Below are 121,300 nucleotides of genomic sequence, written 5' to 3' on the forward strand. Positions count from 1 at the left end.
ATATTAAATTGTTTGAAAGTTTCCTCTGTTACAAAAATGAATTTCTTAATTATTTCCTAGTGTTATGCCTGTCATGGGCACACTGTCTAAAATATTTTCAGTCGTATAAAAATTCTCAAACCCACAGTGAATAAATAGAGCTAATTATTACATCTAAGTATTACTAAATATGTACCCTCATCAGCTGCAAAAGCAAATGTCACAATGTTTAAGACTTTTTTCACACAATTTTTCTTTTTAATTTCCTAACCATATTTCTAGTACATTGAGCAACAGTGTTTCTGATTACATTTATATTCTCACGTACTTATATCTTTTCAGGACCCATGATTTCCATCACATTCAGTAGACACTCTTTTACAACTTGCTATCTGTGAAGAATGTCATGTCCTGGGCAGATTTTTCACTTAAATATATAAATACTTGTTTTATTAATAACCAAAACAAATCTTGTTAACTCTTCTGTTCTCTTTGCAGCTCACTGGATTTGATCACATCTTTTCCACATCCCTGGTCTTTGTACTTATGGTGGTTTGCTTCCTAATGGCATCATAATGGCTGTTCTCATACATTTCATCCTTTGCCAAATAAGCACATAGGAATGGTCTTTAGGTTACAAAGTGGAAACCTATGACTCTCTACATCTATGTCCTTCTTCCTCCTTTTCATAGAGATATGAGAAATATTTGCTTTTCTAACACTATACAGTAGAAGTGACTTTCACAAGGCAAAAACTGTTTTGCAAAATATTCTAAGTGTTCTCTGTAATTCAACCTCTGGATTTGATCTCCCTCTACCTGATGGAAGGACATGTCCTCAGTCTTGTCTAGGAAGTCATGCAGTCACTTCCACAGCCATGTTGAGTGGCAGGGTTCCTGTTGTCCCAGAATTGGCCTTAGAGCCCACACCATAAACCATGCAGGTAAGTACCCCTCGCCCACAGTGGTTCTCAACCCTCCCCTGCTCCCACTGCCATTGCAATGGGGAGCTTTGGAGATGCCAATGCTTAGCTTTTCTCCAGAACAATTACTTGGAATCTTTGAGGATGGGACATGGGTATGGATGTTTTTTAAAGCCCCGCAGTGAGGGGCGCCTAGGTGGCTCAGATGGTTAAGCATCTGCCTTCGGCTCAGGTCATGATCCCAGGGTCCTGGGATCGAGCCCCACATCAGGCTCCTGGCTCAGCAGGGAGCCTGCTTCTCCTCCTCCCTCTGCCTCTCTCCCTGCTCATGCTCTCTCTCTCCCTCTCTGTATCTCTGTGTCTCAAGTGAATAAATAAAATCTTTAAAAAAAAAAAAACTATAAAAAAAAAAATAAATAAAGCCCCGCAGTGTTAATTCAGGCAATTCTGGTATATACACGAGGTTGAGAAGGACAGATCTAAAGCAGGCAGCCAAGAACGGGGCTAGATACTGACCTGCAAAGCTTAGCAAGAGGTGGCAATACCAGCCCTACTGTAACCAGTGGCAGCCTGCCATCTACGCCTAGACTTACCAAACTAGGAGGGAGGAGTGACTGGTGCTGCCACAGAGCCCTCTAGAACTCCCACATGCTCCTCACGCGACAGCCAATACATGATGCCTGGCCCCCCAGAGGCACACATGGCCAGATGGTGTCAGGACAGCAGTAACAACCACAAGAGGATGCATTTACCTCAGCAGCCAGTAAATTAAAGAGATAAAATAAACCTGCCCCCTCTCCCACAGCAGCATCCTGGAAGAAGAAGAGAAAGAGACAGGTGTCCCAGACCCATCCGGTCCCCCTCCAATCAAATTGTGCTTGGGTAAAAGGGAGATGGTAAAGGTTTAACCCACACATGAAGTCAAACTGGATCGAATATTAATAACCAAAAAAGACTAGAAAAGATGAAACATGCCCAAGATGTCACTGTGGGATGGGAAAGGGAGAGTCAGCAGCACAGAGCTGGACACTATGATTGAAGGAAAAATCTTGGCCATGTTTATCCTGCTCCATGAGTTCACACGGCTTTATAAACCAATTTATACTTTAGTGAATTTCTCATTCATACCAGGTTTAAACACTATGAGTACAAGATTTTCTCAGGATTTCTCCTTCCTGTCCTCCAGGGGTGACATCCATGTTCAGTGGACATCAAACAGACATGGAGGGAGGTGCGGGGTGGGGAGCCCCTGTCCTTGCATTGGTTTCATCTGAACCCAAGCTTGCAAAGCCTCCTGGCTAAGACCACACCTCTTTGGAATCCACTAACTCCCTCAGCAAATCTCCAAACCCTTTGTGTGAACACAAGGAAGATGTAGCGGCTGTCTCAAGTGTGCCTGGGGAGACTCGGGAGCAATCCTGCAGCCCCCCTCTGCCTTTGCCACCCCATGCAGCCCCGTGGTGTGCCCCATACGAGGCAGGATGTGAGGTCCCTTTCATGGAGATATTCACATACTCCAGCTCGTCCCTGCGCTTCTCATCCCTCCCCAACTGGGAAAGCATCCTAGTCTGCATGGCAGTGCTTGAGAGAGAAGTGAGAGGAAAGGCTTCCCCTAATCACATATTCTTCCAAATCTGATCTATCCTACACCTGCACCAAAGTTTTAGAACCCAATAGCCAAGAATGTGAAAACTTTGGTCTTTGGTTCCCCCATGAGAGTTTCCCTAGAATAAAGGAGACTCCATTCTAGCACCCCGAATGAATGATCACGGATTAAAAAATGAATTGGCCCCACATCCCCATTAATATGGCACCTGCTCACCAGCCCACCACTGCTCTTGCCTATTAAGATCAGAGAAAAACGTGAAAGAACACCAACAGAAGATGATACCAGAACAGCGGAAATCAATTATGTGCAAGAATTTCAGGAAGATATTATTTACCACAAACTTATATAAGTTGAAACAAAATACACAAAAAGATGAGTTTGGTGCATGGGAATTTGTGAAAGCTGCTGATAAATACTACTCTCTATTATTTTTTTAAAGATTTATTTGTTTTAGGGGCGCCTGGGTGGCTCAGTCATTAAGCATCTGCCTTTGGCTCAGGTCATGATCCCAGGGTCCTGGGATTGAGTCCCACATCAGGCTCCCTGCTCGGCAGGAAGCCTGCTTCTCCCTCTCCCACTCCCCCTGTGTTCCCTCTCTCACTGTGTCTCTCTGTGTCAACTAACTAACTAACTAACTAACTAACTAACTAACTAACTAACTAAATAAATGTCTCTAAAGATTTATTTAGTTTAGAGAATGAGAGAGAGAGAGAGAGTGAGAGAGCATGAGTGGGGGAGGGGCAGAGGGAGAGGGAGAGAATCTCAAGCAGCCCCGATGAGCATGGAGGCCAACACAGGGCTCGATCTACAACCCTGAGATCATGACCTGAGCAGAAATCAAGAGTCCAACACTTAACCAACTGAGCCACCCAGGCACCCCAATACTACTCTCTATTAGTAGAAGTAACAGAAGTTGGTTCTTACTGGATATGTAGAACTTGTCAAGGAGTCTTGTTTCCTGTTCCTGGCTATTGTGAGTAAAGCTGCTACAAACATTCTTATACAAGTCTTTGTGTTGACATGAGCTTTAATTTCTCTAAACAATGCATTCATAATTTTGCAATATATTGCTTTTTCTGGTGCTATTTTTACACAAATATAATTTAATAATAAAAAGCAATTTTATAATAAAAATAAATCCCTGCCTTTAATTTGAAATAAAATTAATTTGGGGGTGGAGAAACGTATTTTCATCATCTCTGTACTTTTATTATATAAGTTATAACAGGGCAGGGGTGTCAGGGTGGCTCAGTCAGTTAAGTGTCTACTCTTGACTTCTGCTCAGGTCCTGATCCTCAGGGTTCTGGGATCGAGCCCTGTGTTGGGCTCTGCACTCAGTAGGGAATCTGCTTGTGATTCTCTGTCTCCCTCTCCCTCTGCCCCCCTCCAGCCCCCGCTCATGTTCTCTCTCTCTCTCCCTCTCTCTAAAAGAAATTTTTTTTTTTTTTTAAGTTATAACAGGGCCATCACACTGGCAGGAAGCCTCATGGTCAAGAAGGCACTAGGAGTTAGTGGATACTGTGACAAACTGAAAAGTGCACACATACCTTGTTTTAAATGTGCAGCCACTATTTCCACTTCAACCAATTCACCATGGAGCCCCAAAATTGCCCAATCTTCTAATTTTTCAAGGGCAGATTTTTTTTGTGCATACACACAATCTCCTAAATTTAAATGTTGACCAATAAGAAGTATTAAGCACTGGTGGGCTAATGTTATCCAGGATTAGGCTGTACAAGATAAAACACAACACAAGCCAGATTTGGCCCAAGACTCATTAGTCTCTAGCTAAGATTTTGGTTCTCAATCTGGCTATGAGCAATGAACTTTTAGCTTTTTAAAAATACAATTTGCCTGGGCCCTATCTCAGATTCTGCCTTACTAGATCTGGAATGAGTCCCGGGCATCTGCATATTGTTTGAAATGCTAGAGTTCATCGTGTTTCACAGTCAGTGTGAAGAAGTAGGGAATTAAATTTCAAGTTAACAGTGTTTGGTCACATGTCCAACTTCAGCACTGTGTTTAGAACACCCTGTGGCTTTCCCAGGCTAATTCTACCTGTTTCAGAGTTCAAACACTGATGTGCATATCAGTAAATTATAATCATGAAACTGTCACAAGGCAGTTTTTCTCATCTCTAATTAACCCAAATGGCATCAAGTTTTGGCTCTACTGTGTTTGGGAACAGTATAATAGCTGACCTTTGTGGAGGAAACTTGATTCTAAGTAAAAATGTTCATATACGAGTTGATAGGAATTTCTTATTCATAAACATGCTAACCATAGGATAAAAACATCTCCACAAATAAGGGAGAAAAGAAAAGAAGGAGAAGGCAGATCAAAGGAGCTGTTGCATTTTTACAGACAATTTAGCAGGTAACAGGTCTTGTGAGATGAGTACAAAGTCATGGGGACAGTTAAGATTCCTAACCTGGGACTCTTGCGTGTCAGGTGAATTTGGGCTTAAAGTAAATAAGGTAGAAAGATGCTGTGATAGGAACCGCTCTCAATTTTTTTCCAATGAGCTCCTGCAAGCCTGAGGCAAATGGGTCTTTATGAAAAATGGAGACAGCCAATAATAAGATCCTTTCATCATTTGCATTTCAAGCCTCTGACTTTAGTCATGTGGCAAGCAAATGAAGAAAAATTGGAAATAACCATTAACTGAGGGAAAAATTACAGTAACATGAGTGAGGGTCAGAAGGTTGCAGGGCAGGTACCAGTTCTTGGCGTGGAAACCTGAAAGTCAGGGCCAAAGAGAATGGCCACGGTGAGCACAGATGCCACGGACAGAGACACATGCAGGTTTAAAATCGTCCTCACCTTGGTGGCCTCTGGAATAGAGTGCATCACTGGCATCGTTGGGAATGGCTTCATCACGGCCATCCATGGGGCCGAGCGGGCCAGAGGCAAAAGACTCCCTGTCAGTGACTGCATTCTGCTGATGCTCAGCCTTTCCAGGCTCTTGCTGCAGATCTGGATGATGCTGGAGAATACTTACAGTCTACTGTTCTGGGTCACTTATAACCAAAACACAGTGTTTATACTCTTCAAAGTCGTCATCATGTTTCTGAACTATTTCAACCTCTGGCTTGAGCTGCCTGGCTCAACATCTTCTATTGTCTTAGAATTGCAAACTGCTCACCCTTTGTTCTTCTTGATGAAGAGGAAAATCACAGCGCTGATGCCTTGGCTTCTGGGACTGTCACTGTTCATCTCCTTATGCTTCAGCTTTCCCTTCTCTACAGATATCTTCAATGTGTATGTAAATAGTTCCATTCCCATCCCCTGCTCCAACACCCGGGAGAAGTACTTCTCTGAGACCAATGTGGTCAACCTGGTTCTTCTCTATAACCTGGGGATCTTCATTCCTCTGCTCATGTTCATCCTTTCAGCCACCCTGCTGATCATCTCTCTCAAGAGACAAACCCTCCACATGGAGAGCAATGCCACTGGTTCCAGGGACCCCAGCATGGAGGCTCACATGGGGGCCATCAAAGCTACCAGCTGCTTTCTCATTCTCTACATTTTCAATGCAGTTGCTCTATTTATTTCCATGTCCAACATCTTCGATATCAACAGTTCCTGGAATATTGTGTGCAAAATCGTCATGGCCACTTACCCAGCTGGCCACTCAGCGCTACTGATCTTGGGGAACCCTGGGCTGAGAAGAGCATGGAAGAGGTTTCAGCACCATGTTCATCTTCACCTGTAAGAGCAGACTCCATGACTAGAACTCAGAGAACCACCGGACCTGGTTCAACCAGTTCTACCTTTCCCCATCTAGACCTTTCTCCTCACCCATCTTTTCTGCCCTAATCTTGCTCTGATACTTCTCCTCAGGTAACTGGGCCCTTTCATGAATGGGATGTTGAATTTTTAACGTGAGATTCTAAGCAAAAGTAGCTAAGCAACTCTAAGATGGATCTGTGAAAGTTTCTCGATCTATGCTCATTCATCTACTGCCCTGAGCCCTCCCTACGTCCTCCTCCCCTGAGCCTGAAGGAGAGGATGGCCAGACATCTCTGTTTGCCTGGGATGGTCTCAGTTTGTGCCTGTTGTCACTGAGCACCCTTTAATTCTCAAGGATATCTTCGTCTGGATGAAAAATTACATGGTCACCCTACTTAAGACACCCTCCTACCCACAGGAGGGCTAGTGATGAGCATAGAGGGCAGTCCAAGAGGTAGAAGGGAAACTGGAATACCCACAGGGAAAAAGGGATTCTGGAAAGAAAGGCTGGCCAGAAGTACCAAGTGCCACAGAGGTTTCAAGGAGAATGGAGGCCGCACATACTCTTAGTGGCATGACAGGTGGCATTCAGAATGCAGAAGTTTCCAGAGAAGGTGAGGAAAACAGGAGTTCGTAAAGACCAATAATTTCAGGATGTTGTCTGAAAAGAAACATGAAATACAGGGTGGCAGGTGGGATGAGTGGATGGTCAACTGAATGCTTCATTTTTCCAAATGGTGGGGGGATGAAGGGAAAAGAGAAGGGCACTGAGGGCAAGAGTGGTGTGTGCAGCCACAGAGAGAAAACAGGAGGAGTCCAGAGTAGAGGGACGTCTATTTTGCTGTGCTCCTGGGTCTGTGGCAATGCACGTGTGTCTGCCTCTGGTGTTGTGATTTCTAGGTCTCCTTGAAGCGATGGGAGCTGCATGGGCAGGTGACCGGGGAGGGGCTGTTTGAGAAGAAGGAAAACGTCACACTCTACTGTCACTCTTCAGAATGACAGCATCCGCGCTGCCTCAAAGGGCTGTGCACAAAATAAGACACCCCACTCCTAGATATCTTGGAACCAGAAAGTTAGGAATTTGGGATCTTCTTGTATTTGGTGTTTTTAAAATCAGAATTACTGAGGAAAATATGAAAAGAAGGCTCCTGATCATACCAAGGCTCCCAAATGAAAATGTAAGATCAGTAGCAAAGACTAAATGCTGAGCGTCTGGGCTCTCAAGCACATTTTTCCGAGAAAGTCCCTTATTTCTGTGAACAATAAAAAATCACACACACACGCGCGCACACACTCACGTACATCTCTTTAAAATTCCAACAGCATGGGATTTATTCAACTAGAAGGGAAAAGATTCATGAAAATACACATTTTTCATATTTTCCTGACATTTATTTCTATAACTATTTAAGGCTGGTTTGGTTGTTATGGTAAGACAAATCAGATTCTGAAGTGCCATTCCAGCTCCTAAAGAATAGAGAAATACACTTCTTTCTCAATAATACATGCATACCTATCCCTGAAAAACAGAGAAAAACAGAAAATTGATTTAGAGCCACCAGGTGATTAATATGAACAATGCCAAGATAACAAACTATATAATCCCTCCCCATGCTTATTAAGAAGAAATATCGTGTCATTGGTTGCAAAAGCCAAAAGCAGCAGAGAGCTAACGAGAGCTGCAAGGATGGTGACGTCAGTACTGTAGTTGCTCTACCTTCAACCAGATAAGGCTCCCTCCAGTTCTCCCTCCCTCCCTCCCTCCCTTCCTGCTTGCTTGCTTGCTTCCTTCCTTCCTTCTTTTCTCTTTCTTTCTTTCTGTACAACCCACTAAATTTCCATAATGAGCCAAAACACCCTATCTTCAAATTGGTTGGTTTTATTTTATTTTATTTTTTTTAAGATTTTATTTATTTATTTGAGAGTGAGAATGAGATAGAGAGCATGAGAGGGGGGAGGGTCAGAGGGAGAAGCAGACTCCCTGCTGAGCAGGGAGTCCGATGCGGGACTCGATCCCGGGACTCCAGGATCATGACCTGAGCCGAAGGCAGTCGCTTAACCAACTGAGCCACCCAGGCGCCCCAAATTGGTTGGTTTTAGACAGAAATCAGAAGTCCTGGGAAGCCTGGCTCAGGCGGTTGAGCATCTGCCTTCAGCTCAGGTCATGATCCCAGGGTGCTGGCACTGAGCCCCACATGGGGCTCCCTGCTCAGCGGGGAGTCTGCTTCTCCCTCTCCCTCTGACCCTCCTCCCCCAGCTCCTGCTCTCTGTCTCTCTCAGAGGGAGAGGCAGACTCCCCGCTGAGCAGGGAGCCCCATGCGGGACTCGATCCTGGGATTTCAGGATCCTGACCTGAGCCAAAAGCAGTCGCTTAACCAACTGAGCCACCCAGGCACCCCAATAAAATCTTTAAAAAGAAAAAGAAAAGAAATCAGAAGTCCTAAAGGATCTGCTTTGCAAGCTCTACATGACAGCCCTGTGCCCTGAGAGAGGTTTGAAAGCTACGGCGTAAAGAGTTCCTTTACCCACAAAATCACTTTGGATATTCATCCGCCAAGTGGAGCAGCAGGGGGACTTTGGTTGTCACAGGACTCCCGTGTGGAAGGCCGGTACCGGGTGGGGTGTCCCAAACCTGGCAGAGTCCAGGAGAAGGAAGACTAGAGTAGCAGCCAAGGCCAATCTAAGAGCTGAGATTTGAGCGGCACGGAATTGTCCCCCAATCCCTCGCGACCTTTGCCTTCTAATGCCTCAGTGTCTAATTCCACTGGGGTTCCTGCTTTTCTGGGAGTGGACTCCACAGGAATTCTCTTGTATTTTTCGCTCATACATTCTTTACTTTGGGCTGCTAGGGCAGAAACTTCTACTGAACGAGGGAAAAGGAACTACACATTCAATCGAGCAATGTCTTGAGTGGGGGGACGACAGCAGAAACCAAGAGGAGACATCTGGTGCAATCAGGGCAGAACGGGCAGGGAGGGATGATGCTGAAAGTCCCACTCGACTCCTGTTTCCCTCTCCCTCTGGACAGAGGTGGACGCCTTAGAAGAGAGGTGGGAGGAGTGGAAATTCCCCACACGCTCAGGAAGGTTGGTTTGCGGGAGGAGGAGGAGGGATAAACAAACTGGGGCGCCAGGCCTTAGTACTGGAAGGCTGAGGGAGCTCTCTGGACCCCGTCGTTAGACCCGGGACAGGTTGCCTCAGAGAGCAGACTGCTGTTGTAGCACATGTAAACGATCGAGTGTGCCGCGCTCGAATAAAACTTTATTTACAGACACTGAAATGTCGATTTCGTATTTTTCACACATCAGGAACTATCTTTTGACTTTTTTTCAACCATGTGAACATGCAAAAAGCCTTCTTAGCATGTGGGCTCTACAAAACCAGGCGGTGAGTGTGATTTGACCCCCAAGCCACAGTCCGCCATCCCTGTGCTTGGTACTTTCTCCAACACAAGGAGGCACCAAAACCCACCACCGAACCCCAGCTCCCTTCACTGTAAACCAGACATTCATCCCGGCAATTTTGCCATGTTTTGAACGCGGCAACTTTCCGAATATTTCTGCCACTTTCAAGTCCTCCAGCTTTGGTCCACCCTTGGTGATCCCTAAACCACAATCTTTTAGTTCTTTGTGAGAAACAATGAGCGCCCTAGTCCCTCTCTCTTACCACTGCCATGCTGTTAAGGACAGACACAGGGCCTCAAAGGAGTTTCTATCTAAAGCTTTAAAAGATATCACCCTGAAGCTGTTCAGTTGGTAACAAGGAGTAAAAATCATTAAAGAGGTTCCTGTAGGGTCCTCGGGAACGCTTCGAAGGCTATGTCTCTAGCTCTGAAATGATCACACTCCTCCAGACCCCGGTGTGAGACTGGACACCAGGCTGTGGGGCCCTGTGTGGTTCTGACCCAGCAGGGCGATGCTGACATCTTTGTGTCCTTTTTGGCTGGTTTATTAGACGATGATGAGAAATATATATATATATATATAAAATAAATTTTAAAATAAAATAAAACTGTTGGGGCCCCTGGGTGATGCAGTCAGTTAAGCCTCCGACTCTTGGTTTTGGCTCAGGTCATGATCTCAGGGTCTTAAGATTGAGCCCTGTATCAGGCTCCATGCTTAGCTCAGAGTCTACTGGTGTTTCTCTCTCCCTCTCCTTCTGCCCCTCCCTGCTCTCTCTCTCTCTTTCTCTCTCAAATAGATAAATAAATCTTAAAAAAATTAAATCCTGATCTTCCTGCTTTATTTCCTTTTGGGATAGAAAAAGGGGAACTCAGGACAGAATTCTTCTCTCAGTCTCACTGGACCAGTTAGGAAAGATCACGGCCAAGAGAAGAACGTTTCACTGAGCACCGTTAGAAATCCTTACCATGGCCAGAGGATGCAAAAGAGAAAAGGGTCCCAATACATCCAGTCCTCCCTAATGAAAGCTGCTGTTTGCATCTCCTGCCTAGAGCCCTCACAGACCGCAGATAAATCTGTGGTTTATTCAAACCAGATGCTGGATAATAAATTATGGCTAGTGGCCCTGAATGCAGCTGGGACCAAGAGTGACAGAAATGCTTAGCAGGGAGGGGGTGGCAATTTGATTCTCCGAAGACTGGAGACCTCATAGGATCCTAGTCGGGTTTCTTGTTCATCTTACTTCTCAGTGGAATAAGACCTGACATTCACATTCTATTCATGAACACACAGAGAGAGCAAAATTTGCCTGCCCTTGGATTCAAAGGCCCAGAAAAATGCCTCGAAAACCTCAGTCTAGCCACTTGGAGATTGTGTTTGTGTCTATACCAGCCCCCGCAGCCACCCTCCACTTCCTCCTAGCCTAGGAACAGTAGCAAATCTGCCTGGAGGACTCTACAGGGACAGGGAAGAGGAACTGGATTTGGTGTCCTTTGCTGAGGTTGGAAATAGGAGGAAACACGACTTCACTCCTCTCTCCACCCCTTCACTCCCCACCGGCTACCCCCCAACTGCCTGCCCTCACAGTGCATGGATCCCAGATTCCCTACCCACCCTGAGCAGGTCGTGACAGGCGGTGGCATCCAGAAGTAGAAATGGGGGAAGCATATGTTTTCTCTGCACTCATGGAGTGTTGGAGATAGCAACAGGAGTAGATTATGTCAAAGGTAAGCTCTGGCCATAAAGTGATTGAGGTACAAGAAAGGAAAGGCCATATGACTTTTCGGGTCTCTCTGGCTGACATGTGTCTGAGCAGACAGGGCAATGCTCCAGTGAATCAGTGCCTACCCAACTTTGGTGAATAAACCCCAAAGTCCCAACTGCAAACCCAAGAGACTATAGAGCCTGGGATCTCTCCACTCAGCCAGATGCAGCCTCCTGGCAAAAAAAAAAAAAAAAAAAAGACATCCACAATCATATTGGATCTTTCTATTCCCCAAAACCCTTAGCCAAAGACTTCATTCACAGTGCAGCATAGCCAATGCCAAATGGACTCATTTGCAAGTAGGGTTAAGATTACTTGCTCTGGGGCGCCTGGGTGGCTCAGTTGGTTAAGCGACTGCCTTCGGCTCAGGTCATGATCCTGGAGTCCCTGGATTGAGTCCCTCATCGGGCTCCCTGCTCGGCAGGGAGTCTGCTTCTCCCTCTAACCCTCCCCCCTCTCATGTGCTCTCTCTCATTCTCTCTCAAATAAATAAATAAAATCTTTAAAAAAAAAAGATTACTTGCTCTGGAGTATATAAGTGTGCTATATGATTATGTTTTATATTTATATTTTTGACTAATATTTGTTCAGCTTTATGTGAAATTTATTTTAATATAAGAAAATACATAATATTACAAAAATTAAATACTGCAAGGGATTGCTTTAGAACTAATCAAATTATTAAATGATAAAATGCCTTTGCCTTTGCAGTTTACCTTTTCATGAATTACTTAACTAATTAATTTCTGAATCTGTATTCTAACACCTAAAAGTACTAATGCAATTACATTGTTGGCACTGATTAATTGTACGTGATGTAGTTTTGGCTTTGGTTTTGTTTGGTTTGCAAAGGCTGGGTAACTGAAGAATATGTCTGGCAAGTCCTGATCTGAAGAGGTCATCCTAAAACATCCGACTCTGGCCTGAGTCCCCATCCTCTCGGGGCCTCCCTGGCCTGGGCAACAGCTGACTACCACCTGTTTAAAAACTCTCCACCCCTGGCTTCCGTATCTATTCAGTTGCCTGGTCTTTATCTTGCTTCCTTATCTATGGGGTACCCTTTAAACAAAGAACTCACAGTTTGTACACTCCATCTGTTGCCACTGCTAAGGTGACAAACCACTGAAGTTTTTTTTTTTTTTAAAGATTTTATTTATTTATTTGACAGAGAGAGACACAGCAAGAGAGGGAACACAAGCAGGGGAAGTGGGAGAGGGAGAAGCAGGCTTCCTGCTGAGCCAAGCAGGGAGCCCGATGTGGGACTCGATCCCAGGACCCTGGGATCATGACCTGAGCTGAAGGCAGACGTTTAACGACTGAGCCACCCAGGGGCCCCACCACTGAAGTTTTAAAACCCCAAATCCCACATCTCATAAAACCCACAGTCTTGGGCAAACCAGAGCAGTTCGTCACCTGAGCACCACCCAAAAGACTGAAGCTATATTCAGATTTCAAGTATTACCTTTCAAAGACAGCTATGATACGCGTTCCAGTCTCATTCCTTTAGAAGCAGACATACACAGACTTGAACTTCACACACAAACATACACATGCATACGCACATACTACCTGCTTAAAATCCTTCAATGGCTTCCATTACCTCTAGACCTTCAGATGGGCATGCAAAGCCCTCCGTACTGCATCTCAGACCTACCTTTCCTAACAGATTTTGATGCTCTATTATATTCACTGTACTGGATATAATCATTTAAAAAGTCCGATGGTTTGGATTTGGTTTTCTTTTTCTTAATTATGAAAAATTTCAAACATACAGAAAAGTAGAGAAATAGAACAGTGATCCCTTATGTATCTTAGCCTCAACAACTATCAGCTTTCTGCCAGTATTGTCTATGGAAGGCTTTTGAGTAGGGTTATTATATGATTCAAATATTTCTAGGAGCTTTAGCCTAGATTTTTTGAGTTTTAAATTGGGAAGTTACGGCAACTTTGTGTCATTTCCCCTAAATTCCATGGCTATTCTGTGGTTTGATTCCCTTCAAATTGGCATACATGTATTTGTTCTCTGAACTTTCTTTAAAAAAAAAAATTATTTATTTATTTATTTGTCAGAGAGAGAGCACAAGCAGGGGGGAACAGCAGGCAGAGGGAGAAGCAGGCTTCTCGCCGAGCAGGGAGCCCGATGTGGGGCTCGATCACAGGACCCCAGGATCATGACCTGAGCCAAAGGCAGACACTTAACTGACTGAGCCACCCAGGTGTCCCGTTCTCTGAACTTCCTAATTCTACTTTGCCCTTTCCACAATGCTTAAGTAGGTCCCACTGTATTTAGCTTAAGTTCCTCTAGAAATGGTTCTGGTCACTTTTCCTGACTCATCTGTCTCTTTGGCCATTTTTTAAAGTACCCTCTATGCCCAATGTGGGGCTCAAACTCAGGACCCGGAGATGAAGAGTCACATGCTCTACCCAACTAAGCCAGGTGCCCTTCTTTGGCCATGTTTAATATGTAATTTGCAACACAGACCATACAACTGTTTTGCCTTCTTTCCTGATAAAGCGGTTGAGCAACCCTACATTACTCTTCAATAAGTCTTCATTTTAAGGAGTTCTACATTAATCATAAACTACCTGTTTCTGTTTTAATACCAAGAAAATCAAAAAGAAAAGTCCTCAGATCTCTTTATCCATTTTTCCCCCCAAAGCCAGGTTTTAATTACTTTCCAAATCTCTTGCCCAACTTCCCTAAAGAAAGCCTAGGGCTGTCTCTGAATTCTCAGTCCTCCTCACCCAGGGTATGTTGGCAAACCAGTTCTCTGGGAAAGAGTGTGGGGGAAGGAGAAAGAGAGAGAGAAAGATGAGAGAGAGAGAGAAAGAAAGAAAGAAAGAGGGCCTGATGTGTGGAGTATTCTGATTTTCTTTTTTTTTTAACTTTTTTTTAAAGATTTTATTTATTTATTTATTTGACAGAGAGAGAGAGAGAGACAGGGAGAGAGAGAACACAAGCAGGGGGAGTGGGAGAGGGAGAAGCAGGCTTCCCGCCGAGCAGGGAGCCCCATGCAGGGCTCGATCCCAGGACCCTGGGACCACGACCTGAGCCGAAGGCAGACGCTTAACGACTGAGCCACCCAGGCGCCCCTGATTTTAATTGTATAAATACTCCCACCCTGATGGAATTTGAACTACCACCATGACGTCACTGAATGGGAGGCTGGGAAGAGATGCCCACCGTCCATGCTCTCTATCTGGTAGGAGCCGACTCTGGCACACCACTCCCTCTCCTCTCAGGCGAAATAACAAAAAGACTGAACACATACCAATGCTATAGCCGCGCGGTCTAGATTTCAGCACGGTACTAGCTCTGTGACCTTGGGCAAGTTGCTTGATTCCTCTGAGGCTCAATTTCCTCACTTTTACAATAGGGGTAGTAAATACCCCTGTCTCGTGGGTTTTGCTGTGACGTGCACAACTCTTACAATGGTTCCTGACGTCCCATAGGCACTCTAGCATTTCCTGTTATTACCCGGGACTGAAGATCAAATGGTGCCGTGTGGAGTTACGGCCACGAGATGGCGCCCCCTCATTGCCGCGGCGCAATCCCTGTTTAGAGAAGTATTTGCAGCTCAACATTCAACGAGTCACTGACAGCATCAGATGAATCAGCTAACAAGACTTTTCCCCTCTCTTATCTCCTGGCTTAAGCTTCATATTTTCCTTTGAAAAATCCATTAGGAACCCAGCTATTGACTCTTGTGTGTAGCCACCTCTAAAGCTCGATGCAGAAGCAAGTTTCAGTCAAGAGTGTCTAATCTTATTTAGTAATTACAGGAATCAAAACAAAAGCCACAGCCGTTCTTGTTATGGAAGGGGTCAGCTCCCTAAGCTTCGCTCTCCTCACCTCTCTCCTCTCACTCAAAGGAAGACAACATGGCTTCAGGTGTGACGTCCACTGTCACAACATTGTTTCCTGCCCAGTCACTTTGAAAGGGGACATAAATCAGTCTAACAATAGTTCAGTTCTATAAATACTTACTGAGCTACTGGATATGTGAGACACTGTGCCAGGGAATAAGGATATAAAGGTAAAAAGAATCATAGAAGGAAAGAATTTGCCTATCGACAAATCTAAATCTTTCCAAAAATAAAATATTAATTTTCATGAACTCAACAACTTAGTTTAAAACTTATATAGAAGAATAAACGTCCTTGAATAACTAATCTCTATCAGATATTAAGGCATACTGCTAAGTTATTGTTAAACTAATATAACAGGAAAATGAGCATAAAATATACTCATTTATACATGGGAACTTAAGATATGATAAAAAGTGAGCCATATATAAGTGGGATTATTTATTAAAAAGTACCGGTGGGGGCGCCTGGCTGGCTCATGTCAGTGGAGCGTGCATTCTTGATCTCAGGGTTGTGGGTTTGAGCCCTATGCTGGGTGTAGAGATCACCTAAAAAAATAAAATCTTTAAAAAATAAAAATAAATATAATAAAAAGTACTGGGAATGAGGCTCACTGGAGAAAAATAAAGTTGGATCCCTTCCTCTTACTTTATACAAAGGAAAATACAAATGGATAAAAGATCCAAATGTGAAAGGTAAGATTATAAAGTTAATAGAAGAAAATATGGGGCGCCTGGGTGGCTCAGTTGGTTAAGCGACTGCCTTTGGCTCAGGTCATGATCCTGGAGTCCCGGGATCGAGTCCCTCATCGGGCTCCCTGCTCGGCAGGGAGTCTGCTTCTCCCTCTCCCACTCCCCGTTTGTGTTCCCTCTCTCGCTGTGTCTTTCTCTGTCAAATAAATAAATAAAATCTTAAAAAAAAAAAATAGAAGAAAATATGGAATAATTTTGTCACTACAGGATAGAGAATGGCTTATTAAACAAGATCCCAGAAGCTCAAAAATTGATTGGATTTCCCTTCAGCAAAAGGTAGGGATGACAGTCAGGCAGAAGGCATTTACAACATCCAAAAGCCACAGGCGATCGCTAACGAGAGTGTACAAGGAAAACTGGCGTACATACCCGCACATACATAAATACAAACAGGCAGAGAAAACTCAAATGGCCAACAGATAGAAGAGGTGTTCATTCCCACTTGTAACCACAAATTGTAAATTAAAACAACAATAAGAGGAGCACCTGGGTGGCTCAGTCCATTAAGTGTTCAACTCTTAATTTCGGCTGATCTCAGGGTCGTGAGATTGAGCCCCACATCAGGCTCCACGCTGCGCATGGAGTCTGCTTAAAGATTCTCTCTCTCCCTCTCCCTCTAGTCCTACCTTCCCCCATCCCTGCAAACACGTGCTCCCCCCCCAAAAAAACCCATAAGATACTATTTCACATTCATCAGAATAGCCAAAAATTGCCAAGTGTTGGCAAGGATGTGAAGAAAGGAAACCCTGGTGTTGCTGGCAGGGGTGGGAAATTGTACTGCCATTCTGGAGACCAATCTGTCAGTATTGGTGAAATAAAATATTCATATACGCTTTGATGTAGAGATCCACTTGCTCCTGGGGACATCCCCAAGAGAAACTCTAGCACGGGTTCTTGAGGAGACACAGATAAGGTGTCCCTTGCAGCTCTGTTTGTAGAGGTAGCGAGTTGAAGGCACCCCAAACAAGGAGAATGGGTCAGTAAGGCATGGCGGATGCCCAAGGCTGAACAGCACGCAGCAGTCAGATGCGCTGCACTAGAAGTACAAACAACACTGCGGGTATTTCCAAGAGAAAATAGAAGAAGCAGAACAACAACAACAACAACAAAAGAAGCAAAACAAGATCCGTAGCCTATATCTGGGAGGGCGCAGGACACAGTAGTTAAGAGCAACTTGGGTTCAAAGCCTGGCCGTGCTGCTTAGTGGCTCTGTCGCCTCGGGCAAGTCCCTTAACCTCTCTGTTTAATCAGTGTCTTCACTTGAAAAAGGGGAGATCATAATAGCAAGTACTCTATGTGCTTGTGAGGATTAGCTGAGTTACTACAAGCACTTAAACAATGCCTGTCAGTTCATGCTCCCTCAGTGTTATTGTTGCTATTATTATCCATAATAATACGAGAGAGGGATCAAGAGTGGAAAAGAAAAATAAAATTTAAAAAACTACAGCGAGGGGCTCCTCGTGGTTCAGTCAGTTAAGTGGCGGCCTCGGTTTTGGCTCAGGTCATGATCTCACAGTCGTGGGATTGAGCCCCGCACTGGGCCCTGCACTCAGTGTGGAGTCTGCTTCAGATTCTCTCTCCCTCTTTCTCCCTCCAGTTCGTACTCTCACTCTCTCTCAAATAAATAAATAAAATCTTAAAAAAAAAAAAAACTAGGGTGGAAACTTGTGTGTATGATAATAGTGAGCTATGTATTGAAGGGAATGTTTAATTCAACTCTCTCTGTACCTGAGGTTAAAACACACACACACACCCCTCCCTCCCTGCACCGGCTTACAATACAGTGGAAGACACTGAAAATGTCAATCAACTGTGATAAGAGCCACGGTAAGAGAATGTATGGGGCAGCAGAGGAACCCAGAAGAGAGACAGGTTAGTTAGCCTGCAGCTTCACAAAGGGATTCTGCAGGATAGGAGTGTTGGGAGGCAGGATGATTTAGAGTTTAAGATTTGGGACTTGAAGGGACCCCTGGGTGGCTCAGTCGGTTAAGCATCTGCCTTCAGCTCAGGTCATGATCCCAGGGTCCTGAGATCCAACACTGCACCAGGCTCTCTGCTCAGCAAGGAGCCAGCTTCTCCCTCTGCCTGCTCCTCCCCCTGCTTGTGCATGCTCTCTCTGACAAATAAATAAATAAAATCATAAAATTAAACTTAAAAAAAAAAGATTTGGGACCTGAGGAGTGCCTGGGTGGCTCAGTCAATTAAGTGTCCAACTCTTGATTTCAGCTCAGGTCATGATCTCAAGGTCATGATCTCGGGATCATAATCTCGGGGTTGTGAGATTGAGCCCCTCATTGGGCTTCGTGCTCAGTGGGGAGTCTGCTCAAGATTCTCTCTCTCCCCCTGTGCCCCCAGCAACCCCCCACGCTCTCTCTCTCAAAATAAATAAATAAATATTTTTTAAAAAATAAAAAAGATTTGGGACCTGAGTTAGGATCACAGTTGTGCCTTTTACTATTCTGTGTGATTTTTGGCAAGTTACATTCCCAGAGTAATTATACCTAGAAAACACCCAAGCCCTAAGAATATATTACTAGAACTCAAAGACCCCAGCAAAACCTCTCCATAATCTCAGCTATGACTAAACCTCTCAAGTAGTTCATATCTCTTTAAGAACAATTTCCAATCATGTCCATGCCAGTCATGTACAAGTTAATCTAAAGGCCTGAAAATGCATCTGCTCACTGATTTGTTTAGAGTACGTTGTAGAGCAAGCTGTCGCCTTTTTTGTAATTCTCAGCAAAGGAAGGGTACTAAGGAGTGGGGGGGATCACCTCAGATCTTGGAAGCAGAAGGGGGTGATGATGAGGCTAGACTTTAAAATCAGGAGGAGGTAGGGATGCCTGGGGGTGGCTCAGTTGGTTAAGCTGTTAAGCTTCAGACTGGGTTTTGGCTCAGGTCATTATCTCAGGGTCTGTGTTCAGCCGGAAGCCTACTTCTCTCACTCTCCCCCCTCACCCTCTTCCCCTCCCCCTGCTCTCTCTCTCTCTCCCTCTCTCTCTCAAATAAATAAATAAATAAATCTTAAAAAGAAATTGGGAGTTGGTAATTACCAGTCAGAGCCAGAGGGTCTTTTGAGCGACTGGCCTATGAGGCGGCCATCAGCCCACAAGCTATTATTGGCAAGTGCAGTGGCGGCATTAAAAGAAAATCTAGCAGGCATACACTGAATCAGTAGCTACAATGTCATTTTGCCCTAAGAAGGTGGTTCTTCGTCCAAGAAAGGGGACTTGGTCACTGGAGAGTTTACAAATCCCAATTGCAAAACACTTGCTAGGTTTGTTCATTTTTCTCACAGAAGAAACACAAAAATAAAAATACTTGAGTGGCCTGAAATTTGCTTGGGGAATGACCTTGGAAGTAAAGAAGGAAAAGGACATCACAGCCATTCCTTTAGGCACAATTCCCATGGACAGAGCTGAACAACATGTTCTCCAGCAGCTTGAAACCAAAATCAAGTAAGGGAGAACAGACACACCTCATTCTTTGAAACTGCGAACAATCTCCAACCCAGGAAGTGGCCACCAAAGTCTAGCGTCAAGGTCACAGAGGCGACTCCAGACCACACAAGTTCAGTTACCACCTCCACCACTTACAGGCTTTATGATCTTGTGCAAATTTCTGAATCGCTCCATGCCCCCAGTTTCCCCATCAATAGAACGGGAACCAACGTGATAATAGTATGTACCTGAACAGACACTAGGGAGTGCAGGTTCCATTTCTTTTTATTTTTAAGATTTTATTTATTTATTTGAGAGACAGAGATTGAGAGAGAGCACAGAGGGAGAGTCAGAGGAAGAAGCAGACTCCCCGCTGAGCAGAGAGCCCGACGTGGGGCTCAGTCCCAGGACCCAGGGATCATGACCTGAGCAGAAGGCAGACGCTAACCCACTGAGCCACCCAGCCGCCCCAACAGGTTCAGTTTCTTAAAAAGTTAAACTTACCATTAGGCCCAGAAATTGCACCCCAGCTATTTACTCAAGAGAAATGAAAACACATGCCTATACCAAGACTTGTCGGCAAATATTCATAGCAGTATTGGTCATAAGGGCCAACAATCGGCAATACCCCAAATGCCCATCAACTGGTGAATGGATAAAGAAAATGTGGTACTACATCCATACATGAAATACATGAATACTATCCAGCAATAAAAAGTAGAACAATACACGCTACAACATGGATGACCTCAGAAACATACCAAGTAAAAGCCAGATGCAAAAAAAAACTATACATTATATGATTCCATTTACATGACATTTTCAGAAAAGGCAAATCTATGTGGAGACAGAAAGATCAGTGGTTTCCTGGGACTAGGGGTGGGAGTGGCATTAACTGCAAACTGGTCGAAGGGAACTGTTTGAGATGATGGAAATATTCCAAGACAGTATCACCAAGATCGTATCATCATGGTGATGGTTGCACAACTCTACATATTTAATAAAAATCATTGAATGGTACACTTATAATGGGTGAATTTTATATACATAAATTATAGCTCAACAAAGCTGCTAAAAAATAGCACCTACCTTGTAGGGTTGTTACAATGATAAAATGAGTTAATTTTTAAACAAGATTTATTTATTTATTTTAGAAAGAGAGAGAGAGAGCATGAGCAAGAGGGGCAAAGGGAAAGGGAGAGAGAATCTCAAGCGGACTCTGGGCTGAGGGCAGAGTCTGAAGCAGGGCTTGATCTCATGACCCTGAGAACACAACCCTGAGATCATGATCCTGAGACCATGACCTGAGCCAAAACCAAGAATCAAACACTTAACCAACTGTGCCATCCAGGTGCCCTTAGATGAGTTAATTTTTACAAAGCACAGTATCTGACATCTAGTAAGCAATGTGTGCTCTACATGTTTTAGCTAAATAATAAAAATCATTATTTGTGGCTATGTGATTCATCACGAGTCAATTACTGACAGTTCTTACATGATTTCCTACAGCACAGGAGGCACAACATCTGAGTACGTAAGCAATGGAATTACTGCTCTTCTATAAAATATGTTTTAAAAATCAGGGGGCGCCTGCGTGGCTCAGTTGGTTAAGCATCTGCCTTCAGTTCAGGTCATGATCCCAGTATCCTGGGATTGAGCCCCGAGGGATGCTCCCTGCTCAGAGGAATCTGCTTCTCCCTCATCCTCTGCCCCTCCCCCCACTCGTGCTCACTCACTCTCTCCCTCAAATAAATAAATAAATAATCTTTAAAAAAATTAAAACCATACTAAGCTTAAGGTCACTCAAGTAGAGACTTTGAAACTTGTCACATGACCTGGCCTCTACCTGCCACCTCCCCAGGCCACTGCCTTCTTTGCCCAAAAGAACTTCTCTCAGTTCCTTGAGACTCTGGACCACAGTGCTGTCTTTCATACCTGCTGCTGGCTCTGGGGACGAATCTACCTACACTCCCTCTCCATGGTCTAACTCCTGCCTAACCCCTACCTACCTTTCAAGTCTTCATTTAGGGTCACTTTTTCTAGGAAGCTTGTTTGATTCTTTCTTGTTGCCCCAATGCCCCCTACCCCAACACACACACACGCACACACACACACACACTTTATACTGAACCAACTTTATGCCTTTTGATTCCCACATCAAAAGATAAATGGTGCTTGTAACCGTCCCCAGGCACTCAGAACAGTACGTGGGACATATGGGGCCTTCAAGAAACACTAGTGCAATGATTCTTAGCCAGGGCTGATTTTGATCCTGCAGACAATCACCTCAAAAAGTCCTCTCATGCCAATTTTCAGTCACTCCCCACTCCCACTCCCAGCCTCTGGAGAAATCACTGATCCGCTTTCTGTTTTCTCTGAATATGTCATACAAATGGAATTGTATAATAAGGAGTTCTTTGCATTTGTTTTCTTTCACTTAGCATATTTTATTGTCACAACTAGGGATGGGGTTACTCCTGGCAGCTAGTGGGTAGAGATCAGGGAGCTGCTAAACATCCTATAAGGTACAGGACGACCCCCACAAGAATGATCCACCCCAATATGTCAACAGTGCTGAGGCTGACAACTCCTACACCTGTGGAATGAAAAGTGTAAGGTAATGAACAAACAGATCATGTGTTCAGGCCTGAAATTAAGGATTGCTCCCACTGCCCTTTCAGATTCTCAAAAAAGTCACGAAAAATGCAATATCCCTTTCTCTCCATAATGTGAAGTTTGTTTCTCCAATATTATTTTCAAAGAACTCCTCGGGATGAAGAACTATCAGAATCATTATTATCCAGAGCACTGTGGTACTCTACACAGAGCCCCCTTCAGACATGACCCCCAGCTCCTGGAGTGTACCAAGCAGACAGCCCTCAGCCGAGCTCAGCCCACCTTCCCAGGACAGCCCACATCCTGCAACTGACTCGTGAGGGGCTGTAGAGGCCGGGCCAGCTCACCCAGCTTTGGCCTCTCTGTGAAGCCATCCCAGCTTCCCAATTCCTCGTGGGGTTGGCTGAGAATCAAGCATGAAGCCCAATGCCTCCCTCCACCATGAGCGGTGTCCTTCCTTCCCTCCCCTTCTCACCCCTCCCTTTCCACAGTGGCAGCCAGAACATCAATCCCCAATAAATAAATAAATAAATCCTCCTCTCTGATCTCCCGGAGATTGCGTCCCAACTGTGACACCAAGAAAAATGGCTCTGGCTTCTAAAATGGATTTTGAAACATGGAGGTTTTTAACGTATAAAAAAAAATGCCAACTAATATACAGTGACAGCAAGATTAGTGCAGGCTCATTTCTAGTGACAGAAAGCCCCTCAGTGGTGGTTTGGGAACGGAGGGTAGGGATTGCCAAGGGTCTCAAGGTGATTTGCAGCTCTGTTTGCTACTTGATCATGGTGATGGTTATACAAGTGCATATGCATATGTCAAAACTTACTAAAGGGACACTTCAAATATGTGCAGTTCATTGTATGTCAGTTGTAATTCAACAAAGCTCTCCCATAAAAAAGAGAAGAAAAAGACATTCTCAAGGCCGTAAAGAAAGCCTAAGAAATTAGAAAAAATGTGTATAATCCCTAACAGAATTATTTTCATTTCCTTTAGTTTTCACCCATATGCATACGTGTTTTATAAGGGTCCACTGACAGCACATATTAGCTGTTCTCAGCTGTGACGTTGTTACACTGCTATGAACTGATGAACTGTGAACTGTGAGATGTTCCAACTAAATTTGTTATCAGTTATATGTCAAGATTAGAACCATAATAATGTCAACCTCACTCTCTTGCATTTTGGCATGATTTATTCAGGGAGAAAGCTAGCACACAGAATTTCACACACCCCTTGGTAAATCCTTAGGAAAATGTCAGACCTTGGGAACCGAGATGTAAATACTCCGTTGCCTCTTGGCAAATATTGTGCCTTAAAACTGTGTCACACATGCTGCTACGTGGCCTTCATAACTGACATTTTCCTTAAAGCAAAGTAAAATATACAAATGGCAGTAAATCAGATACATAAGTCTCCTTGTAATCCCCTCCCTGTCCTGCCAATACAAGTTCCCAAAGGCATCTTCCCTCCTTCCTTCCTTTTTCTTCCCTCCTGCCTGCCTTTATCCTTTCTTCCTGCCTGTCTTTCTGGGTAGATAAGACACTCACATGGGTCGCAAATCAAAGGGTTAAATGTTACATCTAACAAAAACTTTGTCTTGCCCTGCCCCAGTCCCCCAACTTCCCTCCTCAAAAGTAACCAGTTTCACAAGTATTTTTGTCTCTCCATCCAGAGATATCAACATGTACATATATGTATATGTACACCACACACTTAGAAAGCATTCCAACCCTTAAAAAAAAGACAGCGAATGATATACACTGTTTGGCATCTTGCTTTTCACTTATTAATACATAGGATATCATGCAATATTAATATTTAAAGAGCCTCCAAATTCTTTTTAAAGTTGAAAAATATTATAAATCGTGGTGTATTGATATAGTTCCACATTGATGAACATTTAGGTAGTTTCCAATCTTTTGCTATTATAAACAATGTTGTAATAAATAACCCTATAGGACATCATATTGCATGGAGGCAAACATGTTTATAATATAAATTCTTAAAAATGGAATTGCTAGCTCAAAGGGTGTGTGTATTTGCAAACAGAAAGATATTGCTAAACTGCCCTCCTTAGAGGTTGTACCGACAATTTACACTCCCACCAGTTGCATAAGACAATGATTTTCCACAAATCCCTGCCAACACCCTGAGTCATCAAACTTTTTGATCTCTGCCAACTTGATAAATAAAAACATATCATAGTGTAATCCTGACTCACAATTTTTATAAGTATATACATATGTCCCATATGTCCATTTCTGTGTATGTTCTGTTCATATCATTAGCCCATTTCTCCCCGGGGCTTCTGTTCTTTTACTTTATTTTGTAGCTCTTTCTACACTAGGATAATTAGCATTTTGACTGTGAAATGAACCCAAATATTTTTCCCAGTTATTTTTTGACCTACTGGAGTTTACCAAACAAATTTTTTAAATTTTATGTGATTGAATGTATAAATCTTTTAAAGTTTCTGCATTTAGTATCACAGCTAACAAAGAGGTCTCTACTCCCCGATTTTTTTTTAAAGATTTTATTTTTTTAAGAGAGGGACAGAGAGAGCACAAGTGGCAGAGGGAGAGGGACAAGCAGACTCCCTGCTGAGCAGGGTGCCTGATGCTGGGCTCCATCCCAAGACCCAGAGATCATGACCTGCATTGAAATCAGATACTTAACCGACTGAGCCACCAAGGTGCCCCATCTACTCCCAGATTTTTTTTTAAAGGTTTTTCCATAAGTTCCTCAGGTACTTTAGTGGTTTCTTTCTTTAACATAAAATATTCGATCAGGCTAGACATGTTCCTTGGGTAAGGTGTGGTGTATGGGTCCAGCTACATTTTGTTTAAACCTCCCAGTTGTCCCACAGCCATTTATTGGACAATCCATCTTTTACTTATTTGGAAAGGCAGTTTATTTAAAGCATTTGTGGTTTCAGATACTTAACTCCAAATTATATGATCAAAGCTCCAGTGATGTTTCAAATGTAGACAATACCACTGACCATGAAAGATAAGGATTTGGTTTACATATCCCACCCCTTCTCCACCCCCGCCTAAATTTGATAATCACATCATATTTAGTTCCTTTATTAGTTACTTTTGCTACTGTAAATAACTGGCTTACAGCACTGTTTCTTGTTCCAACAACTCCAGTCAGTACCTAGACTCCTCTCAGTATGTGTAAAGAAGTATAAACATCTCCCTGCTCGGCAGGGAGTCTGCTTCTCCCTCTGACCCTCCTTCCTCTCATGCTCTCTGTCTCTCATTCTCTCTCTCTCAAATAAATAAATAAAATCTTAAAAAAAAAAAAGAAGTATAAATATTTTTTGTTGTTCCCACTCAGTATTATCCACAGAGCCCAATATAAAAGTAATAATAATAATAATAGTATATGGAGGTAGGATGTAGAGACTCAGATCAATGTTTTACCATTCTATGATTCTTAAAATAAATATCCATCAGTCCATATGTATAAATGAATGACTGAATGAATAGATACATACATAAATACATAAATGGAACAATTCTTTCAGAATTTCAATTAATAAATGTAGAAGAAACAAGGGAAATAGAAAGTCACCATTAGAACAACACAATAATAATTGCTGCAGGCAAAATCTACCGATGAATTATAAAATTGGCAGGTGAAAGTTTAAGGAGGAACAGAACATTTCATAGCTTCAAAGTAGCTCCCCCAAAATATGGGTGGTTTTAACATACAGCCACAAATTCTTTGATGTCCTTCCCTCTAAGAGATGGGTTTAATCTACTCAACCAGTACCCCCACCTCCAAACTAGGCTGTACTTAATGACTCCCTTCCAAAGAATAGAGTATGGAAAGGGGGAAACAGTGATTCTTACAGTAGGGAAAGCTGACAGTTTTCTCCACCTTACCCAAGTGGTCAAGGTTAACATCATGGGTAATTAGTCATGTTGGTATCAGGAACCCCCTGACACAATTCAAGGAGAAGGGCACTTCACCTCTGTGGTATACTTCCATAAAATCCGAATCCCAGCCTAGACATGAAAAAACATCAAACCCAAACTGAGGGGTATTCTACAAAATACATGACCAATACTTTTCAAAAGTGTCAAGGTCAAGAAACACAAGAAAAAGTCAAGAAACTTTCATAGATAGGAGGAGACGAAAGAGGACAACTAAATGCTAGGTGGTAGCCTGGAATGAATCCTGGAACAGAAAAAGGACAATCGCGGAAAAAGTGGTGAAATCTGAATGAAGCCCATCTTCTAGTTAATAGTAATGTACCAATGTTAATTTCTTAGTTTTGATCATTATACCATGGTTATAGAAGGTGTCCACATTAAGGAAAGCTGGATGAGGGGTATGTAGAAACTCTCTACTATCTTTACAACTCTCTGTAAATCTAAAATCATTCCTAAACATTAAAGTTTTTAAAAATAAGTGATGATTTACTTTTAAAATAGAATATTATTATGGGGCTAAATTTGCTCTTGGATAATTTTAAATTAACATCACTGGAGAAACGTGTAATTTTTCAGTTTCAGTTATTCCAAAGCAATTAGTTCTATTCGCAAGTGGGTTAAAATAGCATCCTTGTTTCATTTTATATGTTCTACTCTATGTAAATGTTTATAGTCTTTGCGTTCTGATGGCTTAAGGTTGTTTTTCTAATGAATACAAATGAGAAGTGGAATCTTTATTGTTATGTTTTCCAATTCACAAAATTAGTAACATTAAGAATAATTTTAATAAAATTAAATAGAACTTTAAAAAATTATTTCCTTGCAGTAAATGTAATCCCAATGTAAGACAGTATGACATATTCACAAATAGAAACAGGACACACCATTCCCCATTATCCCTCCGATTATCGTGGCAAGGAGGCCTCCTTCCCTCCTGCGCTCACTCTCAGAATATGTGCTGATTGTCAAATACGTTCCAGCTAAGCTCTGAGAAGTACAAAAAATGTATAACTTGGGCACTTCTAACTCTGCCCCCATCTCAGAAAGTTCTAACATGTTTCAGTTACACATTCTCACATTCCATTCTCACAAGGCTGTCCGAGGTAGGGGTTATCATCACGTATGTCCATTTTTAAGAGGGAGGACGAAGAAACTGAGGTTCGGAGAGGGCGGTGGCCCGCCAAAGGGGCACAGCTGAGAGAGACGCACAGCAAGCACCTCAAACCCCCGCGCAGGGCAGGGCGGAGACCGGGGGACGCGCGGGCGGCGGGAGCTGTGGGGAGGAGCGGGGAGGGCAGCCACGCCCTCCCCAGGGGGCCCCGCCCCAACCGCCCTGTGGCCAGACTTGGCCCCGGGCGGTTTTCCTCGCGCGGCTGCGCGGCGGAGGCGGGGGGCGGCCCTCCGGGGCAGGCCGGGAATCGGGGCGGGATCGCCGAGTCCCGGGGCGGGGCAACGCGCGCTGCTGCAGCATGGGACCCCTGCCGCGCACCCTGGAGCTCTTCTACGATGTGCTGTCGCCCTACTCCTGGTTGGGCTTCGAGGTGACTCCGGGAGCTCCCTTGGCCGGGGCTTGGAGGGCAAGGGCAGAGGGAAGGGGGGGGCGGGACGCGGGGACCGTGGTCTCGTGAAATTCCTGGCGCCGCCCGATGGGGTTTAGGAAGCCAGGGGTGAAAGTCACTTTGTGTCTCTAAACGGGATACGGTCGCTGGCCAGGTCGAGCCTTTATATCCTAAGGCAGTGCTTTCCCACAACGGTTTGGAATAAGAGGGGTAACTCCTAAGGATCAAGGAGAAATCCACGGCACAGCCACCTCTTAGCCCTCCGATGTTAGTTTTTGGGGGGTGGAGTGCAGAACAGGATGGAGGTTGTCCACTGAGCAAAGATCCTGGGATCGATTTCTTGGGATGGAGCGAGGTTCATGGGATCGATTTCTGGGAGTGGAGAGTTTTGCCATTTAAAACCAAAGTTTAGGGTGTCCGCATAACCCCTACTCTTCTGCACTTAGAGCCTCTGGCTAGTCAGTTGCCAAAGAACACCCCTCCCTCTCCCTCAGCCATTTTCACTCTGTCCATCTTACACTCAGGCTCCCCATCTCCGCCTCTGCTCCTGCAGGTCCTGTGCCGGTATAAGAACATCTGGAACATCAACCTGCAGTTGCGCCCCAGCCTCATTGCGGGGATCATGAAAGACAGTGGTGGGAACGCAGCAGCGTTTGGGACAGGGATTTGAGGGAGGGTGGCTTTCAAAGGTCCACGGGGGGCTGCCCTCAAATGGGTCTTTACTTTGGCACCAGCAGCTAGTGATTGGACTCTGCTGAAAACCCGGATGGGGTTCCCCCCGCAAGCCTCAGACCCTTAGGCAGTCTCTCACCAGTGTGCCCAAATTTCCACTTGCAGGAAACCAGCCACCAGCTCTGCTTCCCCGCAAAGCCCAATATCTGAGAAATGATGTTAGGCTCCTGGGACAGCATGTCCAGATTCCTGTGCAGTTCCCCAAGGATTTCTTCTCTGTGATCCTTGAAAAAGGTAAAGAGTGAGATACAGATGGTGTATCCAGTGGAAGGCAGCAGAGTTGCAAATTGTAGTGCCAGGAAGTAGGGGCTGGCAACTACATGAAATGAAACAAAGCTTGGGGAAACACAGGTGAGCGTTAAGTGAGCAGAAGCTTGCGGGGACCTAAGGGGAAGAAGAGCAGTACAAACAGGCTATGAGAAATCTGGGTGGAAGGCTAAGGGCAGTCAAGCTCTGTGGATGTCAGAAGCAGGAAAGAGCCAGTCCTCCGTGGGAAACAAGCTAGAAGAGCCCTGTCTCTGAGTATCTCTGCCCCACAGGAAGTTTATCAGCCATGAGATTCCTCACCGCTGTGAGCATGGAGCACCCAGAGATGCTGGAGAAAGTGTCCAGGGAACTATGGATGCGTGTCTGGTCACGGGTGAGGGCAGAGCTCTGGGAACCTACTTGGGAGACCCTGGACAATATGCTGACCCTCCCCTAGAACCTGGTTTCCAGAGGCCTGGTCCTGCCTTCCCCTGTTGTTCACGGGCCTACTGTCCCCCCATCTCACCCCTCACCGCCCCCTTCCTGCGGAATGTTCTCTTCTTCTCAGGATGAAGACATCTCGGAGCCCCAGAGCATCCTGGCCGTGAGTATCCTGGCTCTGTCCCCACCCCTCTCATAGCGAAGCTGACAACAGCTGGCATTTAGGGGCAAAGAGGACACAGTTTTCATTTTGGGTGGAAAAGGTCATAGTTATTTGGGGAGAAAGGATATCTGTGTTTGAGGAGCTGAATTAATGAAAGGTTGGAACTCAGAGGACTCCCAAAAGAATATCTCATGGTTGAAAGGGGAAGTGCAAAATTCTACATGGGTAGGTTTTATTTCATGAAAGAAGTCAGTGGGAGAGAGATGTTACATGTTGGCACTCCCAGATGGGGAGGGATGAAGTATTGGCCCCAAACACTCCAATACCAGACCTCACCGATATATCCAGAGAAGAAAGCAGGAGACTTTACAGACAGGCTTTAAAAAGAAAAATCCCACAGAAGCCTGAGTGGAAACACATGGAAATAGCTCAAAACATTGAAATGTGTGGCAGCCATACACGGGGGTATAAAAAGTAAGTTTTTCTTTGGGATTAAATCAGGAAATTCAAAATGATATTTTCCCTTCAGTTTACAAAAGATAGTTGAGGTATATTCAAATTTAATACATAAAACGGCAAATCACAAAGAATTCCTGCAAAGTATATGCACAGGCTTGTCTTTCCACTTACTAACAATCATTTTCCATACCATTATAAACTCTTTGAAAGTATCATTCTTAGTTTCTACACAGCATTCCATTCAGTGGGCCTACTTTTGTTTACTTAACTGTTCCCCTGTTGTTGAACATTTGGTCTGTACACAATTCTCTCATGCAGCCAAGTCAAAGACCCTGTCACATCAGAATGCACCTCGTAACTTCCTGTTTCCCCCTCCAGGTTGAGGAGGTCGGGTTGCAGTGGTTCTCAACCTTGGCTGTATATTTTAGTCACCTGGACCACCTGGGCACTGCCTACCAAAAATTCTGATGTAATTGTTCTAGCGGATGACCTATGAGTGGGATTTTTTAAAAGCTCCCTCGGGAGATTCTAGTATGCAGCCAAATTGAGAACCACTAATCCTAAATGATATCAACAAACCCCAAATTGAAACGTTTATTCTTGTTAAGCCCTGCAGGTGGCTATATCCCTGTGCCCTGCTCTAAAGTCCTCAGGAAATGCCATGAGAATTATAGCCCAGCCCTTGCTTCAAAAGAGCACAAGATATTCAGGAATTCTGAGAAGTAGAAAGGCAAGAGCCCAGACTTAATGTCAGGGGACTTGGATTCTAGCGTTGGCTCTGCCACTAACAAGTTCTTTAATGCCAACCAGGTCATGTACTGCTTCTGGACAGTAGTCCCCTCACTGGTTAATAAAGAGGTTGGGGAGCTGGTTTCTAAGATGCCCTCTGGCTTTCAATTTCTGCACCTTGTTCTTTCCACCAATCACAAGATTTTAAAGGGGGAAAAAAGAAAAACAGCCCCTCATAGCAAAGATAGACCTCTATTTGTGGGTGGGTAAAGGCCTTACCAGGAAAATGGGAGCAGAAAATAAATACCAGAGTTTCTCCTGAGATCCCTACCCCACTAATGCAGACACAGTTGTGTTCCCTACCACATCCCCTCAGGCTGCAGAGAAAGCTGGCATGTCTACAGAACAAGCCCGGGGACTCCTGGAAAAGATCTCAACACCAAACGTGAAGAACAAGCTCAAAGAGACCACCGAGGCAGCCTGCAAATATGGGGTGAGCAACTCTTGATGTGGGTCCCCAACCCCAGTGCTGAAGAATGAGGCTGAGCATCTGCTGGGTCCCCATGCTCCTGTTCTAAAAGTTGCTCCCAACATGAGTCCTCCCAGCTGTCCCAGACAACCTTCATCCTCTCCCTTCCTGCCCCAGAGTCCAAGGAAAGGAAGGGAGGGAGGTAGATGGTGAGAGGAAAGTCAGAGCATCTGAGAATCAGAAACAGAAAACTCCTTAGAGCTGTGGAACCTCTTAGCTGCTTTGCTTGTATGACCTCAGACAAGTATTGACTCTTAGCCTTCCATCCCAGCCATAATGAACACCTGCTCCATCACCTTACTCCCTGCGCTGTAACTGCTTTCTCCAGGCTTTTGGGCTGCCGATCACCGTGGCCCATCTGGATGGCCAAACCCACATGCTCTTTGGCTCTGATCGGATGGAGTTGCTGGCACACCTGCTGGGTAAGTTCAGGTTCATGGTGAGCTGCCCTTGACCCCAGCCCCACCCCCATTTATCAGTTGACCAGAAGGACAGATCCAGAGCAAAAAAATATATATATATATTCTATGCATTTCCAACAATGAAGCCTCATACACAGAAGTTCTCAGGGCTGAATGGGGAGAGGCCACCTTCACCCCCATAGAAGAAAAGGAAGCCAAGCAGAGCTCTTCCTAGAAAACCCCTGGGGGTTTGTGGGGCCAGCCTCTGACTTTGATTTTCTCCATCTAGGAGAGAAGTGGATGGGCCCTGTGCCTCCAGCCATAAATGCCAGACTTTAAGGCTTCCCAAGGGGAAGCAAAACTATTGGGATGAAAAAGCAGACCTTCTGCTTCCCCTTCTTCCACTGTGTGACCCTAGGACTCTGACTTCTCTGTCTGATAGAGGTTCCTCTGTGGCCCTGGGGGATGCTATGGAGGGGGTGGCGTGATACCCCAAACTCTCCTTTCCCTCAGAATAAACTTAATGCCATCAGGCATAATATTTCTGGGTCTTTGTCCTCCCTGGTGTTGTGTGTTCTTCCTGCAGTCACCCCCTGTCCACTCTAGGTGTTTGCGAACAGCTCTTTCCATACTGCGAGCCCCTCTGCCCACCTCAGGGCAACTTATGTGGAAGGAGAGGAAACAGTCCTCTTCAGGGATGGAAAACTAAGCCAGATGGATTTTGCAACTAACCAGTTTGGCAGTTACTATCTTCTGACCAGCCAGGGTGCCTGAAATGGGGCTGGGATCAGAGAGAGCCAGAACTTGGCTGAGCTTCTGCCCAGATATTTGAATCAGCTCCAGCTACACTGACTAGCAGAACCAGGGCAAGGTGGCAGCACAGGGCGACAGGCTGGAGTTGCCATGGCCTGGAAGTTGCTCACCGACAAAGCAGATCCTGAGAAAATCCTGGGGCCTCTCTCCCTGGCCTAGTATGGGCCCTGTTCCTTCCCACACAGACCTACAGCTTTACCACTCCCTCAGCTATTTATCCAAAGGCCCTGCTCTGTATGTGCCACCTGTACAACAATCCGAAGACCTTGTGTTTCAGTAGTCTTTGGACTTCTTTGAGAATACTCTTTATTCAGAAGCTGAAGCCACACTGGACATCTTTTGGGAAGCAGGTATGTGTCCTTCGATGGCTCAATGGCCCCAGAGGCATTAAGAGGGGATTCCTTGCCCCCGCCCTCTGGCTCTTTCTGGTCTCAGAGCTCATTTTCCCGTCTTATCCCCCATCACTGGCTGTTTTCCTCTTCTCCCTTCTTCCGTTATTCCAGCATACTCCAGGATTTCCAGTCATCCTTACTAGGCTTATCTGCTAACTAACACCATAAGTGCATCTCCAAATACACACTCGCACTCCCTCTTTCAAAGATTTCATGACATGTACAGCTAATATAAATTTAAAATATGGGAAAATGTCCAATAGTAAGAAACATAAGAGCAAATTAAAATGTTACTTCTCATATATTCAAGTTATATATTCAAGCATATAGAAGTTCTCATATATGCTGAGAGCATGGTGGTGGAGATAAAACTTTATGAATAAACATGCTTGTCCCAGTATGATTTGTGATATCAAGTAACTTATAAATATCTAACAATAGGAGGATGTTTGAATAAGTTAGGGTACATCCAGAATGTAATGTTTCATAGCCATCAAAAATTATATATGTTTTTTTAAAGATTTATTTATTTGTGAGAGAGAGCGTGCACGAGCACAAGTGGGAAGGGCAGAGGGAGAGGCAAAGAAAGAATCCCAAGCAGACTCCTCACAGAGTGGGGAGCCCACCATGGGGCTCGATCTCATGACCCTGAGATCATGACCCAAACCGAAAACCAAGGGTCAGACACTCAACCGACTGCACCACCCAGAATTCTGTTTGTAAAGAATTTCAACATTGGGAATTTGTAGAATATAATATTAGTTGGAAAAAAGATGAAACTATATAGTATGATCTCAATTATGTCTTGATGTATAAAAACACATTACAGAGGACATTGATATATTAATCCTGGAATAAAATATGCCTAAATGTTTCCATTTCACTTGTATACTTTTTGAAATGATCATTCTGACAAACAGAAAATAGATAATATTTAAATTAAAAAAAAAGAATTTGTAGATTCACATTTGGGCACAACTATGCATCCTTCCCATTGTTTTAAAACGTTAATCAGTTACTTAACTTAATGCTAAATCTTACCTCAGGCTAATGTGGTATAATCTTTTATTGTAGATGCATATTTCCCAGCTCTACCCAGTCTTCCTTCAAAGAATCTAGCATCCTGTTTTCCTAATCTGCTAGCAAATTTAATCTCTGGAGGAATGAGACAATTTCTAGACTAAACCTTACAAACATGATCTAGATTATAGTGTCTGAACTTCTGCCAAGTAGAATCCAATAGTCAGGATTCTCCAAAGAAACAAATAATAGGATATGTATAGGTATATATGAAAAGAGATCCATTATCAGGGATTGGCTCACATGGTTATGGAGGCTGAGAAGTCCCACAATCTGCAGGCCCGGGAAAGTGCGCTGGTGGTGTAGTTCCAATCCAAAATCCAAAGGCCTGAGAACCAGGAGCACCTGTGTCTGAGGGCAATAGAACATGGATGTCTCAGTTCAAGCAGAGAAAGCAAGTTTGCCCTTCCTTTGCTTTTTTGTTCCATTCAGGCCCTCAATAGATTGGTTGCTACCTCCCGCACACACACACTAGTGAGGGCCACCTCCTACTCAGTCTCCGAATTCAAATTATAATCTCTTCTGGGAACACCCTCATAGACACACCCAGAAGTGTTTTGTCAGCTCTCTGGGTGTCCTTTAGCTCAGTCAAGTTGACACATGAAATTAATGTCTCAATTAACAATGAGAAAGGGGGAAGCCCCCAAATGCAGCTGTATTTTTAAAATGAACACTCTTTTTTTCTAACCCAAAGAGTTTCATACTTATTAGTTTCTTCCTCCCTTCCCCTTCCACTCAACAGTTGGAGTGCAATATAAAATTTGCAGTTATGTCAATACTCAGAATTCAACACTGACCCACTTTCTTGCATTGCAATTCAAATTCTAAGCTTACCAGATAAGATGCTTCTAAAACAAACTTCTTAGGTAAAATTTCTAGAATTATATTTTTTTACAGACCCAAAACACAAGCGTTAATTAACAACAAAAAGTATCACACGCACGTGGTAAAACAAAAGGGAAAAGAACAGCAAGTTATCAAGTGAAAAGTGAAGAGTCTCCCCTTTGTCATTCCCATTCCTACTCTCTGGGTTTTTTTTTGTGTGCAACCAGAAATGTCCATATGTTTTAACACACGAATGTCAGACATGATTCAGAGGGATTCAGTCTACCCTTCATCCAGTTTCCCCAATGGTAACATCCTGTTCAGCTACAGCCCAATGACACAACCAGGAAATTGACATTGATGCACTCCATCAAGCCCTATTCAAATTACACCACTTCTTCATGCACTCATTTGTGTGTCCAGTTTTAGTTCTGTATAATTTTACTATGTGTGTGACCACCATCACAGTCAAGATACAAAATATTCCTAGCATAAGAGATCCTTATGTTCCTATTTCACAGCTTGGCCACCTTCTGTTCTCCCCACTTCCCTAAACCCTGGCAATGACTAATCAGTTCTTCATATAGTTTTCTCATTTCAAGAGTGCTATATTAATGGCATCAGATTGGCTTATTTGACTCAGCAAATTCCCTTGAGATCCTTGCAAGGTACTGTGTGTCTCAGTGGTTTGTCCTTTTTATTGCTGAGTAGTAGTCCATGGTATGGATGTGCCAGAGTTTAACCTGTTGAAGGACATTTAGGTTGTTTCCAGTTTGGGGCTATTACAAATAAACCTGCTATGAATATTCTTGTACAGGTTTTTGTGTGCACACAGATTTTCATTTTGGGGGGTAAATGTCCAGGAATACAATTGCTGGGTCATATAGTAAGTGCATGTTTAGTTGTACAAGGAACTGCTACATTTTTCCTAAGTGGCCAAACCATCTTAACCTTCCCACCAGAAATGCATGAGTGATCCAGTTTCTCTGCATCCTCACCAGCATTTGGTGTTATTACTCTTTTTTAATTTTAGCCATTCTGATAGGTGTGTAAGTGCTCTCTCATTGTGATTTTAATTTGCATTTTCCTAAGGACTAATGAACATCTTTTTGTGTGCTTCTTTGCCATCTGTACATCCTCTTCAGTGAAATATCTGTTCACACCTTTTGTCCATTTCCTAACTGGATTGTTTTTGAAATGTCCATATTGTCCTTAATAGTTTGTTTATAAGTAGGCTCCACACCCAGTGTGGAGCCCAACGCGGAGCTCAAATTCACGACCCTGAAATCAAGACTTGAGCCATGATCAAGAGTCAGATGCTTAACCAACTGAGCCACCTAGGCACCCCTTTTTAATTTTTTTAAAGGCTCCATGCCCAGTGTGGGGCCCAAATCCAATGACCCTGAGATCAAGAAACATATGCTCTCCTGACTGAGTCAGCCAGGCACCCCTTTAACAGCATATTTTAAAAGAATGTACAAACTGTAAGAACACATTTTGAGACAACGGGGGGAAAATAACATGGACTGGATATTAGGTGATACTAAGGATTTAATATTAATTTCATTAAGCATGATAATGGCAGGGTGGCTGGGCACAGATAAGTTCTCGTCAGTCAGAACTGCATTCTGAAACACTTAGGATAGAAGTGACATGCTGCCTTTAAAAAGTAGGGGAGATGGAAAGAGTAGATGAAACGTAATTGTTGAAGCTGAGTGATGGGTACACAGAGAGTTCATTATACTATCCTTTCCTCTTTCTTTTATGTGTGTTGGGATATCTCCATAATAAAATTGTCTTGAAAATGTACTGAGGGTGCACCTGGCTGGCTCAGTCAGTACAGCATACAACTCTTGATCTCAGGGTCCTGAGTGTGAGCCCCGTGCTGGGCATAGAGTTTACTTTAAAAAGGGGGGGGGGGCGCCTGGGTGGCTCAGTCGGTTAAGCGACTGCCTTCGGCTCAGGTCATGATCCCAGGGTCCTGGGATCAAGTCCCGCAGAGCAGGGAGCCTGCTTCTCCCTCTCCCCCTCACCCTGCTGGTGTTCCCTCTCTCGCTGTGTCTCTCTCTGTCAAATGAATAAATAAAATCTTTAAAAAAAAAAAAAAAAAAAAGGAAAAGGAAATGTACCAAGATTTCAATTCTGTGATGTTACACATTCTCACCATGTCCCCACAATACTGTGCACACAAGGTCAGCCTCAGCCTCATGGACTTGCAGCCTGTGCACTCACACAGGCCCTCATGACTGGTTTGATGCTCTGCCTGGTCTTGAAATTCTTAATTTCAGTTGAGGGGCCCTGCATTTTCATTTTGCACCAGACCTCGCAAATTATGTACCATAGCTACTCCTGTAAGCACATAATACATGCTGAGTAAATGCTTATCAAATAAATGGACCAAGAGCAGAACGTGAGAGAGAGAAGGGAAAAAGAGATGGGGATGGCAAAGGAGAAGGAGATAACTAGGTAAAGGGGAGATGCAGGAAGTCTCAAAGTAGAAAAGCTAAGTGGGGATTGCAGGAAGGGATGCTGCTGGGGAGGTGTACAGAGAAAGTAGGAGTCCAGCTGGAAGACGAACCTGGGGCTCACTATTCATCACTCTCCTCAGAGGAATCACGGTCCCTTTATTTGACTACGATTCCCAGGTATAAGCAAAAGTGAAAGCAGAAAGAAGTAGCCACTTGGACCCCAGGGAAAGGGGATTGGTGGCTAGGATGCCACCTGGACCACTGTTCCTCACTCATTCCATGACCTTAATCCCGGAGAGTTCCTTCAATGTCTTCACAGGGGACTGGGGAAAACAGAAACCCTTGGCTTGGATCAGACCAACTCCCTCTTCTGCCAAGCACATGTTCAGGGGTATGACTGGCTCTAGCTGATGCCAGACCAAAAAAGATTAGAAAAGGTGGGGAGGCAATTGAGGGAGGATCAAGGGATCAAGAGATCATGAATCATTAAATCAGCAAATCCTCACTAATTACCAATCAATGATATAAGTATTTATTATCTACCCCTTGCATAATGGTGAGACGGATGTAGAAGGAGTGTAAACAAACCCCATCCATATCCATGATGCATTCCAGTCCCCACCCTTGTCAGCGCTGGGGAGCCCAGCAGCACTTTGTTCCTTGTCACTTTGTACCCTGTCTTACAAGTAGTTATGTACACATCTTTCCTCTTACTAACAGTCAGCTCCTTAAGAGTGAGATTCCTATTAGATCTACTGATACACCTTGGAGCTGTGTAGCAAGTGAACAGTAAAAATTTATTGAATCCAAGTAATAATTCACTGCTGATCAGGGTGTGGGCAAACAGATATTCCTGCAATGTGAGCAGGAGAGTGAATTTTTATAACTCCTTTGAGAGCAAATGGCAATCTCTACAAAAACTTCACTTTCAGGAATTTTTCTGATTTATGCATATGAATAAAAACATGTATAGAGGGCGCCTGGGTGGCTCAGATGGTTAAGCGTCTGCCTTTGGCTCAGGTCATGATCCCAGGGTCCTGGGATCGAGTCCCGCATCGGGCTCCCTGCTCCGCGGGAAGCCTGCTTCTCCCTCTGCCTCTCTCTCTCTCTCTCTCTGTCTCTCATGAATAAATAAATAAATAAAATCTTTAAAAAAAAAACAAAACACATGTATAGAAATGTAGGAATTGCAAAATCATGGAAACAAACGAAATGGTTATTAGTTGGATAACCAAACGATTATCAGTGGTTATCATTAAATAAATTAATTGTTGTTCCATAAAATGAAACCATTTTCAAGAGTATAATAGATGGAAAGAAACCAAAACAATAGTTGCCTATGGGGTTGACAGGGAGGGGGCATGAGGGAACTTTCTGGATGATAGTAACGCTTCGTATCTTGATTGGAGTTTGAGTTACACAAGTGTAAGTCTTTATCAAAACTTATGGAGTGGTCCACTGAAAATCCATGCATTTCACTGCAGACAAATTTTATTTTAAAAGAGAAAAAGTTAACTAATATTTCACTCTAGTTACTTTCATGCATGCGGAAAGATGAAATAGCTTACAGAAGGTCACACAGCAAGTAAGTAGTAGGAAGGAGATTTGAAACCTGGTCTTCACATCTCTAAAAATATGTGCTTACCCGCAATCACTCCGTTTTCTCTTATTTAGGGACATTCTCATGTGGGACTCCTCTGCCGCTATCTGCAGACATCTCATAAACACAATGCTTTTTTTGTCGCGGGGCAACAACCACACTCAACTTCTCAAATTCGAAAATCACTTTTTGTGGCTTGGTGCTGAATAGCTGAGCTGGAGGGACAGCCTAAACCTCATATTCACTCGGTGCATTCCCAGTGAGCTTTGTGCAGTATTACAACTAGGTGATGAGAGTGAGAATGTGTATTTATTCTTACGTACTTGAGAATTCATCATTTATGGGAAGCATTTCCATCCCAGAAATATCAATGATGCTGATATACTTCATATTAAATCATTTATCCACCTTCCCTACAAATTTGAAAGAGCTGTGGGTAAGGCAACAAACACAAAGAGAAACACTCAACTGAGTTAAAAGGGCAAGATTCTGAGTTTGATTCTAACTAAACAAATCGTGTACTTTCTCTGAGCTGGTTTCCTCCTCTGTAACATGAAAATGATAATCAGACTTAGCCACACGATTGTCAAGGATCAAAGGAGATTGGGCCAATTTGTTTCTACACACACACAAACATACACACATATTCTTACCTACATTCTTTTTTTAAAAAGTCACCTGCACATTGGGCTTAGTCTAGAGCTATTCAAGTAAAAGTCTTACCTTTTGTAATCAGTCTTAATTAGCTCATAAAAGATAAACATCCTGATACAGGGCCTGCAATCCTAATTTCCCATTCTTGCCTTACATATTGATAACTTTATTTAATCTTCTGATAATCTCTTTTGCTGCCTTTGCTCTCTGATGTCAGCCTTTTAAGACGCCAAACAGTGGGGAAATAACATCTAACCACTCCTCCAGGAGAGACCCCAGAGTTATGATTTTAGAATGTCATAGGTGTTTTATTAAATTATCATTATTAAATCAGCCAAAAAGAGTGTTTAGAGTCAGATGACACAGTGTTAGGAGCCAGGTTTCTTGACTGGGACTACAGGTTCAAATCTCGGCCCCACCCTTGATTAGCTATACATTTTCCTCAAGTTTCTGATCTCACCTATAAAATGAACATAATAATAGCAACTACCTCTTATTACATTATATTTTAAATTACTTAATTTGTATAAAGCATTTAGCACAGTGAGCAGTACACAAAACACTCCATACATGTTGGCTACAAGTATAAAGCAGACTCAGATTCAGAAACACAAAATCACGAGAATATGGAGGTGTAGAGAAGTGCACGGTGGCAGACATCAACTACCCTTCACAGAAAGTCTGTTGATTATCTCTGCTTTCCCGCCCCCCCCCCCCCCCCGCCACAACCTCCCATGTCCCTCCCTTCACTATCCCCTCCCAAAAGGAGGTGGGCATAGTGGGCCCGCCTAGGGCAGTAATCCGACCCCTAACATGGTGGTTTGTAGAGGCAGGCAAGTTGGAAGCAGAATGACCAATAGTATCTTTAGCATCTATATTTTGCTAAGGATACTAAGTTGATGAAAAAAGGAAAGTAAAACCTTGGGGAAGAAGTTTGGCCATATGTATTCAAGGCAACAAAATCTTTCTTTCACATTGCTTGTCTCAATGACATTTCTTGAAATTTAATGGGAGGAAATAATCCAAAAAGAAGGTAAAACTACACATAAGAAGAGGTTCATTGTAGCATCATTTTTTAAAAGGCTTTATGGAAGCATAATTCACCCTTATAAAGTGTAAAATTCAGTGGGTCTTTTATAGCATATTCAGAGTTGTGCAAGCATCACTACTATTTTTTTTTTAAAGATTTATTTATTTTGGGGGTGGGTAGAGAGAGGGAGAAAGAGAATCCCAAGCAGGCTACACAAAGAGCCCCACAAGGGGCTCCATGCCATAAGCCCAAGATCATGACCTGAGCTGAAACAAGAATCGGATGCTTCACTGATTGAACTACCCAGATGCCCCGCATCACTACTAATTTTTAAACGTTTTCATTACCCCTAAAAGAAATCCATTAGCAGTTACTCCCCATTTCTTCCCTCTCTCCAGCCCCTGGCAACCACTAATCTACTTTCTGTCTCTTGAAACATTTGATGACAAAAAAAAAAAAAAAAAAATTGAATAAAATAAACTCAATGCTACCAAGTAACATAACATAAAGGTATGTTAAATTATGGTACATCCATTCAATAAAACATTATGTGGCTGTTAAAAATTACCACAACAAAGACTGTATCAAAAGATCAATTATATATGATACAATGTTTAAATTTTTTAAAAAATACAAAATGGTGAGTACTCTGATTTCAACCAGTGTGTGAACAGACTAGAAGAAATGTGTAGAAATTTTAAATGGCCATGTTAGGATAAGGAGATTGTGGATGATTTTTTTTTCTTTATGACCCTTAAATATTTTGCAAGATTTTAGTGGAATTTTTACGGGCACCTGGGTGGCTCAGTGGGTTAAGCAGCCAACTCTTGATTTCAGGTCAGGTCATGATCTCAGAGTCTTAGGATTAAGCACCTGCATCGGGCTCCATGCTTAGTGGGGAGTCTGCTTAAAGATTCTCTCTCCCTCTGCCCCCGCCTCAAATAAAGAGTAACAGTATAAAAATGGAATTTTTAGAAAATCTATTTAAAATTATTGTGATAGAGAATATATTAAAGGCACAGCCAGCCAGCAGTCCAACCTTCCTGACTTGGAACTGGTTCTTAACTAGCAAGTCTCTAGTGTAGGCTCCTTCTGGCAACCAAGAGCCTTATGCTACAAAGATCTCATTCTCCAGAGGTGCCTGAGTGGCTCAGTTGTTAAGCGTCAGCCGAGCAGGGAGCCCGACGTGGGGCTCGATCCCAGGACCCTGAGATCAAGAGTTGCCTGCTCTATCAGCTGAACCAGCCAGGCGCCCCAGATGCGAATCCTTCTGATCCCAGTCATACTTTCCTTATATGCGATGAACAGTATGGAAATTCATGTAAACAAAACAATAACCAGCTCTCCCCCTACTCTTCATTCCCACTTCGTATAGAGACACAGCTCATTTGGACTACCATAGCCTTCCTGTTACATCTCCTCCCTCTCCTCTATCTGGTCAGAGAATCATCATTGACATTCCACCACTATACACACCTGCATTCCACTCCAGGCACCCTCATCCTTCTCTCCCTCCCTCCCTTCCTCTCTCCTCTCCCACTCTGTCTCTCTCACACATACACACACACTCCACACATCCTCTGATGCAGCAGCCCTGGCTGTGCCCCACAACTGTCCTTGGGATTAGATTTGTGCCCCATTTTCTCCTACTCCCCTTGGTTTGTTCAATGGTAACACTCTGAAGGCCTGGAACCCAGCCTTGTAGCCTTCTCTGTGTCTCAAGAATAAAGTATGCCTCCATCCTCTACACCTCCCAACACCTGTGTCACCTAGACTTATTACCAGGATTCCCCTTAAAAGAGTGGTCATAGGGGCACCTGGGTGGCTCGGTTGGTTAAGCATCTGCCCTCGGCTCAGGTCATGATCCAGGGTCTTGGGATCGAACCCCACATCAGGCTATTTGCTCAGTGGGGAATCTGCTTCTCCCTCTCCCTAAGCCTGCTGCTCCCCCTGCTTGTGCTGTCAAATAAATAAATAAAATCTTAAAAAAAAAAAAAAAAAAAAGAATGGTCACAGGGGCCCCTGGGTGGCTCAGTCAAGTGTCTGCCTTTGGCTCAGGTCATGATCCCAGGGTTCTGGGATCAAGCCCCAATGGGGCTCCCTGCTCAGTAGGGAGCCTGCTTTTCCTGCCCCTCCCCCCTGCTCATGCTCTCTCTCTCAAATAAATAAATAAAAACTTAAAAAAAAAAGAAAAATAAGAGCGGGTTCTGGATCTGCAGTGTGTGGTGAGGTCAGGCAAGATGGTAGCCTTCTAATGAGAGCATTCAGCTATGTTTAGTGAGCATCTACCTGTGTCAGGAACCATGTCAATTGAAGGGATTCAGAATATATTGAAACTTATCACTCACTTTGAAAAGCTCACAGTGGAAGAAAGGTATATAAACAGAAAATTACTATAGAAACACCTAAAGGCTTGAACAGGGGTAGGAAGAAATGCTGTGGATACACTGTGGAGACAGACTCCATAGTAGGCATCACCTTGGACGTGACTTTTGAAGAATCAGAGTTAACTGGGCCATGAACCATACACAAAAACGTCTTACAGGTCTGCAGAAAACAAGTTCAAAGAAATGGTACTTTGGCAGCTGAAGCACGACCCGCCATTCCATGCCACAGCAAATCATGCAAAGCACCATGTGATCTAGAGATTAAATAAACCGTGGCCTCTGCTCCAAGCATAAAATATATTACCTAAACAGAAGACAAACTACTCGGGAAACAGTGCGCATTGAGAAGAGAAGAGGAAACTGAATATAACTCTGGTCCTAAGTACAAAGATCATTGGGGTGGGGCGGGGACGCAGGAGCACTCTCATTAAGGCACCGTAGGGGGTGTGTGGTGTAAAAACCAAACAAATCAAGGTGCGGCAATAGCACCACTCCGTAAGCAGAAAGGGGAGGAGGAAGCCTGCGCAGGAACGGAGGGATTGGAACAGAAAAGTGGGTGGAGCCACTGGGCTCCACCCGCCCCCCTCCCGCTCCCCTACAACCTACTTTCTGCGGAGTCGGTCCAGACAGGTGAGAGAGGAATTCCTAACACCGGTGAGAAGGGTAGGAGGGCCATGGGATTGGGGTTAGGGTTCAAGCAGGGGGTCTGGCCCCTACCTAGGGTCTATGGCTTCTTGCTATGCAGAGTTCAGGGAACTCCTAATGGGTTGGTTTTGGGGTGCTGCTGCCTAGGCGTGGCAGCTGTGTTGGAGAGGGAAAAGAAGGCTTCCCCCCACCAGCTTCCTAGCCCTTGCGGTAACTACAGACAGGAAACTTGAAATCTGAGCTTACTGAGTTAAGGCTGGTAAAGGATGGGATACCTGGCAGATAGGGAGAGATCGGGAGTTATCTGGGCCTCTGTCCATTGCCCTAGGCCTTGTAAGATTCTCACATAGTTGCGTCCCTTTGTTGCATCCATGTGCACTTTCTTCCCCCAACCAGAACATGGGCTGAGTGGAGGAAATGGAAAGATGGGGTCAGACAGGGTAAGTGGTGTTCCTCCCCAGCTTCCCTCCCCAACAGGGTCTAACTGGGGAGACGGGGGCAGGTAGGGTGGAGGTCCAATGCAGAGCAATTATAGAGAAAAGCCAGGGCCTGCCTCATCACCTGGATTCCACAGATGCTGGTGAGCGCGGAGGCCCCAGGCAGGGCCAGCCAAGACTGAGTCTTGGATGGTGTAGAAAGATAGAGCTGGAAGGGAGACTGCAGAGAAGAAAGAAGGAAGGAAGGAAGGCAGGGCCATGACACAGTAAGTCGCATGAAGGCTCCCGGACTTTTATTTCCTGGCTACTCCACACATACTGATATCCTGGGACAGCACTGTGATCATAGAGAAAATTACAAAGCTGAATGGAACCCTGAAGATCATATATTTGAGCCATTTGATTTGAGATTGAAGAACCTAAAACCTAAAGGTGTCTAATATGGCTACTTTGGAATCTGACCCAGACGGGACGCCAACTGCTGGTTTAGACACACCTGTGTGTCTTTTTGCAGGAGCCTGGGGAGGGGCCATGGTGCCAACCCAGTTGTGGGGGAGACTGGAGAAGCCGCTTCTCTTCCTGTGCTGCACCTCCTTCCTCCTGGGGCTGGCTTTACTGAGCATACCGCCGGACATCGCCCCTGTTGCTTATTTCTTTCTCGCCTTGGGTGGCTTCTTTTTGTTTGTCTGCCTCCTGGCCTGTGTTCTGGAATGGGGGTTGCGATCAATGCAGACGGAGAGCCCAGGGGCCTCAGGCAATGCACGGTGAGTCAAGGGGTGGACAGAATTCTAGGAATATACGATGGACCTTTTGCCCTGTGTCCCTCTAGGCTCTCAGACATACACCTCTGCTTTCCTGTTACTGGTATCTTTGAGGTGGTGGGTGGGGTCAGGTGTGGGTGGGTCTTTTGCCAATAGATGACAGTAAAGGGAAAAAGGACTCCTTTCAGGAGGCCACCAGTGACTTTATTTCTTCTCCCTCAGTGACAATGAAGCCTTTGAGGTGCCAACCTACGAAGAGGCTGTGGTGTTGGAATCACAATGCCGCCCCCAGTTGTTGGATCAGCCACCCCCCTACAGCAGTGTTGTAATCCCCCCAGAACTTGAGGAAGGACAGCCTAGCAATCCAGACGGCCCCGGTAGAGCCCGACTAGAAAGGCGAGTAGTGGGCTCAGAGGGGTCTATGACCCCACAAAACTCCGGAAGAGATCCAGTCAGCCTTCGGCTTCGGGGATCCCGGGTCATGTCTACTGCTCCTGATCTGCAGAGCTTGAGGGTGCCCCCCAAATTGGAGCCTCTTACTCCACCCCCTGCCTATGATGTCAGCTTTGGTCAACCTGATGATGATGTTTTCTTTGAAAACAACTGGACGCCCCCGTAAAAGACTTTCCCACGATACATCATCTCTGCACCAGACCCATTCATGCATTTGACCAACATTTCCCAGTGCCTGCTGTGTCAGGAACTGTGTTTCTGCATGGGGAACTGAACACAGAGGGGAGTCAGGCTATGGTAAGCCTTTTCCAGCTGAGATGTATGTGGCACAATTTGAGTCTTCAGGTAACGTTCAGTGACCTACCCCATATCCGGTATTTCCAGAGTTAGATGGAGGGTAAGAGGAGTGATCCAGAGAATCTGGAGAAGGAAGAAAAGAAACATCTGAGTGACAGCTATGCTGTTTCTGTTCTGGGTGTTTCTGTCTACCAGCTCAATTAGGCTTCCCAGCCATGTGAGATGTTACTACCCTCATTTGAAAAATGAGGATTCCAAGGGACAGTGAAGTTTGAGAATTTGCACAGGGGCACACTCCTAGTAAACAGCATAAAAATGATTTTAACTGTACTCTTCTGATCCCAAGTCCCATTGTATTTTCAATTACAAGGTCATCCACAAAATCTCTCAATCTCTATCTTGGACAACTGCTGGACAGAGGTGGGAGACTTCCTATAGGCAGAATGGTGGAATAGTTGTGTCTGCAGACAGTGTGGGCTGAGGGTGACCAAGAGTGTGCCCAGCCTCCTGGATAAGCAAAACTAATCAAAGCTGCGACAGCCCGTGCTCCAGGTAGGGAGCAGTTTCTGCCCAGGGGCTGAAGAGCAGTCTCTAGTGCTTCCTAGCGGGAAGCAACGGAGTAAACTGCCCCAGGGGGAGCGGCTTCCGATGTTGAGATGGGTGGATGAGGGCCAGAAAGGATGAAACTGGAGCTTGGCGAGGGGTGGCGGAGTATCTAAGGCTCCCTCTTGAATCACCTATGAAGCGCTGGAGCCACCCGCACGGTGTCTAACCGTTAAGCCTCACCCCTGCGCTCTGACCACAGGGTTTTACCCCAGCCCCCCGGTCCAGCTTCCTCGGATCCCACCAGAACACCAGATTTTCTGGAATCGTGCTGTGGCTGCGATGCAGGTTTTAGCCACTGGGAGCGGCCCAACCATCGACGACCCGCCCTCCTCAGGGGTGTGCTCCCCACTTAGGCATTCATCCACTGTGCGGTATCTGTCTAACGCCTTCCGGTGCTCTCCCATCTCCCCCTTACCCTGGCCCCAGCAGTTCAATAAAGTCAAAAGTCCGGCCAAACCGGTCTCCGTAGAGTGCTTCCAATAGGCGAGCGAGGCGGGGTGGGAGGCGCCGGAGAGCGAGCCGTGATTTCCGCGGGAACCGACGACCAATCGGATTCCCGCGTAGGACGGAGCGGCTCCACGCTTCCCCCCGCCCCTTCCCTTTCCGCCAGGCGCGCTCTCTCACCCCATTGGACGGCACATCCAGCGCGAGGGCTCTGTGCCTGCGCGCGCACCGGCGACGGCAGGGGCGGGGGGCAGGCCTCGCGTAGGGGTGGCGCTAGGAGGAGTAGCGCGCAGGCGCGTCGTGCGCTGGCTGAGGGGGTAGGGATGCCGAGGGCGGGAGGGCTTTCGGTTTGTTTGGATTGTGGGCGGTGCGCGCACAGCCCGGGAAAAGCGGTAAATGGCGGCGCCGAGCGCGGACTCTCGGCCTGCCCTGCAGCGAAAGGCGCTAATGGCCGCTGACCGAGGGCGCAGGTGAGTGAGGGGGGGTCGCAGAGGTTCTTCGTGAGGCCCAGGGAGGGGAGCGCGGGTCATGGCCCTGGCGTCCCCAGCCCTCGGAGTTCCTGGAAGCAGCCGTGACCGCCCTTGCTGCCAAGGGTGGGAGGCCGGGGTGAGTCCCCGAGGGGCGCGCGAGCGGCGGCCTCCTGTCGGCCTTGTTCCTCGTGAGCCGACCGCCCCAGCCTGCTTTGTGCAACCCAAGGGGGCTCTGAACAGAAGGAGCTCTCGGTCCTGCCAGATCTCGGCTTCTCTTAAAGATTCTGCATCCTTTCTTTCCCCTTATTCTTTTATGAGGAACTTTACTCTGTCCCCTTAATAAAACGGACGAGACTTGCAAACCCCGAGATACTGCCTGATGGGCCTTTGACTTGGATTGGCTGTATCATGACACGTATTGCTTTGGGTGTAATGATCAGGTTTTCAAAGCAGTCGACACAGGCTTTGGGGTTTGAGTACTTTGAAAGGACAAGGTGGTTCCGAGACTCCGAGTGTGTCCCCGCCTCTGCCCCAGTTATATGATTTCATGGCAAGCATCACCCTGGGTAACATTTTAATGCCTCGTGGTCTAGATCCAGAAGGTCAATTTAGGACTTAGGAGCCAGAACCTGCAGAAAGACAGAATCAAGACTTAAGAATTCCCTTTGTGTCCTTTTCTCCTGTCCTTCCTCCCCTTCCAGCTGGTCCTGAAGTTCTAGGTGATCATGGTTACTTTGGGAAAAGTTCATACTTGAGATTTTCACCCTAAAGTGGAATACAGGAAGGAGCAGGTGTGGAGAATGGATAATGCTTCAGATGAAACCTAATGAGTTACTGACTGAAAATTTAAGTCTAGAACTTGAAAGAGTCAAGAACCAGGAGTGAATTAGTGAATCATGTGTATGGATGAGATTGAATAGGGAGAGGCTCTTTGAGGGGGCTGCCTAATGGAATGTCATCGTTTAAGGGCAGGTTAAAGATCTTGTAAAGGAACAGGAACATTGTAGGTGGAGAGAGGAACTGGAGAGAATAGTAGGGAAACCAAGGGAGGAGAAAGTTTTAAGGAGAAAACGCTACTGGTGAGTTAAGAGAAGAAACTTGAGTAAACCTGCCCCACCAGTGATATGTATCCAGCATTCAGCTGTGATGTCTTGCAGTTGGTCTAATAACATTTTTACCAGTTTCATATATGCCATCATTGTTACTGCTTTGGTGTTTTCTAAGGTGATTCTTAAATGGGTTTTTTTATTTCTCTAGTTGTATTGTAGCAGGTTTCCACTGAAAGTTTGGGGTCACAGGAGTATTTCTTTTTTTTTTTTTAAGATTTTTATTTATTTGGCAGAGAGGGACACAGCGAGAGAGGGAACACAAGCAGGGGGAGTGGGAGAGGGAGAAGCAGGCTCCCCGCAGAGCAGGGAGCCCGATGCGGGGCTCCATCCCAGGACCCTGGGATCATGACCTGAGCGGAAGGCAGACGCTTAACGGCTGAGCCATCCAGGCGCCCCCACCTGAGTATTTCTAGAGAACAGAAACCTGAAGTTAAAATGGAGTTTCAAACATCACTGTCCCAAATCCCAAATTTAACCCTAGTTGGCTTCTTCAAGCCTTGGGAATGTTTTACAGCTTTCTTTGCCTCAGGATCCCACGTGCCATCTTCTTGGGTCTCTCTCAGCAATTTCAGGACTCTGCCTTTCCCTCCTCTATAAACCTCTAACCTAGAGTTAAGCCAAGTACATCCTGTAAATGCATGGTATTAAGATGCCCATTCCCCACCAACACACACACATATTTTAACATCTTTGAAATCAGTATGTATTTTTAAATCTTTTTTTTTTTTTTAAGATTTTATTTATTTGGCAGAGAGACACAGCGAGAGAGGGAGCACAAGCAGGGGGAGTGGGAGAGGGAGAAGCAGGCTTCCCGCTGAGCAGGGAGCCCAATGTGGGACTCGATCCCAGGACCCCGGGATCATGACATGAGCTGAAGGCAGACGCTTAATGACTGAGCCATCCAGGAGCCCCAATAGTTTTTAAGTTATAAACTGAAGCTGTTACCTCATCCCTTTCTCACTGCCATTAGGCCCTTATTGTTGTTATGTTTTTGGAAACTGACTAAGCAAGCTGGGGAGCTCTGCATTTATATAAACTAGGGACAGAGATGATATTTGCTGGAAATGGGATTTTTAAAATTCATAAACAGAAGCTGATCTCTTTGCAAACCAATAACAAAACCAAAAAATCCTTGAAATAAAGACATCCCTAATAAATTACCAAAACAATTTAGCCTTTATGCTTTAACTCTTTCAGGTGATCTCAAGTTATGTTGACTGTGTTTGTCATTTATCTACTCTTTCTGTCATACTTGCTACTTACTCAATTCTTAATTCCTACAGGATTCTGATTATTTGTAGTGTCATTTTGTCACAGGAACTAAAGTTTCAAAGACCACAGGTATAATTGATAGAAGTGGGCTAGAGAGTAATGTGTGTGTGTCGGCCTGTCTCAATTATTTCCTGTTAAAGCCAGCCATTCGGTTGAGCTTTTGCCATTGTATCAAATTATTTTCTTCCTCACTCAGGATCATCTTAACTCATATTATTTTTAGCAGCCTAGATAAATAATGTGAAAGGTTTTCTGGAATATCTCTTAATTGAAATTGGTCTGTCAGACAGAGGAGTATTCCTTCTTTTGTGTCTATTATTTTTGTCAAGGTAGGTATTTCCTTCCGCTAGACAGGCTATTCATCTCCGAAGATGGTCTCAGTGGAACATACTCTATAAAAAATTATACATTATTTCCTTATGATTAGTGTGTTACTGCTTAATACTACTTTGATTTTAACCAGCTAGCTTAATATTGGTTATTGTAAGTCCCATTCTTTTTGTTCTTCCTACCCACACCTCTTCCACTCCACTCTTCTGTGCCAAATCTTGTACTTGACAGCTTTTCCCTCTGCCTTTTTTCTGTAGGATATTGGGAGTGTGTGGCATGCATCCTGACCATCAGGAAGCACTGAAAAAGAACCGAGTGGTGCTAGCCAAACAACTGTTGCTGAGTGAACTGTTAGAGCACCTCCTGGAGAAGGACATCATCACCTTGGAAATGAGAGAGCACATTCAGGTATTGGGAAGCAAAAGAGAAACGCCAAGTCAGTACTTTGGTCGTAGGAGTAGGAACAGAGCATGATGAAGTGTGGCAAGGATGTAGAACCTTACTAAGGAAATGAAAATGCCCTTCTACCCTAAAGCCCTTAACAGAAAAGATATATAATTTAAGAATAATAGGAAAGACTTCCCCCATACATATATTTTTCCTGTAAAAGGATTCTTGAGATTACTAGGAAGGTCATCTGGTGAAATAGAATTAGAGCTGAATAAGTAAATATGATTTCATGTTGTATTCTTTTATCTTAGGCCAAAGTGGGCAGTTTCAGCCAAAATGTGGAACTTCTCAACTTGCTGCCCAAGAGGGGTCCCCAGGCTTTTGATGCCTTCTGTGTGGCCCTGAGGGAGACCAAGCAGGGTCACCTGGAGGATCTGTTGCTCACAACCCTCTCTGGTCTTCAGCATGCACTCCCACCGGTATGGAGCCCTAGACATGTGTGTTGAGAAGGGTTAGTTTGGTGGGAAAGGAATTTTTGAGATAGGGTGGGGGAGACTAGATTATGGTTTTGTTCACACTGGACCATCTCCCTAAGGCCTGGCATGGCGGGTCCTGATTTCTTACAGTTGAGCTGTGACTACGACTTGAGTCTCCCCTTCCCGATGTGTGAGTCCTGTCCCCCTCGCAAGCAGCTCCGCCTGTCTCCAGGTGAGAATCAGTGGGATAACACATCCCACAGATTGACTTTTTCTTGACTGGTATCTGACTTTGCCCTAGCACGATACCTGTTTTCATTCATACTGGGAACAGTCTCCTTGGTGAATTTGTTAGGGACTAGCAGGAGACTTTAGATGGGGTATTGGTTGGGCCTGCTTTCCCTCCGTCACAGATGATTTTTTTATGGCAGTTAGTCCTTAGAGCAACTGGTACAGGTAGGAGATTCCTCCACATGACTGGCCTGGCTCCTTAAAGCTGTTATGTTAGGATGAGAAGAGACTACATTATAGGCCACTAGCCTACTGACTGAGTAGCCTAGTGATCAGAACAAGGCTTTTATCAGATAACCCATTCAGTCATTCAGTGGGTTAAGCACTACTGTGTGTGGGCTAAGTGCAGAGGATCCAGTGGTGAGCAAAAGCAGACAGGGTCTCTGGCCTCATGGGTCTTCTAATATAGGGGAGTGAGCAAGACCATTAACTATTAAAACCCCAGTTCAACAGGGTGCCTTAGGTTATAATGAAGTACTGGGATTGACACATAGATTGTACACTAGTTTTTCGGCTCTCTATGCCGTAGATACTGTGGAACACTCCCTAGACAACGGAGATGGTCCTCCCTGCCTTCAGGTGAAGCCTTGCACTCCCGAGTTTTATCAAACGCACCACCAGCTGGTGAGTCCTACAGAATGCAAGAGGAAAAGTTGGGAAATGAGACACCCTTCCTGGGCACCTGAACTTAGTTTGCATATATATCTCCTTCTTGTTTTGTTGGTCAGAAAGTCAGTACTGATTGGTTATCTTCTCTGGGCATTTCTCTATATTGACTTGGTGGGGTGAACAAGAATATGATGGCTTTGTTTTCTTGCAATGTCTCGTTCAGTTGGGGAAACAGTTTCTGTCCATAAGAAGCTCTAATTGGCTCCCCCTCCCCGCCAGGCCTATCGATTGCGGTCTCGGCCTCGTGGCTTGGCACTGGTGCTGAGCAATGTGCACTTCACTGGAGAGAAAGACCTGGAGTTTCGCTCTGGAGGGGATGTGGACCACAGCACTCTGGTCACCCTCTTCAAGCTCTTGGGCTACAAAGTCCATGTTCTACTTGACCAGACTGCACAGGTACATCTAATGTGTACAGTGGAGAGCTGGGCAACGCTGGAGCCAGGCACATCCTCTGCTCCTCTGCCCACTGGATAGGTTACTTTCTCCTCCTTACCTTTTTACTCATCCCGTTCTGTGTCTCACCTTGCAATCTAGTAAGAAAAAAAAAAAAAAAGAATTAGGACAAACCAGCTGCTTCAGTGTTAACTTCTCAGCGTCAGTGTGCTCTCCTTGAGTAATACCAGTCCCAGGTCGGGTTGTTATTCTTACATATTCAGAGACTTGATTCCCAGTCACTCAGGATGTGAGGAGACTCTGAGATTCACCCAGCCAATCAGGAAAGATATCTCTAAGCCAAAGCGACCCAGGACATTTACTTCTTGATTTGATATTGTTGCTTACAAGTCTAGTTATTGTTCAAAAGATTACTTTGGCAGATGACATTCTTGCAAATGGAAGTTTGCTGGAACTGTCCGTGGCAGCTTAATGAGTTAACATGGGGAAATTCCTTCCCCTTACCAGCTCTGTGACCACAAGAAAGATCTTAGGGGCGATTACTTCTAGACTAGATCCCTGCAAATCACAAGCATTTTCATTATCTATTATTCCCTGTTAACCCCAATTACTGAGCTATACTGCTGACTTAGTTACCTTTAGGTATTTCTGTTCTGAAATTGATAGTAGCCTATTGGCAAATAGATACTGATTCTTCTTTTTTTTTTTTATTCCATTTCCATTCCTTTCCTCTTTTTTTTTTAAGTTTTAATTTTAATTCCAGTTAGTTAACATACAGTGTTAAAAAACAGTTTCATGTATACAATATAGTAATTCAACACTTCCGTATATTACTCTGTGCTCATCATGAGAAGTGCACTCCTTAATCCCCATCACCTATTTCCCCCATCCCTTGGAATCATTTTGATTCCAGAATAATAGCACTTTCTTAAACTTGCCTTTGGGAATGTCAGTGGTAAAATCAAAGTTTCTAGGAAATTCACTTTGATTTGTTAAGGTAGGGAATCTCTTTTGTCTTCAGCATTGTCTGTGGTCTTTATTTTTGTATCTTAGCTATCTTCTGTGAGAATGATTGTGTAAGAGCATGTGACTCTTGATCTTGGGGTTGTGAGTTCAAGCCCCACGCTGGATGGAGAGCTTACTTTAAAAATTAATTAGTTAATTTTGAGCACTTTATAATGGTGGGGGACTATGTTTTCTATACTAAAAATTTTTTTAAATGTGAATCTGCAATTCACAGGACATCAGTTAGATGAGGAGTCTTGACATCAGCAAAAATGGAAGTACTTCTTCTATTCTGAAGGACCAAGCAGGAGGAGACAGTGTCTTCTACAGTAGTTAAGAGAAAGAAACATCCCCTGGGTAGATCTGGCCAGAAGGGTAAATGGACGGTGTGAGACTTGAGCTGGCCTTGAAAGAAGCCACTAAAGCACAGAGGAGTGGTGAAGGGGTCCTAGGCAGGGAGAATAGCCGAGAGAGGGGAAATGTGTGTGTGATGTGAGGGACATTAGGGTAAACCAGTTGCCTAGGGCAAAGGAGTGCCAGAAATAAGATTGGAGATAAAGGGATCAGAATGCCAAGGCCTTGAGCTTCCTTGTTTTAGAAAACCATTAGTAATTTTTTTTTTTTAACAGAAAGGTGATAAATTCACAGTGATGATTCAAAGCACCACTGAAAAGAATGAAGGAAGAGACCAGTGGCAGGGAATCCAGTTTGGAGTTGATATAATGCCAATACCAGATGTTGGGAGCCTGGACAGAATAGTAGACCAAGAGGGAAAGAATATTTGTAGAAAATAGCATAATGGCATGATTGTACTATTAGGTGGTTGAATGACTGCATATGGAAGAAGATTGAAAAATTAAGTAAGGAATTGAGGGTCTCAGAGAAGTCAGGGCCAAAAATGTAAATTTGGGCATTACCTGTGTAGGAGAAATACTTTAAGGGATGAGAGTATGGGATCTTTGAGAAGGAGAGTAGACTAACAAGAGCAAAAGGCATAGGACTGAACCTTGGGATAGAACCCTCCCTGTGTAGCCTTGTTCTCAGCTCTGGAGATTCAGAAATGTGAGGAGGATATTGCAAAGTCAGTTTCCATCAGTGGCCTATCAACTTCTCCGATACAGTTAAAACCAAGTAGTTACAATGGGTATGATAATTTGGTTCTTTGGGCATCTGCACAGAGTACTTTCTTCCTGGTCAGACTTCTCAAGAGACTCAACTCTTTAATCATGTGATTATTTGATGAGCAAAGAGAACCAAAAAAATTAAGATCTTTTCCCCCCCATTATACCTTTTGACTTTAGAAATAATTGCATTTAAAAATTTGAAGTAGTACAGTTTTAGATAATCCTCTTCACTTGACAGTGCTGGACAGTACACTGGTATTCTCACTGCTTATGTAGGTTTTCAGTTTTTCTCTTTGTCATCAAAGTCTTCTGTCACCGTGCCTCCCTCCTGAGGTTATTAGTTCTAGAATTACAATTTATCATATATTAGGAAATGGAGATACATTTTAAAGTGGCAAATTTCCTTTTACCATGTGGTATTGATTTTTAACTTGCATCTGGGACACAGACTGCCTTGAAAATGTAAGGATGCTCTATGGGTCATCCCTGGAAAATGCAGCTAGCCATAAAATTTTGCATATCATCTCAGAGGGTTTATAGTTTATTCCCTTGTGTCCCCCAACCTCCAGCCAAAAACCCAGGCAAGAGTTAAGAACCTTGCTATTTTTAGAAGTACTGTAATTTTATCAGAAATAAATCTAGAGATCCTATTTTAAGCTATGCTACTTTTGGAAAAATTTCCCCCAAATGAATAACCCCCAGTTATCAGTTAGTACTATTAAATTTGATTACTGAGTGTGTGTGTTCTTACTTTGGGCTTTGTTGTCCTCTATTTACTGACCTAAGAGTCTCACTTGAGTTCAAAATGCTCGTGAGTAGATGCCAAATATACATTTTTATTGCCTTCTTCCAGCAAAATTAACATCAACTACTCTGGATTAAAATTCTATTAAAGGGGCGCCTGGGTGGCTCAGTTGGTTAAGCGTCTGCCTTCAGCTCAGGTCATGATCCCAGGGCCTTCGGGCTTCCCCCCATGATCCCTCAGGTCCATCAACCTTCCTCCTCAGCAGGGAGTCTGCTTTTCCTCTACCTCTGCTCCTCTGCGTCCCCCCACCGCTCTCTCTCTCTCAAATAAATAAATAAAATCTTAAAAAAAATTCTATTATGGCCAACTCCAGAAGAACATTCATACTTCTGTATTTTGAGATTATATATTCTTGAACTAAGTGAGTTCTGGGTATCTTTTTATTACCTTAAGATATCCAATATTATGATTGGCTTCTCTTTGCCCAGAAAGTGTACATACTTTTCAGTAAAGCCAGTTTCTTCATTTCCAGTTCAGTTACAGACTTTCAAGTCTTCTATATAATTTTCTCAGTTATCTGCAAACAGAAGTATTCCAAACAAATAGACCAGTAGTTCTCAAATTTAGCGTGTCAGAATCACCTGGAGGGCTTATTAAAACATAGTTTGCTGGGACCCAAAACTTTGCATTTCTTGCAAGTTTCTGGAACCGCTGCAATGTATTACACATGTGTGCTTTTTATTGGGAGCTGCCCCTGGTAACTGTTAAGTAAAGCTCTACTGTAACTGTCCTGCCTGGTTTGCTATCGTTACACTCATTAGAGTTCACTAAAATTCATAGTAAAATGAGCTTGTTTGTTTTCTTCTGGTCTCAAATAGGAGAGACCACTCAGACTTCTTGAGTTGTAGAGGAAGACATAGGTTTAATAGTTTGTATCAGATTATTTACTATTTTGTATAACTTTCCATTGGATGGGCCAAATGCTTAAGGTAGAGTGATACTCGGCTATGGCAACCTGGTGCACCATAGAGAAGATTCTTAAGTTGGACTACAAGACTGGCCAGTAGTAGGTTTCTCTGAAAATATAACATTGCTACTCCTTGTTAGATATGCACGTTATCATAATGGCAGAACTTTGCAGTATGTGCCAGACATCGTTATAAATCCTTTCTCTACAGTATTTCATTTAATCTTTATGAAATTGGAGAAAATTTACTCTTAATTATTTTCTTACAAAATGAGTATTAGAGCTTTGAGGGGCCAAATAACTGGTTCCAATTTGTGAACCCAGGGGTCAAACCTAGGTCTGTCTGATCCTATAGCCCATGTATGTAACCATGGCCCTGTGCAGAATTCTCCAGACAGTGTGCTCTTCCGTGAATGGAGGATTTTATGCAGATATCATCATGTCTCTGGGAACTTAAAATCTCAGACCAAAACCAGCATGAAAGTACTATTATTCTCTATTATGATTCCAGTAGCGCTTTGTCAGAACGGTTTATTTGCTTATGGCTGGAAAGGTATTTTACTCATTCATAGCTCAGTTCGTGGTCCCCTTTGTGCCATTTATATGCTCTAAAAAAAAAGGATCGGGTTGATGATTGGGGAGTGGATAAAGTTAACTAGCTCATAAACGAGCTTTATTAGTAACTTGGTTTAGTCTAGGTGTTCTTAAGATAGTGAGTCTGGATTTTGTGAAATTATATTCAGAATTCTGTGTCTGAAGTCATGCATTTTTCTGATGAGTCTGTAGCTTTTTTGGCCTCTCCTGGGGTCTCTGACTTATCATTGACCACAGTAATATACAGAAAACATTTTTTCTTGTAATGGCTTAGGGTTTCAGACACCAAAGAAAGATTATGTTGTTGCAGACTGCAGTGAACAACACTAAAAGGTGTCTTTCCTCCAGGAAATGCAAGAGAAACTTCAGAATTTTGCCCAGTTACCTGCCCACCGTGTCACTGACTCCTGTATTGTGGCACTTCTCTCTCATGGTGTGGAGGGAGGCATCTATGGTGTGGATGGCCGACTGCTTCAGGTGTGTGTCGTCTTGCGGCTGACAGCTCTTCACGCTGGGCCACCTCCCCTTCTGCCTGCCTGTCTCTCTGGTAACGGCTACTGTGGTACATGTAGGCCTCAGGAAGGCCTGCGGTCTACTTAACCTCCCTCCTCCTTTCTTTCTTTCTGGCAGCTTCAAGAGGTTTTTCGGCTCTTTGACAACGCCAGCTGCCCAAACCTTCAGAACAAGCCGAAAATGTTCTTCATCCAGGCCTGCCGTGGAGGTGAGTGCCCTGGCAGATCAGCACCTGGGTGGTGGCTCCTGGGCAGCCTCCCACCAGCTCTCACTTTCCTGTTTGCTCCTCTCAGGTGCTATTGGATCCCTTGGGCACCTCCTTCTGTTCACTGCTGCCACCGCCTCTCTTGCTCTGTAAGTGTCTCCCAATGCATGGGGTGTGCTGGGACTTGGGCAGCCCAAGGCTCTCAGGTTGGACAGCTCTCTGTGCACCACCACACCCTCTTCTCAGGACTCTTTACCAGTGCCTTTGCCTTCTCTCCGGAGAACTCTCCCTTCTTCTGTGCTATTAACTCTGGTGTGCTTGTTTTTGTTACTCATTACAGTTAAGGAGCTTCTGTCTGTCTCTTCTTTCTCTCTCTCCCTTCGTACCCTTCCTCTTTTCCTTTCTCCATCCCTCTTCCCCTCTTCTCTTTTCATCTGCCCTCTTCTCTGCTTCCTCCGTGTACCGTGCAGGCCAGCAGTGCAGGAGCCTCAAGCAAGGCTTTGGCTCTTACTTGTCCTTGAGCTACTTCCATCCGTCTTCTTTCTCGAATGCAGTCTCTTACCTTCTAAGAGCCAGGATGCCAAGACCAGGCTCCGAAGATGTGCGGACATACTTCTTCTCCTAGAGGGAAACAGTAATAATTGAAAGCCCTAACCACTGACTAGTTATATCAAGTTAGAGAAGTTACTTGATGTCCCTCAACTTTAATTTCCTCCATATAAAATGTGGGTAGCGATCAGACGTACTTCATAGGTTGTTGTGATAATTGAATGGAATAATACATACGAAGGGCTTACTTAGCACAGTAGGCTCATAGTCAATCCACAGAAAAGGCCAGCCGTGACTGTTACAGCATGGTCAGTGCCCTCAAGGGGCTTATAGTTTGGTTTAAAGTCACTTTGTCCTAACATTCAAATAATTTATTTTCCTCTCGTGTGTTCAACAAATGTAAATGGTTAACATTGTTGATATCTTCCTAATATCACCAAAGGATATAATTTATTAAGGTCCTACAACATGACTAGGATACTGTCACAAAAGGAAAAGAAAATGTGTGGTCTCTCAAACTGCTGCTATCTAAAAAAAGGGAAAAAGAAAAAAATATGTCTCTTGAAAGAGCCTACCAATTACTAGAAAGATAAAGCAAGTATACATGAAGTAGCTTGAGAATAATTCAGAGGCCTCAAAGCAAGGGGGAAATTAGATACAAGCATACATATGAAGGAGTAAGTAGTAGGGAATAGGTTGTTGTAAGTTGGCTTAGTTTGAAGACATGTAGTAAGTATTTTAATGTGGTAAGGCTTAATTTGGACCCAGAAGGATAAAATCAACATAGGTATGGAGTAGTAAATATAGGGCCTTTCAGAGGAAACAGGGATACAAGATGACAAACACACCAGGACTAAAAGGACAACCCCTGCCCTCCCCCAAAATGTTGTGCTGGGCCAGAAGTCTGCCCGGATCTAACTTAAAGACGTGGCATCTGTAGGTGTGTAGTAAGATAAGGCTGGCTGCGGGCAGTACATCCCATCCATCCAGCTAAACCTTTAGTCAAACTGAGATTTTGGACTTCAGCAGATAATAGTGTGGAGCTGTTGGTAGCTCAAAAAATTAATGTGATGGATTCTTTTCCAGGACGATTACCAGGCTGGGGAGCTGCAGTGAGGAAAGAGTATGTGAAGGCAGGAACTTAGTGTTTATTCACCAGCTGGATGCCCAGGCCCAGGGCACTGCCTGATATTTGGTAGCTCTTAATAAATATTGAACGAAGGGATGAAAATTATCTCCTCAAAAACTGTAGCAGTCATAACAGAAAACAGATGGGATATTGTATTATTGGAAGAAGCAATAACACTTATTGATTAATAGATCTGAGACATGAAGGCAAGAAAGAAGTTTCCTTTTCCTTGAGAGACACATTTAGCTTGGCCTATTTCCTTCAGGAGGTATTACTGGCAAAATAAAATGAAATAAAGACATTTATGATCATTTTCTCTTCTGTATTCAGAGATATATATACAATATCAGATCTGGATAGGAGAAATTGCTCTTTTCTGGGGTAATCTGAATCTTCTGTCTTCAAATTAAATCCTTCCAGAGGTGACCTTTGAAGATTTGAGCTCACCTGTCCTCTCTTGTACTTAGTTAATATAACTGATGTCTGTAAAATTACTCTCCCTTCCCCAGTTGCCTGGAGTGTGAGCTCCATAAGGGCAGGAATCTTTACATCCCTAAGGCTTAATGTGAAATAGTGCCTGGCACATGGCAGTTGCTCAGTAACTTTTTTTGGGATTAGTGAATTTTGGTCATTTCCCCATAGTTCTTCAAGCTTCACTTGCCTTTTGGGCTCTCTCGAGTGTTGCATGGAGCAGGAATACTGTAAAAGACTTTGCTCTCTTAATCTTTGGTTTGTTGGGCTGTGTGTCCTCCCTGTCTCTTTTTCCTACTGACCGCATCCCCACCCACCTCCAAAATAAAACTGCAACATCCAAATAAAGATATGTCTGGGCATAGATAAGGCCTGGGTCAGGAGGTTGGACATGTAGTCAGGGTATGTTGAAAACTGCTAAAATTGATTAATGGTGTTCTTTTTCAATCATATAGAAGAAAATAGTCAAATTATCCCAATTTTTAAGTTTTTCCTTTTACAAATTTCTCTTAAATCTTGGATGCCTGCCACAATTTGGCTTATGAAATTAATAAGGAGTAAGTAACTTAAAAATACCAGAGACTTAGAAACTGAACACATTTAGGGTTTTTTAAATTTTTTTATTGATATATAGATTTGAGGTCATTTTTATATAGCATGCGTGTAGTAATCATATTACCGATTTATTAACGTGGTTTTCTTATTTATATATAAAACTGAATTGTCAGTATTTTAATTGTGTATTGTCATAAAAAGCACTGACTTCCATGTCTATTGCTAATTGAACAAATAAATTATGGACGTGGGATTTTTAGTTCTGTTTACAAGGAGTGTTTGATCGGCACTTTCCATCTTGCACAGAGTGGATGAAGCTCAGACCTCATGTATGTGCAGATGCTTGAGCATGGCGCCGGGCCTCTGGGTGCTCCCCTGAGTAATGGCTGCGTGCTGGACAGCAATGGGAGTAATGATATTTTTTTTTTTTCCTTTAATTCGTCAGCCAGAGATTGGAGGCAGCAGCTGGAAATGGCTCTTCCCAGTCAAGGTGGCAGGGAATTCCGGCTTGCCTGTGGCAGGCCCAAGAGCCACGGGAGGAAATAACGTCTCTGTCCATTCTGTCTGCCTTTGCTACAGATGAAACGGACCGTGGGGTGGACCAGCAAGATGGAAAGAACCACACTGGATCCTCTGAGTGCGAGGAGAGCGACGCCAGCAGGGAGGAGTTGCTGAAGACCCGACTGCCCACACGCTCAGACATGATCTGTGGCTATGCCTGCCTCAGAGGTACTCGGGGCCCCCAGAGGGAAGCCCGACACTGCGCTCTCGGAGATACGCACCTTCCCTCCCCCACCCACCCCCCACCTCCAGGCTCTCTGAAGGGGGAGGGTACAGGGTGCCGTGGAAGTCGAGTTTGGGTCGTCCAGCCATGTGAGCTGTGCCGTGACCTTCACACTGTGGGGGACTCCGTCCTTGTTGCAGGCACTGCCGCCATGCGGAACACCAAACGGGGTTCCTGGTACATTGAGGCCCTCACCCAGGTGTTCTCTGAGAGGGCTTGTGACATGCACGTGGCTGACATGCTCGTGAAGGTCAGTCGCCTCCTTTGGGCTCCGTCTGCTTGGGTTCCACCCTCTGCCCTGCCCTTGTCTGTCGTCATCTCTCCAGCCTGCCTCTCACGCCCAGAGGCTCAGCCTGGGGACCGTGGGTTTCTGTCTTTGCAGGTGAACGCGCTCATCAAGGAGCGTGAGGGCTACGCCCCTGGCACGGAGTTCCACCGCTGCAAGGAGATGTCCGAGTACTGCAGTACCCTGTGCCGCCACCTCTACCTGTTCCCGGGCCACCCTCCCACGTGACGCCGTCCCCACAGCCCTGCCGCGTGGAGGCCTGATGGGGCCTCTCCTCTTCTGGCGCACGGTTTCTCTTCCCCCTCAGGGATTGGGAACCTTGGGGCTTGTGGAGCACGCCTGTCCTCTCCGCCTGGGCACGCCGGGCCACAGGCCAGTCCCTCCTGTGGCGGCTCCCTCCCTGCAGAGCTGGCTCTGGCCCGACCGGCTGCCACAGCAGAGCAGCCTGGCCGATGATGTTGCGAACACAGCGTCTTTATGGGGAGAGGGCATGCGGGTTTCCCGCTGCTTGTGTTCGCTCCCTGGCCCTAGGACTTTGGTAGACAGCACTTTGGTAATTGCTTCTATTACATTAGCTAAGACGTTTCAGAGACCATCTCCTGTCTTTTTTTTTCTTTCATATTCCAACCCCATTTATCCCAGACTGAGAGTGTGGAAGGTGTCCTGATTCAACGTAGACGTTTTTCGTTTTGCCTCAAAAGGGCCAACAGGACTGGTGGTACGCTGCTGATGCGGGTGTGGTCGGGACCACAAGGCTACCCAGTGGAGGGCCGGGGTTCTCCGCTCCACAGTTGGCTCCTTTGGGCTCGAGGAATCCAGCCTCTCAGCAGGTTACAGCTTGGATACCTTATACCTGGAACTCGTTGATCTTTGCCCAGGAAGTTCCAGAGTTTTCTTAATCAGTTACTCTCTCGGTTTGTTTACTGAGATGAACCTCAGCAGAGAGTGTTAGCAGAGGCAGATAAGAGTGGTATGCTTCCTCATACTCTGTAACCTGCCACCTTATCTTTTGCTTCCTCTGAAATGTCCTTTTCTAAAAAAGCATCCTCGTAGTTATCTCCCTACTTCCTGTTTCTCCCCTTTCACCTTCATCTCATCCTGGTTACTGCTGCCACCATATCTGTCTAAAACACTACTTAATTGGATCATTCGGCTGCTCACGGATATCATGTAGTAGCTTGTTCCTGCTTTCTGTTTCAGTATTAAATCCCCTTTTGATTTTATATGGCCTGTTTTCCCTTCTCCCGGGTCTCCATCTGAGGCTGTATCCCCTAGAAGCTTTCTGTATCTGTGCCATACATTGTGCTTTTCCTTTTCTTCAGGGACTTCTCTTGTTCTTCCATTCTTGCCCCCGCCAATCTAATCTCTATGTGACAGATTTTGGTTTAGGGTTTTTAAATATAAATCTGATCATGTCACTCCCCTGCTAAGATTTCTGTTACACCTGAAGTAATGTGCAAACTCCTAACCTACCTTCCCCTTGAACCTCATTAAAGGCTGATTTCCCTCTAAGTGATTGCCCTGGTGCCATCCTCAGTTTCTCAAACATTCTGAGCTCTTTCCTGCCCTGGACCATCGCAGATACTCTCCTAGGGTCTACTGAGCTCCATTCCTCACAACTTTCAGCTTAAATGCCACCTTGTGGAGGCCTTCCTAGGCCATTCTATCTCTAACTAATCTTCCATGTTTCTTTATTACTCTGTCCTGTTTGATTTCTTCATTGCACTTAGCATGATTTATAATCACGTATTTGCTTGCTTCATTTGTTCATTTCTGTTTCCCCTACTAGGGTGTAAGCTCCCTGAGGATAGAAACCTTGTCTCTTTGTCTCTTTGGTTCACCAATATATACCCAGTGCCTGGCACATGGTAGGTCTTCAGTAAATGTTTTTGGGTGAAGGAAGGAAGAAAGCAACCCTAGCTAGAATCCTACTTCTGGACAAAATTTCCCTTAAACAATATACACAGTTTAGTATTTATACTCTAGGTTTTTCTGTGTGTTTTGTGTTATGCACTGATAACTACTAGCTCATGAAGACAGATGTCGTGTGTCAGACAATGTCTTCTGCATCTCCCATGGTCCCTGGCACGTGCTCAGCCTGTAGTAGTTGAGGTGCTCAATAATACTTGTTCTGTGAGCCGGGGTGGGGGTTGGAGACTTGGTGCTGAGTCCTGCCCTTGGGTCAATATCATATGGAAGTATTTAGGTGATAGAACGTTTCCATTTCCCACTGCCAGGATTTTATATTGCCTTCAGGTGCCAAATAAATGCTCATATTTATTGCTGATGTGCGCCTGACATCTCTTTTTCCACAGATAATTTTGTGAAGCTCACATATTCTCATTTGCTTGGCCCCTTACAGCATTCTGCACCACCTCCCAAGGTGTACCCAGAGCTGAACACCCTTCCTTTGCTGCCATAATGTTTGTTACATATAAAGGTGGGGGCCCATCTCAGATGTCGTGGTCACAGGTAACTACCCAAAATATAGCTGGCATACTGGGATTTCTCAAGTCAGAGGAGATCTAAGAGTCATTAGCAAGCAGTGTTGGTTCTGGATTATGTAAATTAGGGGATGGAGGCTGGAGAAAAGAGATTGGGCTGGAATTGGAGGGTGGTGAGGATTATCGAATCTACATGGTCCCAAGTTGGATTTAAGGTTTTCTAGAGTGGACATGGACTGTAAGAGAACTCAGAGCAGCGTGAAAGAGATCTAAGCAGTGGGCTCTGTAGGTTGGGAAATTCTTGGGGTGCAGTATGTCCAAAGTGTGTGCCTGGAGAGTCGAGTGTGCAAGTGCATGTGGGCCATGGAGGCTTAGCAAGAGATGGGAAATTCTGTAGAACATCTTGGTATAGGAAGCACTGGTGGGACCTGGGGGAAAGTGGTTGGGAGATACGGAGGAGGAGGAAGACAAAAAGGGATTAAGTTGAGCTGAAGCATATCAGCAAGTGGCAGGAGGAGAATTGGCTGAAGAACACAGGCAAGGCGTGAAAAGCCTGCTGACGCTGCTTGGCTGCAGGAGAAAGCAGGGGCTGTCCTCAGGGGAGGGAGAGATGCAAAGTCTCGAAGAGGTTAAGATACTACTGGAGCCGTGGGAGTAAGCAAAGTGCCCATTTCCAGGATAGGCAAGCTTTCTGGAGGTGTGGTATGTTTGGGAATTACAGAGCGAGGCGCTGGTTTCTGACCCGGATTGTGTGTCCTACCCACCCCGCCCTTGAATGAGAGTATCAGGTTGAATTTCATAGCTCTCTTCCCTTCCCCCCTGCTACCTCTGCCAGGGATTCTCTGCTAAAATTATCCCCCTCCCTGAGCTGGGGGCTGCCCTTCTCTGCTGCTCTCCTCCCTCCTGCTTGAGGGAAGAGGAAACGCAGGCCAAGAGAGTAGAGCCGTGATTCGAGGGGCGGGCAGGGCAGGTGTCTGGTCAGAGGAGGAACGTGGTAATGATGGCCACAGCCGAGGGAGCACTTGCCCCTTCCCAGTCAGCCCTCCCTGTGGGCCCACAGGCTAGTCATTTTCCTGGTTGTTGTTTTTTTTTTCAGAAGAGGGAAATGAGGCTCAAAGACTTCAAATACACAAAAAAGTTAGAAATGTAGCTTTAAGGCCATGAACTCTAGAATTAAATACATTTTGAATGCTGGCTCAGCCTTTTGAGATACTGGAGAGCTTGGCTAAGGTACCTAACTTCATGGAACCTCAGTTTCCCTTAGCTAAGAAGGAGGAAAATTGTTTCTCCCTTAAAGGGTCCCTGGGAGGATTAAATATGCGTGGTAAACAAATGACACAGTGTTAGCAGGTGTTAGCGCCTTACAAAAGCTTGAGAATTGTTAACTTGGGCACAATGAGCTTCAGTTTGGTATCAGGCATTCATACTCAGTGCTTAACACTGGTAAAGTTCTTTGCATGCATTCTTTTATTACCGTAACCCCCTAAGTTACTGCCTTTCTGTAGAAACCGAGGTCAGGATGTGAAACAAAATGTTAGCTTGAGTATATGCTCCTCCCTGACAGTATTGCTTCTGGGACTTCCTAGCGTGAAATTTTTTTTCTTCCCTCACTTTTTTGGGAAAAAAGGATATTTCCCACTGAACTGGGAGAATGAGCCTGAGACCAAAGGCTATTCCATCTTTGTGTCGGTTAGGTAGAGAATAGGCAAAAGTGTATCATGTTTGAAAAACCAGAAGGGAGAGAGACCTGTCCAGCACTATCAGGAAGGCCTTCTGTAGGCCTTGGGACCAAGGATTTGTCAAGATCTGGGGGACAGGGTCCAATGGGGAGTAGAGGAGAAATGACTACCAGTGAGTACATCTAGAGAGAAAGTGTGGGGTGAAGAGGGTCACAGTTGCCTAGGTGAAACTAGAAAGTATGTAGTCGTGGAATCAGTGCTAGGCTGGATGTGCAGAGGGAAAGTGACGGCCGGAAGCCCTTAAAAGAGTGTAATGGTGTGAAGTCCAGTGGGCTGGGGGGCCAGATTTGAAGAGGTCTGAAAACAAGGGTGTAACCCAGAAAGTTCATGCTCAAATTGATGGGATGCCAAGGGGCTGGCTTGTTCACACACACCATCCCCTGCACATGTGTGCTGTTTGGTCGTTTTTGACAACCTTCCTTCAAATAGCAATTCCAGAAGCCTATAGGTTTTACTTTTTAGTATCATGGACCTCAAGAAAATCTATTGAAAACCTCAGAAGAGTACCTACCTTACACAGTGTACATACCTTATAGAATGCATGCATGGTTACAAATTTGTTTCCAGATTTTGGAGCTTTTCACAGAACTCCCCAGAAACCCATCTTCCAAATAAGACCCTAAGCACGGTACCTATGGGTTGTTGGGTCGGGGGGTGGTCATAGTTTACATATTATTTTCTTGTTCTTTCGAAGGATGGTAGCCCATGAGATTTTAACTATTTCTGATGTCAAACTCAAGATGATTACTCACAGATCCTTGCTCGCTAGCACCAGCAGCTGTACGTTTCCTTGACCCTCCCAATTTTAGAATCTGGTTTTTAGAATTGCAGCTGGCATTTCTACTTGGTTTGGTGGAATGAGGATTTTCCCAGTGCCACTGATCTCTGTCTTCAAATCTTGGAATCCGTAACCATGTCCTGATTTTCTAAGGAATAGTAGAGAAATAGTAACTGTGTTCTAGGGATTATTGAGTCCCTGTAGAAACTAGCAACCTTCGGGAGAGCCATATTCCACAAACAGGTGACAGTCTTTCTGTTTCCAAAGCCCCCCAAAGAATCTACTTTCACTTTGGCACTGTACTCTCCTTATTAAGGAAGTATTCCTCTCATCTTACACCTAATCCTTAGATCTCTCATGTTCTGCCTGCAGAGAGGGTGAATGTCAACAGCCTTCGGTCCCTCAAACCATCATATATTTTTAATCGTAGCTGGTGGATTATAGGCCTTCAAGCTATAGGATTTATGTTAGAAAACATGCTTTTATTTTTAAAAAAAAGATTTATCTAAGTAATCTCTATATCCAGTATGGAGCCCGAATTTATAACCCCGAGATCAAGAGTCAAATGCTCCATCAGATGAGCCAGCCTGGTGCCCCAGACAACCTGCTTTTAATGACATCCATCTCACCTGCTTTGGACAGTTTCGATGAGCTGAGATCAAGATTTAATTATAGACCAGATGATTGGTCTCCTTATTCTGCCATCCCTGAACTTGGAATATCCTGGGACAGACCCTACTTGGCGACAGATTCTAAACTACACATTGGCTCATGTTTGTAACTTTTCTTCTAAGGTGAAGAGTTCACAGAGGAAGGAATGTCCTAGGAAAATCAGTTAAAAAAAAAAAAAACAACTGACATCAGATAGAGTCGTTCAGCCTTGGCCAAAAGTTATTTATTGATCTGAAAGGGAAGAATAGCAGAGGACTTCCCCGTCATCTTACATTTGTGGGGCTCGTGATGAGATAAACTTACTCCCTTCCCCCCACCTCCGGCCTCCCCCATACCCCTGGCCCACTTCCCTTTCTCCCCTGTTATCTAACCTGCCCTGATAGACCTAGGCAGGTGCTCAACAGTCTAAATAGAAGCTCAGTCCCTCCCCGAGAGTCCAGGCTTCTGGTGTGATTGACATACTTGTCTGGGAAGTGGGGGAAAGGCCAGAACCCAAGGCTCTTACCCTGTTTCCCACACCCAGTGGGTAATAAGGGTGGGGTCAAAGGGATGACACCAAAGCATTATTAGCAGCCTCTGGCAGATAGAAATAGCAGAGCTGGAGGAGAAAACTGAAAATCAGATGGGTCGGGAAAGCTGGTCCAACAGATGAGGACTCAATCTTGGGAAGATATCGAGCTGGGAGCAACCCAACAGGAAAAGATGGCAGAGAGGCACCACTTACTCTCTCCGGTGAGTTACCCACCAGTGTGCCCAGACCTTAGATTCAGTCCATCCAGCGCCCACCTTTCACCTCTCCACGTTTGAAGAGAGGGCAGGACACTTGGGTGCAGATCCGGCACTCTCTGGGAACACAGGTTGGAGAGCATGCTGAGCCACTTTCCATCCTCGTCTGAGTGTTATAGAGGGCCCAGTGGCTTGGGGCTGGAAGCCTCCTTATGACTATGGAGGGGACAGTGCTGCTGGCCCTGTTGAGGGAATTCCCTGTGGGGCTGTCCCTCAGGTTCTCCTCTCAACCCCTCCCCCACACTGCTCTCACACCTGCTTCGACCCCAAGCAGATCAGATGTGGCGGGCGGGGGGGGGGGGGGTCATGTGACAGAGAGATGGCTATAAATAGCTGGGGGTGGGCATGCTGCCCCAGACGCCTTGGGGACAGGCAAGAGGACAGGCTTAAGGAGCTGTATTGGGGGAGGACGGGGGCAAGCAGGCCAAGGCCTGGCCCAGGAAGGGAACATGGAGCCAGCTGGGTCCCTGCGGCATGGGGGCGAACACAACTGGTGGGGTAGTGCTCCCCAGTACCAGTATATGCCCTTTGAACACTGCACCAGCTACGGACTGCCCTCCGAGAATGGGGCCCTTCAGCACAGGCTCCGGAGGGATGCAGGCGCCCGGGCCAACACCCGCCCCACACAGGTAAAGTCCTAAGTGGGGTGGGGGGGGTGGAATCGAGGAGATAGTTGTGTGATGGATTGGGGGAAATTAGGAATTAGGTGAAAAGAGGCAGAAGTCTTAGCCTTTTAACTTAGAAAAGTACATGGAAATGTGTTCAAAATAAGGGCTGAGCTCAGCTAAGCACGCACTTACAGAGAGACCCATGCAGTTTTATATAACCCTGACTAAGAGAACACCGAATCCTCGGGGGGCACGGCACAGTGCCACATGCTTGACTAGACCGTGCTTACATAACCTGCATGGAGGGATTTGTGTGGGAGCTCACACCTCTGTGTGTGCAAGCTGTCTCTTACACCCTCACCCCTGCGCAGACCCCACCAGATTTCTCCCTCCTGACCCTCAGTAGAACATGCAAAAAGAAACACTTCTGCAGAAAGCAGAAAAAAGGTGCTGGGATAAGTAGAGCAAACTAAATTGCATATGAGTGATCAAAGATACACCGGGGTCCAAATGAGCAGAAGAAATGCAATCAAAATTTTAGGGGGGAAGGTTGATCAAGAAAGAACCTATTAAGTGGTAGGCCCCAGGGAAGGTAGAGGTGTACGCTCCCAGCAACAGGAGATTGGGAGCTCTTTGGGGGCGTCCAGGGATAACCCCCCTCAGGAGTGGGAAGTGGTGGGTTGCAGACATCTAGAAAGGGGAAATGGGGGGCACAAGCGAAGGAAGGCTGCTGAGGTTGTCATGGACAGACATGGAGGTGAGGGTCAGTGAGGAAATGTGATTGTGGAGTGTCACAGGATGGATCCTGTCAGGACCGGGAAGCCAGACTTTAAGAAGTGTTTTAGCTAAAGATGGGTCCAGGAGTGATTAGATGTGGGATCTAGACAGGGCGGGGAACTGAGGGGTGGCAGCATTGCAGGTCAAGAGTCTATAGGATTCACGCCTCAGTCCTAGTCAGTCTCCAACATGAGGCAACCCTGGGGATTCAGTAGGGGGTGGGGACAGTCAGAGGAGGCTGGGATGGTGAGTGGAAGGAGTTGGGGGGCGCTTCCTAGGGAAGCTGGAGCCTGCCCTGGCCTTGGAACAATGGATGGGATTGGACAGAAAGACCCCCTGCTCCTGGCCCAGAACGAGGGGGCTCCTCTCACCCGTGTTCACTGACCTACCCGGGTGGGGAGAGTGAAAACAAGTAAAAGGCACTTTCTGGTGACAGGAAACCAGGCAGACTACCGCGGAGCTTCGTGTTGGAAAGGAATGGTAAATTAATTTCGGAAGTGGAGTTGGCCTGAAAGCAAAGAAGAGGGGTTTGGACTTAAGTTTTTCTCTGTTTAATTTTTATTACGGAAAATGTCAAACTTAAAAATAGACCCGTGTAATGAATCCCCAAGCACCCCTTACCCAACTTCAACAATTATCAGTATTTTGTCGACATTGTTTCAGCTGTCCTTCCCATGCCCAGCCTCCCCGCTCCATACACCGGTGTTTTTGTTCATGAATCCCAGACACAGCCTCCCCTTCAGACTTGGGTTTCCCTCCCCTTCCCCCCACCCTACTCTGATGCCCTGCTTAGCCCTCTTTTGGCTCTTTTAGGTGTTTCCCAGCCAGGGTTTGGTTTGGAGTCCCCCCTCCCTTACCTCCACCTGCCTGGGGCCAGAGGCAACTGAGATGGCAGGTGGAAGGAGGTGCCCTAAGCTGCATGGGTCGTGTCTGCTCTCGGGGGCCAGGTGGGGCAGGGAGGAACACACGGTCTCCCTTGGTCACTAACCTCACCCCAGAAGATGAAACAGCCGTGAGCCGGGCAGTTAGTGTGCGCCTATCCAGAACTGGGGCGTAAACTCTGCTGCTCATATTGTGAAATCAGATCTCTCCTACCCAGGCTCTCCCAGAACCAGCAACACGGCCTGGCCTGACCCTGGCCCCGGACGACGGAGCCAGTGCAGTGGGGGGGAGGGCAGACGGAAAGCAGTGAGAGCCCTTGTTCCCCCTGCCCCAAACACGCGTGCTCTGCACACACTGAGAGCAGAGGGCTACCTGATGGGAGGGGTGCCGCTCTGCCCTCTCCACACTCTGAGCACCTAGTTATCCTGCTCTGGGAACTCGCTTACCGGGACTGGTTCCTGTTGGTGTACAGGAGCACAGGGAGGCGAGGTGGATGGGCTTTCTCTGAGCTTGACAGAGCATCTGAGGGGCCTCCAGAAAGGCCACACACACCAAGACAGAGAAACCAAGAGTCACCTGCTCGTCTGTCCTCATGGGTCCACGTCAGGATTCCTAGGAGGGAGGCCCATGCAGAGAAGGGGGCAACTGGGATAGTTGAGGCAGAGGCTGAAGCACTGTAAGCTGAGCCACATACAAAACACCTATTGACGCTAATGTCTAGTCTTAGCAGAGTTCCCGTGTCACTACTTCAGACTTTAAAAAGCTGTTTGCCATGTGGGTCTGTGTGCTTCCCTCTTGTCTATTCCTTTTACCTCCAGCAAAACAGACATTTCCCATTGTCTCTGTGTCCAGATTTATGGCCATTACAAACAGCAATTCTCAGACAAGGAGCAGGAGCCAGGGATGCCCAAGAAGATGGGCTCCAGTGAGAGCGTGGACAGCAAGGATGAGGATCACTATTCTAAATGTCAAGGTGATGGGGCCTCAGGGCTAAAGGCATCTGGAATGGAAGGAGGTGCAGGGTCTAGGAGAATAACTGGAATGTGCCCGCCCTCCACCCTCCCCACATCCACATGGAAGTCCTCCTCCAAGCAACAAGGAAATGCATCTCTCCCTGTCTGTTCCCACTTTGCCTTGTTTCTGACTCTCCCTCCCTCCCACCCACCCCCAGGAAACAAGAGTTTTAGAAGGCATTCAAGTATCCCATGGGGAATTGGACTGGGGCGCCTTCGGAAGGGGCGGGGCAGCAGCCAGCAGAGAGGCGGAAAGAAGCTTGGTGAATGAGCCATAGAGCAAGACACCCCCCACCCCCACCCCAGTCCTCGGCTCCAGTCCTCAGTCAGAGCCCAGAGTAGTGACGGGATAGCTGCCCTTCTTTGCCCTTCCCTCTTCCCAGGCTGTGTGCACCGCCTGGGACATGTGGTGAGAAGAAAATTAGGAGAAGACTGGATCTTTCTGGTGCTCCTGGGACTGCTTATGGCTCTGGTTAGCTGGAGCATGGATTATGTCAGTGCCAAAAGCCTTCAGGGTAGGTTTACCGTGGCCCTTCACGCTCAGCCTCTCCCTGCACGGTGGCTGTTTCTCGAGTTCCTACCTAGGACACGTTGGGTGTGTTTTGGGAGGGGGTGTTGCCCAGAGGAGATCTGGCCCAGGACAAGACCAAACCTGGACCCAGAGCCCTTTCTCCTGCCCCTTCACCTGCTACCACCCAAGCTGACAGTGCCCCTCTAATCGGGTGACCAAATCATCCCCCATTTTCCCAGGACTTTTCTGGTTTGAGCACTGACCACCCTGAGTCCCAGGCACCCCTCAGTCCCGGGCAAACCAGCACAGCCTCTAACAATGTGCCTGCTCAAGAGGGCTTGGCAGCATTGCCGCGGACCCCACCTCCTACAAGAGGTGGGAACTTGAACAGGTCACGTCACCGCTCACAACTCAGGTTCCCCCGTGCGCAATGAGAACAGTACGGTCTCATGAGGTCAGACGGGATTGCTGGAGCATGAGGACGCTCGCGGCACACTGGTGTGCTCTGGCTGTGGGGGAGCGGTGACATCCCTGCCACCCTGGGACTGAGCCCGGGCCCGTGTCTCTGCAGCCTACAAGTGGACCTATTACCAGATGCAGCCCAACCTGCCTTTGCAGTACCTGGTCTGGGTCACCTTCCCACTAACTCTCATCCTCTTCAGTGCCCTCTTCTGCCACCTCATCTCTCCCCAGGCTGTTGGTGAGAATTGCGCCCCCTCCTCCCCGTGTCATGTGGTCAGCACAATCTCATTGGCCTGCAGACCTTTCCAGTCCACTTCCTCCCTCTCCCAGCCCTACTGACGGCCCTTTCCCCAGCTCTGCCATCATCCCCCCACCCCTGCCTCTCCCCCCCACCCACCCCCATCGCCACGTCCACTGTCTGGACGTTCATCTCCCTTTGAACCTCTAGCTGGAAGTTGCACATAATCATTCTTTGACCATTGTAGGCTCTGGAATCCCTGAAATGAAAACAATACTCCGTGGGGTCATCCTGAAGGAATATCTCACCCTCAAGGCCTTTGTGGCCAAGGTTGTGGCCCTGACTGCGGGGCTGGGCAGTGGCATTCCTGTAGGGAAGGAGGTAGGTCCACCCATACTCCAGCAGGGGGCAGCACTGAGCCCAGAGGGAGCTCTAGGAGCAGACGTGGGGGCCGGCGCGCGGGGAGAGCCAGTGCCAGGGGGCACGAGGGAGGGGAAATCAACACTCAGGGAGGTCCTAGTCCTGAGGCAGAATGACAGACGCATCTGAGCTGGTAGGGACTTAGAACAGAGTCTCCCAGCCTGGGCACTGTGGACATTTTGGGCTGGATAATTCTTGGTTCCGAGGGGCTGTCCTGTGCATTGCGGGAGGTTTAGCAGCACCCCTGGCCTCTACTCCCTAGATGCCATAGTGCCCCCCAGTTTTGACAATCAGAGTATCTCCAGACACTGGCAAATGTCCCCGGCACCGGGCGGGTGGGGGGGGGGCGTGGAGAATCTCCCCCAGCTGAGGACCACTACCATGGAGACACTCCAGACCAATTTCCTTGTTTTAATATGCAGAAGCCCAGACCCAGAGAGGGACTGTGCTTTTCCCAAGGTTCCGCTCCTGTGCATTCTTGCGTCCCTACAGTCGGGATCCGCGTGGCAGCCAGTCTTTTCAAAATGCAATCAGTACTCGCTGACATCTGCTTCGGAACTACCGATGGCTTCCCAGTCTTCTTAAAATAAAATCCCAGCTTCTTCCCGGGGCCTGGGAGACCTGTGCTGATCTGGCTTCTCTCGGTCTGGTCTCCGGTCCTCCCAAGCTGCCCCCCCGCCGCCCGTTCACTGTGTTTGGGTGACAAGCTCTTCCCACCCCTCAACCACACAAGCGGTTCCTGTCCCAGGGCTCCCGCACTTGCTGTTCCCTCAGCCCAGAACATTCTTCCTTCTGACACGCACGCGGCTCACAACCTCATTTCAGTGGAGACACTAGTCAATTGTGACGCCAGCGCGCCTTCTCTAGCCCCCCATCGCACCCTCGTCTGTCCTGCCTCCTCCTCCCCCCCCGCCCCCATCTTCTCCTCCGGAGCCTCGCTGAAAGGCTGGTCCGCCCCCTCCCTTCCTCTCGGGCTGCAGTTCCTGAGGGCACACCCTCTGCTGCTCACGGCTGTATTTCGGGCCCTAGCTCAGTGCCCGGAGCCATCAGGCTTGTCCGCGGAATGCCACGCAGCCTCCCATCTGGGCCCCGGCCCCTGACCCGGCCCCTCCTTCTCTCTCCCAGGGCCCCTTTGTCCACATCGCCAGCATCTGTGCCGCTGTCCTCAGCAGGTTTATGTCGATGTTCTGTGGGGTCTATGAGGTAAGGTTGAGGAAGTAAGATGAGGAAGGGGCTGTGTGTGTTCAGGGTGTCGGGAGGGCTGCCTTGGCGCTGGGCTGGCCGTGATGCTGACGTGGGGCACTGCGCTAACCCACGCTCCCTTATCCTCCACACACATCCCCGACCCACCTACCCCAGCCACACATTGCAGCTGCCGTACAGGATGCCCCTCCCTTCTTGACCTGCGCCCCTGCTCCGGGCCTGCACCCTGGCCAGTTCCTCTGCTGCCCGCCTGCCTACCCCTGTCCCCTTGTCTTCCTGGCCCAGACCCCACCCCTCATGAGCACTGCTGCCTGCCCCAGCCCTCTACCCTCCTCGTCCTGCGTGCTTCTCTGTTGCAGACCGTGTCTGGGCAGCTTGATCTCCTGGTGTCGGCCTGCGCGGTGGGCGTGGGATGCTGCTTTGCAGCCCCTATCGGAGGCAAGTCCCACCTCCTCCCTATCCGGTTCCCCGAGCACGACTTGGAAGGGGGTTGGAGTGGCTGCCTAGGCTTTGCGGTGGACAGGATGCTCGGATGCTCGCCAAAGGGACTAGTGGGCGGGCATTCAAGGAGCGACCCGGATCCCAGCCCCTGGTCTGCAGGTGCACGTACTTTTCTACCAGAGGGCTATGTGTTCCTTGGCGGCTGGTGGCTGTTTTATGCAGGCTTTATTGGTACCGTTGGTCTGAAGTCCTTTCTGTTTCTCTTGCCACTAATACTTCGTGCCTGGGGCGTCCCCATCTCCAGCCCCTCTCTGATGATCACTTAGTGGCTGACATACCTTCCACATATTTATCTTTATTTCATTTTCTATGTTTGGCCTTGCGCTATGAGGTCACTTCCTGTTTGCAAACTAACCGAGTGTCTCTTGGCCTGGGAATCACTGGGGGAGAGGGGGCCACTCTGATTCCCTGTGACTTAAGCCTCTCCTTCCGCCTTATTCCCCACCCTTGCTTGTTCTCCGTTCCTCTCTGCCCCCTTCCCTGCCCCTGCCATCTGTCTGTCTGTCTGTCTGTCCCCTAGTAGCAGCCATACTATTACACTGACATGCTGACGGTGGGCTGCGCCGTAGGAGTCGGCTGCTGCTTTGGGACGCCACTTGGAGGCAAGTGATTGACCCCCTCCTACATCAGTCCACTGCCCGGGCTGGCTCCCCGGCCAGGTTTTGTCAGCATCCCCAAGTGCGATATTACCTGTTAAAACGAAAGTATGACAAGAATAGCAAACTTTTACTGAGCATTTACTATGTGCAAGTGATGTTCTAAGCATCTCTCTACATTCATTCTTGCTAAAAGCCTTATGAGACCCACAGTGCGGAGGAGAGGGAGGAGAGTACTGATTACAGAGAGGGCAAGGGACTCGAGCGAGTGGAAGAGACAGGAATGAAAACCCAGGCAGCCTCCCTGTTCCCCTCCTTGTCATAAATAAAGCCTGTCGATATCGTTGGACATGTTTGCCCTCCACTTACTACTACATCTTCTACCAGGAGACTCTCCGTAGTTTGTTCTCCAAGGGAAAACTTTCATTTGTGCATGTTACCAGGACACGGGGGTGTAGGTGGGCCTTACTTGGACTCATGGTCAGCTTTCACGAGGGCTGCAGATGGGACTTAGAGCCCCATAGCTCCCTGACAGTAACTCAAACCTGAGGTTAGCTCTTTCTGCACGTGGAAGGCAAAGGGTGGATTGTCAGACTGTTACCTTTGTCCTGGAACACTAACAAATGGGTCGGGGCACAGAAAGCAGTTGTACCTGTTTATTTACAACTCAGTGTGAGCTGTAACGGGATTAACACAGGGGGGGATTACATGGATCATTCATTGGTGATAAAAAGGACATCAAGTTGACAGCTGGGGAAACGAAATTGCAGGTAAAGCCTATGCTTCTTAAACACACCTGCTGTGAGAGGTATGTTTTCAATTATGAGAATGTCATCAGTGCCTTCATAGAGGAGTGTTCAGGTAGCTAACATGACTTGGCTCAGGAATGACGTAGGGATAAGCATTCAGAGTGAATGGAAGTGCGTCCCGCTCACTTGTCCTGATGCGGCGACGGCACACACAGCTCAGGGAGATCATGTCAGCTAGCATCCCATCTGCACTTCTGGCCTCAGCTCTTGTCATTGAAGTCGCTAGTCCCCACAGTGAGGTGTGTGTTTGAGTTTCTGTACACGTTAGACGTTACACGCTTACATTTATACCCACTTTCACCTTTACTTACTCTTTTCACTTTACAAATCCAGAAGATCGAAAAAACATTTTTAGACAGGTAGACTTTTTAAATTTTTGTTTTTAATCAGCCAGATTCTTTTAAAATGAAGAGAATCTGTATTTTTTTTTTCGGTATAAAACTGGAATTTCTAGGATGAACAAGGAAGGTTTCTCTTGGTCCAGTGTAGAACATAGGAAAGATAAGAAAGTTATAGATAAAACATGCCTCTTGATGCGAGAAAAGATTCAGGACTGAAAAATTGAGATATTATTTTCAGGATGTTTATATTGAGTACAAGTAATAAATGTCCTGGCAGGTAGCTTTATGTGATTGTTTTTCTTTCTTTCTTTTTTTTTTTTTTATGATCATAGAATAATCCTGAAAGAAAAAAATTAGTAAGGCAATTTATTTGCTATATAGCCAACTCTTAATTCCTTACACTGATGAAAGAAATCTGATTCAACATTCTGCTAAAATGACAAACATCCTTTTGCTTCCATCATCTGCCCTCTGGATGCTGTGCTGGATCCTGTGTTCCCAGGCACTTGCAGCTGAAAGGGTGGCTGGGCAGACAAACCGATCCTCACAGCCTGCTCAAAGTGTCTCCAGGGCATCTTGAGCAAAGTGCAAGGAAGACTGTGAGGACTGGGGGCTGTAATCACAGTAGATGAGAGAATTGCTAGAGGATGCAGGGGAACTGGAATGAGTCTGCACAGGGAAATGGGGCTGCATCATGAAGGTCCTCAGCGGCCATGCACAAGAATGTAGATTCTGTTCTCCAGGCTAGACTTTGTCCAAAAGTGTTTTGCAGAGCACAGTTCTCCATGGTGTTAATAGATGTAACATATGAAAGGGTCCCAAGGTCAAAAAGTCAGAAAATACTATGTTAAACAGATAGTTTTTTTAAACTGGGAAAGTTATCAGAATGTTGGATATCCTGGCAGGCATCGTGAATATGCAAACTGTGGCTCAAATACAGCATTTCCCACAGAATCCCTTTTGCAAGGAACTTCTCATGAGACTTATAGTGTATCATAGGTGGACTTTGGGAAATGCTATCATGGGTGAAGGGGAGCCACAGAAGAATTCTGACCGAGAAAGTGGCATGACAAGCTGTGCACATTTGTCCAATCCCTTTGGCAAATGTGTGCGGAATAAAACTGGCCTGTGGATTAACAGGATTCATCCAAGATTAACAACAAGACTATTGTCATAGCCCTGATGCTAGATGATGAGAGATGGAACTGGATGGAGGCAGAGGAGAGAGAGAGAAGAGGATGCTACATAAAGGCAATAGGAAGTCAAATTGACAGGACCTGGAGGTTAATTTTATGCGAGGTTATAGAGGATGAGAGAGGAAGAGGAATTGGGGCCAGCTCCCAAAGTTTATTTCAAAGAAAACTGGATGGACAGCAGTGCTAGTAAGCAAGACAAGGAATATAGGAAGTGAAAGAGGTCTGGAGGAGTTGATCAATTTTACTTTATTTTTTTAAAAAAAGATTTATTAATTTTGGAGAAAGAGAGAGTGGGAGAGTGGGGGGGGGGGTGAAGGGGCAGAGAGAGAGAGAATCTTCAAGCAGAATTCCCTGCTGAGTGCTGAGCTCCAGCCCTCCACCCATGAGATCGTGACCTGAGCTGAAACCAAGAGTCAAGAGTCAGACGCTTAACCGACTGAGCCACCCAGGCACCCCCAGTTTTACTTTGGATATGCTGAGTTTGAAGTTCCTGTGGCATGTCCAGGTGATACCAAATAGGCCACTGGATCGGTGAGTCTGAAGTTCAGGAACCGAGCTGAAAGGATCGCTTTGCTACCCAGTAGCATGGAGGTGGCAGATGAAGCCATGGGCATAAATGGAATTGAGAAAGTGTGTCTGGGTAGCAAGATCAGGTTCAAGGACAAGGCCCTGGCCTCGGCAGAGGCAAAGGAGCCCGAGCAGGGGAACAGAGAATATTCAGGGTGGCAGGAAAGAGCCATACTGCAGAACCTCGGAGACCAGAGAGTTTCCAAAAGCTGTTTGTGTTTGTAAGGCTTTGTTTGCTTTTAGCAGCACATTTTCTGTTTGGCTCAGACTAATATTAAAATCAGTTCTCATTCCTGAGGATACAGTGACAGACTGCTAGGGAAAGCATCCCAGAACCACCTCGTAGGAAAGAAAATCTAGCCTAGGGTTTCAAAAATGGTTGTAAAATATTCATAAGTTGGATAGCTTACACCCCAACAAATCAAAGCTGACTTTGGTTTTATTACTAGTCAGGAAAAGGAGAGAGACTTGCTCCACCTGCTTCCCCACTGTGTCAAATCGTCCTTTTAGCCCAAGGACGCAGCTGCCTCACCTGTTGCGATTTGAGGAGCAGGGGAAGAAGGGGTGGCTGGTAGCTCTCCCTGCCCCCAATTCCCCCGACCCTTGGTCCGTTTTCTGAAATTTCACGCGTTCTGTTCTCTTGTGTTGTCTTTCCTTCTCGTCCTCTCCTCTCCTGTTCATCCACAGAACAGACACTAAGCCCTGCTGACGTACCAGGCATGGTATTAGGTGGTGGGTTGAGGACCACCCCACACCCCCATCCCCGCCGCTCCTCTCTGCATCTTGTTGGACCACATCCCTAGCCAGCATGAGCAACTGTATGGGTTAGAGCCTGAGGTTCCAGGAGACCGTTACTTCCCACTACTGCGTCCCTCGTGATCCGGGTCTCAGCAAAAGCACCTCAGGCCCGCAGCGGGGAGTGTGGGCGGGAGCCTCTGGCTTTTGTCTGCGCCTGACCACCTCCGCGCCCCGCAGGAGTGCTGTTCAGCATCGAGGTCACCTCTACGTACTTTGCTGTGCGGAACTACTGGCGAGGTTTCTTTGCGGCCACGTTCAGCGCCTTCGTTTTCCGCGTGCTGGCCGTGTGGAACAAGGACGCGGGTAACGGGCGGCCGGGGCTGGAGGCTGGAACCGGGGCGTGCAGGGAAGCTCCTTGGGGCAGTTTAGAACAGGAATGGATGGCGTTATTCGGGCAGAGGGCCCGAGGCCCAAGGATATAGGGCAAAGACCTAGGTCATGGTGTAGGAGGGCAGTGTTCAGGCCTAAACCCTGGGAACTCCGTGGAAGAAGAGCCGGCGGCCCGGGAGGGAGGAAGGAGCGGCCCCGCGGCTGATGGCTTCCGCTTCCCCACCGTGATGCCTGGCCCTTGCACCCCACAGTCACCATCACTGCTCTGTTCAGAACCAATTTCCGAATGGATTTCCCCTTTGACCTGCAGGAGCTCCCCGCCTTCGCCGTCATCGGGTCAGTGGGGTCGGCTGCTGGGGCGGGGCGCGGCTGGGGCGGAAGGGGCCCCAGCTGGAAGAAGGCGGGGCCGAAGTGTGAATCGCTGCGGGCGGGAGGGCGGAGAGGGAGGGCGGCCGCCTGCTGTTCGTCCCGCCGCGGGCAGGGCCGGGAGCAGGGGTCCATGGCTGTACAACTCCCGCCCTCAGGATTTGCTGTGGCTTCCTGGGAGCGGTATTTGTGTACCTGCATCGCCAAGTCATGCTCGGTGTCCGAAAGAACAAGGCCCTCAGCCGGTTTCTGGCGAAGCAGTGAGTCACTGCCCTTCTGGGTCCCACCCGGGTCCTTTCTGCTCTCTCCACGAGCCCCTCCCGTTTAATCTTTGTCAAAGGCCGTCCTTGCCTTTAGGTGGCTTGCGGTGAAATACAGAAGCCCGGATGCTCCGTAGGGAGCGAGCGGCGTGGCCTGCCCCTCAAAGGTTGCGCGTTGGTGGCAAGAGCGCTCTGTGTTTAAAGAGCTGAGGCTGCCGCGGGCTACCGGGGCCCAGCTCCCAGCTCAGTGTGGCGTCCACGGGGCTAACTTGCGGGGTTCCGCTCTGTTTCTTTCTCAGCCGCCTGCTGTATCCTGGAATAGTCACCTTTGTCATCGCCTCATTCACCTTTCCGCCAGGAATGGGTCAATTCATGGCTGGAGAGGTCAGCTCCAAGGAGTCTGGGGGGCGGTCGGGTCACTGAGCACATGACAGGGACTCCGCCAGGGCCGGGCCACAGCGCAGACATCCCTCAGGCTTCTGAGCGCTTTTAAGCCGGAGGGTAGAACCTCTCCCCGAGAGAAGAGCAAGAGAGCCCCTTGAACAATGAGACTGGTAGAGCAGTTCTGTACAAAGCCCTAGTACCCGACCTCCTTGGAGACCTGCCGCCTTCTGCTTCCTCCCCTCATAGTTGATGCCTCGTGAAGCCATCAGTACCCTGTTTGACAACAACACGTGGGTAAAGCATGTGGGTGACCCTGAAAGCCTGGGCCAGTCGGCCGTGTGGATCCACCCACAGGTCAACGTGGTCATCATCATCTTCCTCTTCTTTATCATGAAGGTACTCCTCGTGCACTCCTGACCCCTTAAGCTTCTGTCTGTTTTCAACCTGGAACACACAGTTTGCATAGGGTAGGAGAGGGTACAACTTCATCGGGGCTTTGTCCAACCTAAAGAGAAATAGCTGTGAAACCATAGCCTAGGTAAGTTGCTCACCTATAGAAGTAAGCCAATATCTGGGTTAATTGCTCCCTTCATGTCAACTTAGCAATGTTGCCATAATTACCATAAGCCTGCTAAAGGTTCCACTTGCTAAATGATTAAGACATCACAGCAGCCTAGTAAATGAGGACGAGACAGGGTTGAGCTATACAGATAACTGTGTAAACATCTGACTTAAATTAACCAAATCCCCCTCACATATTAGATAATTAGGTACTTCATTCTCCTGTATCCAATTATCCATCTTTAGATGATTTGCATATCCATTTTTCTCCAACTAGTGGGTAATCTCTTTTCTAGAACTGCCAAAGAGATTAAATATTTAACTCAATTTTATTAGTGACTATAATTTTTTAAGGCTTTATTTAGAGAGAGAAAGCACGTGTGCATGAGCTCAGGGATGGAGAGGGAGAAGGAGAGAGAGAATCTTAAGCAGACTCCCTGCCGAGCATGGAGGCTGACATGGGGCTTGATCCCACGACCCTGAGATCATGACCTGAAGCAAAATCAAGAATCAGACGTTTAACCGACTGGGCCACCCAGGCGCCCCTATAAGTAATTTTTTTTTAATGATTTTACTTATTTATTTGACAGAGAGAGATACAGCGAGAGAGGGAACACAAGCAGGGGGAGTGGGAGAGGGAGAAGCAGGCCTCCCGCTGAGCAAGGAGCCCGATGTGGGGCTCGATCCCAGGACCCTGGGATCATGACCTGAGCCGAAGGCAGACGCCTAACGACTGAGCCACCCAGGCGCCCCACCCTATAAGTAATTTTTGTACATGTTATTATTCCCTCTTTTGGTGGTGAGGCCATGAGGATTTTGCCACTCTCAAGTCATTTTCTCCTCATTTCAATTAGGAGGCCAAAGCTGGCCTCTTCCATGTCTGTCCATCAAGGACCACGTCTTCATTGGCTTCTCAGTCACTGCTTTATACAAAGACTTTTTTTTTTCTACCACCCCCGGTTGTGACATCTATTACAATTGCTGCTTCCCCCCTCTCCTTTTTTTTTCTTTTTCAGTGACTGCGTTATTACGAATGGTATGTCTTGCCTGAATGATCCAACATTTTCCTCTGTATATTAGGGTTCTCATTCAAAAGTCTGTCCACACTGAACTTTCATGCTTTTGAATACCTTGCTATTCACTTATTCATGATACATTTTGTGAATCTATATTTTCCCAGGATATGAGTCACTAAGTTATATTTACAATATGATAGCTGTTATGGGTTCATTTATTCCATAAATGTTATTACACACCTACCGTGTGCCAAATAGATAATATTTGATTGTTGAACTTTGGCAAATCTCATGCTTATGGTTGAAAAGTTGTCTTTTTTTTTTTAAGATTTTATTTATTTATATGACAGAGACATAGCTAGAGGGAACACAAGCAGGGGGAGTGGGAGAGGGAGAAGCAGGCTTCCTGCTGAGCAGGGAGCCCGATGCGGGGCTTGATCCCAGAACCCTGGGATCCTGACCTGAGCCGAAGGCCGACGCTTAATGACTGAGCCACCCAGGTGCCCCGAAAAAAATGTCTTTGTTTTTGGCTGTTCCTTTAATGTACTTGTCAAGGATCCTGTGATTAAAAACACCAGGTGCTTGGGCGCCTGGGTGGCTCAGTTGGTTAAGCGACTGCCTTCAGCTCAGGTCACGATCCCAGGGTCCTGGGATCGAGTCCCACATCGGGCTCCTGGCTCAGCGGGGAGCCTGCTTCTCCCTCTGACCCTCTCCCCTCTCATGCTGTTTCTCTCCTGCTCACTCTCTAATAAATAAATAAATAAATAATCTTTAAAAACACCAGGTGCTTGACACATTGGGTTCCAACTCTGTGACTTACCTTCTCAGGATTTGCTCTGGGTTTCTAAAAGCTGGATCTCTGCATGTTCTTTCCCATTCCACTCCGTGTGCATTCAGTGGGTCGGCAGCTTCCATATTTTGTACGCCTACTTTATTAATTAGGTCTTTTTTATGTCTTCTTCAAAAGATTTGATATTTTCATTGTAAATAAGTTCTCAGTGCCTTGTTAGGGAATTGACTTTTGGGCTTTCAATACAGAGTTCCTCTTCTCTAACTTATAAATCCCAGCTTCCTGTAAGTAACCAAGTCCAAGCTTTGATAGTATCTCAGAATTTATTGTTCAAGGATAATGATTGTGTTTTCCTGATGTTCCTCTAGACTGAACTATATGGTAACTCTGGGATCATACATACTTTTAAAATGTCAAGCTCTTGCAAAGCTTTATAGAAACAAAATACCGTGTATTTTTCAACACTTCCCCTACACCTCACCTCACCTCCCCAGATTCCCAAGTATATAGCTGGATTTGACTTCGCAGATTAAAGTTTATCCTGAGAAGCCTACTTGGATTATATAGCAGGACTCAACTGTATGTTGCTATTAGTAATTTCTCACTGAGTCACATCCTTGATAATGTTTACATCATAAGCATAACAGGGGAAGAAACTCACATATTTCCTGGGCTGTATTTCAAGCCCCACAGTTTGCATCAGGCCTATGCCATTCCATAATATTTATAAATGTAACACCACTCGTTGCTATAAATCCGTGATATTGTCTGATTATCACTGCCTCCAGCATTTTCACTTTTCTGTTACTGGGCACATACGCATCCATCCCTTTATTTATTCCTAAGTGTAGGTAATAGGCTATATAGCCAAATTAGAATATGAAAGTGACTAGAACTATTTTTCCACAGTCTGGTTTGAAATTTAGCCTGTGTGGGCTTCTGGTGGTGTCCGGACAGGCAGATAAGGTTCTCAGCTATTGATGAAGGGAACTTCCATCTTCCTCAATCTTAAGACATGGGAAGTATCATCATGTGTAAGTCAGCAGCTGCTCAATGGGTATGAATAAAATTACAACCGCTCAGTTTTGCTTTTTAATAAGCCTAATGTTATTATCTAGTATCACTGATCAGCATAGCCTGAAGGCTCTGTAGAATTCTCCATAACACTCCTTGTCAAGGGTCTAAATGAAGTGGAATCTGTCATGATGGTCTCTAGTTTCCCAGTTCTCTAGAATTGGGTGTTGAAATTCTTGGGAGTTATTTGTGTTCTACATTATTTACATTGCTTCTGGATCTTTCCTTTCGTGTGCTAATAGCTCAAAAAGTTTTCTAGCCTCATATCATTCTTTGTCCTTAGGAGTTGATCACTTCAGTGCCCTCTGATCCTCATCTGTTCTTCCACATATCTTGGGGGATAATCCCAAATTCATCCTCTGAAATCAGACCTATCAGCCACCTATAAGCTGTATTACTGGAGCTTTCAGATTAACCCAAGCCTACAAAATCCATTACGGCTTTCATGTGCTTATTCCAAAGAGATGGTACAGAATAGTTCAAAGGGTCTCCAATTGTCATGTCACAATCATTTGCAAAAGTTAAGTAAGTTACAAGTGCCCAGAACTCCGTGTCCATGTAGACTGACGTGGTGTCTAGTTATCTGCAGTTTCAACAAATTACCCAACAAGCATTTCTGTTGGGTGTTTCAGCAAATAGTAGCTCTGAGAAGCCTTTTCTGTGTTGTATGGACACTATTTGACCAGGCTCTCTTCTTTCTTTCCTTCCTCCCTCCTTCCCTCCCCCGTGACCTACCTACATCCTACCTGCATTGATGAGCACCACTCCAGGGCTGAGAGCAGGCAGAGAAAACACGACACACAGTTGCCCTATACTCCAGGCTTTCTCGTCTATATTCTCTTCATATGTACATTTGACTTTGCAGTTCTTAGCTGTTCTACATGGTCATATTCTGACATGAAGAAGTATACATTTTGTCTCATCTCAGAGCTTTTGGGATGAAGACTTTGTCATGGCCTCTTGACATCAGCCCTGGCTCAAGGGAATCTTTCTAAGGTTCAGAAAAGTAAAAAATGTATTTCTCATTTGCTTACAATGCACTTGGTACAGATTTTCAATTACAAATATTTCGATTTGTTCTGATTTAGCTGCTACCATCTTTCACCACGTGAGTTTGAGATCCTTTTGTAAGATTGGCTTACTTATTTTGGAAGTGACATATAAACCTGTTTCTAAATTTACATGTTGTGTCTCATATTTTTATTTCTTTTACAGATATTTCAAAAGTTCAACCAATACTCCTTTTCCACTCTATTTCTCAGTTCTTCCACATTCTTTGCCACAGAATGTACATGTTGCTTTTGCTAAAATTGTCCTGATTTCTGTTGGAATACTACCTGACAGAGTTGGCCTTTAAGATCTTTTCTGTTACACTGGCTAGCTTTCTCAGTGTGCCCTTCCAATATGGCTAGGATAGATCTGATCTTTTGAACCTCTGTTTAATGTGATGTGATGCTAAAGGAAATGACTCAGGCAGGACAGTCTTCACTCCAGGTTCCCTTGTGAGGTTTCCATATAAGTGGGTTTCTAGATGACCATATCATTAAATTACTCACATAGGAAGTCACTAAAACCCTAAGATGTCTGCCACTTAGAGCTGGGCTCTTTCTCAGAAACACAATCTGACCAGGAAAAGATATCCTCCAGCTTCAGAAGTTTCAGGCTGTTCTGCTGAGGTGACCTTTTTGGGCTAAGAGGGTATAGTATAGGCTAGAACCCTTCTGGAGCAGTGACAGGTGTTGTCAGGGGCTCCACTCCTTGTTCTAGATTGCCTGAAGGCAAATATAGTCATTCCAAGTAGAAACGATCATCAGGAGGAACTTTCTTATAGTATTGTTTTTGGTGGTCTTTACCCTGAGCCGAGTACTCCATGTTTTTGGTTCTGGAGGAGGGGTGCAGACAAGATGGCTTCCGGAAGGATTAGCTATCCCAGGGTTTCTGTGACTCTTGAGGCAAGAGGGAGGGTTGGAAGTGGGGAGGGAGTGGAGTATATTGGGCAGAGTTGAGAGGGTGTCCTGATGCCTCTTTTTACTCCAGTTCTGGATGTCCATCGTGGCCACCACTATGCCTATACCCTGCGGAGGCTTCATGCCTGTGTTTGTGCTTGGTAAGTTCTGATGGGAAGCCTGGAATCTTGCTGATAGTCGCAATCTAGGGTACTGGCAAATTAAGGAAAGGCCTGGAATGCCGGGGGCTTGTATTTGGTCTTAATGCCAAGGAGGCTCTGAAATATAGAGGATAAGGAACTCAGATCTTTCAACACCTTCCTTTCTTTTGTCTTTCCTCCAGGAGCTGCATTTGGAAGGCTGGTAGGAGAGATCATGGCCATGCTATTCCCTGATGGTATCCTATTTGATGACATCATCTACAAGATCCTACCCGGGGGCTATGCAGTAATTGGTGAGACACATTCCACCCTCCGGTAACCCCTACCAGACGCACTCAAACTCTCCCATGACATCTTTATTCCAGACAAACTACACAATGCTTAATTTTATGCTATTGATTCAACTTTTATTCAAATAATCAACCCTTGGCTCTGATTCTCATTAGCTCTCATTGAACGTCTTTGAGCCTTAGTTTCTTTATGAGAAAAGGGATTATGGGGATTAAACGAGATAATAAGAACGAAAGCACCTAAGATTGTGTCTGAATGTTTGGTAAGGGTTTCTCCTTTCCTTCCAAAGAATCATAGAATCAACAGTGCAGGTGACTGGCTTGGATACTCTCAAACTGCAGGTGTGCTAATGCTGACAGGACTTAAGAGTACATGACTAAGAGCTAAGAAACACGGGCTCTGTACTCATCCTTGCCACTTGTCACCTGGATGACTGTGGAGCAAGTTAGCTACATTTCTGCACCTGAGTTTCTTTATTGTAAAATGACTTCTGAGATATCTTACAGCCCTAACATTCTGAGAATCTGTGATAATCTTTTTCTCATTAAATCCACAATCCCATCCAACCAAAACCCTGTCTAACAAATACAGTGGCCAGTATAATCCTCAAAATTATTATGCCTCTGCCCTCCTTTTCTTCTTCACAAAAACCCCGTAACATCTAAGACCATGCCTCCCTTAAATATAGAAGAATCAGGCAGCTCTCCAGTGCATATGCTGTCCTTACTCCCCCATCACAGACCTTTAAGAAAGCCTCTTTCATCAGTAAGAGTCACTTGCTCTTATTCCCCATCTTCATGACTCTCAGGTATCACCCCATCCTCCCTGGTGGACATTTCCCAGGATACATATCTCCTGTGACAGTTTATATTCTGAAGTATATCATGTGTACCATCTTGTAGAATTATTCCTCCCAGGATTTCCCTTTTGTGACTTTTCTTTTTTTAAGTAAGCTCTACACCCAACGTGGGGCCTGAACTCACGACCCTGAGATCAAGAGTCACATGCTCTATCAATTGTGCCCCTCTCTTTTGTGTCTTTTTCTTTTTTTTTTTTTTTAAAGATTTTATTTATTTATTTGACAGAGAGAGAGAGATAGCGAGAGCAGGAACACAAGCAGGGGGAGTGGGAGAGGGAGAAGCAGGCTTCCTGCTGAGCAGGGAGCCTGATATGGGGCTCAATCCCAGGACCCTGGGATCATGACCTGAGCCGAAGGCAGACGCTTAACGACTGAGCCACCCAGGCGCCCTTTTGTGTCTTTTTCTTGTTCTCTTTTCATGTATACCTTCTAGTGACTATTTTTGTTGATGGGAGAGCATAACTAAAAACAAATAAGATTCTGTTTTCGAAGAGTTCGTAGAATCATAACATTTTAGATCTGCAAGTGTCTTACAACTTATTTAATGACCTTTTTTTTTTTTAATTTTTTTTATTTATTTATTTGAGACAGAGAGAATGAGAGAGAGAGAGCACATGAGAGGGGGGAGGGTCAGAGGCAGAAGCAGGCTCCCCGCCGAGCAGGGAGCCCGATGCGGGACTCGATCCAGGGACTCCAGGATCATGACCTGAGCCGAAGGCAGTCGCTTAACCAACTGAGCCACCCAGGCGCCCTAATGACCTTTTTTACCTTAGAGATGCGAGTATGGGATTCCAGAAGGATCAAGTTCTACACATACAGTTGAGAAATTGTAGAATCAGGATCTGATGCAGCTGTCATTACCCCAAGTTCACAGCATGAGTCCTGGGTTTTGACTCTCTTCACTCATAAATTGTTGGCATCAAAACCTGGGGTCCAATGGAAAATGCCATCACTGGGTTTTAGAATGCTCAGTTAAGAATGATCCAAACTTGGGCGCCTGGGTGGCTCAGTCGGTTAAGCGACTGCCTTCGGCTCAGGTCATGATCCTGGAGTCCCGGGATCGACTCCCGCATCGGGCTCCCTGCTCGGCGGGGAGTCTGCTTCTCCCTCTGACCCTCCTCCCTCTCGTGCTCTCTGTCTCTCATTCTCTCTCTTGCAAATAAATAAATAAAATCTTAAAAAAAAAAAACTTTTGGGGTGCCTGGATGGCTCAGTCAATAGAACATGTGATTCCTGATCTCAGGGTTGTGAGTTTGAGCTCCATGTTGGATGTAGAGATCACTTAAAAAAAAAAAAAAAAAAAAGAATGATCCAAACTTTCAAAAGCAAGGAATAGATAGGACATCACTATCTTCATTTTACAAATGAAAACTTGGGCACACGCAATGATCTTGTAAATTACCAAAGGACATAGAATGAGATCAAAATGATTTGCTAACAGTTTTCTAGCCCCCACTCTTGACAGATGGTTATGTCAGGAATGTTGGCGTTGACCAGGATCCTGTCTGCCATCACATCCCCACTTGCCCTCCATGCCAAGAATGGCAGCCCTAACCCACCGGTACATTCCTGTGTCATTCTAGGGGCAGCAGCGCTGACTGGTGCAGTATCCCACACAGTCTCCACAGCTGTGATCTGCTTCGAATTAACGGGTCAGATTGCCCACATCTTACCCATGATGGTGGCTGTCATCTTGGCCAACATGGTGGCTCAGAGCCTGCAGCCCTCTCTCTATGACAGCATCATCCAGGTCAAGAAGCTACCCTACTTGCCTGACCTTGGTTGGAACCAGCTCAGGTCAGGGCACCAGCTGGAATTAATTCAGACTGGATGGGGTGAGGGGCGGGAGCTTCTGAGGTTGAGACTGAGGTTAGGATCAACATTTGGAAACACTGCCTTTTACTTATTTTGATGTTCCCATGGACTTAATGAATATTACGAGTGATGGAATGCATGGCAAACCTCACGGGAGGAATGGAAGGAACAGCAAAGGAACAAGCATATGGTGGGGCTAACCCCCCATGCCTTCTCCCCCCATAGCAAATTTACCATCTTTGTTGAGGACATCATGGTACGTGATGTGAAGTTTGTTTCAGCCACTTGCACATACGGGGAATTGCGAACCCTGCTCCAGACCACCACGGTCAAGACTTTACCACTGGTTGATTCAAAAGGTCAGTGGGAAGAAAGGAAGCAGACTCCTGAGCTCCTGAACAAGGGCTCCACAGAGGTGGAGGAGGCACTGAAGTATGGGCTTATCTTTAGGGACCACCCAGTCTGCCACAGGATACCCAGCCTGTGTTCCTTAGGGAACACAATCATCTTCAAGAAGGAACAATACAGCCAGAACACAAGCAAAAGAAGATAGTTAAAAATCCAATTAGAGAGGGGCACCTGGGTGGCTCAGTCGAGCGTCTGACTCAATTTCGGCTGGGGTGGTACTTTCTGGATCGTAATCTCTGGATCATGAAATCAGGCCTGAATTGGGCTCCATGCTCAGCAGGGCATCTGCTTGGGATTCTTTCTCTCGCTCTGCCCCTCCCCCTGCTCTCTCTTTCTCTCTAAAATAAATGAATCTTTGGGATGCCTGGGTGGCTCAGTCATTAAGCATCTGCCTTCAGCTCAGGTCATGGTCCCAGGGTCCTGGGATCAAGCCCCACATTGAGCTCCCCGCTCAGCAGGAAGCCTGCTTCTCCCTCTCCCGCTCCCTCTGTTTGTGTTCCCTCTCTTGCTATGTCTCCTCTGTCAAATAAATAAAAGTCTTTAAAAAAATAAAAAATAAATGAATCTTAAAAAAAAATCCAATTAGAGAACTACAGCCGATGCTCATTAGTCATTGTAGCTATGTTCTCTAAAGTCACAATTAACAATGAATTAGAGAGACTATACTGACACATTGCCCTGGAGAAAATACAGGGTTATGTTCCTCTGGTCACATTTTCTTCAACCAATGAATGCATAAACTTATTTTATGTGTGTTTCTCTTTAAAGACACCTTCTTTAATATATACTGTTGATTCATTAACTAGAATTCATGGCCAACAGGGCTCCAACTCATGCCTGAACGAAGCTTACCTAGCAGGCGTATTTTCTCCATCAGGCACATCACAGTGGACTATGAAAAAAAATGCTTGTTTATAATATGAGGTCTGAGACAAGAAGAGAATGTCACTTTTCTAACCTCAGCTGGGAAGATGTGCAGGGGGAGGCTCCAGTGGTTTGTGGCTCGCGCAGGTCTGTGAATGACAGTGAAGGCATCTGGAGCACTGATTTGGGGTTTACAAATACCTGTACTTTAGCCAGAAGGCAAATTCGCAAACAGGGCATTCATGAATAGTGAGGCTTAGCTGTAAATCTGGAGCCCCTTAGGTGGTTCTCTTGGCTACTTAGCTAAATGGTAGCTGTTCTTCAATGCCCAAATTGAGGGACAGATGAAACTGTTCTGTATGAAGGAGTGAATGGTATTATTTCTTTTTAATTTTTTAAAAGATGTATTTATTATTATTAGAGAAACAGAGAGAAAGAGAGCAGGAGGGAGGGGCAGAGGGAGAGGGAGATACCCAAGCAGACTCCACACTGAGCCCAGAGCCTGACCCAGATCTCGATCTCATGACCCTGAGGTCATAACCCGGGCTGAAACCAAGAGTCAGACACTTAACCAACTGCACCACCCAGGTGCCCCTTTTTAAAATTTATTTTTATTTATTTATGGAATGAATCGTCTTAAAGCAGTGCTTTCATGTCACTTCCTTCACCATCCTTTCCGTCCACCTTTAGCACTTAGTCCTGCTCTGTATCTTTTTTTTTTAAAGATTTTATTCATTTATTTGACAGAGAGAGAGAGCATAAGCAAGGGGAGCAGCAGGCAGAGGGAGAGGGAGGCAGAGGGAGAGGGAGGAGCAGCCACCCATCCCCCAGCAGGAAGCCAGACATGGGGCTCAGTCCCAGGATCCCAGGATCATGACCTGAGCCAAAGGCAGATGCTTAACGAATGAGCCACCCCGGCATCCCTGTATTCTTTCTTTTTTTTTTTAATTAATTAATTTATTTATTTGAGAGAGAGAGAATGAGAGAGAGCACATGAGAGGGGGGAGGGTCAGAGGGAGAAGCAGACTCCCCGCTGAGCAGGGAGCCCGATGCGGGACTCGATCCCGGGACTCCAGGATCATGACCTGAGCCGAAGGCAGTCGCTCAACCAACTGAGCCACCCAGGCGCCCACCCTGTATTATTTCTTATTGGAGTTTATATCTATGTCTCACTAGGTTGGGAATTCTTTGAGAGCAGAGACTATAACTTCTATCTCCTTCAGACTGCCTCCTAGGTGTTTACTAGATATTAAATAAATACTTGCCCAATGTTTGGATTCATGTAATTAAGAAGAATCAAGTAGGGCCATTTAGAGCCATTAAGTTTGTTAGTTCCTGATTTCCAATAATCAGAAAGTCCACGTTGTTCAAGTTAGATTCATTTTAATATTTTCCCCAGATCCCAAATACTTTGTAAGTGGTCTCTAAAGCAGTGGCTTTTCATTGGAGCAGGGGTACAGCCAGTGAGGTGCAGGGTTATCATAATTACGACTAAGACCTGATGGTAAGATTTATCTTAATAACACTGCCCCGATTTTATGGGCTTAAAACGACAAAAATGTTCGTTATGGTAGCAGAATTTCCATATATGAAAGACCTCCCCAGGAAAAGTAAGCATTCTGTTTATATCCTAGAAGGACCCAGTCTTTTAAGTGATTAAACATCAGATATCCTTGTAGACTTCTTTCAAAGTATATTCACATCTCAGTCTATATAAATGGTTTTTGAAGTTTTCTGGAGACAGGGTTGATTAGCTGTCTTACTACCAAGTTCCCCTGTTTACCAACAGCCTGTATAAGGAGGGGCTGCATCAAAGTAAGTACAAATTAGCACCAGTTAGCATACTATCAGTTGGGTCTCTAAGTGCGAAATGAGTGAAATAAAAGGGATTGAGTGAGGTCAATCCTGGAAGATGTTTGAAATGAGCTTTCAGGAAGAGATGGTAAAAGCTGGAAAAAGAAGCAGGGGTGCTGGGCTTCTGTCCCCGGCTCAATCCTGCGGAGTGGCGGCGGGGGCGGGGGCATCGCGCAGGCCCTCAGGCTGAGCTGGGCTCTCCTCCAGATTCGATGATCCTGCTGGGCTCCGTGGAGCGGTCAGAGCTGCAGGCCCTCCTTCAGCGCCACCTGTGCCCCGAGCGGAGGTTGCGGGCAGCCCAGGACATGGCCAGGAAGCTGTCTGAGCTGCCCTTCGACGGAAAGCCTCGGCCAGCGGGCAAGGGACACCAAGGCATCTCACCCGAGGGCCGGAGGGAGTCCTTTGCCTTTGTGGATGAGGATGAAGACGAGGACCTCTCTGGGAAGCCCGAGGTGACCAGGCAGGGACGGTCTGGGGGAGCAGGATAGAGTGGGGCAAAGGGAAAGTAGGAGGAGGGAGACGGGATCCTGGTCACTGAGAAAGTCCAAGAGCCCAGTGCCCTGGGGGCCAGGGACTGAAGGAGATCCGGTTGCAGATGATGGTACCCATGAGAACTCAAAGGGATATAGGAAATCTGAACGGGTGTGGGGGCGAATGGATGTAGAGAGAATTCCCGGGACACTAGCTGATAAAGGCAGGAAAGCGCTAGGCAGCCTCTTACCCAGGACTGAGAATTTTTACTGTTCCTTACAGCTGCTCCCTCTCCCTCCTCCTCACCCCTTTCCTACTGCCCCACTCTCCCCCGAAGAGTCCAATGGGCCCCTGCACAGCCACAAACAGCAGCTAGAAGCACCGCAGCCTGCAGGTGACGATTCTCCCAGCATGCACCCTCACTCATGCCTCGTGGGTTCTCTCTGGGCTCTCCTCCACCCAAGGGCTGCTCCTCTAAGGAGGGATGAGAGCAGGGGTGGGTGGGAAGGGAGTCCTAATCATGGAGTCTCCATATTACTGCCCCAAGGGGTGGGGGCAAGGGCTGATTTGGGGGGGTAGGACAGAAGGTGTCTGTGGAGGTGAGGCATCTGGGAAGAACACACTGTATGTGGCAAAGTGTGAGGGGCCCCTCCAGAGCCCCTGCCCCCACCCCCGCCATTTCCTCCCAGGACAGATACGACTTTGTTTCCATTTCCATCCGCTCGCCACTCCTCTCAGGTCAAAGACCCTCTGTCTTTTGGTCCCTGCTGCGCTGCTTACTGGGCAGACCTCGCCCCACAAAGAAAACAACCCAGGTGAGAGCAGATGTGCTGTGGAGGGTGAACAGGGAAAGGGGCATGCATCTGAGGACTGAGAAACCCATGGTCCTTAAGTCAGAGGGGAGGAGGTCCCAGCACAGAGAAGTTTCATCACAGGGTGGGAATGATGAGCAGGAGAAAGCAGGCATCCGTGGCCCTGGCCTGTGAGGTCTGCTAACGGCCAGGGGGACCACAGCTGCCATGGGGACAAAAGGAGAGAACTCAGACCTGTGGCTTTCTTCTCTAGGAGCCAATGGATTTCGTGGACAACATGCCACCTGAAGAGGTAAGAGAAACAGCCATCCGGGGTGGATCGTTCTGTCTGATGAAGACATTGCTCATTTGCTTCATTGTGTTGTTGTAAGAGTAAGATGCGAGTCCAGGCCAGAAAGCACTTTGAGACGTTGGGAATAAGACATGATTATGGAGAGAGGGACGGGCCCATCGCTCAGAGGTGGGGGAAACATAGTGGTGGTCTCAGAGGGATCAGAAGAGAAAGGTTGTGAGCTTCCACACGTAGGTGGGACCAAAGTGCTAAGATGAGCCTTAGCTCTTTTAGACATTAGGGATGTCCTGGACCAGGCAGAGGCTGTGCAGGAAGGATGAGCTTCACCTGAAGTAAGATGGCACTGGGCAGCCAGTGGTTACACGTAACAATGTGGAAGAGCAGCATGGAAACTAAGATGGTCAGTGCCTGCTGGAGGTTACGAAGCCGATTGGGCAGGGCCCCAAGACCGTGGACAACTAGGAAATGCCAGGAAGCAAGACTGGAAAGAACCGAAAGCAGAGGGCAAATATTGACAGCGGTGTCTCATTGGGACAAACACCTATTTCCTAAAAAAGGTAGTTACTGAGTCCGTGAGAGAGAAAATCCAGCCCTGAATGGGCTTGGTTATGAGGAGCGGACAGACGTGGAGCAGTGATTTGGAGGAGACCGCAGGGCGGTCCTGATCCTGATCTCAGTCCTGATGGGAACAGACCCCGGGGTTCCAGAGAAACAAGAGTCCATTAGCAGCCATTCCATTTGGTAAAAGAATGCAGGCCCCCTGTGGAGGCTGAAAAAGCAAAGCTTTAAAAGTATGTAGATGACAAAGAACCCTAGAGGATATTATTTTATTTTATTTTATTTTTTTAAGATTTTATTTATTTATTTATTTATTAGAGAGTGAGAGAGAGAGAGAGAAACAGCATGAGAGGGGAGAGGGTCAGAGGGAGAAGCAGGCTCCCCGCTGAGCTGGGAGCCTGATGTGGGACTCGATCCCAGGACTCCAGGATCATGACCTGAGCCGAAGGCAGTTGCTTAACCAACTGAGCCACCCAGGCACCCTAGAGGATATTATTTTAAAATAAACATCTCATTGGTTGTTCAGTCTAAATGGAGCCAGAGGGGGGCCGTAGGAGAGAAGGAAAATCTTCTCCTTCTCCCCTTGTTACCCCTCAAAACACACTCCCTTCTGATCAATGCTTAATGGAAAGATCGATGAGCACAGAGGAAAAACAATAGTTCTTGTTTCTGCCCCCAAGCAGGAATCAGGTGGGTCATAACTATGGTTGAGGAGGGCCTTGCTCAAGTACTAACCCAATAATCATATTCTTTAAAAAAGTGCACCAGAGAGAGCCAGCTAGTTGACCAGTGAGGCTATTTAACGACCACTGGAAATAAAGTGCAACCAGGGGTAAAAACAGAGCATACATTTTTAGCTTATGTCTTTCCAAAAGGAAATTTGGAGTATCTAAGCTCCCATGTCACCCACTGGGACATTCTAGAGGGATAAGATCCCATAGGAGTAAAAATTCAGGATATTTTGAACGTGGTTTTCAGACGAGATCGAGGAGGCACCTTTGGCAAGATCCCGGTGACGCCCGTGGGAAGAGCTCAATTACGCGTCACCAGAAGTCTTGTTTCCTTCTGCTCCTCTGTTAGGAGCACACACAGTCAGAGCTCCAGTTTGGTACTGGGGCTGAGCCTTTGCAAGTAATGGGACATGTCAGACCCGGAAGCAGATGCGCTCCGCCCCTTGGACACAAGCTGGGGGTTCCTGGAACAGGATCTTGGCAGCCAAGGTCGGAAGCCCGACTCCACCTCTGTGTCGTCTTGGGCAGACTACTTACGCACTCTGTACCTCTGTCTCCTCGTCTGTAAGAGGGAGACAACGATAGGCTGTTGGAGACGATTCAACGAGTGAAGACGTTTAAAGCGGCTCGAATAATGCTTGACCCAGAGGAAGTGCTTGGTGCATGTGCACTGGGGAAGGCAGGAAATGGTCATAGAAAGGTCCAGGAGGACAGGACCCACCACCCCGGGGTTGGCAAGGGTCCTACAAATAAATCATGTCTACAGCACACCTGCTGAGTGGTCATCCATCCTGTGCTGTGAGGGCCAGCCAAACCCGGTGTGAACCTTCAGCCAGGGAGGGTGAGGTTTAGACGAGGTGGGACCAGGAAGGGGCAGATGGAGAGCACGCCTCTGTGGACTCCACACTGGGTACCAGAGCTAGGAGGTGACCTTCGGAGAATGTCTCTGAAGCTTGAGACGTGCGGATTTGGACATTAGGAAAATAAAGTAGTACAGCATTCAGAGGGCACTGACTGAAAAGAGATTTCAAGGAATTTTAGATTCAGTTTGAAAGTGAAGCCTCTCCTGGATTATTTGGAATCTTGGGCATTTCGGCATGGATCTCTAAAATCAAGAGGAGGTTAAGGCCTTTATGCCTTCATGCTTCTGTCATGGACGAAACAAAAATGGTTTTGCTCAAGCCAGCTAAATGCCACGTGACTCAATGCAGCTCTTCAAACCCCACAGATCACTGCTACGATCTGTAAGAGGCAAATTTGCTAGATTCTGCACAACATGCAGGGGGCAGCCCCACATAACACTCTGAAGGGGTTACATCCTCACCTCTGTCCTGTAGGCAGAGGTAAGACAAACACCAATAAGAGATTGAGCACAAGCCATGTCATTTCCGAAAAGGAGAGACCAGCAAAGTACGATAGGGATAGAAAAATCATGCTCCTGGGAGTATGAGGAGAACAGTGTGCAGGCAGGGTGGGGGCAATAAGGGGAACAAAGGGAATCCAGAAGAGCAAATGCAGATTTGGGAAGCATGCCTGGTTTCACTGAGCAATGGGTATTGAGGGAGTGGTGGAAAATAAGACTGGGCAGATGGGTTGGAAATGACAAGTGTTCGGAGCCCCAGGGGGTGTTGGGGTTGGAGGACAGGAGGACAAGAGCGGTGCTCTAAGTGCCTGAGGGTGAAGGTGATGTGGGGCCTGGTGAGGCAGGAGAGGGTGCCGGGCCCTGGGAAGAAGGGAGGATGTCTAGTGATCTGGAGGATCTGTGACAGTTCATTGCATATTTCAAGGTCTGGGCTGGGGCTAAGAGGGCTGTTTGGGGTCAAGCTGCAGGTCTGAGGTTGAAGGGGGCTCCACAATATTGAGTGACTGCCCTACTCTGCCCGACAGATTGAGGCCTGGGAGCAGGAACAGCTGAGCCAGCCTGTCTGTTTTGACTACTGCTGCATTGACCAATCTCCCTTCCAGCTGGTGGAGCAGACGTCCCTGCACAAGGCAAGTCCTTGCCCCCTGACTGCTCAGGGCTGCCGAGGGCAGGGCGGGTCTGGGGTGGACACGAGCTGATGTACTGCTCTTTCCCCACAGACCCACACGCTGTTCTCGCTCCTTGGCCTCCATCTTGCTTATGTGACCAGCATGGGGAAGCTCAGGGGCGTGCTGGCATTGGAAGAGGTAAAGGTGACAGGTCCCACTTGAGCAGCAGGAGGAAGAGTGGGCACAGGATAAGGGTGTGGGCGTGCAGAGGGGATGGTCTAACATCTGGGAGGTCCCCCAGATTTCCTGGTCTATTTCTCAGGCAGAGATTGGAGGGGATGGGGGGATCAAGTGGCTGGTGGAGAGGAATGTCCCCGGGACCTTCCATGGGCCGGGGGTTTGGGGTGAGGACTCCAGGCATGAGTTGCAGTTTCATGTGTGTGTTCTGGAGAGGGCCGTGGGAAGAGGGAAGAGATAGGATGCGGCTGAAGGACGCCTGAGGGTCAGTGGGAAGGGGCCTTGTCAGAGGAGCTTGAGATCTGTAGGTCCGCAGATGCGTCTCTCCCCAGGCCCCTTTTCGTGCTGTTCCATGTCTTTTCCACTTCTCCTCCTTGTAGGAATCTGTCCTCTCGCACCTGTTTGTCTCACCCTGTCCCATCCTCTGTCTCTTCCCAATTGTATACCGCCTTTCCCTCTCCCCACCAGCTGCAGAAGGCCATTGAGGGGCACACCAAGTCTGGGGTGCAGCTCCGCCCTCCCCTCGCCAGCTTCCGGAACACGACTTCCACCCGGAAGAACCCCGGGGGCCCGCCCCCTCCCACAGAGGCCTGGAGCCTTCCTGAGGAGAGAGCTGGGGCTGCTGAGGCAGGTGACGGGGCTCCCGCCTCCCCAGAGACCCCCGTGCCCTCCGCCTCAGCAGAGCCCAGTCTCTCGGCCGCCCTGGACAAGGCGGAGGGCGAGCTGGAGGAGCTGGGGCTGATAGAGAGTCCGGGACTGGAGGAGGGGCTGGCTGACATCCTGCAGGGCCCCAGCCTGCGATCCACTGATGAGGAGGATGAGGACGAGCTGACCCTTTGACCACCTCCAGGACCTCCTCTTAAAGACTGTCCAGAGGCCCAGGCCAGAGGTTGGATTTGTATGGGTGGGGGGAGGGGGGCGTGTCCTGAAGTTGGAGAGATCACACCAACATCCTGGCCCCTCCTGGGAATTTTGAAATGGGATAGTGATAGTCTTAGAAGAGCGTTGCAATTTGGGCAGAGAGAGTAGCCTCGGTCAGCTATTTAGGCTATGTCCAGACAGGCAGGGGCTTCTAACCCCGGTGAAGGACCTGATAATCCATGGGGCTTCCCGAGCCTTCCTGGTGCGTGGGTGGGAAATACCCTGCCTCTCTCGGCCTCCCCTCAGTCCCCTGCAGTACCCTGGTGTCTTGTCCCAACACCTCCCCGGCTTTGCCCCTGTGTCTGCCAGGCTCCACAGGGGGAGGCCCACAATGACTGTGACCTTCAGAGGAGAGGGGAGCACCTCATGGCCTCCCAGAGTGACGGCCGGAATACACTGGCGCATCATTCATACCCCTCTCTCACAGCCCCCAGGTGCCTTGCTGCCGATCACGCAGGCCTCCTTCAGGCCCCCGTCCATCCCATCTCGCACCAGCCAGCTTCCTCACGCTCCAGTTTCCAGGTCACCCCCTGGGAACGACATCCCGCCCCCCACTGTCCTCACTGACCTCTCCTGCCCGAGGGCCCACTGTGCCCTCCAGCTGCTGCGGTTGTGGCTCCCGCCCAGAACCAAGGCTCAGGGCAGCCAGGTCCCTGGGGCACTCAGACTCCAGCCCTTCTTAGACTAGTTCCTTGTGTACCTCTTCTAGAGGTGGTGGGGAGATGGGGGTTCGATGTCTACATGGCAGACCTCTTTGATGTTTGAAGTCAGAGCCTTATCCTCCCCACATCAGCCACAGGGTGCCTGCCGGTAGCCCGTCTTTCCTATGAAGCGGTCCTGGGTGCTCGGAGCCTCCAGCAGCCCTCACTTCCATACCCAAGGCTTTCTTCGCTCCCTCCCTCCTTTTGGTCCCTATCTAGTTCTGCAGCTGTACCCCCTTTCCGACATTCTCCTCCTTCCCCTCCCCCGTGCCCACTCTCCATCATCCCCCAAAGAAGACACTCATAGTCAGAGTTGCCACCACATTCTGTTTAGTGCCATTGAACACAGCCTGTAGCCCTCTCCAACAGGACATCCCTTCCACCTCCCCAGGCCCAGAGACGGTGCAGCCTGGGCAGGGGGGCTGGCAGTGGGCATTGGAGCCCATGCCCATGTGTATATAATCTATAATATTTATATATGTATATATTTATATATAATTCTCTCTGTAATATATGTCATAGAATCTCTCTTGGGCCTGGGGTGGGAATGTCACATTAAGAAAACATGCTAAGACTGGCCATAAAAATGGATATTTCCCAGACCTGGAAGACAGAGTATGGGATATGGAGGCGGGGCAAAGAGAAGGTCATACACTCATTTACCAAGAGCCCCCACCCCCTCAACACAAGGGTAAGAAGGGAGGCGTGGGGGAAGGTGGGGCAGTGGAAGGGGAAGAATGGGAGATTTGGATTTTTCTTTAATAAAGTGATTTGAAAATGAAAGTGCACCCCCCCCCCCAACCAAAGGAAAATCATTTAGCAAGAGCAGTTTCATTCACAAGAATATAAAAACAGCCCTGTTCCGGGACTGTTGGAAAACGTGCTGCACAGCCTTTAACCCCAAAGGAAAAGCAACCCTCCCCCACCCCACCCCTGACAGCCTCTTCCTGCACATGCCCCCCCCCCCCAGAATAGGCTATAAGCAAACCCCATGCACCCTGCCCCCCAGCACCAGAGAGGCCTTTCCTCCCTCAGAAGAGTCCTACGAGGGTCCCAGGCCAGCTCCTTGGCTCTTCTCCCTCTTCAGAGTGGAAAATGCAGGCCCCCACCTGACCTCTGCTCTGCGAGCCCCCTCCACGTATAAAGTCTGCTAGATGCCCTCACAGTTTCAGCCACTGTTGCAGGGACCGTTTGGCTTCCTCCGGGAAGGGAGGGAGGGAGGGAGGCAAGAACGCTGGTTGCTTTGGTCCACCTTTCCCAACTCCACAGGCCCTGAGCAAGAACGAACTGTAATGAATGAAGCCACTGGATTGTGTGTCCACCATGGTCTGGGGGCAGAGAGCAGGCAAGAAGGGGATGAGACTAACAGAAAAAGATGGTGCATTGAGACAGCAGGTGGCACGAGGCGAGGAAACAGGGAACCGTGAGCATGCAAGACCCCAAGGTCCCATGGCAGGAGGGCAGGAGTCTCGAGTGAGGGCCAGCAGCCCGCGAGGTCCTGCTGCCTCCTGAGTCAGGTCCCATCACCAAACACGAGAGAGGTCTTCTGTTGAGATGGCTGTGGATAAGGTGACTTCGCCTACCCGTGCTCACCATGCCCACGCCTGGGTCCTCCAAGGACCAACCCCAGGAAAGCCATCGTCCCCCTCCTCTGGAGGACACGGGACCCTCAGCTGCATTGCAGGCGCACATGTGAATGACAGTGTGAACTCGGTGTGGGGGGACAGTCATAGATGGACAGAAACAGCCCGACTCTCAACCTCCTCGTTCCAGAAAAATAGGTCTGGGGCATGGGGTGGGGTGGACAATTTCTGTCCAGGGTCTGGGAGAGGGTGACAGTGCTCCCTTCCCAGCAGAGGGTAGAGTGATAGGAGCCCTGACGAAGCGTGGGTAGGACACAAGGCCTTGGAGCTGGAGACTTAGTCGGGCACAAGGAAGGAGGGACGGCAACAATGAAGCTCTGAGCTTCTCCCTTCTACCCAGTCTCCCTGTGCCCCTGCCCTGGGAAGGGGCAGTGTGCCAGCCAGCTCTGCAGCTGTGGCGTCCTTCACTCTCCCCCGTCCCCCGCTTTCAGGATCTCTCCCAGAAGTGCTACGCGGAAGTCCCCACCACAATGGAAACGGGGCGTGAGAGGGCAGGCCGTTTCAGGGGCATACGCCTCACCGTAACCCATGCTGGAAGGAAGAATACTGATTCTCCTCTCTTCCTCCACAGGAGGCCTGGGGAGGGAGGGAGAACACCTGTGAGGCCCTCTTTGGAGTCTTGGGAGGAGCTGAAGAAGGGGGAAGGACTCGAGTGCCCACACTGCCCCTCAGCAAACAGCCCACCCTGGCCGGGGCCTGACAGCACCGGACTCCTCCCTCCACCCCACTCAACCCTGAGTCCCCAACAAGTTATAAAAATGTAGAAAAGGCAAAGAGAAAAGTGTAAACAGCTCCAGAGAATTAGAGGGTGGATGGAGGGAGACACAGCCCTCATGCTTCCCCATTTGGCCAGGACACCTGCATTTTGTGTCACCCCCTCAGGGCCAGGGCTCCCAGAGCAGGAGACAGAAGAAGGCAGAAAAGGGAAGCAAGAGCTGGGGCAGTCAGCCCCGGCTGGGCCCTTTCCCAGATCCTTGGATCCTCCTTCCCGACAAGGGAATAGTCAAGATCTCGAAACAGGCGGCCATGTTTGTTCTGGGTCTCATCAGTGACTTTCTGAGCTCTGAGCAGGCCCCGATCTAAAGAATCAGGTTTGTGTCCCTGTGCATCCCAGCTGCCACATCCACCTCCCCCATGACTCCTGATCTCAGAAGCCAATTTCTCGCTGAGCTCACATGACTTTAGGTGGCTTCCCCTGTGCCCACTGAGCCATACCCATAGCCCCTGAGGTCTGTTCCTCATAGTGGGGATGAGCTGGGGCCACAGCCAGAGAAAACACAGAGTCGGGAAAAGCAGGAGTGACACGGAGAAAGGAGACATTCCCATAGCCACAGTCAAGGCGCCTGGAAGACGAATCAGAGAGTGAAGAACTGAGGTCCAGTCGACAGCCACACACTGCTCTGTGCTCCTGTCCCCAGGAGAAACACTGGAGCTTCAGACAGACCCAGAAGCCTGCAGCCAAGCAAAGTTCACAGCCACCTGGTTGTCTGGGCCTCAGTTCCCGGACCTGCGGTTTCTACAGCATAAACCTGGTTAAATTCCCATCCTGGCTCCCCATTTTGCTGGTGGGGACTGGCAACTCCTGGGTCCCTCATGGTCTTCTGCCCGGGTTTCAGCTGTACTGCTGGGGGAAGGGAGGGTATGTTGCAGCCATGCCCCTTAGGTGGGGGTGGAAGGCTGGGCGTGGAGGGGGAGGAAGCTAGTTGTTAGCCTCGCCCTCCTCCTCATCGAAGGATTGCACACCTGAGGATGTGACATCAGACACTTTGCGGCTGAGAGCAGTGGACATCTCAGGGTCTTCTCGTGGGGAAAGTGACTCCAGGTCCCGGCATCCTGCATCCTCTTCCTCCTCGGGGGCCAATGGCCTCTTCTCCTCCTCAGCAGGGCCCCTTGCCAGGTCCACTCCCCCCACCTCCGGAGCCCAGTCCGTGTCTGACCCCAGCAAAGGTGGAGGCTCCTGAGCAGAGTATCCGCAAGCAGGCTGGGAAGGCCCCATTTCATGTAAGCTGGGCTGTGAGTCATCAAATGCAGGGCCAAGATAGGATCCTGTGGCCGGAGAGGCAATGAGGGACTGGTCGCTGGCTTCCCAGGCATCCGACGACCCCAGACAGTACATGCCCTGGGACACATAGGAGTGAGGCCATCCATCCATGGGGGCTTGAGCAAGGGCATCTGCCAAGAGAATCAGGGAAGTCAGCACGGTTACAGAACATCAAAGGCGGGAGCAATAGACCGGAGAACTGAGTAGGGAGGGCGACAGAGTAAGGAGGAGAGTAAGAAAGCTGAGATGAAGAGGAACACACAGGAATGGAGGTAGCCCAGTAAAGTTGGGGAGACCTCTCAGGCCTCAGAGGAGCCATCCCTCACCTTGACTCTCCATCAGCTCCTGGTAGTTGTCACTGTAGTTGCAGCCCAGTGGCTCCTGGGTGGAGTTAACACTCATGTCCTCCCCGTCCATGGAAGACCAGGCCATAAGTGTGGCCTCGGAGATGGCAAACTGCTCCATGACACCTACAAGAAGAGACGTAGTTGGCACAGGACACCTCTGGGAACCCTTAGACACACGCACGGGGTAGGGCGACATTGGGGCAGCGCTGCCCAATAGAAATACGATGCAAGCCACTTGTGCAATTTAAAATTTTCTCACAGTCATATTAAAGAAAATGTAAAAGAAACAGGTGAAATGAATTTTTATATCTTATTTAGCCCAATATATACTTTGGATTATCTTTCAACACGTAATCTATATAAAATTATTAATGAGATATTTTACATTATTTTATTCATACAGGTCTTTGAAATCCCGTTGGTATTTTACATGGACAGTACGTCTCCATTCAGATGAGCCACCTTTCAAGTTCAAGGTCAAGTGGCTACTGTATTGGGACAGCACAGACTAACCCCCACACAAGGCAAAACGGTGTGGGACTTCCCAGAAGGTCAGGTTAAGAATTCTTAGCGGAGAGAGTTGAGGGGTCTTCTGGTGAGATGGCCAAAGGGATTAAAATGAGGAATTTCCAGAAGTTTCTCTTTGGACGGTTTTAAGAATGTTAGCTGGTACTAGGTCGTCAAAGAGGAATCTAAATGAGAGGGCTCAGTTTCAACAGAGAATCCCCAAGGGAGCACCATGGGCTTGTAGGTCCACAGTGGTGTCAAAAGGAAAGTTCCAGTGTTTGGAAGGAGAAGGGAGGGATGGGACAGACTATGGAGGCTGGGTAGACCTGGGGGTCCCCATTGTGGTCAAAGCCGTAGGTTGAAGCTTACACTGCCAATTGCCCTAAACTACCCCCTGCCCACTACACGTCTGTCTCCCTCCCCACTGATAGTTCTTCCACCATTCACATCACCAAAACATAGACAAACCTCCCTTCTCTTCCGGATCTAACATTCTTCCCAGGTGTCCTACTGGGGCGTGCTACAGGGGCTTGGCCATGCGGCAGGCACGCCATATGCCTGTCTCATAGGGATTCCACTGTCCTGGACCAAAACCCCTTCTGTACACCACCGTCTCGCCACCCAGGTCCCTTGATCTTCTAGTGGTTGTCACAAGCAATGAGCCACGTAAGTGAATCCACTATTGCAACGTGCTGAGGGGCAAAGTGTAGAGGGGATTTCTCAAGAGACATGGGGGGAAGGAGTGCCTTTCAGAGTTCAAGGCCCCTGCCTTTATGTCCTGTACAGACAGTGCTGCCATGTAGGAGAGAAGGCATCTGGTAACAGGTGGGCCTGCAGTCCCATGTAATTCTCTTTAATTTCTGAGACGATAATAAAAATAAGTTTGAGGGCACTTACCCCAATCAATCAAAGTACTTGAAATCAGAGCTGATTGGGAAATTATGTCTTATCGTCATCACAGGGATAGAGCCAATCCTGCCATCGGGGATCAGGCTGGAAGGTCAGTCTCTGGCCATCCCGAAAATGTGTCTCCTGAGGGTCCCCGGAATAAGTACCTGCTAGGAAACGTGCCTCCTTCTCGCCATCGCTGAGGTCCGAGTAGGCGTCGGTATCCCTGCGCACTGCCTCGTGGCTGTGTTGCGGCTGAATGGCTGGCGCCTTCCCCCAGCCCTGCCACTCAATCATGTGGGCCACCCGGCCTTGCCCCATGGCTGTGGGCTTCGTCACATGGTCCTTCATGCTGCGAGAAATCCCTGAGGGGCCAGACGTTCCCCACATCCTCCAGAATAGTACACGATACCCATACAAGATCCACCCCACGGCCCCACCCAAGTCCCGTGGGACTCCATCCAATGGGGAAGTTCCATATGAGGGGCAGCCTGGACAGGAGGGCTTGACGGCAAGGGCAAATGGGTCAGGGGTAGGGGTCTTCTTTAGGCCTCGAGGAGCAAAGAGACTGAGACCAGGAGCACGTAGGGAATCTCCTGTCTGGATTCATCCCCAGGTGGGGAGTCTCACCTGAGAAGGATGACTTTGCCAGGGCCCCAATGCCGTAGGCATTAGAGTTTCGCTTAAGCTTCGGAAGAATGGAAGTGGTGTCCTCCATGGAGAGCTGGGAGAGGGAATGTGGGAGGAGGGGCAGAGATGAGTTCAGGGTTTCCAGGAGGAAGGGTCTGAGCTAGGGCAGGTGAAAGGGAACGATTATGCCCAGGAGTCCTGAGGTCGCTTATGCCACAACTGCCCTTGAAAATATGGGGGATCAGTAGGGAATGTGAGGGCTCACGGTGCCTGCTGGCATCCGGGAGCCCTGTGTTCTATGGCAGGTCAAAGGGAGAATAGAAGGGAGAGGAGCTAGGGTGCGCTGGGGAGGGCAGGGGGAAGCTGCACTCACATTGATGCCGTCCCAGGAGAAGTCAGTCCGGGTTTGCTGTGAGGAGAGAGCGAAGGCAGTGGGGGTCCCGGGCATGCCCCACCCCACCCCCAGCCCAGGGACTCCCAGGAGTGTGTGAAGTAGAGAGGTTTTTCCCCAGCTTAATTTAGGAGCTCAGGATTAGGAGCTCAGTGTGGAACGTTTGGCCTGTGTTTTGAGGAAAGTAGGAGAAATGTTCTGTGAAAGTGTCAGTCAGAAGGAGTGTTTGGGCTGTTCTCTTGGAATTTAGGAAGATAATTCAAGGATCAGGCAGCTGGGAGGCTTTGTTCATGAGGGTTTCTGGGGTCTTTTAAAAGTCCTTTGGTTGGGGGCGCCTGGGTGGCTCAGTTGGTTAAGAGTCTGCCTTCTGCTCAGGTCATGATCTTGAGGTCCTGGGATGGAGCCCCGCATGGGGGGGGGGGGCGTCCCTGCTCAGTGGGGAGCTGCTTCTCCCTCTCCCTCCATCCCTCCCTCTGCTCCCTCTCCCTCTCTCCCAAATAAATAAAATCTTAAAAAAAATAAAATAAAACTCCTTTGGCTGGGGGGCAGCGGGGCATGGGGCCTCACCTCGGTGGATGGCCGATGGAGGGTGCTCCCATGCAGCGAGCTGGTGCTGTCCATGTGGATCTGGTCGACATCCTTCAGGCCCTTCCAGTCCACTGCAATCACCTCATTCCCTGAGGTGGACACAGGCTCACTAGTTGCTCCACCTTCAACCCCCCCTGCCCCTCCCCCTCGCCAAAGGCCCCTCCAGGGTCACAGAGTGCTGAGGTCACCCAGGGGCAGTCCCTCCAGACCCCTCCCGTCCCTCCAGCTCCCACTCCTTCTGATGGCACATTCCCTTTCCCATCCCTACTCTCCCCTAATTTTTGGTAGGACAAACCGTAATGCTGAGCCAAAATATTCCCTTTGAGCGCACCCAAGAATAGCACATTCAGAGAAAGTGTTATATGGCCTTATTTGTTGTTGTTGAAATGGAGGGATCAGTGGTTGGGTTTTACCAGGAAAACCGTTCTGTAGTCTGTCCTGAGGAGTCTTTGAGGGTTTCTATATGGGAGTATATGGGAGCTGTGCCTTTCGTCCATTCTGTTCCCACAAATAAGGGCAGAACTTCTTTAGGGCTAAGCTTCTCTATATGTGGGCTTTATGGTTTGTATCTTGGAGCTGGTGATCTGTCTGATGGGAAGGAGATTTGGCGGGGATAGAGGCATGAGTTGGGGGTGTTCACCCAGAAATGGGGAGAGCAGAGAAAGTAAAGACTGAGATGCGATCATTTCCCCTGACTGTTGGGAGAAAAGTGATGGAAGAGGAGCAAAGGGGCACAAGGGGAGAAGAGAAGGGGACTTTTAAAAATAGGAACTAAAAGAAAGGCATTCAAGTCACGGAGAAGGCAAAAGACAATGGGAGGGGTGGACAGGGTTTGAGGGGAGCTGGAGGGCAGAGGAGGATGGGAATTGTTCAGGTGAGGCCAGAGCTTGGGGCCCAGGTAGATGCTGGCAAGCGGGCAGGGTGGTGCCTCTCCTGGGAGGTTGGGGAAGGAGCCCTTGGGCAGTTGGAAAGGGACTCAAGCATCAGATGACTGTGGAACCATCTGACCTTAGAGATCCTCCCTGCGCATGGAGTTTGTGATTCTGAATTTACAGTTACGGGTCCATGCTTGAGAAGGGGTGAGGTGAACGGGGTCTTGAGCATGGGGAGGCATTCAGCACGCATCCACACAGCTAGTGCAGAAGGATGGATGGTGGTTAATGGGTGGGAAGGAGGTAGGACCCCTCCTAAGTGAGCCCCTCTCCCTTGGGGCTACAGGGGAGTGATGTGCTGTGGCTGGCAGGGAAGAGGAAATATGGACCCTGGGCGTAGAGAGCAGGGAGGGGGCTGACAGAGGAGAGGAGGGATGAGGAGGGCAGAGCAGGAGAAAGGGGAGGGGGAGGTGGCCTTTGTAGAGGAGGGAGAGCTGAGTCAGAGCCCTGGGGGGCAGGGAGGGGGAGAGAGAGAACCCCAGGAAGAGGTGAAAGCAGAGGAGGGGGGTATCCATGGAAATAAATCGGGTCTTAGAGAAATCAGGCTTCCGGAGAGTGAGTTTGTTTGTAATAATAATACGAATTATTCTCTCGGCCTGAGGTCACTGGGTCGTGTAGGCGGGAGAAATTGCGAGTTGGAATGGGAAAAATTGGGGGGTTTGGGAGAGGGATGGACTAATTCGTGGAGCTGTGAGCGTGGAGTGGGTGCGTGGGGCGGGGGGTAAGGGGGTGGAAGCAAGGCAAAGGCTGAGGGGAGAGACGACTTAGGAGGCGCCTGTGCCCGCCCCCAGTCCAAGGTAAATAAAGAGGCGGCCCCGCCCCGCCAGCCCCCGCCGACAGGTGCGGGTCCCGGTTCCTCGAGCCGGCCGGCCCCACCCTCCTGGGAGCGGGCTCCGGACCCCTGCCCGTCCCTCGAAACCCCCCGCCTCCTCCCCGCGCCCCCCGGCCCTCCCCTCCAGCGCAGCCCAGCCCGGCCCCATTTTCTCCGGGCGTGGACCCAGTTCCCCTCCCCGAGGCACCGGGCGCATCCCGCCCCCGCCCCGGAGGGAAGATGCACGTGAACAAAGCGAATCGGGGGAGGCAGGAACGACAGAAAAAGGCAACGAGAGAGAGGGAAAGAGGTGGGAGCCAAACACCCAAGCCAGAAGGAGGCGGGGGGCGGGGGGCCGAGGCGGAGACCGGGGGTCCTTGGAAGGGGGCTGCCCCAGAAATGGAGGGGGAGAGAGGCGCTGGGGAAGGCAGGGTCGAGGCGGATGGCCTGGAGGTGGAGGGCGCGGGGACGCGAGAGTAGGGAGAGGAGGCTGGTGGAGAGATGATGGAGAGGGACCGCGCCGGGGGGAGGGCGGCGGAAGGAGGCTGGAGGAGAAGAGGGAGCGGGGGAGCGGAGAGGGCGTCCGGCCCCGCGGGCGCGAGGCGAGAGCGCGGAGGAAAGCCGAGCGCGGGGAAAGTGCGGGAGCCCGGCCGGGCGGGGCGGGGGGCGCCGGGGGGCGGTGGGGGAGGGGGCCGGGGAGCGGCGCGGCCGAGCCCGCCCCCGCCCGCCCCCGCCCCGCCGCGGTACCCACCCACGGTCCGGGAGCCGATGCAGCCCATGGCTCCGGCGCCTCCGGGGCCGGGCGCTCACCGCCGCGGGGCGGGCGCCGGGGGCAGCACCGGGAGCCGCGCCGCCGCCCCAGCCGCTCTGCAGCGCCGCGGCTGTCTCCGCTCGGCTCCGCTCCCCCCTCCCCTCTCCATCCCTCCCCGCGGCAGCCTCCGTCGCCGCCGCCGCCGCCGCCGCCGCCGCCGCCGCCCGGCTCCCCCGCCCGGGCTCGGCTGGCGGCGGGCGGGGAGGGGGCGGCCCGGGGATTGGCTGCGCTCGGCGCCTCCCCGCCCCTGCCCGCGACCCCGCGGCCGCGCTCCCCGCTCACCTCGCGGCGCTCCCCGTCCGCCAGCCGTGCCCCTGGCGCGCGCTGGGGCTCCTCGCCGGGCCCCGGCCGGGCTGGCGCCTGCGGGTGCTGCAGACCCAGAGAACGTCCCCCTTGGGTCCCTGAGCGGCGGAAAGAGCTCCGCGCCCGCCCTCCGGTTCTGGGGGATGGATTTCGAGGGCCGGGGCTGGGGATGCCCAGGGAGAAGGGCGCGGGGGTGGGGGGGTGGGGGGGAAGGTGGCGCGGGACGTGCAGTAAAGCTTGGAGGAAGGGCCTCGGCCGCCAAATTCCGCAAACACTTGTTTTCTTCCTGGGGCCGCATCTGGGACACAGACGCGAGCGTGACTGGATACAGCTTCGGTTGCTCTGCGTTTCCTGTGCGCTGTTTCGTCCACCCTAACAGATCGCGAAGTCTTTGCGAGTGGATAGTGTACTAAGCTTCCCTGTGCTGGGCGCTCGCTGGAAACTCGGGGATGGGTGTGGGGTTGGTGCAGATCACCTCCAGGACTGATTGGGGATGGGGGAGTAGAATGACGGTCCCAGCTAGAGTGGAATAAAAATCAGGACTCGAGACTGGCTAGAAGGCACAGTTTTAAATTCAATTTAACTTTCTGAGTCTTGCTCCTCTGACAAATGACAGCATGAATGTCAGGAAGCAGTCGAGAGAGGGGAGGATTGCCCCTTGGCTGGCCAGAAGGGGTCAGGTGTACCAAGGGCCTGGTGAGTAAGAGATTGAGAGAGAGAGAGAGTGATCTACGTGGTAGGGGACACGTAGTATAGGAGGCAAGAAGTGAAGTCCAGAAAAGTCACACAAGAAAGGGCACGGAAACTTGTCTAAGCAGCACCTGCAAACCCAAAGTGTGAGAGAGCAGACCGGGTCAGTACCAATGACAGCAAATCCGGGGTCTGTTTGTTCCCCACCTGCTTTCTTTTCCCTCCTGAGGTTGGGCAGGGACTGAGGGCACCAGACCAGGGGTCCCAGTGTGGGTGTCGGTGTGTAATAGGACAAAAGACCAAGTCTCGTAGATGCACCTTTTAACCCTTTAGAGTCTGAATGGGGAGCTAAACTTCACGGTGATAACCACTACATTCTGTGGAATCCCAGATGAAAGATGGGAGAGAAGATGCTAATAATCTAATTGCAGATCTGGGAGATGGAATTATGGAGAGAGAACTGACCTTTGGTCTCTGTGCATGACGAAATAAATCCAATCTGCATCTATAAAACCGTGAGAGAGAAGAGGGAGTAGTCAGTAGGTCTGCTGAGATTTTAGTCATCCAGTATAATTCGTGGCAAGATCTGATACCTTATTCTGACAGTGAGGAGAATTGGCAAGTATTTTCCCCATATCTACTATTGTTGGTTATACAAAAGAAGCACCACGTGGTTTCTGCCCTCCTGGGATATATTGTCTAGCCGCAAAGGAGAGAACATGGAAAGATGGGGGGGGGAGAAGAAGAAGGAAAAGAAAGAAGAGGAGGAGGAGGAGAAGGAGAAGATAGAGAAGAAGGGTAAGGAGAAGAGGAAGAAGAAACAACTTCAAATACTACAGCAGTGCCACCCAACCCCTAATCGCTTGTGGGAAGAAAGCACTGATGGGAATAACCAGGTCAGGAAGGAACAGACCAAGTGGCCAGCTCTGCTCACACCTTCCCACTTCACACTGCTCTCCCTTTGCAGTGCTGTCTGATTCCAGTATTCCCACTATTAGTCTGGTCCAAACATGGATATAAACCCTGTCCCTCGTTCCCCTTAGCACAGCGGTACAAGGCTGGGTTTATCCAAATGATTGAAATCCAGTCAACACAAGGGACCCTGGGGGTCTTGAAGACTCAGTCCTGGTTCCCATTCTGTCTTAAAGGTATTTCCAGCACCAGAGAAAAGCAGAATGTCAGATTTTCTTACTTCTCACCATTTAGTGGCATTCTTTCCCAGTCTCTTTGCCATCTTCTGAGCCAAGGTCAAAGATCCTAGTTCTGATATGAACAGGAACAACCTTTCTGGAGGACGATTTGACAGTACTGATAAAAAAAATCTTTAAAATATGCATTGCTGTTGTTGCAACATTACTAAATTGTGACACAGCTCTTCCATTTATAGAAATATTCTAAGGAAATAAAAATAGAATATGGACAAAGATTTAATCTACAGCACTCATCAGAGCACTACTTACATAATAATGAAAGATTGTACACAACCCATGGACTCAAACCTGGGGATTAATTAAATAAATTATGGTATATGCTTATAAGAGAATACTATGTAGCCACTGATAATATTTTATAATTGAATTTGTTGACAAATTATTCCTGGTATATTCTGACATTATAAAGAAGCAGACTGTAATATAAGAATTAGAGTATATCAATGTTTGTTTAAAAATCACATACACACATTCTCCTGCCTTTTGTCAGGCTTTCCATCCCAAGTAATTTATAGGATTCCCTGAGGAAAGCCTATGTTTTACAGATGTCCAGTCTCACTCATCAGTTAAGTTTGGTCCTCAATGAAATCACAATATTAATGAGTCTATTTCTAAACTCTAAAAATAGAGGATTTTGGCTGAATGCCCCAATATGGCTTTGGTACTTCCTAACTGGTCCCCTTTGGAAAACAACGAGGTGGAATGATGTTTCCCCCTTCTCTGTTGTTGCTGTTTCATGCCCCTAGTCTCCTATGGATATCTCTTGGACAGGAGGAACAGAACCAAGTTCAGAAACAGTACTGTCTAGGGGTGCCTGGGTGGCCCAGTTGGTTAAGTGTCTGACTCTTCAGCCCAGGTCTTGATCTCAGGGTTGTGAGTTCAAGCCCCACATTGGGCTCCATGCTGGGCATGGAACCTACTCTAAAAAAAGAAAGAATGAAATGGTACCATCTAAAACAGGGACTCTTGGGGTGCCTGGGTGGTTGTAGTGGGTTAAGCTTCTGACTCTTGGTTTTGGCTCTGGTCTTGAAATCAAGGCCAGGGTCAAGCTCCACACTCAATGAGGAGTCTGGTCCAGATTCTCTCTCTCCCTCTCCCTCTGGCCGCTCCCCCTGCTTGCTCGCTCTTTCTCTCTCTCAAATAAATAAATAAATCTTAAGTAAAATAAAACAGGAAATTAAAAAAAAATATTTATTTATTTGACAGAAAGAGAGAGCACAAGCAGGGGGAGAGGCAGAGGGAGAGGGAGAAGGAGGCTTCCGGCTGAGCAGAGAGCCCAACATGGGGCTCAATCCCAGGACCCTGAGATCATGACCTGAGCCAAAGGCAGACGCTTAACTGACTGAGCCACCCAAGTGCCCCTAAAACAGGAACTCTTGTCCCAGGATCCACGGGCAGAATCCAGAGTCCCTAACCTTGGTTGGGAGAACTTATATCTTTATGTTCACTGACTTATAACTGAAATTCTTCATGTCCTTCAGGTGTATGTATAGGCAGCAAAGCACAGTGGTATTAGAGCTGTATTTCCGTGTCTTTACTGCCTATAAAAATTGTAAATGTTTCTATTATACTACAGTTGCAGATTTCTTACACTATCCTTTATGTTCATCACTACTTTGAAATTATGGTGGTACTGAACCCCCCTGTACATGTTCCTATTTAATGCTCTGATAAAGAAGCAGCTATATTACTATATCACCATTTTATAATAACTGGTTTTTTATATTAGTCATTCTCTTTTTATATTATTGTTTAATATTTAGTATTTAGTATTATTCTGACAGGGAAGCCATGGATTTTCCAGATTGCCAAGGCATCCAGGGCAGAAAAACTTGTAAGAACCCCTAGCCTCAGGCATGCCTGGCTGGATCAGTCCGAGGAGCATGCGACTCTTGATCTTGGGGTTGTAAGTTCAAGTCCCGCTTTGGGTGTAGAGACTGCTTAAAAATAATTTAAAAATCTTTAAAAAAAAAAAAAAAAGAAAGAATCCCTGGCTTCTAAATATATTTTTGGTGTTGGTGGTGGTGTTGGGTGGTCTTTGACTCTGCAGGAGCTTAATAATCCTTTTATTTATTTTTTTTTAAATTTTTTTTAAGATTTTATTTATTTATTTGAGAGAGAGAATGAGAGAGAGCATGAGAGGGAGGAGGGTCAGAGGGAGAAGCAGACTCCCTGCCAAGCAGGGAGCTCGATGCGGGACTCGATCATGGGACTCGATCATGGGACTCGATCATGGGACTCGATCATGGGACTCCAGGATCATGACCTGAGCCGAAGGCAGTCGCTTAACCAACTGAGCCACCCAGGCGCCCCTTAATAATCCTTTTAATACTACCAACTTAAATGACCAAGCGAGACACTTGACATCCCATTTTGAAGCCTTGGTCCCCAAGAAAAGATATGTCCCTTTCATCTGCAGGACTGAAAGAGTCACACCCAAGCTTCATGCCCACCCCAACAAATCCAGAGGAAATGCTAAAAAGACAGCAGCTTAATAAAGACTTTCTTTTGTTTTAATGCGAGACAGTAGATCACAGTTCAGGGCGGATGAAAAGATCCAACTGAGAGGGGGAGGTTCAAAGTACAGGAGAGGAAGATTCATGATGCAGAGGGTGAGTTCCCAAGGCAGCCGCAGGGGATGCGCACAAGGCTCAGGGAGGGGGACTGGGCTCAGAAGGAGGAGCCCAGCTAGTCTAGCAGATGGAAAGATGAAGCAGATGCCAGTGGGTTCCACATTCGGTGTTGGGAAGAGGAGGGATTCCAATCTGATGGTGTCTGTTTTCTCTGAGAAGTAGGAATCGAGCTCATCTACGAAGTCTGGGAATGGAGGAGATAGCATAAAATGATAAGTAATACGCAAACATCACTTAGCAGTTGACAAAGGGTGTTCAGTGTCTTCCTACAACAATTCAGGAGGGAAATCACGGTCTTTAGTGTTGCAGTTGAGAAATCTGGGCTGAGAGGCCCATTAACCATCTTTTCCCCCAAATTACCCAGCCGGAAGGAGAAGGAGCTGGGGCATAAACTCAGCCCCTCACATAGAAAATTCTTCCTGGATGCTGTAGGAAAAAGCTACACTGTTTGTTCATTTGTTTTTTAAATAATTAGAGCTACTTGGTTCAGGGTTTTCTTTGATACACGTTCTTTCACTCTTGTCTTTCTTTTATGAAGGTGGGGCTGAAGAGAGGAACAAATCTATGTGCACTCTTAAATTTTGAAATGCAAAGGGAGACTTGCAGCCCCTGCTATGGGTCTCTGGCACAGATGACCGGAGTGTCGGCTCCTACTTATCCATGTCGGTGTTTTGTATCAGAGTCCCTATCTCAGGGGGACAAGCAGGTGATTCAGGCCGCCCCCACGTTTAGTCAGCCTTGGGGCAGCTCTTCGTGGCTCACAGGAGGCCTTGTTCGCTGAAGGCACGGGAAGTGGGCACGAGGCTACTGGAGAACTCAGGGAAAGGGCTGCAGGAGGTTATCTGGTGGCGGCTACCTGGAATAGCATGGGCATCAGAAGAACAGCAGTGATGGAGGCCAGGATTCTTTTAAATGAGAGTCGTTTACTTAATCCTCTGGGAACAGGAAGACAAAGGAGGGAGCTTGCCGTTGAAGTTGCTGACACATTGGAGCAGGCTCAGAGCTAAGTCATGGATGGACAGGGGGTGTCAGTACTGTGCAAATGGTATTCCCACGGGGAGAAAGTGGCCACCCAGTCTTCTGTGGTCTGTGTCGTTCTCTTCCCCACCCCACCCCCACCTTCAGCTGGATTCCCCAAGTAATCAGTCGATGAGGTTCCTGGCCGCTGTGCTGGGACGGGGTGTTTCCGGGGCAGAGCAAGTTTGCTGAGGAAGACAGGACGACTCGGGGAGGCTGGTTATACGGACGACACACTCCATAACAGAAGTTCTCTGGTTTCAGTGTTGCTGGTGGGGACAGAAAGGCCTCACTTGACCAATCTCTGATCTGTTGGACGTTGAGGCAGATAAAACCTTTTAGACCGCACAGGTCATTGCTGGCTTGACTTTTAGATAAAGTTTGAAACTTTACAGAACATTAGGGATCGAAGTAAGGTGAGCTCATGGCAATGGGTGCCGAGATAAGGGAGCTCGGCGGCGCGGGCGTGGTGGGGAGCTCTCTCTCTCTGGAGACACACCTCCACGTGCGAGGCAAAGTCTCCTGCTGGGGCAGCTCACCATCACCGAATCCACATTTTACAGGATCCTGTGGTTTCATTCAGCAGAAGAGAATACCCAAACCAACGTTTCCCTGGTGACTCTTAGAGTCTATTCTTTAGCTCTTCAAGGGGACGCGTTTGCCCTTTCTTCTCTTTGACAAGCAGCCCTGTGGGAAAGGCTGAAAGAGAATCACTTAAGATTTGGGGTTTCCCTCCAAACAGTCTGATGAGAAAGGCCAGCCGTTCTAAGCAAACAGGATCCTACCTCCCTCAAGGAAAGGGAGGCTTTGGTCCAGAGGGCCCAGAACAATGTCAGTGCTTTACAACTGCTTCCATGGCAGGCCCCAAGTCTATTCAGGGTTTCGGGAGTGTCATCTTCATCATGTCCAGGTCACAGCCAGCAGCAGACCAGGCAGGGTGCCAAGACCAAGGAAGCAGGCCTGAAGTTTGGGCAACCATGAGCCAGAGGCCAGGTAAGCAATAAAAAAATGGACTTCATCCATAGCAAGAGAGCTGGACCAGATGGGATCTTCAGAGGTCGAGCAAATTCTTAGCATTCACACATCCCAGAGCCACCGACAGAGAAAGGGAAGAATCAAGCAGGTAACGCCTAGCAGGTGCTTCTTGTAGCCTTCCTGCCAATGCCTTAATCCTCCCTCTGGGAGAATCAGGGAGAACCGGGAATTGGAAGGCTGGGTCCTGAGCATCACTGACAGCTTCCTGGCTAGTATTTATTACCTCAGGGGAGGGGAGCAGCCACGCCACATCACGCCTCGGAAACCCTCTCACCACCCTGCTGGCATGCGCCAGCCCCCACCTTTATGCCCAGCTACCCCAGGAGAGACACTGCCTGTGTTTACAACACTCCCTCCCCTGGTCTTGCCCCTGAATCACAGCCTGCTGGCTGAGGCTCCATGAGGACCTACCTGCCAGACTTCTCTGTCACCAGCTGACAATTGACAGCCCCCCTTTCGGACTCCTGAATATACCCCCATTCTGGGTTCCCAACCCCTTGCCTTCCTTAACTTTTGGGATGTCCTGCAATCTTAGCATGGATCCCTCTTGCAAATGCTCTCTTGGACGAGGATCTGTTTTTGCCACAAAGTCTAACTGCCTTGAACTTTTGCTTCTTTCCTGCGACTGGTCCTGATCCTCAGGGTTGGCTTTACTACACAATGGGTGGGTGTAACTCCAGGACGCTGCCCTTCTCAGTCTGCTGTCTTCTCTCATAAGTAAGCCGGCCAGGTCCAGAGAGGACAGCAGAGGCGTCTTCCTGAAAGTGGAAGAGCAGCAGATGTCCAGGGCATTCAGTACCGGTCCATGAGCTTTGGAACTGGACAAGACCTTAGACATCCAATCTACTGCTAGCATTTCACAGACACGGAAAATTTGTCTAAATGGCTCAGCTGTAACCAAAATTCATGTTCTCCTACTCTCTTCTAGCATTCTTCTCCCTATCCTATGATGCTACCTTAAATGTATGGTGGATTATTTTTCTGATTTTTATTATGTAAAATGTGTGTAACACTAAACCCCGTTGAAATATGCTCAGAACCCCTACTCCTTTGGCTCATGCAGATTGATCAGCTCCTTCTGGGTAAAATGAGGTAAAAAGAACATTGTGCTAAGAGGGTAGATTTCATGTTAGGTGTTCTCACCACAATAAAATAAAAAAAAAAAAAAGAAAAGAAAAGAACATTGTTCTAACTGAGAAGTTCCAGAGGTTTGTTCTTTGTGCTTAAGAATGGGTGTGTAAGAGGAGCGCCTGGGTGGCTCAGTTGTTAAGCGTCTGCCTTCGGCTCAGGTCACTATCCCAGGGTCCTGGGATCGAGCCCTGCATCGGGCTCCCTGATCCGCGGGAGGCCTGCTTCTCCCTCTCCCACTCCCCCTGCTTGTGTTCCCTCTCTCGCTGTGTCTCTCTCTGTCAAATAAATAAATAAAATCTTAAAAAAAAAAAAGAATGGGTGTGTAAGAAAAAAAAAAGAATGGGCGTGTAATCTTTGTGTATATGTTCAGGTCATTGTTTGGTTTAGGTGTTTTCATGGTGATAAGCTGAAGGGGACAAGGCTTTACTTTCCTGGGTGGTGGGGAGGGTGGGTGTTCACTTGAGGGCTGTTCACTCACCAAATCAATCATGATTGTCTTGCCAACGGGCAGTGGACACACCCAGATGGGAAAGTCCTAAAGAGACTGGACATTTTGAACTCTGGGTGGTGCGTACATGTTTTTCTCAAGTAATATGTACTCGTTTTAGAAAAAAAAATTATTTACTTATTTATTTTTAAGTAGTTTCCCCACCCAACACGGGGCTTGAACTCGGGGCCCTGAGATGAAGGGTCGCATGCCCTACCGACTGAGCCAGCCAGATGGCCCTAGGAAAAATTCAAATACACACAAGCAGAAAGAAGGAAACCAAAGCCATCACCTATTTCTCACACTCTTCGCATTTTACAGCATTTCCTTTCAAACAGACTCATGCATCTATATGCACCGGGGTGGCTGGTGGTAGTGCGTGTTGGATTTCATTAGGGTTGGTGGAAAAGTGTGTTGAGGGAGGAAACAGGAGCAATTTCTGCATTCTAAAGTGGGAGCTGCAATTTGCCACTTGATCTTTCTCTCGCTGTATCTCGAGTTCCCTTCACAGCCCAAGTTCTTGGAAGAGCCGCCAACATTCGTCCTCATTTCCTCACCTCCATTCACTCCTCATCCCACTCCAATCTGGCGTCTTCACTTCACTGAAACAGCTCGCACGGTGGTCTCACGTATCCTCCATGTCAGCGGATGGGGTTCGTTTCTAAAATTAACTTGACACATCAGGAGCATTCCACAGTTGACCCCTCCCTTGTCCCTGAACCTTCTTTCCCGGTTTTCCTCCTGCCTTTCTGGCTACTCCTTCTTTGTCTTCTTTCTTTGCTAATTCATTTCATTCATTCATTCATTCTTCATTCATTCCATATTACAAGTATTTCTTGAGCACCTCTATGGCAATACTATTCCTGGTGCTAGGGTCCAAAACTCATGCCTTCACGGGGCTCACAGTCTAGTGAGAAGTAGTTGGGAGGAGATACCAATATAGAAATTAAATAAGTATTATAATTTTTTTTTTGGTATTGAAGCTCAGGACCTCACTATAGAATACATTTAAGGTGATAAATGCTATGAAGAAAAATGAAGGAAAGGAGGATAATAAAAAGCATTAGTGTATGTAGTTTTACTTTTTCTTTTTTTTTCTTTTTTCTTTCTTTTCTTTTCTTTTTTTTAGAGAGGGAGAGAGAGTACACATGCATGTGCGTTCTTGCGAGCGCAGGGGGAGGGGCAGAGGGAGAGAGAGAATCTTCAGCAGGCTCCAAGCAGGGCTTGATTTCACCACTCTGAGATCATGACCTGAGCCCAAATCAAGAGTTGGATGCTTAACTGACTGAGCCACCCAGGAGCCCCATGTAGTTTTGTAGTACGTAGTTTTAAATGTATGTAGTTTTTTTTTTAAAGATTTTATTTATTGATTTGAGAAAGAGAGAGAGAGAGAGAGAGAGGGCACAAGCAGAGGGGCAGGGCAGAAGCAGAAGGAGAGGGTGAAGCAGACTCCCCACTGAGCAGGGAGCCCGATGTTGGACTCAATCCCAGGACCCTGGGATCATGACCTGAGCTGAAGGCAGATGCTCAAATGACTGAGCCACCCAGGTGTCCCAAATGTATGTAGTTTTAACCAGGGTGGTCAGGGATGGTCTCACCGAGAAGGTGGCATTTGAGGAAGAGTATGAAGGCGATAATAGAATGACCCATGCAGATGGCTGGGGAAAAGCCTTCCAAGCAGAGAGACAGCAGGTGCAAGGCTCTTGGGTGGGAATGTGACTTGCATGTTGGAGAGGAAACAAGGAGGCCAGCATGTTTAGAGCAGAATGAGTCATAGGAGATGAGCTCAGAGAGTATGTGGGACTCGTTTAGGTAGAGCCTTTTACTCTGGCTTTCATTCCGAGTGAAATGAGAAAGGAGAGTTTTGATCAGAGTAACATGATGTGAAATGAGATGAAAGGATAACATTGGCATCTATATTTTGAGTAGACTGTAGGGAGGCAAGATAGTGCAGTAAATCGGAGGAGATAATGGAGACTCTGACCAAGAGAGTAGTGGTAGAGATGGGGAGAAGTCGCCAGATTCTGGAAATGTTTTGAAGACAGAGTCAGCAGGATTCCATGGATTTGTAGCACCAAAGAAAGAGAGATGTCAGAGATGTCTCCAAAACTTCTGGGCTGAACCAAAGAATGGAGTTTCTATCAGCTGAATGAGGAAGATTATGGGTAGAACAAGTTTTGGGGAGAAAGAGTCGGAGTTAAGTTTTGGACATATTTACTTTGAAATGTCTATTAGATAATCAAGTGGGAAGGATGAGTAAGAGGTTGGATGTATGTGTTTTTGGGTCATAGGAAAGATCCAAGATAGAGGTACACAGTTGGGGATCATTAGGATAGAGATGGCACTTATAGGCTCGGGACTGGGTATGGTCAGCAAGAAGAGCGCACAGATGGAGGAGAAGAGATGCAAGGACTCAATCTCAGCACTTAGAGGCTGAGAGATAAGCTGGAGCCAGACAGGGAGAACGAGAAATATGAACCAGCGGGGTTGGAAGAAAATAAGAGAACATGATACACAGAGAGTGAAGCAACAGATGTTTACAGATGCTTCATAAAGAAGAGAGTAAACAACTGAATAAAATATAGCTGATATGTCAAGAAAAGTAGGAACCAAGAGTTGTTCATTAACTGGCAATGTGGAGATCTTGAGAAAAGTAATGTTGGTACAGTGCTGGGGGTAAAAGATGACTAGAGCAAGTTAAGAGAAAATGGGAAAAGAAGAATTAGACATAACAAGTATACAGAACTCAGGAAATGAACAGAGAAATGGAGCGGTAGCTGGGGGAGGTTAATTTCTAAGTTGGGGCAAACACTAGCATATATCCGTATACTGATGAGAATGATCTAGTGGAGAAGGAAACACTGAAATTCAAGAGAGTGCATTAATTCCTGGAGCAGATGGAGTGGTAGTGGCTTTATGGGTCATTTATTAGACTAAGAGGCAGGAGAGCAGAGGGCAGGAACACAGACTCAGGGTGGGGGTGGACATCAGGGGAGCCTGGGCAAGGTCTTTTCCATTTCATCAATTTTCTCAGTGCAACAGGAAGCAAGGTCATCGGTGGTGGGGGTGGACGGGGTAGAAGTTGAAGAGAGGAAAGAACTAGAAGTCTTTTGAAAGAGTAGGAAGTGAATGGACAAGAGAAATTGGCATGGTTACGGGAAAGTGGAGTTGCTGAGTGGTACCGGAAGGCTTGTTGTCATGAATTTTAAAATGAGACTGGTCAGAAGGGCTGGGTGTTTGCCTCCTGCCCCATGGAGCTGCCTGGCTACAGGTGTGGGTTTGGTAGAGTTGGGTTGAACCCAGGTTTGGGTTTTGCCCAGTGAGTACCACAAAGTGGGATGCAGGAGGGATTTGAGGGCAGGTGCAAGGCTGTAGCTCTCATGATTGCCCGAGGCGTTTCAACTGGGTAGGGAGGGCATGATGCAGGGGGAGATAAAGAGAAAAGCTGACATAAATTGTAGGTCCCAGTGGGTCCAAGGATTGTTAGGGTTAAGCTAAAAGAAGGGAGTGAACTGGAAAGATATGAGGAGCTGGTTGGAGAGAGGGTTGCTTGAAACTGTGATTGGAAAAGGGTGGTACAAGGCTTTTAGAGCTGGGTTGTCCATCACAGTAGTCACCAGTGACAGATGACCGCTGAGCACTGAAATGGGCTTTGTCTGAATTGGGATGTGATGTAAGGGTAAAATGCATTCCAAATCCCCAAGACTTAGTACCAAAAAAATATAAAATGTTTTATTAATAATTTTAAAATATTGTTACATGTTGAAATGATACTATTTTGGATACACTACATTAAACCTATTATTGAAGTTACTGTGACCTGTTTCTTTTTTTTTTTTTTTAAGATTTTATTTATTAGAGAGAGAGAGCACAAGCAGGGGGAGCAGCAGACAGAGGGAGAGGCAGAAGCAGGTTCCCCGCCGAGCAGAGAGCCTGACGGCTCCGCTCAATCCCAGGACCCTCATGACCTGAGCCAAAGGCAGACGCTTAACCCACTGAGCCACCCCTTTAGTTTCTTTTTAAATTAAATATATGGCTCACATTTCTTTTGGTCAATATTGGTTTAGGGTATTACCACAAGGAATAGTGCTTGAGGCAGAGCAAAGACGTGGGACCAGAAAAGAGCAAGGAACAGAGATGCAGAGGGAAGGAAGGTATCATCTTTGTGATGTTGAAATCACCAAGACTTAATAGCAACGTTATTTTGGAGAAAGTGCCCTGTGAGCTAGGACATAACAATGAGAAACAAGGAGTCATGGCCCAGGGCAATAGATGGCTGCGCCACAGACAGACAGTAGGTGGTATAGTCTGATGACAAGATATTCAAAGCTGGGGATTTTAGGGAGGAGGGAAGGAGAATAGTGTGGAAGCAGTAACGAGGATCAAAAGGGAGATCTGTTCCACATCCAGGGCTACTTGTAAGAAATTCTAGGGGAAAACTTTTACTGCCACCTGAGAGGGCTGCAGAGGGGGGTGTGTCCTCAGAGGTGATCCGGTTAGAGCAAGTGGGGAGAGAATGCTGGAAGAACAGGTTGGCAGTGGCTATGAGATCCCCAGGGCCCTGGTTTCAGGAGCTGGGCAGAGGAGCAAGATGTGGGGTGAGCTGGGCATCTGGGGCTTCTTACCGTGACTGATATATGGGGTTAAGGGGCTTAATGCAATCACAGCACATGGAGGCCAGGTGGGGAGGGAAGGAGGTGCAAGGGAGGAGGCCTCCATTCTTCACCCCTACAGGAGGGGAGGAGGGGGCCTAGGGAGGGGCTTCTTTATTCGGAGAGTCGCGCCTCCCTCTCCACCTGTCCCACAAATGCTCTAATCCATCAAAGCCCATCGTAGGTCCTCTCAACTACTCACTAGGCGGTTTTTTTTTCCCAGCCAATGGCAGCTTCGCATTACTACTTGGAGGCAAATGACTCGTAAATGTGGATATTCCGCAGAGTTCTCTCTGCTCTGCTCTGCTCTGGACCGGGATAGCCCACTGCCTACCGTACACCCTCTCATTCCTGGCAAGTCCAAAGCAAAACGCAGTCTTCCTCCCAGACCTGCACCTCTCAGCCCTGAGCACCGCACTCTGGGCGGGTACCAGCCAGAAGCTGGGCTGGGTCCACGATGCCTCTTTCTCCTCAACTCCCCATCCTCTCCCCTCCCTGCCCAGGCATCAGATTCAAGACGTCACTAGGTTCTGCCGATGATTTCTTCCCTAAACAGCCCTCAATCTATCCACTTCTGTCCATCTCCACAAACATCCTCCTCCCCCGTGAGTCTGTCCACATCTGTACTGGACCCTCCTGCTATTCTCCACATTGCCCCCACAGTGAGATTTTCAAAACTCCCGTCTTTTCATGCCATTCTTTTCAACCTGGAACTCTGCAGCGGCTCCCCGCCGCTCGCGGGACAAAGTGCGCTCGGCATCTCTGCACCGCCCCCTCTCCAGCTCCCCGGAGCGCGCTTCCGCCACACCCGCGGAGGGTCCCGCCCAGCCCGCCTTCCCCCGCTCCCCCCGGCAGCGCGTGCCCACAGCCGGCTAGGGCTCTGCCCTTGCCCCTGCCTCTGCGTGGAATGCCTTTCCCCTCCCGCTGTGCCTCCTTGACTCCTTATCTGTCAGATCTCAGCTTGGCCATCCCTTCCTTAAGCTCCCGCACCAGATCGCATCTCTCAAGAGACATCATGTATCTTTCCCTC

The 121,300-nt window shown here is 47.4% G+C and overlaps 7 protein-coding genes across 15 annotated transcripts in view; 5 read left to right on the forward strand and 2 right to left on the reverse strand.

The window, feature by feature from the left end:
- LOC118021193 (olfactory receptor 6V1-like) overlaps positions 1–6,155 on the reverse strand; it is a 114,527-nt gene extending 108,372 nt beyond the window's left edge. Inside the window, 1 exon segment of the mRNA XM_035021294.1 lies at positions 6,133–6,155. The gene's annotated coding sequence lies outside the window, so the exon portion shown is untranslated.
- Positions 5,169–6,225, forward strand: TAS2R40 (taste 2 receptor member 40). The gene is given in 3 exon segments (XM_035021293.1): positions 5,169–5,604; positions 5,607–5,647; positions 5,649–6,225. Coding segments are annotated over 3 exon segments (951 nt in total). The 5' UTR covers positions 5,169–5,271.
- A 21,198-nt stretch (positions 6,226–27,423) lies between these two features.
- Positions 27,424–31,838, forward strand: GSTK1 (glutathione S-transferase kappa 1). The gene is made up of 8 exons (XM_035021296.1): positions 27,424–27,571; positions 28,143–28,224; positions 28,427–28,555; positions 28,861–28,961; positions 29,136–29,171; positions 30,736–30,852; positions 31,217–31,310; positions 31,579–31,838. Exons 1-8 carry the CDS (start codon positions 27,500–27,502, stop codon positions 31,626–31,628), a joined length of 681 nt encoding a protein of 226 aa, XP_034877187.1. The 5' UTR covers positions 27,424–27,499; the 3' UTR covers positions 31,629–31,838.
- Positions 31,839–42,985: 11,147 nt separating this feature from the next.
- TMEM139 (transmembrane protein 139) lies at positions 42,986–45,514 on the forward strand. The gene is made up of 2 exons (XM_035021295.1): positions 42,986–44,384; positions 44,604–45,514. The coding sequence occupies exons 1-2, from the start codon at positions 44,062–44,064 to the stop codon at positions 44,998–45,000; spliced, it is 720 nt and encodes a 239-aa protein (XP_034877186.1). The 5' UTR covers positions 42,986–44,061; the 3' UTR covers positions 45,001–45,514.
- A 974-nt stretch (positions 45,515–46,488) lies between these two features.
- Positions 46,489–62,795, forward strand: CASP2 (caspase 2). 2 transcript variants are annotated; one of them, XM_035021291.1, is made up of 11 exons: positions 46,489–46,651; positions 49,620–49,770; positions 50,064–50,231; positions 50,379–50,460; positions 51,049–51,143; positions 51,408–51,584; positions 56,365–56,493; positions 56,647–56,737; positions 60,018–60,167; positions 60,363–60,472; positions 60,605–62,795. In XM_035021291.1, exons 1-11 carry the CDS (start codon positions 46,578–46,580, stop codon positions 60,734–60,736), a joined length of 1,359 nt encoding a protein of 452 aa, XP_034877182.1. In that variant the 5' UTR covers positions 46,489–46,577; the 3' UTR covers positions 60,737–62,795. The 2 variants fall into 2 exon arrangements, with proteins under 2 accessions (XP_034877182.1, XP_034877183.1); XM_035021292.1 differs by lacking the exons at positions 60,018–60,167; positions 60,363–60,472; positions 60,605–62,795 and adding an exon at positions 56,823–56,887.
- A 102-nt stretch (positions 62,796–62,897) lies between these two features.
- On the forward strand, positions 62,898–98,287 carry CLCN1 (chloride voltage-gated channel 1). Of its 8 annotated transcripts, none has more exons than XM_035021279.1 (23): positions 62,898–62,980; positions 70,047–70,167; positions 70,366–70,722; positions 71,290–71,418; positions 71,666–71,799; positions 72,964–73,041; positions 74,066–74,144; positions 78,027–78,152; positions 78,431–78,515; positions 78,704–78,805; positions 79,105–79,189; positions 79,436–79,585; positions 84,668–84,737; positions 84,920–85,030; positions 87,471–87,684; positions 87,928–88,061; positions 91,036–91,280; positions 91,582–91,693; positions 92,038–92,114; positions 92,365–92,403; positions 95,580–95,684; positions 95,775–95,861; positions 96,369–98,286. In XM_035021279.1, exons 3-23 carry the CDS (start codon positions 70,671–70,673, stop codon positions 96,738–96,740), a joined length of 2,586 nt encoding a protein of 861 aa, XP_034877170.1. In that variant the 5' UTR covers positions 62,898–62,980; positions 70,047–70,167; positions 70,366–70,670; the 3' UTR covers positions 96,741–98,286. The 8 variants fall into 8 exon arrangements, with proteins under 8 accessions (XP_034877170.1, XP_034877168.1, XP_034877167.1 ...); XM_035021277.1 differs by having other exon boundaries at positions 62,904–62,980; positions 70,591–70,722; positions 96,369–98,287; XM_035021276.1 differs by lacking the exon at positions 62,898–62,980 and adding an exon at positions 66,307–66,873 and having other exon boundaries at positions 70,591–70,722; positions 96,369–98,287.
- A 1,964-nt stretch (positions 98,288–100,251) lies between these two features.
- Positions 100,252–107,122, reverse strand: FAM131B (family with sequence similarity 131 member B). Its single transcript, XM_035021299.1, has 7 exons — positions 107,052–107,122; positions 104,537–104,646; positions 103,952–103,987; positions 103,579–103,672; positions 103,116–103,313; positions 101,533–101,676; positions 100,252–101,337 (listed from the first exon to the last, which is right to left on the reverse strand). Exons 1-7 carry the CDS (start codon positions 107,077–107,079, stop codon positions 100,865–100,867), a joined length of 1,083 nt encoding a protein of 360 aa, XP_034877190.1. The 5' UTR covers positions 107,080–107,122; the 3' UTR covers positions 100,252–100,864.
- Between the last annotated feature and the right edge of the window lie 14,178 nt (positions 107,123–121,300).

Source organism: Mirounga leonina, unplaced genomic scaffold (genome assembly GCF_011800145.1).
Source record: "Mirounga leonina isolate KUSES-001 unplaced genomic scaffold, KU_Mleo_1.0 Mir_174, whole genome shotgun sequence".
Lineage (NCBI taxonomy): Eukaryota > Metazoa > Chordata > Mammalia > Carnivora > Phocidae > Mirounga > Mirounga leonina.

What these genes read in the sequence shown, in the direction of transcription:
- GSTK1 (XM_035021296.1), top strand. Translation starts at nt 27,500, where the DNA reads ATGGGACCCCTGCCGCGCACCCTGGAGCTCTTCTACGATGTGCTGTCG. An exon ending in GGGGATCATGAAAGACAGTG is followed by an intron (nt 28,225 to 28,426) that starts GTGGGAACGCAG and finishes TTCCACTTGCAG; the next exon opens with GAAACCAGCCACCAGCTCTG. An exon ending in CTCTGTGATCCTTGAAAAAG is followed by an intron (nt 28,556 to 28,860) that starts GTAAAGAGTGAG and finishes TCTGCCCCACAG; the next exon opens with GAAGTTTATCAGCCATGAGA.
- TMEM139 (XM_035021295.1), top strand. Translation starts at nt 44,062, where the DNA reads ATGGCTACTTTGGAATCTGACCCAGACGGGACGCCAACTGCTGGTTTA. An exon ending in GGGGCCTCAGGCAATGCACG is followed by an intron (nt 44,385 to 44,603) that starts GTGAGTCAAGGG and finishes CTTCTCCCTCAG; the next exon opens with TGACAATGAAGCCTTTGAGG.
- CASP2 (XM_035021291.1), top strand. Translation starts at nt 46,578, where the DNA reads ATGGCGGCGCCGAGCGCGGACTCTCGGCCTGCCCTGCAGCGAAAGGCG. An exon ending in AAATGAGAGAGCACATTCAG is followed by an intron (nt 49,771 to 50,063) that starts GTATTGGGAAGC and finishes CTTTTATCTTAG; the next exon opens with GCCAAAGTGGGCAGTTTCAG. An exon ending in TGGATGGCCGACTGCTTCAG is followed by an intron (nt 56,494 to 56,646) that starts GTGTGTGTCGTC and finishes TCTTTCTGGCAG; the next exon opens with CTTCAAGAGGTTTTTCGGCT.
- CLCN1 (XM_035021275.1), top strand. Translation starts at nt 67,377, where the DNA reads ATGGAGCCAGCTGGGTCCCTGCGGCATGGGGGCGAACACAACTGGTGG. An exon ending in CCCGCCTTCGCCGTCATCGG is followed by an intron (nt 78,516 to 78,703) that starts GTCAGTGGGGTC and finishes TCCCGCCCTCAG; the next exon opens with GATTTGCTGTGGCTTCCTGG. An exon ending in AGAAGCACCGCAGCCTGCAG is followed by an intron (nt 91,694 to 92,037) that starts GTGACGATTCTC and finishes CACTCCTCTCAG; the next exon opens with GTCAAAGACCCTCTGTCTTT.
- FAM131B (XM_035021299.1), bottom strand. Translation starts at nt 107,079, where the DNA reads ATGGGCTGCATCGGCTCCCGGACCGTGG. An exon ending in TCCATCGGCCATCCACCGAG is followed by an intron (nt 103,988 to 104,536) that starts GTGAGGCCCCAT and finishes CTCTCCTCACAG; the next exon opens with CAAACCCGGACTGACTTCTC. An exon ending in GGCAAAGTCATCCTTCTCAG is followed by an intron (nt 103,314 to 103,578) that starts GTGAGACTCCCC and finishes CTGGCCCCTCAG; the next exon opens with GGATTTCTCGCAGCATGAAG.